The sequence below is a fragment of the Mobula birostris genome, chromosome 31 (genome assembly GCF_030028105.1).
Source record: "Mobula birostris isolate sMobBir1 chromosome 31, sMobBir1.hap1, whole genome shotgun sequence".
Lineage (NCBI taxonomy): Eukaryota > Metazoa > Chordata > Chondrichthyes > Myliobatiformes > Myliobatidae > Mobula > Mobula birostris.
In genome coordinates, this window is record NC_092400.1 from 16722858 (window position 1) to 16853019 (window position 130162).

The 130162-nt window shown below is 42.2% G+C and overlaps 1 long non-coding RNA gene across 1 annotated transcript; it reads right to left on the bottom strand.

Annotated features, from left to right (window-relative positions):
- Positions 1 to 56273: 56273 nt before the first annotated feature.
- LOC140190919 (uncharacterized) lies at positions 56274 to 114277 on the bottom strand. The gene is made up of 3 exons (XR_011883716.1): positions 114204 to 114277; positions 67430 to 67496; positions 56274 to 56828 (listed from the first exon to the last, which is right to left on the bottom strand). It is a non-coding gene; the product is annotated as an uncharacterized lncRNA (long non-coding RNA).
- Positions 114278 to 130162: the final 15885 nt, after the last annotated feature.

The following is a 130162-nucleotide window of genomic DNA, read 5'->3' on the forward strand; positions in this document are numbered from 1 at the left end:
AGGTCCAGGGCTTAAGACTTAACAATGTCTACAGTTACGTACAGCTCTGCCATGGACAGCCCCAAGGCCGGCTGCAAAAGGGTGAGGGTGAGCAGGGAGCTAGCAACCCCATTCCCTAAAAAACCTGCGCTATAGAGAAGCCACCAGAAGCTCCAAAGACCCCATCCCTGTGAGAGAATCAGAATCAGGTTTAATCTCAATGTCCTGAAATAAAAAAAAGTAGTGAGGTAGTGTTCACGGGTTCAATGTCTATTCAGAAGTCAGATGGCAGAGGGGAAGAAGCTGTTCCTGAATCACTGAGTGTGTGCCTTCAGGCTTCTGTACCTCCTCCCTGATGGTAGCAATGAGAACAGGGCATGAACTGAGTGATGGAGGTCCTTAATGATGGACGCTGCCTTTCTGAGGCACCGCTCCTTGAAGATGTCTTGGATTCGATGGAGAGGATGGTTCTTCGACGGGCTACACCTTGAAAGGCTGAAAGACTGAGGATTCTGGCAAGCTGCTCCTGGTAGACTATACCCCAAGAGGGGAGAAGGGATTAAGAAGAAGAAAAAGAAGGACATAGTCTCCATTGATAACCTTCCTGTCTCCTTGAGCCTTAAAACCTTATTGCAGAATCTCATGAATAGACGGTGTAATTAATGGTGCTCGCTGTTATTACATTGTTAACATGAAACAATGCCTCTGGATATGTGATCTCCAACCCATGTACCAGCTTTAAGATGGAATCCATTGAGCTGATCATAGAAAATATTCGTTAAGACGACATCTGTTTGAATATAAACCCTCAAGTGAATCCACACATCAAATTTTCACATAAGCGACACTATGAATTTATTAATCTTGCAGATTTCACGTTGCTGTCAACATTCATTGCAGATCAAGAGATCAAATTATTCATGGTTATTGGAGGAAATATTTGCAGTGATGAAGATTCCTAGCCTTTGCTTCTCGTGCAGGAAAGGGGGTGCTGCGGCGTGGAAGAGATAAAATGGGACTGGCAATGTGCTTTACACAGTATTGCCTCACATCCAAAAGCCACTGCATCTTCAGAAAGGAATGCTCAATAGATGGAGTGTTTGATTAGATACATTTTCCGATAAAGTATCAGAACATCATGGGTCTTACATTTGTGATTTGAAACTAAAAGGTTTCTTTATCCTATCAGTGATGCTTTGTATCGTTTCAGCTTATTGAATTGCATGAGATTTATGATTGAGGTCACACTGAACAGAACAAACACATCAAGCCCTCAGCTAATGTTGTAAATCGTTAAACAGGTCAATAAAGATTTCATGATGTTTCTCCTGAACAGGTTGCCCCTGAATCTGATAGATATTTTTGGCATATTTATTTCAAAAACTGTATACCAATCAGCTTGTTTGCCTGTTACCTTGCTAGTCTAGGAATCAGGGTTGGATCCCGACCTTGGGAGCTGTTTCTGTGGAGCTTAGATACTTCTCATGAGCATTTCCTTTGGGGCTCTTCGATCTCCTCCCATTTACAATGATGAGCTAGAATGTTCATTGCCTACTGTAAATTATCCATTAATATTGACAAGATGCAAAACTAGAATCAAAAGAGTGAACTGATGCATTAAAAAGAATAAATTATGAGACTCCAGGAAAGGAAAAAGGGAATGGGACTGATGGGAACACTGTGCTTGGACCTGATGGGACAAATATATATTCTATACAGTAGTCTGCAAAAGTCTTACGCACATATACATATATACTGTGCCTAGGACTTTTGCACAATACTGTTTTTGACAACAAGGTACGAGAGCGGGTTTGTAAATCCAGCGGGAGCAAAGGATGTTGGGAATATCAAGGGTAGAGTGCTGAGGGAGGAGTATGTGACAGGTGGCAGAGAAAGAGTGCCAGGGTGGAGGGGGTGCAGGCTGTGTGCAGATGGACCCAGCCTTGAGACACCAGGCAAGGGCACTAGATTTCAAACAGCTGGTTTATTGATCATTACAGAATGTCCCTCGTGCAGCTTCCTGCCTGCTCCCTCCCCCCTCCCTTCCTCTTTTCCCCAACTGCAATTCCCCTCTCCCTGCCCCCTCCCCACTCTCAGTCCACAGCAGAGACCCATATCAGATTCAGGTTTATCATCACTCACATATGTCATGAAATCTGTTTTTTTCTGTGGCAGCAGTATAATGCAATAGATAAATTACTACAGTACTGTGCAAAGTTCCTAGGCACCCTCGCTCTATATATATGTGCCTAAGACTTTTGCACAGTATAGTATCTCCATACTAAGTATGGGCTAAGTAAAAATAGTGATATGCCTTATAGCTAACCATTTTCCTTTGCTCTCTCACTGTAGAGTTCAATATCTGCACACTCAGCATACGTGTGTCACATCCTTAGGCTATCGTACACATATAAACTACGAATAGTTCGCATCCTTAGTTGTGCACCTCATGCTTATTGTGAAATCTAGCTCAACTTCAGGCACCCCTTTGCCCCATTTCCTACCTGGAGAGTAATGCTGCAGTCAAGTCTCCAGTGTACTTGTGTCTTTTAAACCCATCTTTCCATCCTCTGGACTAACACATTCTGCCCGCTTTTCTTAAAGAGGCTGCTGCCTCCTGTGTTTTTACCTCTATTGTTAATGTGTTACGGCCGACCAATGCACAGGGAACACTGAAGCTCTCTTAGGGCATATTCTGGAATTTGTGTATAGAGCTAACAATAATTTCAGCGACTAACTTAAGCAATCCATCTCTAGTCCAGAACATGGACTGTAGATTAAATTTAAAATGCAGCCCTGGACAACAGAATCCTGAAGCTGTGGACAGCAGGTAATTGAAAAACCAGACAATGCTGATTAACATTCATTTTGGATGTCTGCATTGTGGGTGTGAAGAAGGAAGTGTGAAGATTATATGTAGTTCAAAGAAAGTTTTGTAGATACATTGAACTGAATTGAATTGACTTTATTACTTACATCCTTCACATACATGAGGAGTAAAAATCTTTACGTTACATCTCCGTCTAAATGTGCAATGTGCAATTTATAATAAATAGTATGTACAACAGGACAGTCAATATAACACAGAAATACAGTTGTGTCAGCATGAATTTATCAGTTTGATGGCCTGGTGGAAGAAGCTGTCCCGGAGCCTGTTGGTCCTGGCTTTTATACTGCGGTACAGTTTGATGGATGGTAGCAGCTGGAACAGTTTGTGGTTGGGATGACTTGGGACCCCAGGGATCCTTCAGGCCCTTTTTCCACACCTGGCTTTGTAAATGTCCTAAATAGCGGGAAGTTCACATCTACAGATGCGCTGGGCTGTCCGAACCACTCTCTGCAGAATCCTACGATTGAGGGAAGTACAGGTCCCACACCAGGCAGTGATGTCACCAGTCAAGGTGCACCTCTAGAATTGTCCTTTGATCTCTAACATATAAAATGCCATGGAATACTGAGTGGAAGAGACCTCTTCCTTCAGAGAATTCTCATTTTGTTGAATAAAAGACCACTTTATATCTGTCAGCTCTGTCTCTCTGGTGATTTTGTTCATGTTACAACACCCTTACCTTCTCGGCTGTCAGTGTCTTGATGAATGATATACTGAAGTCACTGCAAGAGTACTTTGGACCACTTTTTTTCCCCCCTTCTTGATGACAATATGTACTTTGGTTGAAATTAACTTCAGTTTTAGTTTCAATGCACTTAAGTGGACTATGAGCTAATTTTGGTATTAATTAACTATAATAATCTCTCAGAGTGTTGGCACGTGGCCAAGTGGTTAAAGTGTTCATCTAGTAATTTGAAGGTCACTAGTTCGAGTCTTGGCTGAGGCAGTGTGTTGTGTCCTTGAGCAAGGTACTTAACCACACATTGCTCTGCGACGACACTGGTGCCAAGCTGTATGGGTCCTAATGCCCTTCCCTTGGACAACATCGGTGGCGTGGAGAGGGGAGACTTGCAGCATGGGCAACCGCTGGTCTTCCATACAACCTTGCCCAGGCCTGCACCCTGGAAACCTTGCAAGGCACAAATCCATGGTCTCAAGAGACCAACGGATGCCTAAAAAAAAATCTCTCAGAGAGAAGTGTTCACTTTATTGCAGACTGAGTAGAACTGGCATGTGTGTACAGCACATGTGTGATGATATTGTTACAATATACCAAATTCTTTAACTATACTCGACAATGTCACACAGAGTTGGTGACTACCTCGCAGCTCCCAGCAAGAACGAAGGTCCTCGCTCCAGGTCAGGCCAAGCTTCAAAGCAGTGGAGGCGGTAAATTCTAATGCTCATTTGTGCAAGTATGGACGTAGTTGTAGTTGCACGTGAGAGCACAGTGGTGCGGCAGGTGGTACTGATGCCTGCTGACCCAGTTCAGTCCTACCTTGGGCACTATCTGTGTGGAGTTAGCCCAGTCTCCCCGTGATAATGTGGAGTTTCACAAGAAATAAGGAAGTTAAGAAAAGCAAGAACCTAACAAAGCAGGAGCAGAAATTGGCCATCGGGCTCTTCAAGCCTGCCCCACCATTTAACATGATTTATGCTGGCCTCCGTTCTTCTGTGCCATTTCTCCGTATCGTTCTATTCCTCCATTTATTAAATATTTATCTACCTCCACTTGATCTACAGTACTGTGCAGAAGTGTCAGGCACATATATATAGCTTGGGTGCCGAAGACTTTTGCACAGTACTGTTTTTGTCAAAGTGGAGCAGAAGGCGAGCTTGTAAATCCAATGTGAGCAGAGGATGTTGGGAATGTTGAGGGTGGAGCGCCGAGGGAGGGATGTGGGACAGGTGGCAGAGAAAGAGTGCCAGGGGCGGAGGTGGTGCATGTGCAGACACACCCAGCCCTGAGACACCAGGCAAGGCCATTTGATTCCAAACAATTGGTTTATTGATCATTACAGAATGTCCCTCTGGTGCTTCCCACTCTCTCCCCTCTCCCTTCCTCTTTTCCCAACCATGATTCCCCTCTCCCTGCCCCCTTCCCACTCTCAGTCCACAATAGAGACCCATATCAGTATCAGGTTTATCATCACTCGCATATGTCATGAAATTTGTTTTTTCTTGCAGCAGTACAGTGCAATACATAAAATACTACAGAACTCTGCAAGAGTTTTAGACACCCAATTATAAGTATGTGCCTGAGACTTTTGCACAGTTCTGTACTTCTAACGACCCAGTTTGCACACCCACTGAGGCACCAGACTCTGTGAAAAGAAATGTCTACTCACCTCTGTTTTAAATGACCAGCCTCATTTCTTGTAGTTATGCCCCTCCCACTGGTGAAAACATCCCTGCATCCACCCTGCAGATGCTGCTGATGATTTCATATGTTTGAATAAAATCATCCCTCACTCTTCTATTGGTAAGATGGCGGTGAGATTGGACACAGCATCCACTCCGGGTCCAACCAAAGGTGCGATTGTTCATCCTTTATCTCCTTTTCATAATCGTAAGACCTGCTGGTTATCAAGAACATCAGTACGGCAGGTTTGCCCCTTCAGCAAGTTGCTCGATAGCAGGGGGGCTGGAGGAGCTGAACTTGGTGCAGACCATGTTTTTTTTAATATAATTTTTATTAAATTTTCAAAAAGAATACATGAAAAGATAAAATCTACCCACCCCCCCTCCCCTTAACCCTCCCCCCCCCCCATATATAGTCCTACCTAAAAAGAAAGAAAGAGAAAAAGAAAGAAAAGAACCGCCTGGTTATTGGAAGGTTTCCACATGCTCCATGGGATTCAAAATAAATTTGGTATAATTATTCGTTACTTTCCCCAAGTAACCAAAATCTTTATCGGAGCACTTAAATATGCCATCCTATCTTTTGTAAATAAGGGCGCCAAATATTCAAAAATGTTACATATTTATCTCTTAAATTATAAGTAATTTTTTCAAGTGGAATAGAACTAGCCATTTCATTATTCCAACGATCCATACTTAAATACGAATCAGATTTCCAAGTAACTGCTATAGTCTTCTTAGCTACTGCCAATGCAATTTTTATAAATTCTTTCTGATATTTATTCAATTTAAGTTTCGGTTTTATCCCTTCAATATCACCTAATAGAAATAATACAGGGTTATGTGGAAGTTGAATTCCAGTAATTTGTTCCAATAAGACTCTTAAATTTACCCAAAAGGGTTGAATTTTAAAACAAGACCAAGTAGAATGTAAAAAAGTACCAATTTCTTGATTACACCGAAAACATTTATCAGATAGATTTGAATTTAATCTATTTATTTTTTGTGGTGTAATATATAATTGGTGTAAAAAATTATATTGTACTAATCTAAGTTGAACATTTATTGTATTTGTCATACTGTCAAGACAAAGTCTTGACCAATTTGTTTCATCAATATTAATATTCAGATCTGTTTCCCACTTTTGCTTTGACTTATGGATTCCTTGTTTAATTGTCTGTTCTTGAATCAAATTATACATACAAGAAATAAATTTTTTAATTTTCCCTTTTTGAATTAAAATTTCAATTTCATTAAGCTTTGGCAAAAACATTGTTTGACCCAGCTTACCTATTAAGTAAGTCCTTAATTGAAAGTAACAAAAGAAAGTATTATTAGATATTTTATATTTATCCTTTAATTGTTCAAATGACATCAATATACCTCGCTCAAAACAGTCTCCTATAAATTTAATCCCTTTTTGGTACCAATTATATAAAAGTTGATTATCCATTGTAAAAGGAATAAGTCTGTTTTGGAACAAAGGTCTCCTTGCTAATAGAGATTTCTGTGTTTCCTTATCAACATTTATCTTATTCCATAGATCAATCAAATGTGTTAATATAGGAGATTCTTTCTTTTCCCGTATCCATTTAGATTCCCATTTATATATAAAATCTTCAGGTTTATTTTCTCCTATCTTGTCTAGTTCTATTTTAATCCATGCTGGTTTTTGATCATCGAAAAAAGATGCAATAAATCTAAATTGATTTGCTTTATAGTAGTTTTTAAAGTTTGGAAGTTGTAATCCTCCTAACCCAAATTTACATGTCAGTTTTTCCAATGATATTCTTGACATTTTACCTTTCCAAACAAATTTTCTCACACATTTATTTAACTCATGAAAAAATTTCTGTGGCTATTGTATTGGTAATGTTTGAAACAAATACTGTAATCTAGGAAATATATTCATTTTTACAACATTGACTCTACCTACTAATGTTATTGGTAGTATCATCCATTTGTCAAGATCTTCCTGAATTTTTTTCAACAGCGGCAAATAATTAAATTTATATAAATTCTTTACATCGTTATCAAGTCTTATACCTAAATACTTTATACCATTTACCGGCCATCTAAATTGGGTTACTAATCGACATTGACTATAGTCTCCTTTAGTAAGAGGTAAAATTTCACTTTTATCCCAGTTTATTTTGTAACTTGATACCTTCCCATATTCATCCAATCTAGAAGATAATTTATGTAACGAATGTTGTGGGTTTGTTAAATATATCAAAACATCATCGGCAAAAAGATTAATTTTATATTCCTCTTGGTTAACTCTAAAACCCATAATATCTGGATCAATTCTAATTAGTTCTGCTAATGGCTCTATCGCCAATACAAATAAAGCAGGTGATAGTGGACAACCTTGTCTAGTTGACCTTTTTAACTGGAATGGTGTTGAAATTTGAGAGTTTGTCACTACTTTAGCTTTAGGGTTAGAATTTAAAGTTTTAATCCAATTTATAAAAGATGTTCCTAACCCATATTTTTCTAATACTTTAAATAAAAAATCCCATTCTAATCTATCAAATGCTTTTTCTGCATCCAAAGCTACTACTATACTCTTCTCATTCCTTTTTTGTGCCAAATGAATTATACTGAGTAGCCAAGTTACATTATCTGCCAATTGTCTATTTTTAATAAATCCTGTTTGATCCATATGTATTAATTTTGGTAAATATTTAGATAATCTATTCGATAAAATTTTTGCTATTATTTTATAATCCGTATTCAATAAAGAAATAGGCCTGTATGATGTTGGTTTCATAGGATCTCTGTCCTTTTTTGGCAATACTATTATAATCGCTGTTGAAAAAGATTCTGGAAGTTTATGTATTTCTTCTGCTTGATGTATTAGTTCCATAAAAAGAGGAAATAATAAATCTTTAAACTTTTTATAAAATTCAGGTGGAAAACCATCTTCTCCTGGAGATTTATTACTTTGGAGTGATCCTAAAGCTTCTTCAACTTCTTTTAATGTAAAAGGCATATCTAATCCCCTCTGTTCTTCCAAATTCAATTTTGGAAGAGAAACTTGTGATAAAAACCTTTCTATCTCATTAACATCATTTTGGGATTCTGATTGATATAATTCAGAATAAAAATTTTTAAAGGTTTCATTTATTTCAAGAGGTTTATAAGATATTTTATTTGCCCTTGTTCTAATTGCATTTATTGTTTTGGAAGCTTGTTCTGTTTTCAACTGCCAGGCAAGAATTTTATGTGCTCTCTCACTTAACTCATAATACCTTTGTTTAGTTCTTATAATTGCTTTTTCCATTCTATATGTCTGAAGCGTATTATATTGTAACTTCTTATTGAGAAGTTGTCTTCGTTTTTCTTCTGACATATATCTTTGAGATTCTTTTTCTATTCTTGTAATCTCTTTTTCCAATTGATCTAGTTCTGCCATATATTCTTTCTTAATTTTAGACGTATAGCTTATTATCTGGCCCCTAAGGTATGCTTTCATCGCATCCCATAATATAAATTTATCCTCCACTGAATGAAAATTTGTATCCAAAAAAAATTGAATCTGCTTTTTCATAAAATCACAAAAATCTTGACGCTTTAATAATGTTGAATTAAATCTCCATCTATAAGCCACTTCTTCCTTGTCAGCCATTATTATTGTCATTAATAAAGGAGAGTGATCTGATAATATTCTTGCTTTATATTCCATATTTTTCACTCTGTGTTGAATATGCATTGATAATAGAAAAAAATCTATCCTTGAGTAAGTTTTATGTCTATGGGAATAGAACGAATAGTCTCTTTCTTTAGGATTGATTCTTCTCCATATATCAATCAAATTTAAATCTTTCATCAATGATAAAGTTAAATTTACTACCTTCGATTTTATAACAGCCTTGGTTGATCTATCTAAGACTGGGTCTAAGCAAAAATTAAAGTCTCCTCCAATTAATATTTTTTCATGTGCATCCGCCAAATTCAAAAAAGCTTCTTGTATGAATTTTGCATCATTTTCGTTTGGTGCATAAATATTCATAAAAGTCCATAGTTCGGAAAAAAGTTGACAACGTATAATCACATATCTCCCCGCAGAATCAGTTATTACATTTTGTATTCTAATTGGTAACGTTTTATCGATCAAAATTGCTACTCCCCTCGCTTTTGAATTAAATGAAGCCGCAACAACACTACCCACCCGATCTCTCTTTAGTTTCTGATGTTCTATTTCTGTTAGGTGCGTTTCCTGTAAAAAAGCTAAATCTGTCTTCATTTTTTTAATATATGTTAAGATTCTTTTTCTTTTCACTGGTCCATTAAGCCCATTAACATTAAAACTCAAAAAATTCAATAAATTAGTCATTATTCTTACCAAAGTTACTCCAATCTAAAACATTACTTATCTTCTCAACTCTCATAGTTCCTTGGGGAATTTCTTTAAACTTCACCATGTTGCTATGTGTTCCCCCCCCAACCTTCCAGGCAAAAAGAAAAAAAGATAGAAAAAAAAGGAAAAACAAAATACCCCCCCACTAATGTTGTGAATGAAAGGATACACAACACTACCCCCCTCCATTTTACGGGTCGCGGCAAAAGCCACGCTTGCACACATGATTAACATAGCAATCGATCAGTGCTTCTTCCAGCTCCCCCGCAACAAAAAAAGTTATATATATATAGACAAAATTAGTATTACTATTCCCAATTAATTTCCTCCAGTGTTAACCTTTCTTACCCCCCTCATATAATTAATAGTATATTTATACATTCATCCAGCTACAAAAATCCAACAAGTCCATTCTTTAACCCAATCTTCATCTTCAATCTATCTCTCTCTCCTGAGTTTGTTTTTGTATCTGGTGAATATTCAGAAAATCTTGCACAAACTGCTCTGCTTTCTGGTAGACATCAAAAAATCTTTTTTCTCCACCAGGCAAAAAAATCTTCAAAGTTGCAGGATAACGCAGTATAAATTGATAACCATGATCCCATAGGGTTTTTTTCACTGGATTAAACTTCTTCCTTTTCTTCAAAAGTTCGTAACTTATATCAGGGTAGAAAAAAACTTTGTTCCCTTTAATTATCAATGGCCCTTTTCTATCTTTGGCAGCTCGAGCAGCTGCCTGTAGAATCCTTTCCTTGCCTTGAAATCTTAAGAATTTTATTAAAATCGATCGTGGATATTGGTCATCTTTTGGTTTTGGTCTTAGAGCTCTATGTGCCGGCTCAATTTCAATTGGTCGAGCCTCCTCTCCCATTTGCAAGACATCCGGGATCCATCTTTGAAAAAATTCTATTGGCTTTTCGCCCTCCATACCTTCTGTGAGACCAACAATTTTAATGTTATTACGTCTACTAAAATTTTCCAACATATCTACTTTCTCCAAGAGTCGGTTTCTTTCTGAATTCCAAACAAGCAAATCATTTTCTGTTTTTTCCACTCTATCATTCATAAGCCCCATTTCTCTTTCCACCTTCTGAAGCCTCTTTTCCATTTTGTCCTGTCTTTCCATAACTTTATTATAGCACCTCTTCGTATCTCTAAGCTCTTCTCTTACTTTTCTTAATTCAGCCGTTGATTGCAATAGAGACTCTCTTATGTCTCTATCATCTCCTTTACTTCCAATCGCTTCCAATTCTTCATCTGTGTTCTCTGCAGAATCCAATTCTGACTCTGAGTCATTTTCAATTGCAGTGGGTGTCGGTTCTTGTAGTTTGCGTTGTGTCGATTTGCGCATGCGCCCTTCTTTGCGCATGCGCATTTCCGGTGTCTTCTTCGGAGAAACCGTTGCCACCGCCATTGCTCCCTGTTCTACCGAAGGAGGTCCAACCTGAGTCCGAGGCTCCATCGTTGCAGTAGGCCCTTTTTTCTTCCCGTCTCGCGGCTGCTTCGCAACAGCAGACTTCTTTTGTTGCAGTTTAGGAGGCATATCGTAAAGTAGTCTTTCAAAGTTTATAAATAGTTTTGAGAAAATATTTACCAACTTTGCTTTATTTAAACGGTACTTTACTGATTTGCTGCGGGAGAGCTGGATTTACACGTCTCAATCCCACGTCATCACGTGACGCCCCCGCAGACCATGTTGCTGCAGAAAGGTGTCCGCAGTCGGTGTGCAGTCCAACAGTGAGCGACTGTCTTGGATGTCTTACCTGTGACCGCAAGACCCTGTTGGACATTGGTAATGTATAAGCTCGGTTCACTGGTTTGTTGGCGAGACTGATGGCAGGGATGCTGCAGAGCCTCAGTTGTGGCGTGGGCTAGGCCTCGTTCCACAGGGCCTCAGTTGTGGCGGGAGCTAGGCCTCATTCCACAGGGCCTCAGTTGTGGCGTGGGCTAGGCCTCCGTTCCACAGGGCCTCAGTTGTGGCGTGGGCTAGGCCTCATTCCACAGGGCCTCAGTTGTGGCGTGAACTAGGCCTCATTCCACAGGGCCTCAGTTGTGGCGTGGGCTAGGCCTCATTCCACGGGGCCTCAGTTGTGGCATGGGCTAGGCCTCGTTCCACAGGGCCTCAGTTGTGGCGGGAGCTAGGCCTCATTCCACAGGGCCTCAGTTGTAGCGTGAACTAGGCCTCATTCCACAGGCTCGTCTGTTGCAAGCACCCAGGGAGGTGACGCTGGAGGTAGTGTAGCACAGTGTCAATGCTGGTTGGGGCTGACCCCTCCTATCGGTGCTGCCTCTAGTGACAAGCAGAACTGCGTTCACCTGTAGACTGCTGCGGGTGTGTTCTTGGTGACAACATATAGGACATGACAGGGATTTGGACTATTTTAGATTTCCTTTGTTGACTGTATGTTTACTGCTGTTGTATATGTGCTATATGAGCCTTGTGCTGTGTATTACTTTTGGTGTTGTGTTTTGTACCTTGGCCCTGGAGGAATGCTGTTTTGTTTGGCTATACTCATGGGCATTGATGTATGGTTGAATCATAATTAAACTTGTCTTTGAATATAGACCCAAGTTACAGAGAGAGAAATAAAGAAGAGTTCTCTCTGTATAGGAAAGCCCTCTCATCCCAGGACGCACTGGCCCCAGTGTTACTATGTTTTTTTTCGGTAAGGGAACCAAAACTGTACATGGTATTCCAAGTGAGACGTCACCAACACTAACGCCCTTAACTGCAACAAAATCTCTCTATTTTTAAACTCCAATCCCTGTGCAATGCTGGCTGCCCTCTTAACTACTTGCTGGATCTGCCTGCTGGCTCTCTTTGTGAATCATGTGCGAGAATACATCAGTACCTCTATTTATTCCCTTGTAGCCTCACTCCACTTGGATAATAATCTGCCTTTTGATTTCTCTCACAAAAGTGCATGATCCCACACTTCACTAAACTCTATTTGTCAGTCTTATTTCCCATTCTCTTATCACAACATGTCTCTTCTACACACACTCTGTGGCCACTGTATTAGGTACAGGAGGTACTGGGTGTACTTTCATATCATCAGTAACATCTGAAAACATTACTGTTCCTCCTGCAGGTCATTAATGTAAATAGTGAATAATTGTTGCCAAGAACTGATCCCCGCATCACACTAGTTCCGGTCTGAAAAGGACCCGAGTATTCCATCTCTGTTTTCTTTGAGACAGCCAGTTCTAGAGCAGGGGTTCCCAACCTTTTTTTATACCATGGATCCCTACCATTAACCGAGTAAACTCTGTGCTACACACTCCCTCCATGAGTTTTTAATTTATGCACCAGCTTCCTACGTGGCACCTCGTCAATTGCGATTTAGAAAACTAAGTATGCGAAATCTACAGCTTTTTCCTTTACCCCCTCTTCTTTTCCAATCCTCAGAATTCAAGCAAAATTGTCAAATATGATTTACCTTTCCTAAAGCCACGTTACCTTTGGTTTTTTAATATATTATTTATGGTACAGGTGGAGTAGGCCCTTCGAGCTGTGCTGCCCAGCTTCTGCTGTCAACCCCGACTTAACCCAAACTGATTCACCAGACAATTCACAAATACATTTAATCTACGTGTTTGCACTGTGGGGGGAAACCAAAGCATCTGCAGCAAACCCACGCATTCCACCGGGAGGATGGACAAGCTCCTTTCAGATGACCCAAACTCTGCCCCAAGCCGCAATAGCTGTATACAGTAACAACTACACTCTCACTTGGTTTAACTAACCTCAGTTTTCCTAAGCCATTAGCTATATCACACGTGATTATTGACTTCAGAACATTGCCAACAATAACTGTTAAACTACTTGGCCTGTTGCTCTCTACCTTCTTGTCTTTGTCCTGTTTTGAACAAGGGAATCACATCACATTCCAGTCATCTGGTACCCTCCTGGAGTTTAGTGACGTCCATCAACTCTGTCAAAGAGGAGTGAAACAGTCAGGCGCTGTTGATTAAGACCCTGGACTTCTCCTCACTGATCCTCATCGTGACTTCCATTACATGGTGTACATGTACTATGTGACCACGGGCCTACGTGTTTGTTGGGACCTGAGGCAATTTTCCGTCAGCAGAAGGTGATCCACTTTCCACACTGGTCTTGACATGAAGCGGGCAATCCAGCAGCAGGGACTGGTGGAGACGCTTAGAAACTGAGCATCACACAGTGGGGCTGAATATTGGGGGTATGACAGTCCTCAGGGACTTTTGAAGAACCTACGCTTACCTCACCTCCCACATCTCCTACACCTCCATACGACACAGGAGCAGAATTGGGCCTTTCAGCCCATTGAGACTGCTCTGCCATTCCATCATGCCTGATTTGTTATCTCTCTCAACCCCATTCTCCTGCCTTCTCCCAGTAACTTTAGATGTCCTGACCAACCAAGAACCTATTAACCTTTCTTCTGTCTCCCTCCCTTCTTAAAGAGGGAAGTGACATTTGCAATACTCCAGGCCTTGAGAACCATTCTAGAATCTAGTGATTCTTGGAAGGTCTTTACTAATGCCTCTACAATTTCTTCAGGTGCCTGTTTCAGAACCCTCGGGTGTGGTCCATCTGGTCCAAGTGACTTATCTACCTGCAGACCTTTCAGCTTCCCTGGTGGCTTCTTAGTAATGGCAATTACACTCACTTCTGCCCTCTGACGCTCTCGAATTTCTGGCATACTGCTCATGTATTCCGCAATCAATACCGACACAAAATACTTTGTTAAGTTTGCCTGCCATTTCTATGTCTCCCCATTACCACCTCTCCAGTGTCATTTTCCACTGGTTCAATATCCACTCTCACCTCCCTTTTACCCTTTATATAGCTGAAAAGATATATAAAGCATGTGGGGACGTGGCCAAGTGGTTAAGGCATTCGACCAGCGATCTGAAGGTCGTGGGTTCGAGCCCCAGCCGAGGCAACATGTTGTGTTCTTGAGCGAGGCACTTAACCACACAGTGCTCTGTGACGACTCAGGTGCCAAGCTGTATCAGCCCTTGCCCTTCCCTTGGACAACATCGGTGTCGTGGAGAGGGGAGACTTGCAGCATGGGCAACTGCCGGTCTTCCATACAACCTTGCCCAGGCCTATGCCCTGGAGACTGAAGACTTTCCGGGCACAGGTCCATTGTCTCGCAAGACTAATGGATGCCTTAATCTGAAAAGAACTTCTGGCATCATTTTATATTATTGGCTAGCTAAGTAACAGAACCCCCCCACCCCCCCACATCCGACTCCTGATGGCCCTGGCTGCTCAGAGAGGCAGTGATGGTAATTGTGACTGAGAGTCGGATTCAGAATGTCTCTTTCCGGTACCCAGCACTTTTTCTCCAGTCTGAATCCCTCCCATTCCACGAGGTATTGCTGAACACCTCCAACAGTACGCGAGTCCAAAAGTCTTTTCACTGTGAAGACCTGTTCCCCCTCGATAAACCTGGATGGTGGCAGGGCTGGTGGTAGTGGGGCTAAGGGGTTGGTGCAGACTGGTTTTAATTTAGAGATGCGGAAGGTGGGGCTGATCTTTAGGGTCTTGGGGAGATGCAAGGTGTAAGCCACTGGATTTACTTTCCTCAGGATCTTAAAGGGACCAATGAACTTGGGCATCAACCTTCTAGGTTCCACTCGGAGAGGCAAATCATGAGTGGAGAACCAGACCAGTTGCCCTGGCTGTAACACAAGTCCCAAGCTTCTCCTTTGGTTTGCCTTGGTCTCTGCTGTCTGGGTAGAGGCCAGCAAAATATCTCTTAGCCTCATCCATTTCCCCTTGCAGCGTTGGACAAGATCTTCTGCTGCAGGGACCCCACCCTCAGCTTCTTGTCCCAGAAAGAGAGGCAGAGGATAACCAAACTGGCACTTGAACAGTGACACCCCATGCACTGAGTGCTATAAGGTGTTCTGGGCGATTTCTGCCCACATCAAATGGTCACACCACTCATCAGGTCCTTCCAAGGCCAGGCATCTCAAGGTAGTTTCTAAATCTTGGTTGGTCTACTCTGTCTGGTCATTGGACTGTGGGTGAAACCCAAAGGAAAGTCTTGCTGTTGCCCCTATCAGTTCACAGAAAGCCTCCCAGAAATGTGATGAGAAACGTGGACCACGATCTGAGACATTGTCCACCAGGAATCCGTGGACCCTGAAGACCTGGTTCGGGCCAATCTTGGCAGTCCTTCCCGTGGAAGGTAGCTTCCCTAAGGCAATGAACTTGCAGGCCTTCAAAAACCGATCAACAACCACCATGGTGACTGACTTCCCCTTGGATAGCAGGAGTTCTGTGACAAGATCCATGGAGACGTGTGCCCAAGGTCTTTCCAGAACAGGTAGGAGGTGGAGGAGCCATCGAGGTCGGGTATAGGGCTCTTTATTCCATGCGCACACCTCGCATGCCTACAGGTACTGCTGAACTTCTCTCGTCATTCTGGGCCACCAAAACCTCCTCTCGATAAACTCGAGGGTCCTGGCAATCCCTGGGACCGGATGGAACTTGGGGCAAACAGCTGACCCGGAGGACCGTGCTCAAGAATCTCCCTTTACTCTTGGGCTTTGCGAACAAAAGCATTGATCCCCAACAAATTGGTGCTAATGTCCTGGTTTGGGGAAAAACGGTGGTAGGCTGCACCTCTTGTTCTGGTTTGTCAAACTGGCAGAACAGGGCTTCTGGTTCTTAGACCCTGGTCAAAAGATCAGGATGAAATTAAACCAGTTAAAAAACAAAGACCACCTGGCCTGCCTGGAATTCAGCCGCTTGCCCTCCTGGATATAGACCACGTTCTTATGGTCAATTCAAATGATAAAAGGGTTCCTGGCCCTCTCCAGCTGGTGATGTCTTTCCTCCAAAGCTAACTTAAATGCAAGAAACTCCTAATTCCCGATGTCATAGTTCCTCTCTGCCGGGGATAGCTGCCTGGAGAAGAATGCACAGTTTACTGTCCGAAAGTAATCGTTGAGACAAGAGGGCACCTACTCTGATGACTGAGGCATTCACCTCCATGATGAAGAGAAGTTCCGGATTAGGAGAAAGCAAGATGGGAAATGATGTGAACCACTGTTTAAGCTCTGCAAAACCAGCCTCTGCTTCAGTAGTCCAGACAAAAGGGCCCGTGGATTTTTTTAGTTAGGGCCGTCAGCGGAGCTGCCATTGAGCTGAAGTTCATGATGAGCTTGCGGTAGAAATTGGCAAACCTCAGGAATCGCTGGTCCTGATTGATATTGGATGGTGGTGGCCAATCTGACTGCCTGGGTCTTGGTAGGGTCCAACTCGAGATTGCCATTAGAGATGATGAAGCACAAAAATGAAACAGTCATCACATGAAACTCAGACTTCTCCAAGGACATAAAGTCCATGGTCTAGTAGCCTCTTTAAAATGTCCCTGGTGTGAGTGATGTGCTCCTCCATGGGCTTCGACAAGATTAGGATATTATCCAAGTAGGTGAAGGCATATTTATGGAGAGTATCCCGGAGCACATCATTTATAAAGGCTTTCCTGCAATAGCACTCCATGTAGATGCGCTCAATGGTGGGGAGGGCTTTACCTGTGATGGACTGGGCCGTATCCACTGCTTTACCATACCATAGAACCATAGAAACTACAGCCCAGAAACAGGCCTTTTGGCCCTTCTTGGCTGTGCTGAACCATTTTCTGCCTAGTCCCACTGACCTGCACACAGACCATATCCCTCCATACACCTTCCATCCATGTACCTGTCCAATTTATTTTTAAATGTTAAAAAAGAACCCGCATTTACCACCTCATCTGGCAGCTCATTCCATACTCCCACCACCCTCTGTGTGAAGAAGCCCCCCCTAATGTTCCCTTTAAACTTTTCCCCCCTCACCCTTAACCCATGTCCTCTGGTTTTTTTCTCCCCTTGCCTCAGTGGAAAAAGCCTGCTTGCATTCACTCTATCTATACCCATCATAATTTTATATACCTCTATCAAATCTCCCCTCATTCTTCTACGCTCCAGGGAATAAAGTCCTAACCTATTCAACCTTTCTCTGTAACTGAGTTTCTCAAGTCCCGGCAACATCCTTGTAAACCTTCTCTGCTCTCTTTCAACCTTATTTATATCCTTCCTGTAATTTGGTGACCAAAACCTTGTCAAAGGCCTTACTGAATATGTAGCTTTATGTAGAATATTCCACACAGGAGCATTAGTGTTTCCATAGCGGGCTGTAATGCAGCCAGTCAATATACTCTCCACCACACATCTACAGAAGTTTGTCAGAGTTTTAGATGTCATTGCTGAATCTTCGAAAACTTCGAAGGAAGTAGAGGCACTGCCATGCTCTCTTCGTAATGTCACTTACGTGCTGCGCTGAGGTCAGATCCTCTGAAATGATTACACCGAGGAATTGAAAGTTGCTGGCCCTCTCCACCTCTGATCTCTGATGAGGACTGGTTTATGGACCTCCGGTTTCCTCCTCCTGTAGTCAATAATCAACTTCTTGCTCTTGTTTCCATTGAGTGAGATGTTATTGTTGTGACACCACTCGGCCAGATTTTGAATTTCCCTCCTATATGCAGATTCGTCTCTACCTTTGATTTGTACAGGTTATACCTTCCCCACTGCTCTTTCCCCAGATCTCAGTAAAATATTCTTTTTCAAAGTTGCCTCCAATTCCACTACTTACCTGCTACTGGAAGTCATTGCTCAATATTTCTTAACTAGTGGTAGTAGGCAGCCTCATGGGTTTGTGCCTCTGGTGGACTATCTGCTCTCCAGGGCTCAAGCCTGGGTGGGAAAATTTGAAGAACGCGGCTGTTGCCTATGCAGCAGTTTCCCCCTCTCCACGTCACTGATGTAGTCCGAGGGAAGGACAAGAGCCGATACAACTTGGCACCAGTGTCGTCACAGAGGTTGCCAAAGTGATCAAACTGCCTTAGGGATCCTGGCTCCGGATTTCTTCCTCAGGGTTTACTCCCGAAGCCTTTCCCGTGGGTGGGCATGGCCGCAAGGCAGCGGAGGTTTAAAATCAGAGTTTTCCTTCTCCGAGGCAGCCTGCCGTCCAAGGCTGACGAGCCCCACCTGCCCAAAACTTCTTAACCATTGTAGCAGTATGTTTGAAGACAAGTGCCATGTTAGAGGACTAGAATATAAAAGTAAGGATGCAATGATGAGGCTTTATAAAGCATTGGTGAGGCCTCACTGGGAGTATTTTGAGCAGTTTTGTGTTCTTTATCCAAGGAAGGATGTGCTGACATTGGAGGGTATTCAAAGGAGGCTAATGAGAATGATTCTAGGAATGAAATAATTATCATACGAGGACCCTTTCATGATGGCTCTGGAATTCAGAAGAATGAAGGGAGATCTCATTGAAACCTATAGAATATTGAAAGGCCTAGACAGAGTGGATGTGGAGAGGATGTTTCCGATGGAGGGACCAGAGGGCACAGACTCAGAGTAGGGGGACATCCATTTAGAACAGAGATGAGGAGGAATTTCTTTAGCCAGAGAGTGGTGAATCTGTGGAATTCATTTCCACAGGTGGCTGTGGAGGGCAAGTCAGAGGTTGACAGTTTTTTTTAATTATTCACAGCATGAAGAGTTATGGTGAGAAGGCAGGAGATTGGGGTTGAGAGGGAAATGGGTCATCCTTGAAGAAATGGTGGAACAGCCTCAATGTGACAAATGGCCCAATTCTGCTCCTATTTTTTTATAGGCATCCGTTAGTCTTGTGAGACCATGGATTTGCGCCTTGGAAGGTTTCCAGGGTGCAGGCCTGGGCAAGGTTGTATGGAAGACTGGCAGTTGCCCATGCTGCAAGCCTCCCCTCTCCATGCCACCAATGTTGTCCAAAGGAAGGCCACTAGGGCCCGATACGGCTTGGCATCGGTGTCGTCACAGAGCAATGTGTGGTTAAGTGCCTTGCTCAAGGACACAACACGCTGCCTCAGCTGAGGCTCGAACTAGCGACCTTCAGATCACTAGACCAACGCCTTAACCACCTGGCCACGCGCCAACCTTATATATGCGAAATTTGTGGTTTTGCAGATGCAGTACAGTGCAAACATATAAAAATTACTAGGAATGACAAAATAAATAAATAGCACAAAATTATTTCAAGGATCATTATATAAAAGGAATAACAAGATAGTGTAATTGGGTTCACAGATCATTGAGAAATCTGATGAAGCTGTTTGTAAATCATTGAAGTTGGGTCTTTAGGCTACTGTACCCTCTCCCTGATGGTAGTAATGAGATGAAGGCATGACCTGGATGGTGAGGATCCTCAGTGATAGATTAGGTTAGATTATGAGGACACCCAGTCCTCGTTTATTGTCATTTATTATTGTCCTGCATTAAAAAATGATACAACGTTCCTCCAGAATGATATCACAAGAAAAACCAAGACTAAAACTTACAAAACCACATAATTATAACATATAGTTACAACAGTGCAAAGCAATACCATAATTTGATAAAGAGCAGACCATGGGCACGGTAAAAAAAAGTCTCAAAATCCCGATAGCCTCATCAGTTTCACACAGGCGGCAGAAGGGAGGAACTCTCCCTGCCATGAACCTCCAAGCGCCGCAAACTTGCCGATGCAGCACCATTGGAAGCACCCGACCACAGCCGACTCTGAGTCCATCCCAAAACTTTGAGCCTCCGACCAGCCCCTCCGACACTGAGCACCTTTGACCCCGCCCCAGCCACCGAGCAACAAGCAAAGCCAACGTCTCGGGGCCTTCCCCTCTGGAGATTCTGGACCACACAGTAGCAGCAGCAGTGAAGCAGGCATTTCAGAAGTTTCACCAGATGAGCCTCCATGCTCTCATGTCCATCTCCATCAAATCAGGATTGCGCGCGGCACCCTACTTGACAAATAACAGACATCACCACCAGAGTGGCCACTGCGATAGATGCCACCTTCTTGAGGAACCACCTTTAGAAGATATCCCTGATGATGGGGAGTGTGTGCGTGTGATGGAACTGGTGGAATCTACAATCCTCTGCAGCCTCTGGTGATCCTGTGCATTGGAGGCTCCATATCAGGCTGTAATGCAACCCTAATCCATGAAACAGTTACAGAAACTTATTCGAGTCTTTGGTGGCATGCCAAACCTCCCCAAAGTCCTAACAAAGCAGTGCTGTTGTCATGCCTTCTTTATCATTTTATCAATTTGTTGGACCCAAGATGGACACGGCAAGATGTTGATGCCCAGAAACTTGAAGCTACTCACTTTTTCCACCACTGACCCTTTAATGAATTCTAGTTCCTGTTCTCCTGAATCACGCCATGCATTCTCCACGATCAGTTCCTTTATCTTGCTGATGCTGAGCGAGATGTTGTAGTTGTGACACCACTCAACCAGCTGAGCTGACTCATTTCTGTACACCTCCTAGACGCCTTCTGAGAGCTTACCAGCAACAGTGGTGTCATCTGCAAACTTGTAGATGGCATTGGCGCTGTGCCCAGTCACATAGTTACGAACGTAGAGCGAGTGGAACAGAGGATAAAGCACACATTCTTGAGGTGAGCCTGTGTTGATTACCAGCGGGGAGGAGATGTTGTTACTGAGCCAGACTTATAGTGGTCTCCAATAGGATGTCAAGGATCTAGTTGCAGAGGGAGGTACAGAGGCCCAAGTTTCGAAGCTTAGTGGTTAGGACTAAGGGGATGATGATTTTGAACACCGTTCTCACATGACATGGACTCAATGAATGACTTCTGGTGTTTGGTCCTGCTGTCGGCCTAAGTAATGCATTGGGCATTCATGCAATTACTACCCAATTGTTCCTTGGTAACCAATTCAGATCACTAGACTGACGCCTTAACCACTTGGCCACAAGCCATCTCTGCTCCTATACTTATTGCCTTATTGCAATGATCCTCATAATCTTAATTTCCACAATCTATGTAAAATTTATTAAAAGGATAAATTTATGAATAAACTACATCCATTTCCTATTTCTCATGAGAGTGACTTTGGAGACTTGCAAAGACTTACTGTGAGTTCAGGGATCAGACAATTTATTTGGATGATTGACTCTCTGATAATTTTAAATTAAGAGCATTTAATAAATTGAAAGCTGCTTCCAAGACACAATCAATTCCCACATAATAATTTATGAATGTGAAATGCGCAGAGTTCTTTGTATCCTGGAGATTTATAAGGGAAGATTAGAAAAGATGCTCCTCTCATCTACACCTAGAGGACCATTTGCTGTATAGCATTACTTGAAGGTCACTGTGTGCTGAGTTTGCTGCTGAGGCAGCAGACTGCTGACTGCTATAAAGATGGTTGGGTGGAATCAGTCATGAGTTTTATATTAAATATTGTTTGGACAGTCTCAAGAGTGGTATCTTCATAAAGGAACATTCATATGAACATCACTCTTTTAAAGCTGTCTGAAATGTCAACCTTAATGAAATATGGAAAAACTGGATGTCAGATTTGCAAACTGGATATTCTTGATGAAAAAGTGACTGGCAGCTGGAGATTGGTCAGTCTCTCTGCTGCGGGAACCTATGCAACACTGAGCCCGATCCTTGGCAACTTTCCATGCAACTGCAGCTGCAGCCTTCCCCCCTCACTGCCCTTGTTGAGCTCTTCATGGACATAAGCAGTTTTTGGCTGGAGGGTTTGCATCCCTGGCTGATTGCGACTGCTCTCCAATTGTCTAAGGTGGTGCCAGATAAGGGCTTAGGGAGACAAATAAGACAACGACATGAAGCTTCTTAACAAGTGTTCAGAAATTTATTCTCCGTGTGCCAGACTAAGCCAAAAGCCCATGCTTGTGGACTCCCCCAGTCAGTGATTCTCACCATTCTGTCACTGTCCCAACCATTAATTCCCCATTTTCTCCTAATTCCCTTTGATTGTGCCACGGTTCCGACCGTTAATTCCCTATTTTCTCCTAACTTCCTCTGATGGCGACACACCTGGTTTTCATCAAGACCTGCAGCATAAGAACCCCGGTTCTGCACCCACTAGTTGCCAAATTGTTGGTTTTGCCAGTGCAGTAATTAACGTTTCCCGGCCGCTTAGGATTGTGTGTTCTAAGTTTTGTTTCAGTACTGAGAATTACCTGTGAAATTCAGTCTCTCCGTGTCAAGATAAGTTTTCTAAGTTCTACTCCAGTTCCGAGGTTTACCTGTGAAACTCGGTCTCTCCGTATCAAGATAAGTATTCTAAGTTTTACTTCAGCACTGAGGTTTACCTGTGTAACTCCGTCTCTCCATGCTAAGAGAAGTTTTGTCTGCCGCTTTCCTTTCTACGCTCCGTGTCAAGATAAGTTCTGCCTGCCTCCTGCTTTCCCGCACTCCCTCCTGTTTGCCGTTCAACGCTCACGCCTGCATCTACATCCTAACTCAACCCCCGTGCCTGTGTTCTGCGTTTGGGTTCGCCTCGTTCGTTCCAACATGTTCAACAGTTCCGATGCATTAGAATTACATTGCGACCTTCTGGATTGCTTGTAGTTGAGGTGGTCTGTTAGTGCGAAGGTCTTGTAGTGTTTATTCTTTCTAGAATTTTGACTCTATGTCCACTGATGTTAGCCCAGCTCCCCCACACTATCACTTTCCTCCTGCTCCTACTTTCACTGATGCGCTCTTCCACAAATAGGGCAACCGATTAACACACACACAAAATACTGGAGGAACTCAGCAGGTCAGGCAGCATCAATGACAAGGGTTCACAACTTGGGGTCCATGGACTCCTTGATAACGGTATTGGTCTATGGCATGAAAAAATTTGAGAACCCCTAATCTATGGAAAGGAATAAAGGGTCAACTCTTCGGGCCAAGACCCTGCATCAGCACTGGATTCAGCCTAAAACATCGGCTCTTTATTCCTTTCCATAGATGCTGTCTGACCTCCTTGAGTTCCTTCAGCATTTTGTGTATGTTACTCTGGATTTCCCACGACTGCAGATCCCTTGGGGTTAGGACAACGGATTCCCTATTTACAGATTTCTTTCCAAGTCAGGCAAGTAACAGGAAGCAGACAGACAAGTTAAATTGGTAACTGGTCAGTCAAAGGTAATTGAATGAAACTTTGGCGTTATTTAATCCCAATTAGTTGCATTCCACTGATTACCTCTGTTTTAATACATCCAGTAAAACAAACACAGCATAAATATTTTCACATGGTTATTTGATCATCAAGCAGATGGTGTCTATTTTACTCCATTCTTTAATTTTCATTTCCTCTTCTTCCATTTTAAACATCCAGCAAAGTAGTATCAATTCTGCTTCTCCTGAGGGGCCTTTTCTCTATATATCTACAAATCAGTGGGGAAGAAGAATGTTTCTAATCTCCAGCCTTGCTTGAGGCATGATAATATTGTCATTACATTCTTTCCTTTCATTTCTCTAGGCATCGTCTTAAAATGAAATAAATACTGCCCTCAATATTTAGAGACCGGCATAATGTCCTCTCTAAGTATTTTTCTAGCGAAAACAAGTTTAATTTCTCTTCACTGAACTCTTGCCAGGTCTAGGAACAATTGGGGTGAGTGATCCCAAGAAGGAAGCAAAGCTTAAACTTCCTTGCAGAGAACTCAAAAGTAGCTGTTTCAGAAGCCTTAGAAATAATTTGCTCTAGGCCATAGATAACAGCTTCACCCAGAAAAATATATTCACTTCTAATTCTTAAGCTGAATATGTGTGCAAATGGTATTAGGTTTACTTGTGCAAGAAGTGACTGTACTCCAGAATGCAAACAGTAAGCGAGCAAGAAACTGAAATAGAATGTTGGGTGGATGGCCGCTTTTCACAAATTCATGGTGGCTCTGTGACTTGCTCACTTTGCTGCCTGATCCACATAACCTCTGAGAGCCGAAAAGTCCTTTGTTCTCATCTTTGAACACTGTGAACGACTGAGCGCCACACCATTCTGAGGTAGATAATTCTAATCTGAAGTAAGTCGTATCTCCTTTTCTCTTTCTATTAAGATATTTTTCGCTGTCTCTTTCTTAGATAGCTGACCACCTCTCCTCCCACATACTTAACCTGAGATTATAGTTTTTTGTTCCAGGCAAAGAAGGAAAGCTTTTAGGTATCTTGTCTGACAGTCCTCAGAATCTTGTATATCTCAATAAGATCAACTCCCATTTTTCTAAACTCCAGTGAAAATAGCCCACTGTTACTCAAATCTCTCTTCATAAAGTGACACCAGAAATTAGTCCAGCATATCTAAACCATGCTAAATTCAAGACAAATATGTCCTTCCTTAGGTATATAGACCAAAACTGCCAGCAGTTATCATGGTGGTCCCATCAAAGGCCTGAATAACCTTAGCCGGATTTCCTTATTTTTGACCCAAATCCTTTGTGATTAAGGCTGCCCTATCATTTGTCTCCCTGAATGCCTGTTGTAACCAAATGTTTTATGGACTATGCATTAAGATCTGATTTTACACCAAAAGGTAATACTTTATTTTCAAACTTCTTAAATCTTTCTAGAATTTTAACTCTATCGCACTGACACTACCCCGGCTCCCTCATGCTATCCCTCATTAACCACTCTTCTTCAGAATCTCTGATGTGCTCTTCCACAAATAGGACCACAATGCCTTACTGATAGATTTTTTCCAGTTAAATTTATTGTTGTCTACTTTCACTTTCAGCGAATTGCTTTTTATTTGGTAAGAAATGTGGTTATGTTGCAGGGTTATTTTTTGTTAAATGTCAATCTTCTGGAATATATTTTATTTTGTGATTTATTTGTGGTAATATTACTCTCTGTGCTGCGTGTGAGTTACAAGTACTGTGTTGGGCGCCTTGGTCCAAAGGAATGTTGCTGCATTTGACAGTAGACCCACTGCCAAATTGGTTCCTTAAGGTTGTTACGGCTGGGGGTGGTAGCTCCCACTACCTCTTAGATGCTCCCAATGGCGTGCACCTCATATCCAAGTCTAACATCCAAGTCCAGCTCCTAGCCTTCATGAATGGCATCGCTAATAAGCCCAGTGGAACCATTTCTTCTGACAGGAGAAAGGGCAAAGGCAAATTACTGGCGCCTTAAAGCCATTCACTTCGAGCAGATAGAGCTCGTCAGCTGTGGTTGGCAGCATATCTAAGAGAAGGGAAACTCTGATCTCGTCAGCCATGGTTGGCAGCTCGTTGAGGGGATGGAGAACTCTGATCTCAAACCTCCATGGATTTCCAGCTGTACCGACTCTAGAGGAAGGTAAACCCCAGGAGGTGGAGTCCCTAAAATGGTCCTACATTGAGCTCAACACTGAGTGGAAACTCCTGCGACACTGCTGGTGCCAAACTGTATCGGTCTCTGCATTGTCTTGGGTTCATCAGAGGAGCGTGGACAGGAGGAGCTTGCTACATGGGCCACAGCTCGCTCTCCGTATCATACTGCCCTGGCTTTGTGTATCTATACAGCCAAGGTGCAACATCCATGGTCGACCCTGATCAGCAGAGGCCTCAGGTACATGTATACAATAAACTTAAACTTGAAATTGACTTCCTGCTTTTCCAGTCCCACTTCTGCTGGCAGGGTTTCCCCTGTGTCTGCTGCTACACCTGTGGAAAGATGGAATAAAGAATCACATATACTGTTATGGAAAACACTGCAATGTCACTGCTATTGATAAAAGTAGGAGGACACAATACCTCAAAGAATGTTGGTTAAGTGGCTTCAACAGAGATGGTTATGGAAAAGGGAAGAGAAGGAGCTGTGTGACAGAGCGATATGAAACCCCTTTTTACTGGGTGTCTCTGGAAATGCCACTCGTTAGCCCCTCACTAACAGCCACTAGACTCCATGCCGAGAAAACCACCTTCCTCGGGTCATACGTCTAGGGTGTGTGCAACTTTGGTCCCGCCAAACCCGTGGTGGGATGTCCTGCCCACCCGAACCCCGTTTTGTGTGAATGATGTGTGATTTACTACCCCCAGCAATCGCCCGGCGGCAAGAAATAACAGATCGTACACTGTGTACAATTAATCAGAAGTATATTTAAGAATTTAACTCAAGTAAACAGTAGTTAAAGGAAAGAAAGAAAAAAACAAAAAGGGCCCATTACTCTTAAACAGTCAAATGTGCACTTAAATTGGAGCTCATCTTGAACTTGTATGTAACTCACATGCTGGACCCTCGGTCTGCGTGAGAGCACACACCACCACCAACCGAATATCACTCGAAATCAATCCTGAGGAACAAACAGGTCTCCCCTGGGAGTGTTGGTCCTTCCTGCTTGAAGCTATTCATCTGCACACCTTGTGCAACAGGGATGGCATCCTGTGCCATCTTCCTTCCTATCTTCTCCCAGCTCCCGCCAAACAAAAAGACCTCAACCCACACCAATGTTCTCCAGAACCTCCTCCCAATTCCACCATCCTGATTGGCTAACACCACATTCCTAAGTTGAATAGCAAAGCCCCTTATCTCAGCTCAAACCCAAACAGAACAGACTGCTCTTACAGAAATGCTAAACTGAAATATCTACAGCATGGCAGTAAAAATCTTAACCAGGATGTTACGGATGCCACCGGTATAGTCAATGCCTCACAGGGCTGGAGACCCAAGTTCAGCTTTGACCACGGGTATTGTCCGCGTGGAGTTTGCGCATTCTCCCTGTGACTGTGCGAGTTTCCTCAAGTGCTCCAATTTCTTCCCATATCATGGTGGTTGTCTGCCGTGTCCAACAATGACAGGAAACCTGTGCAGGAGAGTTCTTAAAAGTTGCACTGGGGCAGTCCCACTCTCTCGACCGCAGAAGTCCAGGTCCGGTGGTATGAACAAGCATCACAAACCGGGGAGTTCCTTGAAGCGAATGGCTCCCGTGCCTTGTCATTCCCTCTGCTCTGCACGAAGCGTGGCAGTGCCACCTGCCTGGACGTCGGATCTCACTGCAGGTCTCATCTTCCCAGCCCACCAGAGCTAACTTTGCATGCTAGGACAAGCGTGTTTCTTTCCCACCGGGGTGGGAGACTGCCAGCCTACCCTCCCCTGGCTTAGTCACAGTGGCGTACCAGGGCGTGGCTGCTGTCGCATGTGAAACAGCTACTTGGAGCCACAGGTAGGCGCTGAGTGCCCAGCAGGCCCCAAAGATGAGTGAGCTGCCCTGGAATGCACATGGAGGTGCCACCCTTCCCTGGACACCACATACACCCCATATCATACATAATTGGACTAACCAAATATTTAAATTTCCAGGAAGCATCCATTATCATAAATTTGCTGCCGTAACTCGCCCCTAGTGTGTAGGTGAGGTCAGGCTGGGAGGAGGTAACTAGTGTACTGCAGGGATCAGTTCTGCCAACAGTTGTTCACTATTTACAGTAATGACCTGCAGGAAGACACAGAAGGTAAGGGTTCCAAATTTACCGCTGATCTGAAAATGCACACAGTGGCCACTTTATTAGGTACACCTGTACAGCTGCTCGATAATGCTAATATCTAATTAGCCAGTCCTGTGGCAGCAGCGCAGTGTATAAAAGCACACAGACACGGTCAAGAGGTTCAGTTGTACAAATCAAACGTCAGAATGGGGAAAAAATGTGGTCTCAGTGACCTTGACCACATTTTTGTGGTTGTTGGTGCCAGGCAGGATGGTTTGAGTATCTCTGAAATTTTCGCGCAAAGCAGCCTACTAGAGTTCACTGAGAATTGCGTGGAAAATAGAAAAAAAACATCCAGCGAGCGGCAGTTCTGTGGGTGAAAATGCCTTGTTAATGAGAGAGGTCGGAGGAGAATGGCCAGACTGGTTCAAGCTGACAGGCAGGTGACAGCAACTCAGATAAGCACACATTACAACATTCAGCATCTCTGAATGCACAACACGATGAACTTTGAAGTGGATGGGTTACAGCTGCTGAAGGCCACACCAGGTTCCACTCCTGTACCTAATAAAGTGGCCACTGAGTGTATTTAAATTTCCAAGAAGCATGCAAGCAGGCTACACAAGCTTAGGATCTGAGAACCATCAATAATTCCATTTGTTGGTTCTGCTTATTAATGACAATGTGCAAATCGCCACGGTCAAGATGATAACACAGGGCTGGCTTTAACCTTGTGCGCTTAGTAATAAAATCTTCCATTACCTTTGAAACGCACACTGGGAGATGTAAATGCTTGTCATTCCTCTGACATGAAGAAATGTAGTTGTGTTTTTCTTTATATTATGTAAGTGGTTATTGGACTTTGAAACTAGTTCTGCAGGGTCATGTTAGATTTGTAAATGATCCAAGCACAAGCCTTAGCCAATTGGCATCAATGTGCCATAGCAAGCAAAAGGGTCCACAGGGATTAGTTTGCATAAGGCTTATAACTTAAATTTACTGCAAGCTCTTTCATGGCAAAATACCAAATGAGGTCTAAAATTGGAATGTTAAAGTTGGGAATTTTAAGCAGTGAAGCAGACCTGATTTATAGATTAACCTGCTGCGGTGTCCTGGGCCACTGAGCTCATTGATTACACAGATCTCTGCAACTTCCTTTACTAACCAAACAGGAATAATTTATCAGAGAACAAGTGAGACAAAAATTAGATTCTCCCCGGAGAGATATACCATTTTAAAGTAATTTGCATGAGAAATACACCTTCATAGACAGACGAACACCAGTCCAAGTGTTGGTTAACACTGGTCAGCTAATCAGATTCCTGACCTAACGGGGTCCATTTGAGACCCAGGTTTGTTTATTTCTCTCAGTCTGCAGCATTCAAAACTTTAAATTTCATATATATATGTTATAGGAAGCTGATCTCCCAGCCCTGGAGAGGAGGAAAGAGCACAGATATAGATGATCTTAGCATTTCAGAGAAGTTTGGGTAAGTGCATGGAGGGCTATGGTCCAGGTGCAGGTCGGAGGGACTAGGCAGGACAACCGTTCAGCATGAACTAGATGGGTTAAAGGGCCTGTTTCTGTGTTATTGTGCTCAATGACTCTTATGACTAAGCTTGACTGAATGCTGCAAAGTGGAGGAGCTGGAAGTCTGTTCAGCTGCCCCAGTCTCATTCACAACTGTAACAAAGCTCACTTTGTATCACCTCTAGGTTCCAAATGTTTTGTGCATTGTCAGCCAGGTTAAGAATGTACAAAGGTTTGGCTGATGCTGCAGTTTTCTGCCTGTGTAGATTAAAAGTGGCACCATCAATAATTTAAACCAAGGCTTTCATTTATTGTGTGCACCATGCTAAAGCCTGTAATGTCAGGAATTAGGCGGTGAATGATAGTTTATGAGATTATTTTTCCTTAGTTATAGTTTGTCAAAATGAAATTGCATTTTCTTTCCATTTTCTCTGGCTGCATTTCTCTTTAGATATGGTCTGCAAGAGAGTAACTAATTCCGTCTTATGTCTCCCTGACCACGGGATTACATGGAGCAGGGCATTCTATGAGCTGAACCAGAATGAAATAAAAGGATATTGATGAGTTCTTGGTGAAGTGCTAGCCTGTGTTACTTCTGCAGATTTAACACGGATATCCATCACTAAGAAGCCACCAAAAAAAAAAAATATATATATATATATGGGCAACAAGTGCTATTCCCTTTGGTACAAAGGATTTTGTAAATTGATCAGTCCTACCTGAAGTTGTGTGCAAACCAAGCACAACTCGGGCACTAAGAGTTGTAGAGAATGACTCTAGTGTTCCTGGAGGGAATTGGATAGGTGCTGTGTCTGTTTTGCACATCTAATAAAGATCATGCAGGATTGTCATATTGACTAAAGAAGTTCATTGCATTTTAATGGGTTTTCTGAGACCCCTCCAATGACCATTTTTAGAGAAGTCTAGTATTAAGTAATGCTGCGTCAATACCCCAACACTTTCCTCAATCTGCCTTACCATAACATTGCATCTTACCATATAACCATTACAGCACGGAAACAGGCCACCTCAGCCCTTCTAGTCTGTGCCGAACTCTTACCCTATCCTATTCCCACCGACCTGCACTCAGCCCATAACCCTCCATTCCTTTCCTGTCCATATATCTATCCAATTTAACTGTAAACAACAACATAGAACCTGCCTCAACCACTTCTGCTGGAAGCTCATTCCACACAGCCACCACTCTCTGATTAAAGAAGTTCCCCCTCATGTTACCCCTAAACTTTTGTCCTCTAATTCTCAACCCATGCCTTCTTGTTTGAACCTTCCCCACTGTCAATGGAAAAAGTCTAACCACGTCAACTCTATCAATCCCCCCTCATAATTTTAAACACCTCTATCAAGTCTCCCCTCAACCTTCTATGCTCCAAAGAATAAAGACCTAAAATAAAAGACCAACAAATTTCCCATGTGAGTGGAGTTAATGTCCACAATTAATGGGAAACTGTCCAACCACCTGCAATTCCACTCCAGAACCCAGGTGACCTGGAATTCAGTGGCCGAGTACAGAATGCAGACCATGGTTGTGTTTGTGAAGCTAAATCCAATATGTTTTCTGTCGTTCACTGATGCATGCAAGAGGATGGGTTCTACACTAAACATCTGTAAGACCGAAGACTTTCACCAGCAAGCCTCTTTTACACCACATTGCCCTCCAACAATGAAGGCTCATGGCCAGACCCCTGAAAAAGTGGACCTTCCCCACAGCCTGGAATCAGCAAAGGCAGATATCAATGATGAAATTCGCCACCGTCTTCAATGTCTCAGTCAACTGAGAAAAGTGGTATCTGATGATCAAGATATCAGACCTGACATAAAATTCACCACTCAGAGCAGTACTGTTCACCGCCCTGTTTTTTTCTTCTTTTTTGTCATTTTTAAATCTTTTTATTAATTATTATTGAAAATTGACAATGAAAAAATGTGTTAAAATAATCAAGTCAATATATCAATATGTATAATACGAGTCAAACTATTAACCAAGCTAAACAGTATATCAATAATAATAATAATTTTTTAAAATGTTAAAGCTATTTTTTTTTGAAAAAAGAAAGAAGGAAAAAAGAACCCCTACTAACTAAAACAAAAAAAAAAAACCCAGCTAACAAACAACAAAAAAAACGAGAAAAAAAACCCATTTGGGGCACAAACCCGGAGCTATACACCATACAAGCTTCTATTAAAAAAAAAGACATCAACCCGCCAACCAAATCCCTTTACCCAAGAATCAGAAGGGCACCCTGTTTTATGCCTCTGAGATTTAGACTACCTAGCACCTCAAAATATTCCTAATGCTGTTCCCACAAAAATTATCTGAGTTCAATGGAAGGACAATGGAACCAACGTGAGTATCCTTTCCAAGGCCATCATCCCCAGCACTGAGGTCTTGACTGAGCAGCCATGTTGTTCATATAATTGACGCCAGACTCCCAAAGCGGGCTCACTATTCTGATCTCTATAATGGGAGGAGAATACCAAGCAGATAGAGATAAGGATGGAAGGGCGTGCTCAAGGAAGTGCCTGAAGAGATTTGCCATCCTCCTGGGACCTCTAGGCTAGGACTTCACAAAGAGGAGAAGAAGGAGCTTTCAGGGTGGTATTGAGAACCTCGAATCCATGCCTCAGGAGAAGAAAAGGAGCGGATGGTGCATACCACGTCACAAACCAATCCCACCAGCCAAGTTCTTTCACTTCTGTTGAAAAATCAGCCTCATCTATCACCTCAGAACCCACCAACCTGAGGAGGAGAAGAAGAAGAAGAAGAAGAGGAGGAAGAAGCATTTTCAGACTCCCCATTGTGTGGTCATTTCAGCCAAATCCAACTAGACATGCTTTCCTCCAGGAAATGATGAGCTTTACTGGGCAAAGGTTTCTACTCGACTGCTCCCTACGTCAATGTCATTCCATTTCCCACACCAAAGTCCTCAACCTAAACCTTCCCTCCTAGCATGCCTCCCTTGTCCCATCCTATCAACACTAATCTGTATTTTTTCACTCATACTTGATCTGCTTCAGAAATGAGCTGTTCCCAACTGGTGGAGACCCACTTTTTGAAGCATTGTGGGTGCCTGCCTAGTTTGTGTTTTCTTATCAAACCTTTGAGGCAAAGTTTAGCTGCAAACAGGCAGAGGAACTACGGGAGGCTGCTCAAGGAAACGGACACCAAATTTCAAAGGAAGCAAAAGAGTCACAGTTCCCCGCTCACCTTCGATTTCCAAGCCACTCCCTCCTTGAACTCACTAACCAGATTCTTCGGGCCCTGATCACACCTAGCAGCAGCAGGTATCCTGACCTTCAACTCGCATTATTTAAATGCATCCCTTGACCTTTGTTTCCCATCTCAGTCTTGGCAGAAACCATCAAAAAGCTGCAATTGCTGGAAATTAAAAAAGTAAACAGAAGATTCTGGAATTACTCAGCAGGTCAGACTATGTCCCACAGATGTGGACTGACCTACTGAGTACTTCTGGCATTTTCTATTTTTATATTCTTTACAGAGACCAACTTTAGAATCAACTACCTCTCTGCGACTGGCCACCTCTTTTGGCTGGAGCTGTAGTTTCTACCCCTAGATAAGTTTTTTCAAACGATACTTTATAAAATTTTATGTCACAGTCATCAACAGGGGTTGTCATAATCGTGACCGATTTAAACTGCAATGCTTCATGGTTTAAGCAGGTGAACCGATTGTCAAATAGATTGAATGCCCTGAGAGCTGAATGTGCCTTTTGCTACACAGCATGCCATATTAGTCTTGGTATAATTTAACTGCAAGGCTGTCTATAGGACACAGTATGACTCCTCCATAAAGCTAACATTATAAATATTCCAAACACATTCAGAGTTCTTTGAACTAGCATCTTTACTGATGGTATTGCTTTGCCTGGGTTAGTATCATCAGTTATTGGTTACAGTGCACTTTAGCATAGATTTGTACTATTTATCCAACTCAAGCAATCCAGCATTCTCGCCATTCGCTGAATCTTTTTATTTATTATCCCTTACAAAGCAAGAGACTTGGATTTGGGGTTCCCTGTCTGTATGCCCCCTTTTCAGCTTGTTATTCGGTATTTTTACTGCTAAATTTTTGCACTATTTATTGAATATGCCAAACAAAACAGACTGAGGAGCATCGCACCATAGCTTTCCAGCAAACAGAATATTTTATAAACACAAGAGATTCTGCAGATGCTGGAAATCCAGAGCAACACACACAAAATGTTGGAGAAACTCAGCAGGTCAGGCACCATTTATGGAATCAAATACATAGTCGATATTTCCAACAGAAACCCTTCTTCAAAACTGGAAAGGAAGGGGAAGACACCAGAATAAAAAGTGGGGGGACGTTAGTTGGGTGGGAAAGATAAAGGGCTGGAGAAGAAGGCATCTGAAAGGAGAGGAGGGTGGATCAGAGGAGAAAGGAAAAAAGGAGGGACACCGGGGAGGTGAGAAGAAGAGCTAAGATACAAAAATGGGGACTAGAACAAGAGGGAGGGGGTAGGGAAATTTTTACTGGAGAAATCAACGTTAATGTCATCAGATGGCTACCCAGACAGAGTATGAAGTGTTGCTCCTCCACCCTGGCCACTGGGAAATTCCGCTTTTGGCTGATGGAGCAGAGGTGCTTGACAAAACTGTCCACCAATTTATGTCAGGTTTAAAATGTAGAGGAGGTTTCATCAGAAGCTTTAGCTGTTCCATTGTTGAATTTTACTTTAACAATGGACTCACCACAGGTCAGCTTTCCCAACAATGGACTAATATTCTATTCAAACAATTGAGCACAATAAAATAAAATAAAAACACCAAGTAGACAATATTTATTCAAATTGAAGGAAAATTTTTGGCTTTCTGTCCAATGGAACATTAACTGAAGCATGATTTGAAAGAAAAGTATATTTTTGTAGATGGAGAACTTGGTTGTGGCCCAATGTATGAGTGCATAGTCATTGGCTGATGGACAACAAAGGAGATTGAACCTTTTCTGAAATATGTCTCATATCAATCACTTGCAGGGATGCACCTGCTCTGTCTATAGGTCATCCCACCAAAAGGACCAATTTCAGCCCAACAGTGACTAACGGTAGTTCTGGGGAGGATGGTGAAGGCGCTAAAGGGAGTGGAAGAATAATGGGAAGGATAGAAAATCATTCTGGGCCTTCATTGCCCCTGGAAATGGCATGGGGCCATGGGTGTTAATCCCATCACTAAAGTCTATAACAGTTATGTAATTGCCATCTACTGAGCTACATCTGAGAAATAGTATTATTTAATACTAACTGGAATAATTTCTATCATCAGCTGAACTACCTATAATCTTTTTTGGCAGCTGGGCTGGTGGAATGTATATGACCGCAGAGCTTAGGAAGGGACATAGGTCATTGAGGTTGTTGTTGCGTGAATGAAATCACTGGAGAGAGTTACTGGTAGATAACAAAGCAGCTTCTTTATTCGACAAAACAAGGTACAGCAGGCATCATACCGAGACGCTTTCAGTGGAAAGGTCTGCTGGCCCTTGTGGGGCTTGAAATTTATTTGCTGAACACAAAGGACTATATTTACAAAGTATAGACAATGCTTTCTTTTGAAGCTACATACAAACTTCACATCTTCTGATTCCATCCATCCCACAGGCGCCAGCAACGTCTGAACTGGGATCCACATCTTTTAGGAAAAGCATTGTTCCAAATTAAATCTACAATACACTATCAAGGAACAGAAGACTGGTAGCCAAAGTCATGTGCTAAATGTAAATGACCTGGACCCAAAAATCACTCTAACAGAGGTTAGGGAGAAGCTAGAACATCTGCCTGGTAAATGCCTTAGTATCAACCTGATGCTTTCACATTCTTACCATCTCCATTTCTGCACCTCAATTATCAATATATTCTTGCTTGTTTGGAAATGACAATTTACCTCATTGCATAACTCTGTGAGACGACCTGTGGTGCAAGTTTCTTGAGATCTTTATTCTTAACTGCTATTCAACTCCATAATTCCAAGCAAACTCATCTCCAAATTACTAGACCTGTACCACATCCATCTCAGCAACTAAATCCTTGACATCCTGCAAATTGCCATCAGTAAGGATAGATTTCAACATCTCCTCCATGATTATTTTCAACAATGGTACCCTGTACGCTAGCATCCTCAGCCCCTTACTGTACTCCCTTTGTATTCATGACTCGCGCACTCAAACTCTGTTCTAACCCCATTTATAAGTTTGCAGGTGACACCATCATAGTGGGCCAGACCTCAAACAACAAGAAGGTGGTGTACAGGAAGGAGAGCTACTGACAAGATGTCAAGACAACAAGCCTCTCCTCGATGTCAGCAAGGCGAAGGAGCTAGCCATTGACTTCAGGAAGTAGTGTGGCCACACCCCTTTCTTCTTCAGCGGTGCTGAGGTGAAGATGTTTGAGAGCTTCACGTTCTTAAATGCAACAATTCATCCTGATCCAGCTATAGCCAAAGAAAGCACGCAAACATATCTACTTTCCTTTAAGGGTTAAGCAAATTCAGCATGCCCCCAGTGATTCTTGCCAATTTGTTTTACAGATGTACAATCAAAAGCATCTTATGCAGATACATCACAGTTTAGTCTGGCAATGCTCTGTACAGGACCGTAAAAAAAATATGCAGCTCCTTCCCTTTCTTTCATGATCCACTGTCCTCTCTTCTTCAGCCCTTCACCTCTACAACCTATCACCTTCTAGCTTCTCACTTCATCCCTTTTCACCTGCTCATCCACCTCACCCCTCACCTGGTCAGAGCTATCACCTGTCAGCTTGTACTCCTTCCCCAACCCCACCCCACCTCACCTTATTCTGGATTCGGCCCTTTCCTGTCCAGTTCCAATAAAGGGTCTTGGCCTGAAACGTCGACTCTTTATTCCTGCTCATCGTTGAGTTCCTCCAGCATTTCCCAAGTCACACGCAAAAAAAACACAGCCCTGTCCATCATGCAAGCTAACCTCTGCTCCATGGACTCTGCTGACACTTCCTGCTGCCAATACCCATTTCCCTTAGCAAAGCAGTTAAATTATCTTTGCTCCACGCTCATTAAAAACAAAAAGTACAATGAAGCTGTTGAGTTAATGCTCTTGCAATCAAGATTGGCATTTGAACTACTAAAGAATGTCGCTGCTGGGCTTAAAATGATTGAGTCAGCTACAAGGATTATACGTTTGCACAAAATTTACAGCCGTTGCAAAGAAATCATGAGTTTATTTTTAATATTGGCCTCTCCCACTCGTTAATTACATAATTAACATTTACAAATGCTATTCAGCCTCAATGTTTGTAGTCTTGGGAACCAAAGCTTCTTTAGTCATTACCATTCAAAAGAATGAATCGTTAAGCTTGATTATAATCATTCGGAAACAATGTGCCAATAATAATAACGCTAATAGCACAGTAGCGTAGTGGTTAGCACAATGCTTTATAATACCATGACCCAGGGTTCAATTCCTGCCACAACCTGTAAGGACTTTGTATGCTTTCCCCGTGACTGTGAGGGTTTCCTCCGGGTGCTCCAGTTTCCTCCCAAAGTCCAAAGACATACCGGTTGGAAGGTTAATGAGTCATTGTAAATTGTCCTGTGACGAGGCTAGGGTTACATCAGGGGGCTGCTGGACAGTGTTATTTCATGCTCATCTCCAAATAAATAAAAACGATAAAGTACTAATGTTAGTAACTACATATTCACTGGTGCACACTTTGAAAAGCTTTCACTATTAGTTATAGCAGTGAAATGACCGTCTCCCCATTCATTGGTCAATTAAACAATTCCTTTCAGCATACAGCAGTGTAATGTCTGAACTGTGTGAATTTGCTATAAAAAATCTGCAGGAATCACAACTTTATGCTAAACATATATTTGCTGAAATAGACTGTTATCCAAATAGGATAGAGTGTAGGACACAGAACAGCTCCTTCAGCCACAACCTTGTTCCAATCTAATTAAACTAATGATGCCTAATTAAAGATTCGAGGTGCATTTACTATCAAAGTATGTATGCAGTATACAACCCTGAGATTTGTCTTCCCCACAGACAGCCACGGAACAAAGAAAACCCTGGAATCCATTTAAAGAAAAACATTGAACCCTTCCCCACCGAATGCTCAAAAAAAATCAAATCGCATGAGTGGTAATGCTTTCTGCCTGTACTCTGCACGCAATCCGTATTCTTCTCTCTCTGCCTATCTCAGAGACTCTTAAACACCTTCATCGTACCTGCGCCCACTACCACCCTCATCAGTTGCTTCCAAAAACCAGCACCCCTCTCGCTGTTTCATATTTCCTTCAAGTCAAGTCAAGTCACTTTTTATTGTCATTTCAACCATAACTGCTGGTACAGAACATAGTGAAAATGAGACAATGTTTTCCAGGACCATGGTGCTACATGAAACAATACAAAAACTACACTGAACTACGTAAGAAAAAAAACACAAAAACTACACTAGACTACAGACCTATCCAGAACACAAAATAATCTGCAGATGCTGGGGTCAAAGCAACACTCACAACACTCTGGAGGAACTCAGCAGGTCAGGCAGCATCCGTGGAAAAGATCGGTCGATGTTTCAGGCCGGAATCCTTCGTCGGGACCTATCCAGGCCTGCATAAAGTGCACAAAACAGTGTAGGCACTACAATAAGTAATAATAAATAACAAACAAGACAGTAGGCACAGTAGAGGGTATAGTAGGTTGGTGTCAAGCCAGGCTGTGGGTATTGAGGAATCTGATGGCTTGGGGGAAGAAAATGTTACACAGTCTGGTCGCAAGAGCCTGAATGCTTTGGTGCCTTTTTCCAGATGGCAGGAGGGAGAAGAGCTTATATGAGGGGTGCGTGGGTCCTTCATAATGCTGTTTGCTTTGCGGATGCAGCGTGTGGTGTAAATGTCTGTGACGGCGGGAAGAGAAACCCCGAAGATCTTCTCAGCTGAACTCACTATCCGCTGCAGGGTCTTGCAATCTTAGATGGTGCAATTTCCGAACCAGGCCGTGATGCAGCTGCTCAGGATGCTCTCAATGCAATCTTTGTAGAATGTGGTGAGGATAGGGGGGTGGGAAATGGACTTTTCTCAGCCTTCGCAGAAAGTAGAGACGCTGCTGGGCTTTCTTTGCTATGGAGCTGGTGTTAAGGGACCAGGTGAGATTCTCCGCCAGGTGAACACCAAGAAATTTGGTGCTCTTAACGATCTCTACGGAGGAGTCGTCGATGTTCAGTGGAGAGTGGTCGCTCCGTGCTCTCCTGAAGTCAACAACCATCTCTTTTGTTTTGTTCACATTCAGAGAGACAGGTTGTTGGCTCTGCACCAGTCCGTTAGCCGCTGCACCTCCTCTCTGTATGCTGACTTATCATTCTTGCTGTGAGACCCACCACGGTTGTGTCATCGGCGAACTTGATGATGTGGTTCGAACTGTGTGTTGCAGCACAGTCGTGGGTCAGCAGAGTGAACAGCAGTGGACTGAGCACACAGCCCTGGGTGGCCCCCGTGCTCAGTGTGATGGTGTTGGAGATGTTGCTTCCAATCCGGACTGACTGAGGTCTCCCAGTCAGGAAGTCTAGGATCCAGTTGCAGAGGGAGGTGGGAGGTGTTCAGGCCCAGTAGGCTCAGCTTTCCAATCAGTTTCTGAGGAGTGATTGTGTTGAATGCTGAACTGAAGTCTATGAACAGCATTCGAACATACGTGTCTATTTTGTCCAGGTGGATTAGGGCCAGGTGGAGGGTGATGGCAATGGCATCGTCTGTTGAATGGTTGGGACGGTACGCGAACTTCGCACTCTTTGTTATTGATTGTGAAAGGTAAGTATGTTCTTATAAATACAAATCTAAAGAAATATACTACACAAATTAAGTTTCGCCACTTTGCACAACACAAGATTAACATCATAAGGATATGTATATTATACACAAAGAACATATTGTTCAACATATAGAATAGTATTACTTACAGTATATCAGCATGGAGTATAAAGAGAACTAATCCTATGAATTGATAGCACTTGTGAATATGGCATTTAGTTTAGTGTGTTACAGTGTACCACCCTGAGCTTTAACATCCTTTATAATTGTCTCATGATTTTACTTTTTTATTATTTGCTTTTTTATATTTATACAGTTTGTCTTCATTCATACTTTGACTGTTTGTCCATCTTTGTGTGTAGTTTTTCAATGACTCTACTGTATTTCTTTGTTCTATTGTGAATGCCCACAAGAAAATGAATCTCAGCCTTGTATATGGTGATTATATATGTTCTTTGACAATACATTTAATTTGAATTTTAAACTTTATTAATTCACAGGATGTGAGTGTTATTATGTTCTCTAACTTCAAATCATTAAACTAATTCAATGGAAACATGGGAGTCCGAAAATACAGGACTAACTTAGTCTTTACTTTTGTAGCCCCCCTGGCCAGCCTCAGGGTCTCTCAGCTCGCTGTCGTCTAGGGAAATAGCCTTCGGCCCCGCCAAACTGGGTAATAGTTTGTGTGGATGCTGTGTGATGTACTCCACCCCACCCAAATAATAGCCAATACACCAGATACGATTAAATGAATTACAATTTATAGATATTCCTGGAACTATATAATTAATAGAGATAAAATATAAAAGGAAAATAAAAGGCGCCACACTTATCAAAGTTCAATATCTTCGTGCACAAACAGTTGGAGCTCAGGACCCTCCTTGTTCACCTTGCGACCCCTCGGACCACCTCGACCTGCCACCTGGGACCAACGATGGTGGTCGACCAGATGCTCCACACGAGTCCGTCTCCATCTCCTCTCCTCGCCAAACACCCTGGACCTCGGGTTCCTGCTCGGGGTCCGACCCTGTTAGCTGACTCACAGCACCTGGTCCATCCTCTGTCTCTCTCTCTCCCGCCTTCTGCCCAAAAACCCATGCATCACACTAACTTACGGACACCCAGAAAGAATAACATCTATCCCAATTGGTTTGTTCATCCTCTTATCAGTAACATGATCCAAACAAACTGCTAGCTGGAGGACTTTCTCAGCAGTTAACATAACAAAGAAGCCATTTCAATTATAACATAACAAAGAAGCCATTTTAATTAGACTACGCAGTGACATAAAAGAAGAAACCCCTTACACTTTAAGCGAGACTTGGTTGAGTAATGATATATGCGATTAAAGTTTTTTATATATAACTCATAATGAATTATTTAAATAAACAAGAATGCTTAATCAACACATATATATATATATATACAAAATTACTCAAATATAATTGAAATATTAAACCCACAACAAGTATTACTAACAAGACCAGTACATCCCTATTTATCCAGAGTCTAGTGCCTCGCTCAGAGGGTAGTTGATATTCAACCCTATTGTTGTGTGTCTAATGAGATGGAGAGGCCAGGCAAGAAACGAGAGCAGACTCCTTTTCACGAAGGACACCAGTAAACCAGATTGGTTTTTACAACAGTCCTGTTGCCATGAGATTACTGGCTTTTTTTCCACCCAGTCTTCAGTTAATTAGCTGACTTTAAATCTTCACTTGTTGTAGTGAGATGTGCATTCATTTTTCCATCATCAATAGTCTAGCCCTCTGGATACCAGTTCAGTGATTTAACCACTTGACTAAAGATATTAAGCATTTAAAATGGACAGATTATTGGTCCATCGGGCAGCTCTGGGTTACGTGGAACAGGCAGAAAAGTAGAACAGAGGTCAAATTCGGATCAGACAGGAATAATGGAATTGGCTTGAGTGGGCATGTGACCTCATTGCCCATTTCTTATGTTCTGTTTCCACTTTTAAAGATCAAATCACTCTACAAACATTGACTATCATAAAATGTACAGTAATTCTGCATAAAAGACCATAAGACAGAAAAGCAGAATTAGGCCATTCAGCCCATCAAGTCTGCGCTGCCACTCTATTCTGGTTGATTTGTTATTGTTCTCAACCCCATTCTCCTGCCTCCTCCCTGTCTCCTTTGATGCCCCGACTAATCAAGAACCTATCAATCTCCGCTTTATTATACCCAATGACTTGGCCTCCACAGCCACGTGGCAATGAATTCCACAGATTCACTTTCCCTGGCTAAAGAAACTCCTCGTCATCTCTATTCTAAATGGACGCCCCTATATTCTGAGACTGCTCCCTCTGGTCCTAGAGCCTCCACAGGAAACATCCTCCCTACATCCACTCTATCCAGACCTTTCAATATTCAATAGGTTTCAATGAGATCCCCCCCTCATTCTTCTAAACTCTAGTGAGTACAGGCCCAGAACCATCAAAAGTCCCTCATACGTTAATCCTTACATTCCCAAAATCATTCTCATAAGAGGATTCTGGGAATTCTCTCTCGTAAAAGAAAGTCCTACTAAAGCATGATTTGTATTTATTTAATTACTAAAAGTCAATTCTTTGAATAACTGCAAACTGACACAGAACTGCCACACTTCCGCCACACTTCCACCACACTTCCGGTCTTCCACTCATTTTTGAACACAAAGAGCCTTAAAAGGTTGTGACAGCCATACATAGAGTGGACAGATAGTATTTAGATGTAGGGTCCAATCTTGAGCATGCCTATACCACACTGTTCAAGCAGTAGGTTCATTTTCGCTCCTTTTGGTTTGTAGCCTTCTTCCAGACAATCAATCCTTTGGGCACAAAGTGGATCAAGTCTTTCTGACAGCAGCTCTTTTTATGGTAGTTAATCTATGGTGGGATTTTTTTAAAATTGGGGACATTAAGTAAAAGACAATAGGCATAAGATAGAGTTAACGTGGATAGGCTTTTTCCATTGAGAGTGGGGGAGATTCAAACAAGAGGACATGAGTTGAGAGTTAAAGGGCAAAAGTTTAGGGGTAACATGAGGGGGAACTTCTTTACTCAGAGAGTGATAGCTGTGTGGAATGAGCTTCCAGCAGAAGTGGTTGAGGCAGGTTCGATGTTGTTGTTTAAAGTTAAATTAGACAGCTATATGGCTAGGAAAGGAATGGAGGGTTATGGGCTGAGTGCAGGTCAGTGGGACTAGGCGAGAGTAAGGGTTCGGCACGGACTAGAGGTGCCGAGATGGCCTGTTTCCGAGCTGTAATTGTTATATGGTTATATAACGCTGAGATAGCAATATAAAAAGGGACAATGAAGGTGAGATAAATGTAAGGAATAGTAACTTAATGCCATTGAACCTGGTTTCCAGAAAGTGTGTAGATGCTGATTACTATCCTAGTGGTTACTTTCTGGATGGCGAGGTGGAGATACGTCACTACCAAGGAGGTGTAGTGTAAGGTGCTCCTTCCTTCCACTGCCCTGCAGGTCACCCTTGGGCAAGGTGTATCACCTGCTCAGTGCCCTCCCACCAACCAGGGTCATGTGAGGTCATGGGGGCAGGGGGGGCAGGTGGTCACATGAGCAGATCACAAGTCCTGGTTATGCTGCCACTAATCTCAGGCGGACAATCTCTGAAGAGTATTGATAACAGCTGGGGTCACCTATCTTGTAAAGACACTTGCCAGAAGAAGACAATGGCAAACCACTTCTGTAGGAAAGTTTGCCAAGAGCAATCATGGTCATAACACCATGCTGGTCCATGGCACATGATGATGACAAAGGAGGCTTTTTACCCCACTGAGTCTATGTCAGTCATCAGAACATTCCCAATGGGCTCACTCTCCCACACTTTCCTTGCAACAGAGCTCTTCCATATTCCCATCAATACCCTTCTCCTTGATGTTTCTCCCATCCATCTGCAGCAGGGTAATTCTCAGAAGCCAGTTGGCGATCAAAACAGCAGATCGTGGGGGTGTGCCAGAAAACCCGAGCAGCGATAACCCAATGGAATGCACACCACAGCTCTAAGGCAGGGGTCCTCAACCTTTTTTATGAGATGGACCCTTACCATAAACCGGGGGGTCCATGGCCCCAAGGTTGGAAATCCCTGCTCTAAAGGAATTGACTGTGAAAGACAGTGAACACGCTGGTGAAATTTTTAATAACCCAGTAAGCTCCAGGAGGGAAACAGCAATATGACTTCTTATTTCAAAATAGGAGAAAGTAGAGAAGTTCAGTGCAGGTAGTTAACAGCTATTATTGGTAAAATGCTGAGTCAATAATCATGGAGAAAATCGTTAATCCCTTGAGAAAGCTGGATATAAATTTAACCTTCTCAACATGGTTTTATGAAAGAAGAAATCATGTTTGAACAAGTTACTCGAATTCTTTGAGGGTATAAGAGGAAGAGTTAAAAGAGCTAAACATCTAGAGAGAGTATTTACAGTAGTTTTCCAAAAGGCATTTGGGAATGAGCCAGCTAAGAGGCAGGTGTATAAATTAAGAGCTCGTACTAATGGAGAAAGTGTGATAGAATGAGAAAAGCAGGAAACATCTGCACATAGACAAAGGTTGGTCTCCCAATGGGAATGTCAATGCTTTTATGATCTGTAAGACTTGAATCTTCTCTCTGTCCTGAGGTAGCTGTGTCAGGAATAGGGTTTCAGACCATAAGATGATCATACGTAGGAGCAGAATTAGGCCACTCAGCCCATCAAGTCTGCTTCGCCATTCCATCATGGCTGATTTATTATCTCTCTCAATCCCATTCTCCTGCCTTCTCCCCGAAATCTTTGACACCCTGACTAATCAAGAACCCATCAACCTCTGCTTTAAATATACCCAATGACTTGGCCTCCACTGCAATATGTGACAATGACTTCCACAGATTCACTGCTCTCCGGCTAAAGCAATTCCTTCTCATCTCTGTTCTAAATGGATGACTCTCTGTTCTCAGGCTGTGGAAATATTCTCTCCACATCAACTGTATCTAGTCCTTTCAATATTTAATAGGTTCTTCTAAACTCCGGCAAGTATGGGCCCAAAGCCATCAAATGCTCCTCATATGTCAACCCTTTCATTCCCAGAATCATTCTTGTGAACTCCTCTGAACCCTCTCCAATGCCAGCACATCTTTTCTCAGATAGCGGGCCCAAAACTGATCACAATACTCAAAGTGCAGTATGACCAATCTCAGCATCACATTCTTGCTCTTATATTCTAGTCCTCTCGAAATGAGTTCTAACAGGTTTTCTAAGTGATCATGGATTCATTTCTGAAGAGACACCAGTGACTGTGGGAATCTTTAGAATGTTTATCCAATTGTTAAATTGTGTTTCATAATCTATATGCATGATGTTCTCCTGAGGAATTGTAAAATTAAAACGCTTGCTACCAAATTTGATTCACTGGGAACGGTGATGAGCTCCAATATCTGGGTGATGTCGTTGAAGTAACTGACCAATGACAAAACTTGAAATTCCCCTCAAGGACCCCAGGAAAGGTGCAGTTTGATGGACGAATAGAACAATGTCTGTAGCCTGCAATTTACTACAATCAGCATAATGCATTCCCAAGAAGATTAGGCCAGAAAGCCTCTCACCAGCAAAAATAATCCTCAACCTCTGATACTACTCAACTTCTTGTGATGGTCTTCTCTGAATCTCCCTTCAATGGGTTATTTTTGTAACAAATTAAATACTTTGGCTTTTTGCCTATTTGCTGCAGCAACCCAAGAGGCCTTGAATGTCTCACAGGAGCCCAAGTAATGATGTTGCTGGGAGTTTGAAATGTTCCTGATGCTCAGTGGAAATGTAATGAGTATTAATGTTTCAGGCTGTTGACCTTTTATCATTACCCAAAAATCTTGCACCACTGCCGTTGAGTTTATTTTATTGTTTGTTTATGCGCATGGAAATTATGTATAAATTATGTTAATTTGATTTTATGCTAACATGTTTGTCCTCATCTTGCACTGTGTGCTGCTGCAAGAAGCTCTTTTTCTTGACATTTATACACTATATATTGACATATATATGCCTATGACAACAATAAATTTGAACTTGAACTTCATATTGGATCGACAACAGCTTTTGAGCAAATTCAGAGTCAGGAAATGAAAGGGGGATGCAGTCAATCAATGGACAGAGATTAGAAAGCATTAAATCACAAGGGTGATGGTAATGAAACAAAGAATGAAAAAGAAGGCATTTATTGATGTCAGTAGATGACAACCATAGTGATTTCTCTGAGTATTTTGCATCATCACCCAAGGTCAATGTATTATCTCACCTCAAAGAACCTTAGTATTAGTTTTTGTCTCCTTCTTAGACCAGAGTTCCAATTTTAGAACATAGTAACTTACAGCACATTACAGGCCCTTTGACCCACAATGTTGTGCCGACTGTGTAATCTACACTAGAAACTGCCTCAAATTACCCTACCGCATAGCCCTCCGTTACCCTACCGCATAGCCCTCCGTTACCCTACCGCATAGCCCTCCATTTTTCTAAGCTCCATGTATCTATCTAAGAGTCTCTTTAAAGACCCTATTGCATCCGCCTCCACCACCATCATCAGCAGCGCATTCCACACTCACACCACTGTCTGTGTGAAACACTTACCCTGACATGCCCTCTGTATCTACTTCGATGCACCTTAAAACTATGACCCCTCATGTTAGCCATTTCAGCCCTGGGAGAAAGCCCTGGCTTTCCACATGATCAATGCCTCTCATCATCTTTTACACCTCTATCAGGTCACTTCTAATCCTTTGTCGCTCCAAGGAGAAAAGTCCAAGTTTACCCAACTTATTCTCATAAGGTATGCTCGCCAATCCAGGCAACATCCTTGTAAATCTCTCTGCCCCCTTTCTACAGTATCCACATCCTTCCTCTGAGGTGACCAGAACTGAGCACAGTACTCCAAGTGGGGTCTGGCCAGGGTCCTATATAGCTGCAACATTACCTCCCGGCTCCTAAACTCAATCCCACAATTGATGAAGGCCAATGCACTGTATGCCTTCTTAACCACAGGGTCAACCTGCATAGCAGCTTTGAGTGTCCTATGGACTCAGATCCCAAGATCCCTCTGAACCTCCACATTAGCAAGAGTCTTACCATTAATACTATATTCTACCATCATATTTGACCTACCAAGATAAACCACCTCACACTTATCTGGGTTGAACTCCATCTGCCACTTCTCAGCCCAGTTCTGCATCCTATCCTTACCCCGCTGGAACCTTTGACAACCCTCCAGACTATCCAAAACACCCCCAGCCTTTGTGTCATCAGCAAACTAACTAAACCACCCTTCTACTTCTTCATCCAGGTCATTTATAAAAGTCTATTTTATTATTATAATATCCAAAATAGGAAATCTCTCCTCATCTCTGTCATAAATGGGTGATCCCTTGATCTAAAACCCTGTCCCTTAGTTGTTGGTTCTTAAACCGTCAACCCTGTCAAGACCCTTATGACGTCTTATAAGGTCTCTTCTTCATCTGAATTCTATGGAGTACAGACCCAGCCCCCTCAAATACTAATTCTGAATTACCTTCGATATACTGTAAGTATGCCCCTCCTTATTTAAGGAGGTCAAAACAGGCCGAATTTGTTTCTCAGCAACAACCCAGAGAGTTGTATAAAGACCTACTTCTTACTCTCTATGTTCCTCACAAAAAGACCCACATTTCATTTCAGTTCCTAATCACTTGCTGCCCCTGCACACTCATTTCTGCATTTCAAAGTTCAAAACGAATTTATTATCAAAATATATACAGTACTGTGTAAAAATCCGAGGCACACACTGTATATAGAGCTAAGGAGCCTAAGACCGTTTGCACAGCACTGTAGTAATTTTATGTTTTGCACTGTACTGCTGCCACCAGGAATAATATAAATTTTATGACATACATATGTGAGCAATGATAAACTTGATTCTGATGTGGGTTTCTGTTGTGGACTGAGAGCGGGAAGGGGGCAGGGAGAGCGGAATCATGGTTGGGAACAAGGGAAGGGAGGGGGGAGGGAGTGGGGAGTAGACATTCTGTAATGATCAATAAACCTACTGCTTGAAATCAAATGACCTTGCCTGGTGTCTCAGTGCTGGGTGTGTCTGTACCCAGGCCACCTACTGCCCCGGCACTCCTTCTCTGCCACCTGTCCCACGTACCCCCCCCCCTCCACCCCGTGACTCCCTCCCCTCACCATTCCCAACATCCTTTGCTCCAGCCAGATTTACAAACTCACTCTCTGCTCCACTTTGACAAATACAGTACTGTCCAAAAGTTGTAGGCACCCTTGGTATATATATGTGCCTAAGACATTTACACACTACTGTATGTCTCCATATGTAACCCTGAGTTTCAAGTGCAAGGACCTCTGTAGAGTAACCAACACTCAGATCCTTCTCTACAGTAACAATCTGTGGCCTCCCTCCATTTAAGGAACACTTTACTTTCCTATTCTTCCTGCTTATGTGGACAAGTTCGTATTTCCACACATTATGTTCCATCTGGTAAATATTCACCCACTCATTTCACCTCTCCAGAATCTTTGTAAGCACACAATCTGGTTTCCTGCAAGTGCTCGAATTATAGGGATATTTGTTTGCAGGGGCTTCATCTCAGTCATTAACATAAATCATGAATAATGAACGTCCAGGACCGATCCCTGTAGCAACCCCTCAGTTACAGCTGGGCTTTCTGAAAACGGCACACTTACTCTGACTCTATCCTATGTTGGCTTCTCTTGTCAATAAACAGAAGGCCAAACTTTTAGCCCTATAACTGCATTAAGCCAGTAAAGAATCACATTTACTTATTGAGCTATAGCATGGAATAGGCCCTCCAGCCCTTCAAGCTACGCTGCCCAGCAACCCTCCAATTTAGCCCTGGCCTAGTCACAGGACAACTTACAACGACCAATTAACCTACCAACTGGTGTGTCTTCGGACTGTGGGAGGAAACCGGAGCACCCGGAGGAGACCCACGTACAAACTCTTAAGCAACACAGACAAAAGTACTGGAGGAACTCAGCAGGTCAGGCAGCATCTATGGAAATGAATAAACAGTCAGGGTTTTGGACTGAGACCCTGCTTCAGGATTCTTTACAGGCAGCGGCATAATAATATGAATGTTAAAAAAAATAGAAGGTGAAGGATGTCAAATAAGCTGCTGGCTTGTCTTCACTTGTCCTGTGTTGTTGCTCAAAATCACAGCATTGCAACACCTAACCCAGCCCTCACTTCAATGTTATGTCTTCTTCCAACACTTGCTCTTTAACACTTGCCCCCAGAATAAACTTGTCCCTTGTTGCAGTCCACTTTATTTCTTTTCCACTGATTTTACTCATGGTCTCATTAGTTTTGAGGAAGAAACAGATCACCAATTCATCATCTCCATTGGTTTAGTATTTATGCTATCCACATTGCAAAAATTAAGACATCCGCTAGTCTTGTGAGACCATGGATCTGAAAGTCTTCACTCTCCAGGGCGCAGGCCTAGGCAAGGTTGTACAGAAGACAGGCAGCTGCCTATGCTGCAAGTCTCCCCTCTCCATGACACCGATGTTGTCGAAGGGAAGGGCAATGGCTGATACAACTTGGCACCAGTGTCGTCACAGAGCACTGTGTGGTTAAGTGCCTTGCTCAAGGACACACACGCTGCTTCGGCTGGGGCTTGAACTCACTACCTTCAGGTCTCTAGTCAAATACCTTAACCACTTGGCCACATTGCAATAAGAGATGGTGTAAAAAAATAATTCAGGTACAAACAACAACTTGAATTTTATTCTCTTTTAGCTTTTGAAATCCAAACACAGATCACCAATTACAGTGAATTAAACATGACTTTTAAGCTTGTCTCTTTATCTAAAGTTTTATTCTGAATTTACTTTTATTCTTGAACAATTCATTCCAATTTAATTCAAAGTAAATGCAATTTAATGGCTATTTTCCTCCTCCTTTGAGGCAAGGAGATGTAGCATCCAATGCTCGGTGCCAAAGCAAATTTTGCAATGCACTGTTCAAAAATGATTAGTACAAGCATTATTTTGAATCTTCTAGGTGGTACATGAAGAGAGTATATTTGAAAAATGAATAGAACATCAATCCATAACAGAGTAAATGCTCAGGATGAATGGCAGCCACCTTGATGATTTTATTGTAAAGCATCCGAGGAAAAGATTTCCCTAAAATACCTGACATTATGTCAGCTCCTGCCTGTGGCTCACCAATTATAGTCTCCTGAAAGAGTAGCATTCAGGGCTGGATCAAGGCTTCTCTTCAAAGGCCACAAATTACAATTACAGCAACATTTTCAGTGCACCGGCTCAATGATCAAACCCAGCACAGGCTGCTGATTGAACCTGGATCATCTGGTATTTACAGATCAGTGTCCACTGGATAAACTCACTGAAGTACTCAGGAAATCAAAGCATAGCTTGAATAATTCCTTTTCATTTAAAACCTATGCACTTCACTCCTTCTCCAATTTATGGTGCACACTTCATAACAAGATACAGCACAGAATATTTCCCAAAAATGTCTGCCTTTTAAACATGATAATTTTGTGTATGGGATGATTTCTAATATTAATGGTTAACATGGTTGCTGCTGGCATTTAGGGCAGCAAAGAAGGTCCTCCATTTCTGTCCGTCCTTGGCCATTATCCATTGCACACAGATATAGAAGGATTCCTCAGTGCTGTTTCCGTAACAACTTTTTTTTTTTGACTAGTCAGGGTTGTTAGCTCATAGCTGGACTAGTAGACTATTCTTGGTCTGACCTCTACCCTTTGACCTGTTTGGCAAGAGTGACCCTACAGAGCCAAAGCATAAAGCCCTGACTCCAGCCAACATAGCTCTCCGGGTCTTTGAGACACACAAGCCTCCAAACCCTACAACAAGGCTGTGGTCTTCTTGGAGGTATGGTTGACATCTTGAATGTTAGTCTTGAAGCACAAAGGTTTTTAATTATTTGAGATATTTGCCAGATGTATGAATGTGTTCATTTGAATATTTGTGCACATGGGCAGAACAGGGGAAGTCTGTATCTGTGCAGGGTATGTGTCAGCCTCTAAGTATCATTGGGGCGGGGGGGTGGCACTAGGAGCAGACCCAAGTGCAAGACACAGACAGTGAAGTACTAGGAACAGAACTTGACTAGAGAGCTGGGACAAGAACACAGACTTGGGCTAGGACATTGGCTAGGCAAGCAGGACCAGGAAAAGGAACTGGGAACTAGGAGCCTGGGCTTGGACTCCAAGCCAGAGACTGGACAAGGACCCAGAACCTGGGTCTTGACTCAGGCTCAGACCCCAGAATCAGGCAAGGACATGACATGGCTACAGGACTGGACATGGCTTGGATTCTTCATGTCTCATAGCAGCAATCAGCCAGACCTACCTAGCAAAGGCATGGACACAGAGACAGATCTCAACACTAGGTAGCAGCAAACAGCCAGACCTACCTAGTGAAGGCATGGACACAGAGACAGTTCAAAGCAACAATAGACACTTCCTTATCTTGCTCCAGCAGTTGAACTTGACAGCAGCGCAGGCAAGGGTTACAGGCCAGGCATGGCACAGCACAAGACACTGGTTGCAGGGCAAAACTTCTGGAGGCCAGGACAGAGAAGAGATTCAGGCAGGGGGCTTGAACAGGAATAATCCAGCAACTGAAGCCATCTGTGTCTTGTTTTACAGCAATTGACAGCCAGCTTAATGGTGCATTACCACTAGCAATTGAAGCTGCCCCAAGGAGCTATTTATGTAGCCAGTCCAAAATGTGAATCAGCTGCCTCAATTAGAAAAAGGGAAAACCAGAAAACCTGGAATAAGGAACAATGGACCGGACCGTGAACCAGAATCTGGACTTCACAGACCGGACCATGACACTATCCATATGAAAATGTTATATGTTTGCATGTGCCTGCTTTGTGTGTGTGTCTAAATGCTCACGTGTTTGTGTATGTGTGTGAGTGTGAGCGTGCACAGGTTGATAGGTTCTTGATTAGACAGTACGTGAAAGGTTACGAGGAGAAGACAGGAGAGTGGGGTTGAGAGGGAATCAGCCGTGATGAAATGGTGGAGCAAACGCAACGGGCCTGTTATGTATTTAATATTTCAGTTATATTTGAGTAATCTTGTGTATATATTGGCTGATTAAGCATTCTTTTTCATTTAGGTAATTAATTATGCATTATATGTAAATATACGTTAATTGCATACATCATCACGCTACCACATGACACGTGTGCGCTTTGCTGAAAGTAAAAGATGAAGTTACACCAATAATTCAGAATCTCTGCATCTTCCTTTTAATTAGATTAACATTTTGGAGTTACAAAGCGTAACAGGGCTGAATGGGCTAATTCTGTTTGTATGTCTTATGGTCTCAAGTCTACCTATACTATAGTTCACATTCCATAAAATTACATTTGCTAAGTACAAATCAGCTTGAACGTTTTTATCAGTGTCATGCAAAGTGTTAAAAGCATCCCAAATATTTGTCTAAGTTATAGTGCAGAGGTAGTAGTTTAAAAACCTGTAAGTGGAAATATTATGTTATTTCAGCCAGAATGTGTTTAAAAATATGGCTATGCATTAGTTAACTTTCCTGAGGTTAGGAACTGAAGTACCTCTCCACTAAACCAAGAAAATTCTCAGCTCTATTGTGAAAAAGGCACAGACCTCTATATCCGTATCACAGTTTATTGTGAAATAATCTTAGTGTCCCCCTAGGCTGTATAAAGAAGGAAATATTGGAAGCCATGGCAAAAGATGAAAATGCCTGATAGGATTTTTACAGTCAATAACAGGAGTGTTAAGCAGTATGAATAATTCATAACATTTATCAACATAAACAGAATATATTAAGTGTTCCAAGAGTGGAACTAAGGTTTAATTTTGCTATATAAAAGATGGTTCCTTTGATGTGCCAGATACTTTCTTTTTGAAGCGCAGTGTAATCACTTGAGAAGAAATTATACATTCCTAATTGCTTAATGCAAAGTGGTTGCAAAAATATAAATGGGTCAAAGTGAGTCCTATTCACTTGCTGTAAGTGTAGATTTTGTAATCCATTAATCCCATGGTACTAATTCTGATGAAGAATGATGGCCTAGAGATGACACTGCTTGGCACAAAGATTTTCTGCTGTGCATTTGAAGGCTGAAGTTGAACTTAGTTGGGTACTTAAAGTGGCAACTGTGAAATTCTGGAAATCCACTCCAGGGTTTGTGTACTCTCCAAAAGAATGGCCAACACCTGTGTGCAGTGTTCTCAGTGAACAAGCAATGCATACCCTGAAATCGATCACACAAGTTTATTCTAGTTTCAAAGATTCAAAGTACACTTATTATCAAAGTATGCATGCAGTATACAACCCTGAGATTTGTCTTCCCACAGACAGCCACAAAACAAAGAAGCACCATGGAACCCGCACAAACAGCAAAACACGAGCAATAAATGCAGAATACAAAACATCAAACCAGAGTCATTGAAACAGTCCAGGAATTTTCGGGTTAGATCCGTTCAGTTCAATTTAGTATTGTGTCGTTCGTTTTCTGCAGGCCGCAGAGCCTGTCTGCCCTGATCAAAATTGCACAAAATAGCGATAAATTTAAGGAGTAATCAGAAACCAGAAATACACCGTAACATCAACAGCAGAGTCCGTTAAACCTTGCCCAAGACCCAAGGCTCCGGCAGCAGCGAGTGCGAGGGAGAGAGAGACCAGTCAAACGCTAGCAGATTTCAATCTTGCTCAACGCTTTCATCGGCAAGAAATGGAGTCAACCATGGGCTCGCAACCTGTCTCCCAGCTTCCTGGCCTCCAGGCCACAGACTCCACTCGAAACCTCGCCGAACTCCCTTGGAGACAACAAAGCACCAGGTCACTCAGTCGGCCTGGAACCACCATCAAAATGGAAATCACAGATTCCAGTAGTAGCAGATTCATATTGGAGCGAAGAAAAAGTAAAAGAAGCAGTTTTGTGAATTGTCTGAAGGATGTCACCTTTGGTTGCACTAGAGACATAGAATATAGAAAACCTACAGCACAATACAGGTCTTTCAGCCCACAAAGCTGTGCCGAACATGTCCTTACCTTCGAAATTACCTGGGGTTACCCATAGCACTTTACTTTTTCTAAGCTCCATGTACCTATCCAAGAGTCTCTTAAAAGACCCTATTGTATCCACCTCCACCACCATCGCCAGCAGGCCATTCCATGCACTCACCACTCTCTGCATAAAGAGCTTACCCCTGACATCTTCTCTGTACCTACTTACAAGCACCTTAAGACTGTGCCCTCTCATGTTGGCTATTTCAGCCCTGGGTGAAAGCTTCTGACTATCCATATGATCATTGCCTATCATCATCCTTACTAGCCCTCCTTCAAGTTTACTAGCATTGTTCACTGGTGCCATCTTCTGTGGATATGTCCACAAAAACATTTATGAAAGGGCTCAAATTTACCTGGCTCATTGCTGAGTTGTAGGCTACTCTTGTTTGAGTGATTCGTTTCACATTTGCTGGTAACCAGTCCTTACCTTGTATTATAAATATCCTCAGGGACTGCAAACGCTCCTCTGCCCACCCTGGTTTTCTCTCAGCTCTCTTGCCCACTTCCCACCCACTCCATCTCCTACCCTGACCCAAACCCACAAATTGCCCTTGCTGGACCCTACCCAACTCCCCTTTGCAACTGGTTCCACACCCACAACACCCCCACCACACTTCCCAGCCCTGCCTATGGCCCGATAATCTCAAACACCATCTGCCTTTACCTCCTTCATCCTCTCTCTAATTTCCCTGCACACCGATCCTCTCAGCAAGTTCCCCTTGCCCAATCCACAACCTGACATCCCCCAGCACTCACAACACGCTGGAGGAACTCAGCAGGTCGGACAGCATCTGTGGAAACACGGATCAGTTTCCACTTCCCCCACAAGCTCAACAGTGGTGGGAGCTATCCCAGAAAAGGCATTTGGAAGCATAAGGTCTGCAACTCCTTTCCCAGGAATCATTCCCAAGAGCCTTTGAACAAAGCCACTGTGAACCTGTGTGAACACAGTACAACTTCATATAACCATTTCAACTTCCCACTCAATATATCCTTTATCGATAAAATGTAGGGGTGCTTCAAATTGTAGAAAAGAGAGAATCTGAACTGTGCAAATCCCAAAAATATGATTTGTTAGTGGATCAACAGATGGGAGAAGAAAAACCAAACTCTCATATTAATAGCATCCCTTTTCAAAAAGAAATGCATTTTTAATTTGAGTGTTACAGTGTTTGGTGCAACTCAATTTAATTTAATATCTTCATTTTAGTTTACATTTCATCCAAAGATTTTTTATCCCCTAAAAAAAATATTTCAATGTAAAAATCTGCAGAAAAATTACAAAGCGCTCACACCCAGTGAAGATTTGAAAGACATCTTTAAAGGCTTGGAATCTTATCAGTAGAAAATTAACTACATTTTTAGTCTATCAATTGCATCAACCTGTACTTACATCTGATTCACAAAGCAGATCTAGACTGGGCAATTACTGAACCACCAATTTACTCTCAATTATCAGCAAAGTGATAGAAAATGCCTTTGGTAATGACATGCTACCTACACAGATGGTCAGTTTGGGTTTCACCGAGCCTCTCAGTTTGGCCTTTAGAAACTGAATTATAAATACAAGCGGAAGTGACTTCCTTTGACGATGTGGGTTGAGCGTGGCATCAAGAAGTACTGGTAAAATTAACATCAACAGGAATTAAAGGGTTTTTTTTTTCCCTTGTCTTCTGATAAGGAAGATGCTTTTGGTCATTATTCTTACCTTCATTATAATATTGCAAGAGCTCTTCAGAGCAGAGTCCCTGGATTCAACAGGTTTATGAATGATCTTCCATCGTAAGGACAGAAGTGGAACTGTTTCCTGATGATTGCATGGAATTCAATTCAATTCGTAGTTCTTTGAGTAATGAAGTAGCCCTCGCTTGAATTCAGCACGGCCAAGACAAATTTTAGTTAAGAGGCAAATGTCATAATTGTGAAGAAATAACATCTCTAAGGGCATTCAGGAACAGCTTCTTGCTTCTTCCCCTCTGCCATCCCATTCCTAAATGGACATCGAAGCTTTGCACACTACCTCACTTTTTTTAATATACAGTATTTCTGTTTCTGCACATTTTTAAAAATCGATTCAATATATGTAATTGATTTACTTGTTTATTTATTGTCATGTTTTATTTCATTTATTTTTTTCTCTCTTTCTGCTAGATTATGTATTGCGTTGAACTGCTGCTGCTAAGTTAACAAATTTCACGCCACATGCTGGTGATAATAAACCTGATTCTGATTCCGATTCTGAAAATAAACAACTCTAACCTGACATACTGTAGCATAACAATTACTGAGGCTCCACCACCTAAACCACGGAGTCAACACCAACAAAGGTAGTAAATAGACAGCTACATAAGCTTAAGACTTCTTTGTCATAGGGTTTGGAGGTTTGCGTGCCTCAGTGACGTAGAGAGCTATGTTGGCTGGAGGCAGGACTTTACGCTTTGGCTCTTGGTAGGGTCGCCCATGCCAACAGGTCAAAGGGTAGACCCGGACTAAGAGTCATCCTCTGGTCCTCCAGGTTCAGTGGTTCAGCTCAGGGCTAACAACCCTGACTGGTCAAACAAAATTGCTATGGAAACAGCAATGAAGGATCGTTCTACATCTGAGTGTGATGACATTTCTGAGTCTCCTCCTGGGGCTTGCATCACTGACAGTAGTGAAAATGAAGAGAAAGATACTGACACGATGAAGGAAGCCCTGAACACCACCAGAGATGGAGGATATTTATTGCTGCCCTAAATACCGGTGGCACAACAGGCACGAACTAAGTTTAAGACACCGAATTATAGGGAAGATGTCAATAAAATTGAGAGAGTACAGAGGAGATTTATGATTATGAAGACACGTAGTCCTCTTTTATTGTCATTTAGTAACGCATGCATTAAGAAATGATACATTATTTCCTCCGCTGTGATATCACAAAACACAGGACAAACCAAGGCTGAAAAAACTGACAAAACCACATAATTACAACATATAGTTACAAACAGTGTAACAATACCATAACTTGATGAAGAAGTCCATGAGCACAGTAAAGTTCAAAGTTTCTCAAATGTCCCACATCTCACGCAGACTGGAGAAGGAAGAAAAACTCTCCCTGCCATGCCAACCACAATCTGACTCTGAGTCATCCGAAAACTTTGAGCTCTGATCAGCTCTCCGACACTGAGTACTGAGCGCCATCTCTGTCCAAACGATTCGATCTCCTTCTCGGTTGCCAAAAGCGGGCAAAGCCAGGGATTTTGAGGCCTACCCTCCGAAAGATTCCCGACCACACAGTAACGACAGCAGTGAACGGGCGTTTCAGAAATTTCTCCAGATGTTCCTCTGTGCTTTCACGTCCATTCTCCATCAAATCAGAATTGTCCACGGCCCCTATTTAGCAGATATGATATCATTTTTCACCGGAGGGCTGCGCACACGCAGGCGTGCCACCATCTTCTCCTCCCGCCTTTTGATTTACTAGATTTTTGCCTGGGCTTCATCTCCTAAGTTACAGAGAAAGGTTGAATAAGTTGGGTCTTTATTCTTTGGAGCGTAGAAGGTAGAGGGGGGACTTGATAGAAGTATTTAAAATTATGAGGGGGATAGATAGAGTTGACGTGGATAGGCTTTTTCCATTGAGAGTGGGGGAGATTCAAACAAGAGGGCATGAGTTGATTGTTAAAGGGCAAAAGTTTAGGGGTAACATGAGGGGAACTTCTTTACTCAGAGAGTGGTAGCTGTGTGGAACAAGCTTCCAGCAGAAGTGGTTGAGGTAGGTTCGATGTTGTCATTTAAAATTAAATTGGACAGCTATATGGACAGGAAAGGAATGGAGGGTTATGGGCTGAGTGCAGGTCGGTGGGACTAGGTGAGAGTAAGAGTTCGGCATGGATTAGAAGGGTCGAAATGGCCTGTTTCCGTGCTGTAATTGTTATATGGTTATTATAAGACAGCAAACCTCAGCACTCCATAGCAATTGTCTTGTGTACTTTGTCACCATTTGCAAGCAGTTATTCAGGAGTTTGAATAATTACCACTTACCATGGTGTGTGCACCCTAGCAACTCAACAGCATGAAAGACAACAAAAGCAACTGGCACTGAGCCTGGTGCTGTGGTTCAGAAGAGCAGAGGGGTGAAGAGAACTGCAGTGCTGAGAGGAGAATCCATCGTCAGAGGAACAGAGACGAGATTCTGTGGGTGCAATAGAAGACACCCAGATGGCATGCTGCCTCCCAGATGCCAGGGTCAGGGCTGTCTTGGTTCAGGTCCATGGCATTCTCAAGGGTGAGGGTGAGCATATTGGCACCAATGACATAGGTAGGCAAGGTGAGGAGGTCCTGAAGGGAGATCATAGGGAGCTCGGTAGGAAGCTGAAAAACAGGATCTCCTGGGTAGTCATCTCTGGATTGCTGCCTGTGCCACATGCCAGTGAGGGTAGGAATAGAATGGTTTGGCAGGTGAATGCATGGCTGAGGAACTGGTGCGGGGGCAAGGATTCAGATTTATGAATCATTGGGATCTCTTCTGGGGAAGGTAAGACCTGTACCAAAGGGACGGGTTACACTTGAAGCCGAGGGGGTCCAATAGAGTTGTTCGGGAGGGTTTGAACCAATTTGACAGGAGATGGGAACCAGAGTGACAGTGCTGAGGATGTGGTAGCTGGTTTATAAATAGAGGCAGTGTGTAGTGAGACTCCTAGCAAGGAGAGGCTGAGGATAGCATAAATTTGCAGCCAACAGGATGAGTTGCAATGTAAAAGGCAGACAAAATTGAAAAGGGTGAATACAGGGCTGAAGGTGTTATGTTTGAATGCGTGAAGTATATGGAATAAGATACTGTATATACTTACCATAACTTACAGGTTTGTTTTCTATGTTATCATGTTTTGCATTGTACTGTTGCTGCAAAGTTAACAAATTTCACAAGATATGCTGGTGATGTTAAACCTGATTCTCATACTCGTTCTGGTTCTATGTTTTGAAATTATTGCAAAACTTTAATGAGCTTGAAAAATAGAATGGATCCATCTACAAAGCATCTCAGAAGCAAACATGACATTTTATTTTCCCATTCCAGCAATTTTGGTAATCTTTTGTGTTGATCTATCGGTATTTTGGCAATGCATCTACAGAATCATATTTCATAAAAGACTCTTGTGTTAAACAGAGAGGAAAATTGCTATGCATCACTATGCTAATCTATTGCACCACTTAACATTTTATAGTGAAAATACTCTCCATGTTCTCTCAGTTTCCAGTGTGAGGAGTTGAATAAAACTTGCTAATATCTCAATAGTTATGCAATGACCAGATGAGACACTTAACCCAGAAAGCTATGACCTCAGGTGTCCACAGTTGCTCAGTTCATCTGACAAAGCAAGGACAACTGATCACTGTACCATCCTTCATTCCTGTTCTGGGCCGCTGCACATGAGCTCCTGTTGCAGGTTCACATGTGAAAGTTGGCTGAAGGATAGAATGGTCTTGATGGGCTTACTTGCTGTTGTCATACACAAAGTACCCGCGAAGAGGACCACAATCTTCTCATGGCTGGAGTCAGGGCTTTATGCTTTGTTTCTTGGTAGGATCACCATTGCCAAAAAGGTCAAAGGGTAGAGGCCAGACTAAGAGCGGGCCTCGGTCCATCTGGTTTGGGGGTTCTGCTCAGGGCTAACAACCCTAGTAAATAGAATTGTTATGGAAACGGCAATGAAGAATCCTTCTGCATCTGAGTGCAATGGTATTCCTGAGTCTCCACCCAGGACTTGAAAACTGAGAAAAGTGGAAGCTACTGCTACGATGAAGAAATCCCTGAACTCTGCCAGAGGTGGAGATCTTCATGGCAGCCCTAAAAACCAGTGGCACAGTACACTATGGACACATTCATTGGGGAAAAAATCTTACTGGCCCATAATAATTACCTAGGCAGGACAGGTATCCACGACAGCTGTCCACAGAATTGTTCTTCATCGAAGACTGAATTCCATGAAGGGCAACAGAGAAAGACTTTAATTCCTTAAAAGGATATAATGTAGTCATGAAGAATGAGATAACTCGAAGTACTGAACTTTAGATCAATTGTTTTACAACATAAAATATAGAACACTTGTAGTACAGGGGGTATTTTTTTTTGCCAGTTGGAAGTAGCTTCTGCTGTGCCAGCCATTGATTAGTGTGGTTAAAACCTGCTGCTGTGCTTGTGCACCAGAGCATCTGTTTCTGACTCCAGACGCCTTGGGAGTGTAAGAGTAACACAAGCAAGAGCTTGAATTGAATTGACTTCATTACTTACATCCTTCACATAGATGAAGAGTTACATTTCCATCTGAATGTGCAATGTGCAATTTAGAGTAATTTGTAATAAATAGTATGTACAATATAACATAGAAATACAATTGTATCAGCGGGTATTAATCAGTCTGATGGCCTGGTGGAAGAAGCTGTCCTGGAGCGTGTTCAACCTGGCTTTAATACTGCAGTACCATTTCCCAGGTGGAACAATTTGTGGTTGGGGTGACTTGGGTCACCAATGATCCTTTGGGCCCTTTTTACACACCTGTCTTTGTAAATATCCTGAATAGTGGGAAGTTCACATCTATAGATGTGCTGGGCTGTCCGCACCACTCTCTACAGAGTCCTGCAATTCAGGGAATTACTGGTCCCATACCAGGCAGTCAGGATGCTCTCAATTGTGCCCTTGCAGAAAGTTCTTAGGATTTGGGGGCCCATACCAAACTTCTTCAACCGTCTGAAGTGAAAGAGGCGCTGTTGTACTTTTTTCACTTCAAATCTGGTATGTACAGACCACGAGAGATCCTTGGTGATGTTCTCCATCTCATCCCCAGATTCATTGATGTCAACAGGGGTTAGCGGGTTTCCATTCCTCCTATATTCCACAACCAGCTCCTTTGCTTTTGCAACATTGAGGGAGACGTTATTTTCTTGACACCACTGTGTCAGGGTGATGACTTCTTCTCTGTAGTTTGTTTTGTTATTATCTGGATTAGGCCAATCATGTAGTACTGTCAGCAAATTTAATTAGCAGATTCACTCCCTTTTACCCTTTGTCTCCAGGGCATGGTACACAGAACCATTGGGAAGGTATGCTCCACACACACACTTTTAGCAAAGTGTCCGTTAAATGAATATTTAGTTCTGTAGTTTGTGTAACTTATATGTCAGGTTGAAATTTTTACTGTTTGTAAATATTTCATAGTCAATGTCTTCTATCTCACTCATCAAACCCGAAAACCTGCTTCCAAGTTACAACAAAGTACACATGATGTTTCACCAACTTCATTACCTTCCCAGTTCAACCCTTCCCTCCTGCATGGTCCTCCAGTTTGACTTTTGCCTTTTATTTTTTTTAATTAAGAGATTAACTTCAAACACACCAGACACACTTATTGATGCCTTTCACTAACTCTGGATGGTCCAGGGTGCTTTCTAACCGGCAGAGTGTCGCTTGAAGTTCAGTTGGAATAAAATCAGAAAATGCTGGAAGCAATCTGCAGGTCAGGCAGCATCTGAGGCAAGGAAAAAAAAGAGTTAACATTTCGGGTCAAAGATTATTCATCACAAAGAGGAAACGAGTTAGTTTTGAATGGCAATGAGGCTAGAGAAGGGTAGAAATAAAGGGGAAGTATCTCTGTGTGCAGCCAGCGTTGCTGTGATAGTACACTGATTACAAAGTCATCAGTTGACAGATTAATTGAGTCAGTTATTGGGAGAGGGAGGGGTAAAAATAAAATGCAGATTAGATGTTTTTGCAGAGAACTGAAGCAAGAAGTAAAATGTTGGAAATGCCTGTGGGGAAGGAAAAAGTGGTATATTTTACAGTGAAACCGGGCGATTCTGATGCCCACAGAGAAAGCAAATTAACTCCACGGTCATGTCCTTCCATGCTGTTATTCAATTTGCCACATTTCCGTATATCTAGATCAATAGAGACATTTTTAATTGCTGGCTCAAATCTTCAAATGTACTTTAGTGTTTTAAAAAAGCAAATGTTAATAAGATAAGAGGGGTGATTGATAAATTTGTGGCCTAAGCTAGAAGGAGATGATCTATTAACTTCAAACTTTCTGCATTATCACTCAAACAGTTGAACTGCATGTGCATGTAAGGAGAATGTCTTGGACCTCCAAGTGGTCCACAGCAGGGGCGATTGATAAGTTTGTGGCCTAAGGTAGAAGGAGATGAGTTATACCGCTCTTGTTACATGCACGTGCAGTTCAACTCTTTGAGTGAAAATGCAGAAAGTTTGAAGTTAATAACTCATCTCCTTCTACCTTAGGCCATGAACTTATCAATTACCCCTCGTAAATCTGGCCTCAGCCCTTCAAGCAAAATATTGTATTTTGAAATTCATCCAAATTTGCAACCAAAACATCATTCCAATTAAGCAATAGCAAACAATTTGTAACACATGAACTTTTTATGTAAGACTATAAGATATAGCAGCAGAATTAGGCCATTTGGCCCATCAAGTCTGCTGTGCCATTTCATCATGGCTGATCCAATTTTCCTCTCAGCCCCAATCTCCTGCTATCTCCTGTATCCCTTCATACCCTGACCAATCAAGAATCTATCAACCTCTGCATAAAGATTTGGCCTCCACAGCTGCCTGTGGTAACGAATTCCACAAATTCACCACTGTCTGGCTGAAGAAATTCCTCCACATCTCCATTCTAAAAGGACGGCACTCTATTTTGAAGCTGTGTCCGCTGGTCTTACACTCTCGCACCATAGGAAACTTCCTCTCTACATCCACACTATCAAAGCCATTCACCATTCAAAAGGTTTCAATGCGGTCACCCCTCATTCTTCTGAATCAGTGAATACAGGCCCAGTGTCTTCAAACACTCTTCATATGACAAGCCAATCAATCCTGGAATCATTTCATGAACCTCCATTGAAACTTCTCCAGTTTCAGCACATCCTTTTTAAGATAATGGGCCCAAAACTTCTCACAATGCTCCAAGAGAAACCTCACCAGTGCTTCATAAAGTCTCAAAATTACATCCTTGATTTTATATTCTAGTCCTCTTGAAATGAATGCTAACTTTGCACTTGCCTTCCTCACCATAGACTCAACCTGCAAATTAAACTTTAGGGAACCCTGCATAAGGACTCCCAAATCCCTTTGCACCTCAGATTTTTTTGTATTTTCTCCCCACTTAAAAAATAGTCAACCCTCTCATTTCTTCTATCAAATTGCATGATCATACACTTCTTGACTCTATATTCCATCTGCCATTTCTTTGCCCAGTCTCCGTATCTCTCTAAGTCCTTCTATGGCCTCTCTACATCCTCAAAGCTACTTGCCCTCCACCTATCTTCATATCACCTGCAAACATTGCAGCAAAGCCGTTAATTCCATTATCCAAATCACTGACATATAACGTAAAAAGAATCGGTCCCAACACAAATCCCTGTGGAACATCACTAGCACCAGCAGCCAACCAGAAAAGGCTCCCTTTATTCCCACTCTTTGCCCCCTGCCAGTCAGACATTGCTTCATCTATACTAGAATCTTTCCTGTAGTACCATGGGTTCGTAGCTTGTTAAGCAGCCTCAGGTGTGGCACCTTGTCAAAGGCCTCCTAAAAATCCAAGTACACAACATCAGCTGATTCTCCTTTGTCTATACTGCTTGTTATTTCTTCAAAGAATTCCAACAGATTTGTCAGGCAAGATTTTTCCTCCAGGAAACCGTGCTGACTACGACCTATTTTATCGTGTGCCTCCAAGTACCCTGAAACCTCATCCTTAATAATCGACTCCAACATCTTCCCAACCACTGAGGTCGAACTAGCTGGCCTATAGTTTCCTTTCTTCTGCCTCTCTTCCTTCTTGAAGAGTGGAGTGACATTTGCAATTTTCCAGTCTCCCGGAACCATTACAGAATCTAGTGAGTCTTGAAAGATGGTTACTAATGCCTCCACTATCTCTTCAGCTACCTATTTCAGAACCCTGGGGTGTGCACCATCTGGTCCAGGTGACTTATCTACCTTCAGACCTTTCAGTTTCCAAAGTACCTTCTCTCTAGTTATGGTAACTTCACACACTTCATGACCCCTGACACCTGGTTCTATGGTTTACATTGAGTATAGGGTAATCCTGTTTGATCCCCATGGCTCACATGGGTTAGATTTCATCACTAATTTTTGCCTACGAACCCCAATCTTGAAGATCTACTGTGTAGTTCGGAGGAAAATAACACAGCAGAAACCTCCAGGCATCAGCCAACAAACCTTCCCTGCTGATTCCCTCAGGATAAAATAGGAAGTAATATTTCCATTCTTCAGCCATGATTGTGGAGCCTAGCTTGATTTGTAGTGAGTCAGAGCTGAATGTTAGAGTCAGATACTAAGAATTGAAATCCAAGAGCTAAGAGAAACACTTCCTCGGCTTGATTAATCAAAAGCTGGGAAAAGACAGGCACCACATGGGGTTACAGAACAAGTTCGTCTGCAGCAGGCTGCTTTTTCATACTAAAAAGTGCTACATGCATTTTTAATATGAAAAAGCAGGAGAGACATGCTTAAAGAAAATACCAGTACTTCTGCAGGTCAAAATTAGTGACTTTCAAGCCTGTGTGCTCTGTATATCATCATAATTTGACGGTGGAAATAATGATAAAAAAACACAATCTAAAATAGAAAACAGTAATTCTTGAAATACTCTGCAGGTCTGGCCACGGTTGTGTGAAGAAGAACAAAGCTGACGCTGAGACTTTGACCTAAAACATTCTCTGTTTCTCTTCCCACGGATGCAGCCTGGCCTGAATATTTCCAGCGTTTCTGTTTTCCAATTAGTTCTATTTTGGCAAACTGAATCTGAACTCCCCAGTTACAATCTGTCTGGGAAATAAGTTCATTGCCTCTTCCCCCACTGTTCACACCACCTCTTTATGAAGTAACTCCATGTGCACTTTGTGACCAAACATAACCTGCATGAGTCGCCTCGGGATAATTTACATCAAAACTGTATCTCCTGCCCACTGTTAATCTTACCCTTCAATGCCCTTGAGCTGGGTTAGGCAAAATTGACTTGCTGAAGGATCTTGGCCCAAAATGTCAACTGTCCTCTTTTCCATAGATGCTGCCTGGCCTGCTGAGTTCCTCCAGCATTTTGTGTGTGTTGCAAGGCAAAATTAGCTTGTTAATGTTGGCTAACTTTGTATGAAGTCTACTGAAATGTGTTTCAGATCTTTGGAGGCTACTTGTTTTTGTTGATTAACGGTTAACAGATAAGGTAACAAATTCAAACCAGGTTGGGATATAATTATGTGGACAATGGGAAAATTATCCCTCTTGTGTTTCTTGATCCCATTACTGAAGATTCAGTGTCATTCAACTCTGCCATTTTTATCGAGACCATGCCTTCACTAACCTGATCCAACACTATTTGTCTTTATTGGTATCTTTCTCCTTGTTACATCTATTTTGTTAACTTGGGTTTAGGATTATGACTATGCTGAGGGCTTGTAGGGGTGGTGGCTAAAGTTGGTGGGGTCATCGCTTATGGTTAGTGTTTGGGGGAGGTGGATTGTAGGGAATAAGTGCTGGGGTTTGTGGGGATGTGGGCCAGGGTTTGTGGGAGATTGTGGAAGGGGATGGAGGTTAGGATTAGGGATGGGGTAGAGTTGGGATGCTGAGAGGCTGAGGATATAGGAGTCTGGAGGTTAGGGTTAGGGGGTAGTAATTGAGCTTTTCTTTCTCTTGCTACCTTCTGATAATGCACCTTTAATCCCTTTCCCCTCTTTACCCAACCGCCTTATCTCATCCTAAAAACTGCTTCCTAAAGCTGAGAGGCTCTTTAAGATGCAGATTCTAGTTTATTTGCTATCCTTCTCTGTAAGACTTCCCACGAAGTGTCACCCTCAATGAAAATAAATATTTTATTTAAATGATTGAATTATTAAAATGTCATTACAAATGATGGTAGTATTAATAAGCGTTGCAATATTTATTGCCATCGTTTAATTACAGGATTCATTTTGCTGAAGTATAGCTGGCAATAAGGAATTAACATTTGGAAATAGTCAAATTTGTTAAAGGCTGGCAAAGTCACACGAAGAGAGATAAGTAATATTTCAAGATGCAACGTGTAACTTTGCGCCTCGGCATTTCAAACCATCTAATGCATTGGCTCTGCAGGTTCACTATGCCATAGATTTCACGTAATCTTTCATAAAATGAATTCTCATGCCCAACAACCTACTTTTCGACTCTGAAAATGAAAGATGTATTTTTATGACCTCTCAGGGCCATCTGGGACTTGAAGATTAAATTAGATGGCAATTTTCCATAGGTGTGCAATGATTCTACAAGCTTATATTGAGTCTCCAATGCACCAAAGTGAAGGAATGTGATAAAACTTCACCAAAGCACTGACACGTTTGCTAACAAGCAAATCTTTGAGAACACAGGTGCCATTCACTGAACCTGTGATGAGACCAAAAAGTAGTCGTTTCACAAAATGCCTTTTACAGATACTGCTAAATTGGAAGTGTCAGTTCAAGATTGTAAGCGGAGAGGCTTCAGTGGCTCGTCTGCAAGTGAGGGGGAGCGTATTGGGAAATTATCCACCTCCAGCCTATGACTTCCTGACTGCAAACTCTTAGCGGAAGATATCCCATCTAAAGTCTTCTCCTTACCTCAGCCTGAATAATATTAAGATACTAAGATTCACCCTAAACTTGAGACACCTCAGCTGCAGGTTAGCTTCATCTGGAGCACGAATGGCAGCGTGGCAATTGTGACTCACTCAGAGCAGATCTATGCTTTGACCAACAGAGTTTATGGAAACAAAGGGCAAGAAGGTAGGATGGCCTCATTGGAAACAGATACAGAGGCAAACGAAGACACAAGTGATTCTGCAGATACAGAGGCAAAGACACAAGAGATTCTGCAGATACTGACATCTACAGCCACCCACAGAAAATGCTGGAGGAACTCAGCAAATTGGGTAGTCTCTGTGGAGGGGAATCAAGAGCTGATGTTTCAGGGCGTGACCTTTAGTCAGGAGGCAGACAAAATGTTGTTTTGCTGATCTTCATTCTACCCTGCAGCTGTAGAATCCTTACTTAAAATGCTCTGGCTGGAAGTCTGAGGTGGCACACTGATGCATGTGCTCTTCTCGTCTGCTCCATCCAGTTCATCATCTCCTCATGACCACATACAGATCTAGATCTGACAATGTACTGCGGATGCAGGTGCATCATCACACAATGCACCATTTGATCATATCTGTAGATTCATGTACTTGCACAGTACTGTGCAAAGGACTTGGGCACACACACACACACACACATATATATATACTGTGGGTGGGGTGCCTAAGACTTTTGCACAGTACTGTAGTAATTTTATGTATTGCACTGTACTGCTGCCGCAAAAAAGCAAATTTCATGATGCGTGAGTGATGATAAACCTGATTGTGATATGGGTCTCTATTGTGGACTGAGAATGGGAAGGGGGTAGAGCAAGTGGAAATCATTTTTTTTATTGAGGTACAGTGTGGAGTAGTGAGCCACGCTGCCCAGTAACCCCTGAGTTATCCCAGCCTAATCACGTGACAACTTACAATGACTAATTAACCTACCAACCGGTACGTCTTTGGACCGTGGGAGGAAACTGGAGCACCCAGAGGAAACCCACGCGGTCCTGGGGAGAACACACAAACCTGCGCTGTCAAGCGTTGTGCTAACCACTACACCACCGTGCTGCCCCAGATTTTCCCATTCATGGGTGAGAAAAGGGGAAGGGAAAGGGGAGAGGGGAAGGTGCGAGAGAGCCAGAGAGACATACTCTAATGATCAATAAACCAATTGGTTGGAATCAAACAACCTTGCCTGGCGTCTCAGGGCTGGGTGAGTCTGCACTCCCACCACCCCATCCCTGGCACTCCTTCTCTGCCACCAGTTTCACACTCCTCCTGCGGTGCTCCACCCACTATCCTTAGTTCCCACCAGCTTTATAAACTTGCTCTCCACTCCACATTGACAAATACAGTGCCTTGCCAAAGCTTTAGGCACTCTAGCTATTCCTCTACAATTTGCTTGAGCTTAGCACACAGTGGACCTCAATGTTTCTTACCTTATGTGGCAAAATCAATTGATGGTTAATTTCTTTCCGCTTCATAGTCTTCACATCTAGTAGTTTGCTAAATGTTTAAAACAGTATGATGAATTAATTGGGATCATCACTACATTATATGCATAATTTTAAAGGCAATTAGAATTATCCTGTAAATCTGCTTTAAGTTCAAAAGTGAAAGTGAACAGGTTTTAATGTATGAAGTAGAAGATTTTCTTAACTTACAGTTTAATAAAAATATTCAGGATACCTTTTTCTGATACATTCTGTGGCCACTTTATTAGCATCAGTAATACAAATATCAAATCAGCAACAACTCAATTCATAAAAGCATGCAGACACAGTCAAGAGGTTCAGAGCAAACATCAGAACGGGAGAAGAAATGTGATCAAAGTGACTTTGACATTAAAGTGATTGCTAGTGCCAGACAAGACGATTTGAGTATCTCAGAAACTGCTGATCTCATGGGATTTTCACTCACAACAGTCTCTCGAGTTTACAGAGAACGGTGCCAAAAAAAAACAAGTATCCAGTGAGCAGCAGTTCTGTAGGCAAAAACGCTTTGTTAATGAGGGAGGTCAGAGGAGAATGACCAGACCAGTTCAAACTGACAGGAAGGTGACAGTAACTCAACTAACCACATGTTACAACAGTGGTGTGCAGAAGAGCATCTCTGAACACACAACACATTGAACCTTGAAGCGGATGGGCTACAGCAGCAGAAGACCATGCACGTGCACCTCAGTCACAATTTTATTAGGTACAGAAGATAATTAGGTAATAAGAACCTTTAATAGGTTACCTTGCACCTGTCCTGTATGTTGGAAATAATCAAGATTCCATTCTGCTTTAAGTAGGATGCAGTGTGATAGACCAGAGATAATAAAAGTAATCAATCCTAATAGGTTGGATTGTCACTGTATTATTTTGTGCCTGGGAAATGCAATTTGAATTTTATTTTTTGCTAATTCCCCTCACTTTCCTCTCGGGGTGGAGCTTTTGAATCACCTGTACAACCTGGCATTTTTGCAGTGAGAACTAAAGTCCGGAAGGTGCAGGATGTTTGTGGTGTGGTGTTTACGGGCTGAACCAAGGCAGTACGGTCTGGGCCAGGGAGGGGAGTGAGCCAATGCTTGGCCATTCCTGGAGCGAACTTGGAGGCAATTGGATTCGGCAGAACCGAGGGGAGGGGAGGTGAGCAGAGTCCAGGCGGCCGGGGCCCGGACACAGGCCTGAGAGCGAGGAAAGACCCGCGGTTTGATTATTTCAAGCACCGAGCTGAATTGGAAAATTTGGGTATGGTCCGAACTAAGGTGGCAGGGCGCCGACCCGAGAGCGTATCAAAGCGGCAGGATCCGGCTGCGGGTCCGAGAGCAGCGTCCGGGTCTGGGTGCGGGTCCGAGAGCAGCGTCCGGGTCTGGGTGCGGGTCCGGGTCCGAGAGCAGCGTCTGGGTCTGGGTGCGGGTCCGGGTCCGGGTCCGGCTGCGGCTGCGGGTCCGAGAGCAGCGTCCGGGCGATTTAAGCACCAGGCCAGATTGTAAAGGACAGGGTGTCGGGAGCCTCCGGGAGACAAGGCACATTACTCCACCAGGTGTACACATCTCTGTACTAAACTGTGGTTGTGGCCTGCAACTATCACACTGTGAACTCACTTCCATGAAATTCACTTACTTTTATTGTTCGCACCTCTTTTCCTTTCTTTTTTTCTCAGCACGTTGGATGTTTTACAGTCTTCTTTTGTTTTAAAGGGTTTTTTTGGTTTTGTAGCTGCCTGTAAGAAGCCAAATCTCAAGGCTGCATAAAGTACACATACTTTGACAATAAATGCACTTTGACTTGGACATTTGCCTGATACCAATTGTATCAATTATTGTTGCTGTTTCCTCTATTATAACCTTAAAGCAAGTAGGCTGGCCACTCAGTTTCATGGTGAGAAGCCAATAAGGTTTCAATAGTAGTTTACCTGAAGAGTACATATTCTCATATTCCATTCACAAGTGAAGAACCTAACCCTCAGCCACTGATGCCAAGTATGTGATGTGCTAATTTGAAGAATATTCTCCATTATCAAAATATGATTCGATAGAGTCGGTGTTCAGTAGAGCTGAATGAATAACTTGTTATACTTTAGAACACATGACAAAGTAAACGTTTCCATCCCAAAATAGCCTAAACCAATATTCCAGAACTGTTCTGTTTATTTCTTATTTAAACTCAATTTATGCCTAATCTCCCGCTTCAGCACCAGGGGTGGAACATGGCAATTTAGACTTTGACCATTAAACATGAACAAAGAGCCTGTACATAAACCCCGTTAACCATACTTCGCAGGGAAATGGGCTATGCTAAAGGAGTTTTCGGAACTGGGTTGAAGTAAAGCTGCCAATTCAAATAGCAGAAGGGGCAGGGAAGGAATGGCTCTGAGTCCCTGGAATCAATTTGCTTTCCTTACATACTCTAAGATACTGAAATTAGCATTCATTACTGAGCAATGGTGGTGAGGAGATTCAAAATTCAAGTCCATTTCTAGCTTAATATTTTTGCAAGTTTCTCAGAGCACATAGATTTTCACAAACATCCCTGATACTGCTTTTTTAAAAAATGGCTTAATCCCTTAACAAAGTTTTAAGACCATAAGATCATAATGACAAAGGAGCAGAAGTCAGCCATTCAGCCCATCGAGTCTGCTCGGCCCTTTTATCATGAGCTGATCCATTCTCCCATTTAGTCCCACTCCCCCGCCTTCTCACCATAACCTTTGATGCCCTGGCTACTCAGATACCTATCAATCTCTGCCTTAAATACATCCAATGACTTGGCCTCCACTGCCGCCCGTGGCAACAAATTCCATAGATTCACCACCCTCTGGCTACATTTAAGTAAATGTATTCGTTCATTCATTATAAACCATGTCGTGTGACATGGGCAATCACAGTCTTTCAATGAGCATGATTGTTCTTGGCAAATTTTTTACAGAAGTGATTTGCCATTGCCTTCTTCTGGGCAGTGTCTTTACAAGATGGGTGACCCCAGCCATTATCAATACTCTTCAGAGATTGCCTGGCGTTGGATGTCGTATAACCAAGACTTATGATGTGCACCAGCTGCTTGTATGATCATCCACCACCTGTTCCTATGGCTTCATGTGACCCTGATCGGGTGGCTAAGCAGGTGCTACACCTCGCGCAAGGGTGACCCGCAGGCTACCAAAAAGAAGAAGCACCTTACACTTCCTTTGGTAGAGACGTATCTCTGCCCCATCATCCAAAATGTATTATTAAAGTATGTATGTGTCACCATGCTACCTCAAGACTTCTTTTTACAGTAAAATAAAGAATTTATGGAAAAAAAACTATCTATACATGATCAAAGACTGGCAAACAACTAAGGTGCAAAAGAAGACAAATCGGGCAAATAATAAAAAAGTAAATAAATAATACCTAGAACATTAGTTGTAGAGTCCTTTGAAAGTCAGTCCATAGGTTGTGGAGTCAGTTCACCGTTGAGTTGAGTGAAGGTCTTGTATAATCAGTTAGTATCTACTAAGTGAGACATTGCGACGAAGTGACTAGCTACAAGACATATGTGCCAACCTGTGATGGTACCTGTTGGCGTCCTCTAGCAGGCTCTGCAAAGAAAGGGGCAGGCAGTGCCTCCAACTCCTGAGGGAAGCTTTAGTGTCAGCTCCAACATTGTCTGACTGTCAGCGAGCGCCCAAACAGGACTTTGGAAGCGCTCTGTGGCTCAGGCAGCATCTGTGCACACGAACTGAAAGGCTGCTTTGTTCATCAGAATCATTCCACACTCAAAGTCTCCCAACTCTCCGTCCAAACAAGTGCAAGGATTTCTCCTGGACACAGTCAACAGTTACCAACATCAGATTGTTTGGTCACTTCTCTTGATGGTATCACTGAGGTGTTCTTGTACATAAACTGGCTGCCAAATCTAGCTGTGCAAGTAGCACTAACTACCACTTGAAGCCTTTAGATTTAGAGAAAATGGAAGAATGTAATCTTATTTTAATTTGCTTTAACTTTACCATTTATAATGCAGTAAATCCAAGCTACTGCAATTTAATGAAAGCTGAGAGACAGGGCTTTTGCTTACAAATTTTATGCAGTCTGCAAATCAGTAAAATGAGCAGAAAAGATAACCTATTTGACTAGATCAGGGTGAAATGTCCACAATTCACTTGTGCAAAAGACAGTTATTGCTGGAAAGATGTAATATTGACTCCTTGAAGAAAAGATGAGGAAAGCTTTGTTTTTTATGTGCCAGCCGGCAGTATAAATCAAAACAATGAAGATAAATAATAAGAGTACTACAGCTTTCTTTTAAGGAGGTGTCAACAGCCTCTCACTGGAAGCCAGGCAAACTACTGGAAAAATGTATTGGCAAGGACTGGTTCTGTCAAGCTTGTATCTCTTGCTCACAATTCTCCCTCATGGAAATTCATCTGTCCTTATCTTTGACAGAACAGAACACCTTTTGAGGACCAGAGTCTAAACAATGAAGGTGTGGGTTGGACATAATCTTGAAGTAGAGGAGATTAAATGAAAGCAATAGACTTGGAGCGAGCTAGCGGGGAACATTTTCCCCAAAAATCAAATAACCAAATGGAACATCAACAGGGGCCCCCACCACCCAGGCCACGCTCTCTCCTCACAGCTGCCATCAGGAAGAAGGTACAGGAGCCTCAGGACTCATATCACCACGTTCAGGAACAGTTACTACCCCTCAACCATCAGGCTCTTAAACTAAAGGAGATAAATTCACTCAACTTCATTTGCACCATCATTGAAATGTTCCCACAACCTATGGACTCACTTCCAAGAGCTCTTCATCTTGTGTCCTCAGTATCTTTTGCTTATTTTTTTTTATTTTTGTATTTGAGCAACTTGTTGTCTTTTGTACGTTGGTTGAAACACCCAAGTTGGTGCAGTCTTCCATTGGTTCTATTATATTTATTATTCTATTATAGATTTATTGAGTATTTATTGAGCAAGGAAATGAATCTTAGGGTTGTATATGGTGACCTATATGTACTTCAATAATAAATTTACTTTGAACTGAGAAAAGAGAAGAAATTACATATATTGCCTTTCTAAAACACCAGCTCCAACTCTACAAATGAAAAGCAGAATGTTGGAATGGCGGCAGAAATTGCATCAAGACCCGAGCGGGAGGAGGACTGACTGCCTGTATTTGGCGATACACAGTGTTGGGAGGGAGTGGGGTGAAGGTTTGTGGATGACAGGTGGATCTGGATGGGGGTGTTGTTGGGCAGGTGGAAACAGGTGGGGACAGAGGATGGGAAAGGTGAAAGGAAGGAGAAAGAAATCTGTTCACTTTTCCCATCCTCTTCCTTCACCTGGTTCCATCTGTCCATCAGCCCCTCCTGACCCGGTTCCATCTATCGCGGTCCAGCCTTGTCCCACCAGCTCCCACTAACGCCTTCTTCCCTTCCAGTCCCAATGCAGACTCCCAGTTCAAATTGTCCACTTACACTCCACAGACGCTGCCTGACCCGACGAAATTCATCTAGGCGTTCGGTGTTACTTGTTCCAGATTCCAGCAGTTTCTTTCGTCTACATATTGTCTGTCAACGTATCGTGAAATCCATTACTCCTCCTTATGTACGTCAGCTCACTCTGCAAACTCTCTGAAGTCAGTTAGCCCTGGTGTGTAGAGAATGTTTCCGTGGGGCCGGTCTCACTGACTTTGTTGCCCGCACAGAATAGCCTGCACTTGTTCGGATGCGCGATGGGCAAATTTCTCTGCCTTTCCGCATTGTCATCTTATCAATGGCGCAGGGAGAGACGTTTTTAAAATGTTTAATAATTGTTAAACCATGTCAGAGGTTTGCATTCATTTAAATGCAATTAACTTTGAATTAAGCAACTAAAACAAGTCTATTGTTAAACATAGAAACATAGAAAATAGGTGCAGGAGTAGGCCATTCGGCCCTTCGAGCCTGCACCGACATTTATTATGATCATGGCTGATCATCCAACTCAGAACCCTGCCCCAGCCTTCCCTCCATACCCCCTGATCCCCGTAGCCACAAGGGCCATATCTAACTCCCTCTTAAATATAGCCAATGATCTGGCCTCAACTGTTTCCTGTGGCAGAGAATTCCACAGATTCACCAATCTCTGTGTGAAGAAGTTTTTCCTAATCTCGGACCTAAAAGGCTTCCCCTTTATCCTCAAACCGTGACCCCTCGTTCTGGACTTCCCCAACATCGGGAACAATCTTCCTGCATCTAGCCTGTCCAATCCCTTTAGGATTTTATACGTTTCAATCAGATCCCCCCTCAATCTCCTAAATTCCAACGAGTACAAGCCCAGTTCATCCAGTCTTTCTTCATGTGAAAGTCTTGCCATCCCAGGAATCAATCTGGTGAACCTTCTTTGTACTCCCTCTATGGCAAGGATGTCTTTCCTCAGATTAGGGGACCAAAACTGCACACAATACTCCAGGTGTGGTCTCACCAAGGCCTTGTACAACTGCAGTAGTACCTCCCTGCTCCTGTACTCGAATTCTCTTGCTATAAATGCCAGCATACCATTCGCCTTTTTCACCACCTGCTGTACCTGCATGCCCACTTTCAATGACACCCAGGTCTCGTTGCGCCTCCCCTTTTCCTAATCGGCCACCATTCAGATAATAATCTGTTTTCCTATTTTTGCCACCAAAGTGGATAACTTCACACTTATCCACATTAAATTGCATCTGCCATGAATTTGCCCACTCACCCAACCTATCCAAGTCACTCTGCATCCTCTTAGCATCCTCCTCACAGCTAACACTGCCACCCAGCTTCGTGTCATCCGCAAACTTGGAGATGCTACATTTAATTCCCTCATCCAAGTCATTAGTATATATTGTAAACAACTGGGGTCCCAGCACTGAGCCTGGCGGTACCCCACTAGTCACCGCCTGTCATTCTGAAAAGGTCCCGTTTATTCCCACTCTTTGCTTCCTGTCTGCTAACCAATTCTCTATCCACATCAATACCTTACCCCCAATACCGTGTGCTTTAAGTTTGCACACTAATCTCCTGTGTGGGACCTTGTCAAAAGCCTTTTGAAAATCCAAATATACCACATCCACTGGTTCTCCCCTATCCACTCTACTAGTTACATCCTCAAAAAATTCTATGAGATTCGTCACACATGATTTTCCTTTCACAAATCCATGCTGACTTTGTCCGATGATTTCACTGCTTTCCAAATGTGCTGTTATCACATCTTTGATAACTGACTCCAGCAGTTTCCCCACCACCGACGTTAGGCTAACCGGTCTATAATTCCCCGGTTTCTCTCTCCCTCCTTTTTTAAAAAGTGGGGTTACATTAGCCACCCTCCAATCCTCAGGAACTAGTCCAGAATCTAACAAGTTTTGAAAAATTATCACTAATGCATCCACTATTTCTTGGGCTACTTCCTTAAGCACTCTGGGATGCAGACCATCTGGCCCTGGGGATTTATCTGCTTTCAATCCCTTCAATTTACCTAACACCACTTCCCTACTAACATGTATTTCGCTCAGTTCCTCCATCTCACTGGACCCCCTGTGCCCTACTATTTCTGGAAGATTATTTATGTCCTCCTTAGTGAAGACAGAACCAAGGTAATTATTCAATTGGTCTGCCATGTCCTTGCTCCCCATAATCAATTCACCTGTTTCTGTCTGTAGGGGACCTACATTTGTCTTTACCAGTCTTTTCCTTTTTACATATCTATAAAAGCTTTTACAGTCAGTTTTTATGTTCCCTGCCAGTTTTCTCTCATAATCTTTTTTCCCCTTCCTAATTAAGCCCTTTGCCCTCCTCTGCTGAACTCTGAATTTCTCCCAGTCCTCAGGTGAGCCACTTTTTCTGGCTAATTTGTATGCTTCTTCTTTGGAATTGATATTATCCCTAATTTCTCTTGTCAGCCACGGGTGCACTACCTTCCTTGATTTATTCTTTTGCCAAACTGGGATGAACAATTGTTGTAGTTCATCCATGCAACCTTTAAATGCTTGCCATTGCATATCCACCGTCAATCCTTTAAGTGTCATTTGCCAGTCTATCTTAGCTAATTCACGTCTCATACCTTCAAAGTTACCCCTCTTTAAGTTCAGAACCTTTGTTTCTGAATTAACTATGTCACTCTCCATCTTAATGAAGAATTCCACCATATTATGGTCACTCTTACCCAAGGGGCCTCTCACGACAAGATTGCTAATTAACCCTTCCTCATTGCTCAAAATCAGTCCAGAATAGCCTGCTCTCTAGTTGGTTCCTCGACATGTTGGTTCAAAAAACCATCCCGCATACATTCCAAGAAATCTCCTTCCTCAGCACCTTTACCAATTTGGTTCACCCAATCTACATGTAGATTGAAGTCACCCATTATAACTGCTGTTCCTTTATTGCACACATTTCTAATTTCCTGTTTAATACCATCTCCGACCTCACTACTACTGTTAGGTACTGTTAGGTATAAAAATATAAATATTTAAAACGTTAAACAGAAACGAGAAAGAATTAAACGGTAGCATCCCGATCTCTCCAAATCCTGAGTCAGCTCCGTCTTACCGAGGGATCGCCACCCTGCCGAGGGATCTCCGCAAGCTCCGGCGGCAGTGCTATAAACATTTATTATATTTCTTTCTTTCTCTGTTTGCACAGTTTGTTGTCGTTTGTACCCTGGTTGAACACCCAAGTTGGCGTGGGAGTGTAGTTCATTCTATAGTGGACTTATTGAGTATGCCCACAAGAAAATGAATCTCAGAGCCGGGGTCCCGCCCCTCTGCCCCTGCACGGATGTGGACGTTCAACAGCGAAAGGCCAGTGGTCCCAGTGACTCGCTTTAGGACGGGGCTTTTATTTCAGTTTTTGTATCTGGCGAAATGTCCGTCCCCGAGCTGATGAATTGTCGGCAGATGCAGAAGGAACCGGGGGCCTGCGGAGAGCGGACAGGGAGATCGTGTGCGGGGCTCGGAGTGGCACACGCCACGGGTGGGCTCGGGTCACTGAGCTTCCGCGGGAAGGTTCGGCGAGAGGGTGAAGAGAAGGTGGGGTAGCGGGCGCCATTCAACGCCAAATCTTCTGCATTAAAGTGTGCATAACCTTCATTTAGCACCTCCGCAAGACCCAGACTCGGTGCAGTGGAACAAATAAAACAAGAACCTGATCTAACTCTGTTGAAGTCGGTTTGAAACGTTCAGACTGTGACTACAAATTACTAATTTCCCCCTGGCAGATCTCGTTTATCCCAATCTATTTCGCCTGCACTGCAATGCATTAGTTGTTTCCAAATTCCTCGGCGAAATAAACATTAAGGAATAAAGACTCATTTCTTTCTTTAAGTAAAGCAAGTTTAGTGGGCTGGGTGCTCTCCAGCGATGAATGATCTGCAGATTCAGGCTGGCAGCATCCCACATAATCGTGACATCCGTGAGATGGAAAACGAAAAGGTGAACTAAGTTTGGCAGCTCTCTATCGCCGTCTAGTGGTCGGATCAATTGTATCTACAGAATATGCGGCAGAGCAAGCCCAAATCGCAGGTACATTCCATGTCGACATTATGCTAACAATTTAAAATTGAGAACAGGGGTTCAAACTTTTTCATAAAAGAATTATCTAAAGAAATAAAATGCCCAATTGAACCGTGATTCTTGCCCAGTGGGAAAACTATGCCCATCGCCGCATACACAAAGCATGGCTGAATGTCTAACTTGTATAACTCAAGGGTTTTTGGTCAGTAAATTCAATATGCTTATGTCTTATCAAAGGTATATGGAAGATATAATCTGCTTCTTTCCCAGATTGAACGTCTTGATCTCAAGGAAAAGTCTATAAAATGTTCCGATCTCTGACAAGCATCAAACTGTTTGAAATTCACAGCTAAGTAAAACTGCAAATGAAATTCTATTCGTTTAGTTGCCTTTGCCACTAAACACTTCTAAGAAAACACCTCTTTAACCATTGCATCAAGGAAATATTACTGTATGTCGCTTTTCATGAATCAGATAAATGCCTTTAATATTGTTCCGACACCAAGTGTCTTGACTGCGGACACAGGAGACTGCAGATGCTGGAATCTAGAGTACAAGCGAGCTGCTGGAAGAACTCAGTGTCTTGTGCGAGGAAAGGAATTGTCGATATTTCAGGTCAAAACCCCGCATCGGGACTTCTAATTGGACCAACTTCTGATTGATCTTTCTGTTTGCACTGAAAGACATTTGGCTATTAAGATTACATTTACATGTTTATTGTGTGTGCCTTATTGTAGAGGTCAATTAAACCATGTTCAGTGAATGCCCACCAGAACTATGCCCCGTGGTACTGTTCAATGTTTTGAGGTGATTGTTGTCTTTCCCGGCTGAGAATTTCAAAGCAGGTAGAAACCTTGTTCAAGGAGATCAGCAGCTACCTAAAGGATAGTTGGTGGTTTATTTCTGTGGCATTTCCAGCTGGGTTTGGAGATGATACAGTTATTTCAAGTTGTAAAAGTTATGACAGAAGTGTCGGCTGTTGACAGAACTCTATGGTATCTCCAAGGCTGCTTCAAAACAGCGTGGATGCCCACAGCTTAAGAAGTTAGTTTGTCACTTCTTTCCTTGGGGAGTACAAATGGGCATTAAATACTGGCAACTAAAGTAATGCTCCATACTCTAAATGGGTAAAAAAAAGAGTGCCAAGCACTCAGACGAGGTTCAAAGTTTCAAAAAAGGTTCAAAAGTTCATTTAATTGTCAAAGTATGCACGTACAATACAACTCTGATACTCGTCTTCTCCGGGTAGCCACGAAATACAGAAATACCATGGGCATTGTTGAAAGGAAAGACATCGACTCCTGCCCCTCAGCATGAAAAAGAAGAAAGAAAACTTGCAAGCCCCAAAATCCCCCAACCCCTTCCCCGCAGGAAAAAAACAGCAACTATAACAATCCTCGACCCCTTCACTCACAGAAAAAAACAGCAACAGTAGCATCAAAACCACCAACCCCCCACACAAAAAAATTAACGTATCACCCCCCACCCCCATCAGCCACAAGAAAGAAAACCCTGAAAAACTGAAGGAGACGAATATAAAGTACAGTCCAATAATCACACAAATCTCAGAATATCGAAAACATCTTTCCATCAGCATACAAGGAGAGCGGCCACGTGGATTCTGTCCTTCCGTGAAGAAAGGTTAAGCTCCTGGTAGAGGAAGCTTCCTATCTGAACCTTAGTGAAGACGTGTGGGTTGCCTTTATATTAACTGTGGAAATTTCTGCTGGCTACAGCTACAAAGAACAGGGAAGGACTGTATCGAGGTCATGGGAGTGAACTGACACCCACTGGGCTCCTTCAGACCTGGGCTTGAAGAAGTTGGCGCCAGTTTGCGATTTGCCATCCACTTTGAGAATGGAATCTGCCAGCACTTCCTTTCCACAGCAATCCACTTCCGTTCCAGAGCCCCACAGGCAGAGGGAGCAAATATTTTAATGGTGATCGCTGGTAAACCTGATTGGGGACCAACGGCTGACCATGAATCATACTCAGTGCCTGATACCCTGCCGCCAGTCATGATGTCTTCTTGCCCGGGAATCTGCTGAAAAACATGCAGCGGAGTCATTATTGCAAACCATGGGTGATAACTATTCTCAGACAAAGTAGCTCTTCACGCCAACGGACAAAGCCTGCACACTGAAGAAGCATACAGGCAGGTAATGGTACACTGCAGTACCAAGTATCATAAGGCAGACCATTAGTTGTGCCTTTCCCTAATTCTTGGGTGACAGGGTGGAGATACATCTCTACCAAAGGAAGTGTAAGGTGCTCCTTCCCTCCGCTAGCCTGCAGGTCACCCTAGGACAAGGTGTAGCACCTGTTTAGCTCCCTGCCCCCAACCAGGGTCACGTAAAGCCTAGGCAGCAGGTAGTGGATGGTGATATGACCCGATGGTGCATGTCACAAGACCTGGTTATGCAACCACTGACAATATCTGAAGAGTATTGATAATGACTGGGGTCACCCGTCTTGTAAAGTCACTGCCCAGAAGAAGGCAATGGCAAACCACTTCTGAAGGAAAATTTGCCAAGAACGATCATAGTCGTGGAAAGACCATGATCACCCATATCATATGATACAGCACATAATGATGACGATGACTCTAATTCTACGGCAGGCTATACTTCTCTCAACTCATACTAATGTTATTCTTGTTTATTTTGTTATGTAAACTATGGATAATTTATCTAAATTTAACTTTATGTAATTTCTGTTTGTTCCATTTATAATGTATCCTGCTACTGCTGCTGCAAAAAACTAACTTTAACGACATTTATTCCCTGGGTATGTATGCCCATGAGGATAAGCTTGAACATAATATGCTCCAGCAGCTGGGTTGTTCCCTGGCTGGTTACTGCACACCTTGGAGAAGCAGGGGTTAAATGTCCTGGTGGTCAGCTGTTCCAGGCGCAAGCTCACCATTGCTTTCAGCTACGGTACATGGTGCGCTGCTGCGGCTTGGTGGGTACTCGGGAGGAGGAGAATGTGGCCAGTGTTTCCGTCCACCGCTGTAAGCCTCACCTGCACCCCCACGCCTTCCGCAGGCTTCCAGCTGTTCAACAAGGACAGGCATGTTGGCAGACACTCATTAACACATCTCTCAGAAGAGGAGAAATTTCTGTACGCTCCCGATCCTTGTTATCCACTGATTTTCTGTCCATGGATACGCATAACGCTGTCTGCTCCATGCCCTGTCTCCAACTAATAATACGTATAGATCTGTATATTTTGAAGATCCAATTATAATCTATGTAAATATTAGTTTCCAGACCACTTGCATCAAGTGACTCCCTGGCGTACACATAACACGTAGAGTTGCCTTTGTATCCGTAGTTGTAGATAAACCAACAAGCGGCTAAAGCTTTCATCACTCAATCTGATACCCGGCCAATTATTCCTTGCTTCAACATGTCCCAGGTCTATCACCTTCATCCAGGGCAAGGGATTGGAAGCCAGGTGTCAGCTGCCCAGTTGCTAAGGTTGTACACTAAGTGTACTTGTAGATGGCTGGGTTGACAACTTAGTAGATCAGCCTGGAGATGAAGAGTAGTGGAGCGGACTGGCGGATTGTACAGCCCACGTGAAAACACGTGTTGTAGACACACTGGGGGAGCTTAGCTTCAGCATTGCACTTGGCTGTGAGCAAAGCCTGTAGCCCATCCTGGAGTAAGTGCCCCGAAATACTCTTCATCTTCCATTGCAGGACATGCGATAGACTTCCAAGTCTGGGGGGTGTACTGGAACCTCAGAGCCCTCAGTCACTGCACGGCATACCAGTTTCCAAAGGGGGACAAGGGTCTGGTGACATGCCAACAATCCAAGTTGCAAGGATCATTAGTGGAAAGGCCAAGGGAATCTCCAGAGAGCTTAACTCAGGTGTTCTGCTCCAGGTCAATAGTTTTGCTGCTCTTATCCATCAATAAACAGGCAGATAAGAACACCAGGTGGGAGTTACAGAAGTCTGCTCCTACCACTAAAAAGCAACACACCCAAAATGCTGGAGTAACTCAGCAGGCCAGGCAGCATCTAGGAGAAGAGTACAGTCGGCTTTCCGGGCTGAAACCCTTCGGCAGGACTGGAGAAAAACGCTGAGGAGTAGATTTAAGAGGTGGGGTGAGGGGAGAGAGAAACATAAGGTGATAGGTGAAACCTGGAAGGGGGACGGATGAAGTGAAGAGCTGGGAAGTTGATTGGTGAAAGAGACAGAAGGCCATGGAAGAAAGAAAAGGGGGGAAGAGCACCAGAGGGAGGTGATGAGTGGGCAACGAGATAAGATGAAAGAAGGAAGAGGGGATGGGAAGTGGTGAATGAGAGGGGGTTGGGGGCATTATCGGAAGTTTCAGAATTTGACATTCATGCCATCAGGTTAGAGGCTACCCAAACAGAATATAAGGTGTTGTTCCTCCAACCTGAGTGTGGCCCCTTCATGACAGTGGAGGAGACCGTGGATGGACATTTCGGAATGGGAATGGGAAGTGGAATTAAAATGTGTGGCCATCGGGAGATCCTGCTTGTTCTGGCAGATGGAGCATAGATACCCAGCGGAGTTGTCTCCCAATCTACGTCAGGTCTCACCGATATACAGGAGGCCACACCAAGAGCACCGGACTGACAGGTGAAGTGACGCCTCACTGGGGAGGACTGTTTAGGGCCCTGAATGGCAGTGAGGGAGGAGGTGTAGGGGCAGGTGGAGCACTTGTTCTGCTAAACTCCAAATTACTCAGTTCTTACTGCTAGTTAGATTGTCACAGCTCAGTCTGGCAGCAATGACATCAAATCAATGGTTCGCAAGGTTTGATGTCTCCATCTCCTACTCTGCATCTCTCTGCGGGTGTGAATAATGCTAAACTATTGCTTCGTGCAATTTACCAGACAGTGCAGTCATGATCCACCAGTGAATGGAAGCAAATCAGTGCCAAAACGATGGCCACCATGGAGCCCAGTCTTGGGGCTGATACAGGACACACAGCACAGGATGAGCTGTTCACTCACCAATACCATGCAACATTTTAACCTAACGATCAATCTAACCGATTCCACTTACATTACCCATAACCAACCATTTTTTTCTGTCAACCATGTGCCTATCTGAGAGCCTTTTAAGTGTCACTAATATATCAGTTTCTACCACCACCCCTGGCACTTCCCTCTCTCTGTGTAAAAGGCAGATACCTCTGATATCGACCCTAAACTTTCCTCCACTCATGGGTTCAATGTCCATTTAGAAATCTGATGACAGAGGGGAAGAAGCTGTCCCTGAATCTTTGAGTGTGTTCCTTCAGGCTCCTGTACCTCCTTCCTGATGGTGACAATGAGAAAAGGGCTGAAGGGGGCCCTTAATAATGGATACTGCCTTTCTGAGGCACCGCTCCTTGAAGATGTCTCGGATACTACGTAGGCTAGTACCCGTGATGGAGCTGATTAATTTTACAACTTCCAGTAGCCTTCCGTGCAGTACCCCCCACCCCCATATAGCCGGTCAGAATGTGTTCCACTGTATATCGAGTTTTCGAGTGCTTTAGGTGACAATCAAAATCTCCTCAAACTCCTCATGAAATATAGCTGCTGCCTTGTCTTCTTTATAGCTGCGTAAATATGTTGTGACCAGGTTAGATCCTCAGAGATCTTTAAACCAAGGAACAGTTAACAGTGTTAGTCACTTATTATTTGTTTACCTTCACTTGTATTTCTCAGATGCAGATACAATGAACTTTCAATCGAGTCAGTCTTGAACCACAGCGAAGTGAATGCTCTTTGGCATTTGTTTTTACATGTTACAGGCACTGAAATTTTATGGCCACTGAGCAGACACAGTGGTGTAGCAGTCACAGTCACTTAGTGGTTAGCACAACGCTTTGCAGTGCAGGAAACCCAGCTTCAGTTCCTGACGCTGCCCATAAGGAGTTTGTATGTTCTCCCCGTGACTGTGATGGTTTCCTCCACGTGCTCCGGTTTCCTCCAGTGAATAGGTTCATCGGTCAAGCTGGTATAATTGGGCAGCGCAGGCTCACTGGGCCAAGATCTGTTACTGTGCTGCATCTCCAAATAACTACAAATATAACATGCTGTTGTGTTATCAACATAATTGCACAATCATCATTATAGATACAAGCGAAATTAGGTTGTTTGTGAACTAACAAGAGAAATTCTGCAGATGCACACAAAATGCTGGAGGAACTCAGCATGCTAGGCAGCATCCATGGAAAAGAGTAAACAGTCGACGTTTTGGGCCGATGTTTCATCTTTTCCTACGGATGCTGCCTGGCCTGCTGAGTTCCTTCGGCATTTTGTGTGTGCGTGTGTGTTTATAAGCTAAACAAGGACTGGAGGGTGGAGTCCATTCAATAGAGGAGAGACTTGTTGAGCTTCTGCTTATGTTTAAAGCTGAAAGATGGGAAGATGCAGTTTGAGTAAGGTTAAGAAGTTTCTCCCTGCTCCTCGTTTGGCACATCAGCCGGTATCCTTGCCATTTGTTTAGCGTTTGTCTGTTTTACGAGGCCGAGTTGCCAGCTCAAAGCTCAACCCAGCACAGATGGAAAGCCCGCAAGGAGCCGGCTGGATTCGAACCCAGGACCACTCACCCTGAAGTCTGGTGCGGATGCCACTACATCACCAGCCAGCTAAGGGCTAAGAAAGGATTTGGGAAAAAAGACAAGCAAAATAAAAACTAGTTGATCCAAAGTGAATGGTTTGTAAAAGTTGAAGAAAAGCCATGAAAGGAAGATTGGAAGAAATTCAAAAGAATTATGGAAATAATTAATTCTCACCCTATTACTGCCATTTTTGGGTTACCACTGATAGAATCAAGTCATTTAACCTCTTCAGCTCGTTGGATGATTGCACTTCTTACATTAATGGCTAGAAGATCCATTTTGCTGAACTGGAAAGAGATTAATCTTCTCACCACATTTCATTGGTTCTCTCAAACTATGTTGTGTTTAAACTGAGAAAGAACTTAGAAGTGTTGTTTATGATCCCTCTATTAAATTCAAAACGACTTGGAGGCCATTTATTCAACATTTTCATATGATGTAATTTGACCTTTTCCAAACTTATTCTATTTCTTTGTAATATATGTTGAGAGGAACGGAGTCGTCGACACTGATGGTTCCCTTTTTTTTATGATGTTAAATAACAGCCCATGTCTTTTTTTAAGTTTAGTTTATTAATACTGTTCAGGTTAGTTTTTTTTGGGGGGGGGTATATTTTTTTTCTTTTTCATGATTTTTTAAAGATTTTTTTTGTCTTATATTGTTCACCTGTATCCTGTATGTTTGGGAGATTTAACACTCATATGTCAACTGGGCTTATATTTAACTATGTTAATTACAACAATGTATTCCCAATAACTTTGTATCAATGTTATGCTATGTTTATTATTATGAAACTAATAAAAAGATTGAAAAAGAAAGAAAGGAAATAATTAAAGAAAAAAATGTCAAAAACTTCCAAACCCAACATTTTCAGATTAGGTAATGCTAGGCTGTGCTCCCTCCTCTCTCCTGACGTCAGGAAGGAGGTACAGTAGCCTTTGGTCCCACACCACCAGCTTCAGGAAAAGCTATTACCCCTCAACCATCAAGCAAATGAACCACCGTGGATACCTTCACTCACCTCAGCTCTGAAGTGATTCCACAATCTATGGACTCACTTTCAAGAACTCTGCAACCCATGTTCTCTGTATTGAAATCAAAGTCAAGGTACACTTATTATCAAAGTATGCATACAACCCTGAGATTCATCTCTTTACAGGCAGCCACAGAGAAACCCAATAGAACCTCTTTAAAAAACAACCATCAAACACCCAATGTGCAGAAAAAAAGCAAACCGCGCAAACAATAAAAACAATCAACTGAAGTTCACGAAAGTGAGTTCACAGCCGGGAAGTAGGCCACTGCAGTAGCCCCTTAGTTGCAGCCACGGTCTCTGTTCAGCGCAGACACGAGTACACCTCGCTGGGCAGTGAGCTGAGCACTGACCCATCACTCGCCTCCGACCGCTACACCCTGACCTTTTCAACATGGCCCGGTGCTGAAACCGTCTGAAGCCCCGACCGCTATACCCTGACCTTTTCAACATGGCCTGGTGCTTAAACCCTCTGAAACTCTGGCCAGTCCTCGCTCTCGGAGGGTTTGCCTAGGTACCATATCCGATGCGGATGTTGGTGACGATGGTTTTCCATATAGATCTATCCCTCGTTCTTTGGATGACTTCCATTTCCTCGATGTGTAGCCACCTGGCTATGCTTTTGATATACATAAGCTGAGGTCTTCCTCTAGGTTTGCTCCCCTCAATCTTTCCAGAGAGTATGAGTTTTTCTAGTTCATCTTTCCGCATGATGTTTCCTAGGAATCTGAGTTGTCTTTCTCTTATTGTTGGTATGAGTGATCGAACTGCTTGGGCTGTTCTGAGAACTTTTTCATTTGATGTGTGTGTGGTCCATGATATTTTTAACATTCTCCTGTAGAACCATAATTCAGCTGCTTCTAGTCTCTTTTCCATTGCTGGAGAAATGGTCCAGCATTCACTTCCATAAGTCAGGTTAGAATAAGTGTAGCACTGCAGTATTCTGTTTTTAGTGTACGTGCTCATCTTTCTGTCTGTTAATATGGTCTCGGAGGGTAATTATTTCTTTTTTGTATTTACACAGATTGTCTTCTTTTGCACATTGGTTACCAGTCTTAGTGTGTAGCCTTTCATTTATCCTGTTGTCTTTTGTGTTCTACTGTATCTGCCTGTATATGGTAGTGTATGGTGAGGTACTTTGATCATAAATTTACTTTGAACTTTGAGATTCACTACTCAAAACTTTGCAGGTGACACGGCTTTTTATTGAACATCAGTAACTCTGTTACCTTGAGAGAGAACGACATTAAAGGAAGTACCTTATGCTCTCAGATGATGCTTGTAAATAATAAGCACACCCTCTGGTAAATTAGGGTGGGCAGGTAGCTTTTTATTCCTCATACCCACAGAGAGAAACAGAGTAACAGATGATACAGGGATGCTCAAAACAAATCCAATGAAACTAAAACTATTTGGCCTTGTTAAACTCTTTGGCTACATAAATTCACTCAAAAGAATCTCCTGCCTGGTAGTACAAATGATAACAAAGAATCAGACTGGTTTATATGATTGAATTAATATTTAATATGAATTAATCGATTACAAATTTGAATATCTTTCTTTGGTAGAACTGAAATTTCTTAATTATATACACACAACCAACACTTGGCACGAGGTGACGTGATGGGAGAATCATTCATCTAAGAAAACTAACAGTTATTTGCTCATCTTTTAATCAGAAATTACTTTGTGCAGTGGTTCCAGGCTGTTTACCCTGTTTTGTAATGAAATCACTTCTAGTTCTCTCAGAAACTCCCAGCAGAAGTGACCAGTTCTGCATAATTGACTAAGTTAATCAGCTTTCCATATTTAATACATTCTGTATCTGAAATGCAGTCCAGTGAATGCAATGGTCGCGGGGGAGAAAGCAAGGATATACTTCTTTGAAACAGTTGTGCCTTTCTAAAATTTTTTACTGCTGTCGCCATATTGGCAACCCGCACCGGAACGGGACACAGATTTGAAACGATGAGCAAAAAACAGGGGGATGTAAGGATGAGTACAGAGAGCGTTTACGATCTGCGAGCAAAAAACAGAGGGATGTAAGGATGAGTACACTACGCGCTTACGATCACTGTCCTTAGAGCGGAGGGAAGCAGAGTCAGCTGGGGCTTTTAATAGGGAAACTGATATGAATATGAGGGGAAATAATGTGGAGCACTATGGAGAAAGAGCAGGGTAAACTGAAACAAAATTTGAGCAGCAGTAGGTGCTCTAGCTATTTATTTATTGAAACAGAGTGCAGAATAGGCCCTTCTGGCCCTTTGAGGCATGCTGCCCAGCAATCCCCTAATTTAATGCTAGCCAAATCATGGAATAATTTAGAGTGCCCAGTTTAACTAATAGCCGCTGGTGGGAGGAAACAGGGGCACCCAGAGGGGACACAAGCAGTCATGGAGAGAAGGTACAAGCTTCTTACAGGCAGTGGCGGGAATTGAACCCAGGTCGCCTGTACTGTAAAGTGTTGAGCTAACCACTACACTACCATGCTGCCCTCCCCCACTCCCAGGAGCTAACATGGAGTCAGTTAGTGGCATGCTCCCTGGTACTTTCATGACTCTATAATTCCATCTCACAAGAAGTCATAATAACCATCATGACTTATATCTAAATTAACTGAGGATCATTTAAGGACTTCAATGCACATTACCAGTTTCGAGAAGTGTAGGAGTACCAATAATTATTGCAATGAAGCACAACCAGCAGTGGAATATCAACTTAAACCATAAGCATTGAGATTACTGTAAGATGTAATGAAATATGAAGGAGCATGACAAAAAGCTGAAATATTTGATTTTTCTATTTCGGCTTTTTTTGAACGGAGCATGTTTTTCCTTATAAAAGGTGATTAGAGTACTTGCCTGATTTCTCTCACTGGGTTTAAGGTATTAACTAATATTTTAGCAGTGTGGAGCTGTGACTAAATCCACATTTTCATGCCAATACATGGGCTCTCCCTTGTGGGGAGAGAGCCAGAGAAGATTATGATAATATCTATTCATTTGAAAGCCGCAAGGCCTAATAGACAAACAATGAATAATTAACACTGTTTAAAAATAAGAAGCTCAAACCTTATAATTATCTAATATCTAATTAAAACAATTTTCTCACTTGGCCTTTATATAGCTTTATGCTCCTGTTCCAATTTTGTCCTATTATTTTCGTTAGATTTATTCCTCCATCTTATTTAAACCACGTGCAGTTCAGTTATTTGGTCTCCTCAAGGTCTACTCGGTTAATATTCTGCACAAGTAATTACTTGACTGTTTCCTCACGTTGCCTGCCGAGCAAACATTTGAATCTTCATACTACGCTAACAGCGAGAGATAAGTAGGAGCTTCCATATCGGATATGAAATTCCATTAGGATTCTGGCACATTTCACCATAAACTTGGAACAAGAGACCATAAGACATAGGAGTAGAATTGGGCCTTTTGGCCCATTGAGTTTGCTGTGCAATTCAATCATGGCTGATCATACTTTTCCCTCCTTAGCCTTACTCCCCGGCCTTCTCCCCGTAACCTTGGATGCTGTGTCCAATCAAGAACAGGTTGAGCTCTGCCTTAAATATACCCAATGATCTGGCCTCCACAGCAGCCTGTGGTAATAAATTCCACAAATTCACCACCCTTTGGCTGAAGAAATTTCCCCGCATCTCTGTTTTAATTAGATGCCCCTCTATCCTGAGGCTGGGTCCTCTTGTCCTAGACTCCCCCACCATGGGAAACATCCTTTCCACATCTACTCTGTCTTGGTCTTTCAACAATCAAAAGGCCTCAATGGGATCCCCCTTCTCCATCTTTCTAAATTCCAGTGAATACAGACCCAGAGCATTCAAATATTCCTCAAATGATAACCCTTTCATTCCCAGAATCGTCCTTGTGAACCTGCTCTGAATGCCAGCACATCTTTTCTTAGGTGAGGAGCCCAGAACTGTTCACAGTACTCAAGGTGAGGCCTCACCAGGGCTTTATAAAGCCTCAGCATCACATCACTGCTCTAGTATTCTTGACCTCTTGAAAAGAACGCTGACATTGCATTTGCCTTCCTCACCACCGACTCTACCTACAAGTTAACCTTTAGGGTGTTCTGCAGAAAGACTTCCAAGTTCCTTTGCATCTCAGGTTTTTGGATTTTCTCCCTGTTTAGAAAATAGTGTGCACATTTATTTCTACTACCAAAATGCACGGCCATGCGTTTTCCAACATTGTATTACATTTGTCACTTTCTTGCCCATTGTCCTAATCTGTCTAAGTCCTTCTGCAGCCTACCTGTTTCCTCAACACTACCTACCCCTCCACCAATCTTGGCCATACTCTATCTTCTCTGCTTCTGGGATTCGGTACTGGAGCTGAATTATCAATTTGCTAGCTATTCTTGAAATTTGATTTAAGTCAATTCCCCCATCCTCCTTTAGCCCCACTCTGACCTTTTACCTCTTCTCACCTGCCTATTACTTCTCTCTGGGTTCCACCCCCCCCCCCACATTCCTTTCTCCTATGATCCACCTTCTTCTCCCATCAGATTCCTTCTTCTCCAAACTTTGACCTTTCCTGCCCACCAGGCTTCACCAATCGCCTTGCAGCCTCCCCACCCCCCCCCCCACCTATTTATTCTGGCATCTTCCCCCTTCCTTCTCAGTCCTGAAGAAGGGTCTCAGCCCAAAACTTGGACTGTTTATTCATCTCCATGGATGCTGCCTGACCTGCTGAGTTCCTCCAGAAATTTGTGTGTGTGTGTGTGTTGCTCTGGATTTCCAGCATCTGCAGACTTTCTCATGTTTGTAAGTCAGTGAGTGTTTTAAGCTAATCTACTAAAGAGACATCACAAAGTGCAGTCATATTCACCCTACAGCAGAGATGATGCAGGGCAGGGGTAACTATGGTTGGACATGATGGGAGTTGGCTGTGGTGGAAGCAGGGCACAGGTTACACTGCTCACAATATTTATTTTACATGTTGGGGATGTACGTGTTTGTGGATGATGTGCAATTGGCATCCTTTCCAAAAGAGGTCAGATTTAAATACCGGATCACAGCCCTACCTCTCACCGCCAGTGAATGAACAATTCCAGGTGGGAGTCAGAATCAAGAGCCTTCTGATTGGCCAAAGGCCGGGAAGTCTAAAATTACATCAGGTAAGTATCTACAGATATACCGTGGAGAGTATTCGAACTGGCCTCATCACTGTCTGGTATTGGGGGTGGAGGTTACTGCACAGGATTGAAGTAAGTTGCAGAGAGTTGTAAACTTAATAATCTCCATCATGAGCACCAACCTCCATAGTGTCCAAGGCATCTTCAAGGAGCAATGTCTCAAAAAGGCAGTGTCTGTCATTAAGGACCCCCACCACCCAGGACATGCCCTCTTCTCATCGTTACCATCAGGAAGGAGGTACAGAAGCCTGAAGGCATACACTCAGTGATTCAGGAACAGCTTTTTCCCCTTTATCATCTGATTTCTGATTGGACGTTAAACCTGTGAACACTACCTCACTACATTTTTATTTCTGTTTTTTGCACTTCTTATTTAAATATATATGTATGTATCTATCTATACACTCACATAACTAACTGTAATTCACAATTTTTCTATATTATCATGTACTACATTGTACTGCTGTCACAAAGTTAACAAATTTCATAATATACTAAACCTTATGCTGATCTGTGGAAAGACAAGCCTGAGCTGATATCTCAAGTTAAGAACTCCATTTTGGAAATATCGGCACTGTTTCTCTTTCCAAAAACGCTGGCTGATCTGCTGAGCATCTTCCAAATTTTATTTCTCGACCTCATTCCCCCCTCCCCATTTCCAGACTAACATCGATATCTCTAATGCAGGGACATCAAAGCAGAAAAGGCCAGGTCTTTCTAGATTGTATGGATCCAATTAATTAATTAATTAACTTCACCAGCTGAGCCTTTGACGGAGTGGGTGAAATGTGCATCACGGTATATCAACAATTCTTATTGGAATAGACTTACTATTGGATGATAAATATAATCAATCATTTTCACTCTATATCCTTTGAATACTTATAAATAGATTACATGACAATGTCCCTTACAATAATAGAACAAAAAACTTCCATAACATTTCATTTTTGATCCTTTAATGTTAAATATTTATCCTTTCTATAAACCATGATTGGTATTTAATTATCAATAAAATATTCAGTAGTTTTTGCTGATTCTGTCTTATCTTGCAATTACAAAGCACAAACTAAATAATCCCACATTGCTGGAATGTTAATTTCATTCATCGGGGGAGGCCAACTCTCTGGTGACTTCGACTGTCATAAATTATTTGATCCAACTTTTTGATGAATAAATTTTTAATCGTGCGGCGCAGCGGAGGTTTTCTCAAATTTGCAATTTACAAATTGGCAAACCTGTCCCCTGCCGTGGCGCCTAATCTGCCAACAAACATGAATGGCCCAAAGGTAAAATGTTCCTGTTTGTAGTTTGTGACCAACTCCTAACTAACAGTTCTGCCTCAGTGTTCGTCAAGTGCTAAAAGACTGATGCTGCTACTCATGCAATTTAATTTGTCAATCTGAGGGACGCAATCTATCTGCGGAGTTTTTAAATTGCCTGCCTTCACCGTTCTAGGTTGTTTTCATATTGATCTCTTGCTTTGCATTTAATGAAAATGAAATTTCTGGCATTGATGGGTAACTCGGTTCCATTTTCCTCCCATAGTCACCAAACCAGACTACAACCGATGTAAGCTGAGAGGCTGACTTGAGAAAACCTGATGCGAGTCCTGATCTGTGAAGGGCAAAGTAGCCTAACTGGGTATATATACAAGTTAAATGTCAACTGCAGAGACTGATTGAACAAGGCCCTAGGTAATTAACACAGGTCCGTGAATTTCACTTACACAGCCACCCAGGTTTACTGTGTACAATCCATGTCAGTTGTCAGGCAAGCACCTCTCTGAATAGACCTACTTTAATCAAAGCTTTAGAATGTTCCACCTCCACCTTCACAGCAGCCCTCCCTCTCAAAAATTTTCAATAATGTAGCTATAATCCGCTTTGCTTCCCTTCTCCCTGGTGGTCTAACCAGCACCGATGTGACTGTTCACTCAGATTGATTTAACTCACCAAAACTGACATTGCAAGTCCTTAAAGTGCTGTCAGTAGCTTTAACACCATTGCTGCAATATTCCCGCCGCCATTATTTTGCAAAGGAACCCCGTCTATCTTGAATATGGTAATGGGATACCTAGTCTACGTCGATTCTCTGAGGATGGTCTTGTTGTGGTGGAGAGGTTTGTGAGTTCCCGAGGTGCAGGGAGCGATGCCGGCTGGAGCTTAGCTCCGGGTCGGGTCACCCAGGGTGGCCAGGTCAAGGGGGAGGACCCAGATCCAACAAAGACCTCAACGGTGGAGCTGGCGGGAGATGATGAAACACCACGATGGAAGTGAAGTTGCAGGAAGGCTGCAACAGTGAAGGGTGCCCAGCCGTTGTGAAGTCTGCGTCACTGGACCCTGACCCCCATCTGTCAAGGACCATGTGGTGGCTGCCCGAGCATTCGCCTCCCAACGTTCAACAAACTCACGTGCAGGCCTCCTCCATTAAGGGAATAACCCCTCAGGAGAACATCATAGTCACCTCGAGAGATCACTCTACTAGTCATAGAACATAGAAATCTGCAGCGCATTACAGGCCCTTCGGCCCACAATTTTGTGCCGACCATGTAACCTACTCTAGAGAATGCCTAGAATTTCCCTTCCTCATAGCCCTCTGTTTTTCTAAGCTTCATGTACCTGTCTAAGAGTCTCTTAAAAGACCCTATTACATCCGCCTCCACCACCGCTGCTGGCAGTGCATTCCACGCACCCACCACTCTCTGAGTGAAAAACTTACCCCTGACATTCCCTCTGTATCTACTTACAAGCACCTTAAAACTATGCCCCCTCATGTTAGCCATTTCAGCGCTGGGAAAAAGCCTCTGGCTATCCACACGATCAATGCCTCTCATCATCTTATACACCTCTGTCAGGTCACCTCTCATCCTCCATCACTCCAAGGAGAAAAGGCAAAGTTCACTTTACCTATTCTCATAAGGCATGCTCTCCAATACAAGCAACATCCTTGTATGTCTCCTCTGCACTCTCCCTATAGTATCCACACCCCTCCTGTAGTGAGGTGACCAAAACTGAACACAGTATTCCAAGTGGGGTCTAACTAAGATCTATATAGCTTTAATGTTACCTCACGGCTCTTGAACTCAGTTCCACGGTTGATGAAGACCATCACACCACATGCCTTCTTAACAACACTGTCAACCTACGTAGCAGCTTTAAGTGTCCTATGGACATGGACCCCAAGATCTCGCTGATCCTCCTCACTGCCAAGAGTCTTACCATTCATTTTATATTCTGTCTTCAAATTTGACCTACTGTCACCTCACACTTACCTGGGTTGAACTCCATCTGCCACTTCTCAGCCCAGTTCTGCATTCTATCGGTGCCCCGCTGTAACCTCTGACAACCCTCCAGACTATCCACAACACCCCCAATTTTTGTGTCATCAGCAAACTTACAACCCACCCTTCTACTTCCTTCTAACTTTGATGTGTGTTGCTTCTACTTCCTCATCCAGGTCATTTACAAAAACAACAAAGAGGAGGGGTCCCAGAAGAGATCCCTGTGGAACACCACTGGTCAACGTCCTCCATGCAGAATATGAACCATCCACAACCACAATATGAAGCACCTACAATCTCTAATCAAGACTCCAATTCTGCTTCTATGTCTTATGGTCTTATGATACAGCTACCGTTGCGTCATTTCTTTGAAAGAGGCATACATGAAAAGTGTGTCACGCATTCTCAACATACCTAAGTTACGAACATTTTCCGGTAAGGAGGGAACATCTCCTGAGAGGGCCTGATGAGAGTTGCCTTAGGCATTACTGAAGGAGAGGTAGCAATAATTTAAGGAACTTAATCAATACGTAAGCAACATCAAATTAAAAACTGATCATGTTTGAAATACTCAGCAGATCAAGTAGCTTCTACGGAGGGAGAAACAGAGGTAAACCTTTCCAGCTGGTGACTTAAGACATAGGAGCAGACTTTGGCCATTCAGCCCATCAAGTCTGTTCTGCCATTCCATCACGACTGATTTATTATCCCTGTCAACCGCGTTCTCCTGCCTTCTTCCCATAACCTTTGATGCCCTGTCTAATCAAGATCTTATCAACCTCCGTTTTATGTATACCCAATGACTTGACGTCCTCATCCATTTGAAGCAACGAATTCCACAGATTCACCATGCTCTGGCTAAAGAAGTTTCTCGTCATCTCTGTTCTAAAGGGACGTCCTTGCATTCTTCGGTTGTCCCCCTGGTTCTAGACTCCCCTATTATTGGGAACATCCTCTCCATGCCCTATCTATCTATCCTTTAGCCAGGTTAGGAAAACTTAGAGAGCAAAGTTACAGAGAAGGGAAAAGACCAGAGAGAACAAAGCAAGGGAATACTTAAGTTGGATTGGACCAACGAGGGAGGGAACCACATAAGTGGTGGTGGTCCTGGTTGAGGGAAGGTGTTGATGGCTCATTAGTCAGACTTCACCCAAAATGCTGGTGAACACAGCAGGCCAGGCAGCATCTACTGGAGGAGGTACAGTCGACGTTTCGGGCCGAGACCCTTCGTCAGGACTAACTGAAAGAAGAGATAGTGAGAGATTTGAAAGTGGGAGGGGGAGGGGGAGATCCGAAATGATAGTAGAAGACAGGAGGGGGAGGGATGGAGCCAAGAGCTGGACAGTGATTGGCAAAAGGGATACGAGAGGGTGGAGAAGGCAGAGGATCATGGGACGGGAAGCCTAGGGAGAAAGAAAGGGAGAAAGGAACCCAGAGGAAGATGGAGAGCAGGTAAGGAGTTATAGTGAGAGGAACAGAGGGAGAAAAAAGAGAGAGAGAAAAAAAGGGAAAAAAATAAAAATAAATAAACAAACAAACAAATAAATAAATAAGGGATGGGGTAAGAAGGGGAGGAGGGGCATTAACAGAAGTTTGAGAAGTCAATGTTCATGACATCAGGTTGGAGGCTACCCAGATGGAATATAAGGTGTTGTTCCTCCAACCTGAGTGTGGCTTCATCTTGACAGTAGAGGAGGCCATGGATAGACATATCAGAATGGGAATGGGATGTGGAATTAAAATGTGTGGCCACTGGGAGATCCTGCTTTCTCTGGTGGACAGAGCTTAGGCGTTCAGTGAAACGGTCTCCCAGTCTGTGTCAGGTCTTGCCAATACATAGAAGGCCACATCGGGAGCACTGGATGCAGTATATCACCCCAGTCGACTCACAGGTGAAGTGTCGCCTCACCTGGAAGGTCTGTCTGGGGCCCTGAATGGTGGTGAGGGAGGAAGTGTAAGGGCATGTGTAGCACTTGTTCCGTTTACAAGGATAAGTGCCGGGAGGGAGATTGGTGGGAAGGGATGGGGGGATGAATGGACAAGGGAGTCACGTAGGGAGCAATCCCTGCGAAATTCCCATTCTGATATGTCTATCCACGGCCTCCTCTACTGTCAAGATGAAGCCACACTCAGGTTGGAGGAATATATATTCCGTCTGGGTAGCCTCCAACCTGTTGTCATGAACATTGACTTCTCTAACTTTCGTTAATGCCCCTCCTCCCCTTCTTACCCCATTCCTTATTTATTTTTTCCCACTTTCTTTCTCCCTAGGCTTCCCATCACATGATCCTCTCATTTCTCCAACCTTGTATCCCTTTTGCCAATCAACTTTCCAGCTCTTGGCCTCCCCCTCCTGTCTTCTCCTATCTTCTCCTATCATTTTGGATCTCCCCCTCCCCTTCCCACTTTCAAACCTCTTACTATCTCTTCTTTCATTTAGTCCTGACGAAGGGTCTTGGCCCAAAACGTCAGCTGTACCTCTTCCAATAAATGCTGCCTGGCCTGCTGTGTTCCACCAGCATTTTGGTTTTGGGTGTGTTGCTTGAATTTCCAGCATCTGCAGTTTTCCTCGTGTTTGCGTTAGTCAGAATTCAATGGTTTAGAGGAGATGAATCATATTTGCATCCTTCCCCTTTCTTTGCAATTTAATTAAAAAATTATATTTAACATTTCCCAGTCCTTATAGAATATTCCCCTTCACTAATCCCATTCCTATTTACTCTCTCATCTTATCCCCTTACCTGCCCATCACCTCCACCTGGTGCTCCACCCCCTTCCCTCTCTTCCATGGTCTTCTGTCCTCTCCTATCAGACTCCCTCTTCTCCAGCCCTTTATCTCTTTCATCAATCAACTTCCCAGCTCTTCACTTCACCCCCTCCAGGTTTCACCTGTCACCGACGACCTTGTACTACTTATTCCCTTCCCCCCACCTAGGTGCTCTAACCTCTCGTAATTTTTTCCAGTCCTGATGAAGGATCTTGGCCTGAAACATCAACTGCTCACTCTTTTCCATAAATGCTGCCTGGCCTGCTGGGTTCCTCTAGCATTTTGTGTGTGTTGCTTGGATTTCCAGCATCTGCAGATTTTCTCATCTTATGGAATATTCATTGATTTGAAATTCTAGAATGTAATACATGAAAGAAGATTTGGGGATTTCCTGAAGGTGTGAAATTTATCCACAATGTGATATATAACATGAATTAGGTGTGGGAAAATATGCTCAGTTTCTCCAGCATCTTCTGCTTTTATTTCAGACTTTCAACAGTAGCAGTTCCTTGATTTTAATTTACTGATAAATTCATTGCTACACCACTCCCTGGAATGCTCACATAGAAGTCTGTTTCTAGAGGGAATTAGAATATAGGGGCATGGAAATAAAGAGATGGGACATTATATAGAAACTCTGCAAAACCTGGTATATTGTGAGCAATTCTTGTCTCTACACTATAGGAAGGATGTGATTACACAAGGGAGAGAGCAGAAGAGATTCATCAGGATGCTTCCTGGATTACAAGAGTTTGGGAAGAGAGGGAGAAGGCTGGGGAAGGAGTGAAGGAGGCTGATAGATGTATATAAGTCTATGAGAGGCATAGACAGATTAAATAGTCAAAATATTTTACCCACAGTAGCAGTATTAATAAAAAGAAGGCAGAGGTTTAAGGTGAAAAATGATTTTTAAAGGGGAGCTGAGGACTTTTTTTTAACCACAGAGGGTCACTGATACCAGTAACATTCTGCCTATGAAATGATGGAATCTGATATAATCACTAGTTCTAAGAGGCATTTTGACAGACATTTAAGTAATAAGGCATAAAAGGGCAATTTCTTAATGCAGGCAAATGGGATCAGTGTAGTTTGGCAAAAAGGGCAGACAGGGTGCGGCAGGAAGAAGGACGATCGGTTTCTGTGCTGTCTAACTCTATGACTCTACGGAGACGCAAGAGATTGCAGATACCAGAATCTGCAGCAATGATCTTCTGGAAGAACTCAGTGGGTTGAGTCCTGATGCAAGAGTTCTTTGCCAGCCACAGATGCTGCTCGATCCGCTGACTTCCTCCAGCAGACAGTTTGTAGCTCTCTCTGACAGGACTTCCACTTGACTCTTCTGGCTTGTTCGCCCTCAGTGGCTTCCGCAGCCTTCCTTGACAAAAAGTGCTTCCGCATCCACATCTGTTTTCTTGGCAAATGTCTCTGGTTGAATGCATTCCACACGGATTTCAACTACAATTTGACTAAACCAATCATTCAACCAAATAGCTGAGCAGACTTGATGGACCAAAGGGCCAAATTCTTCGATGCTCTTACGGTTTTAAAATTCCACATTTCACAATTGAGAGCCACCCAGGATCACAGGTGTGATCAAACCACCCACGGTTTCTTGAGGCATTGATCTCACACCATTCAGAAATCTAGGCAATGCCATGCTTGGCACAAGCATGGTCTTAACACTTTGGTGAAACTCTGTCTCAAAGCTATCCTGACCCATTCAATACTTTATTCAATCTAGCACGGCCACAAAAGCTTTATTTCCTCTTCCTTTTCCAGTTCTGGAGGAATTTCTTTAGCCAGAGAGTGGAGACTCCGTGGAATTCATTGCCACAGAGAGCTGTGCTGGCCATTGGGTATATTTAAAGGTTCTTGTTTCGTCAGGGCGTCAAAGGAAGAAGGCAGAGAATGAGGTTGAGAAGAATAATAAATCAGCCATGATCAAATGCTAGGCCGATGGCCAAATTCCATTCCTATGCCTCTGTTGAAGAGTCATCAAACTGAAATATGACTTTGGTTTCTCTTTCCACAAAGATCATCTCATGAGCGGTTCCAGTATTTTAATTTTTTATGTTAGCGTTCCAAAAAGTATATAATCTTCATTTAAATCTTTCTTATAATATACTGAAAGATTTCTGCTGTGTTACCATCAAAATATGAGTCATACAGGTTTTTTTTTTGTGAAGTATGGTCATTGTTTTTGTCCTAACGGTCACTCACTCACTTTTATTCTCTTTCATGTTTTGTTAGCACTTATTGAATCTCCGATTAACTCCGCTAAGGTTCCGATCAAAATCAAAGTAGCAGTCACAAAGGATTAATGCCTATATGTCACTGTCAAATCTACAATTCCTCATTAATACCATGGTGTGTAAATAGCTGGCATAGACTTTCAATAACGGTATCAGTGCATTTATTAGGCAGCCTTAGGTTCATTTAATAAAAGGTTTAACCTCTTGCACCCTGAACAGAGCTTTGGTGAATATTGAAAGAAATGTTATTCTATAATTGGGCGTTGCAAAATATCATCAAAAAATATTCATCAGAAACTGCACAGCTAGCAATTCCTTAATAATGACTTCCATCACCTACTGCATTTTACAAATCGACTACACAGGTAGTTGGATGCTGAAACCGAAGGACAAAAATTTGACGGCTGCCTGGATCGCAAACCACAGGAAAGGATTAAAAATTACACCTTGAACTCCACGTTCATTTTCAGAGGGTGTTAAATTTAGTCTCCAAAGTCTTTCAAAAATGATCTAATCAGATGAATGTCATTAAAATAGTGAGAAAATGTGAAGAAACAGAGACAATATGCAAAATTCAATTGTTTTCTATTATAGAACGGAATTCCAGAGCTTGGGACTTAGTTGACCAAAGGCATGGTCACCTGTGTGGCGAAGGGATTGAGGGATGCACAAGGAACTCTACTTGGACAAATGCAGCAGGCCTGGGCATTTTCAGAGTTGCAGGAGGTTGCAGTGAAACGGAAAGGCAAGACCATGAAGAAATTTAAAACGTGGCCAACCTGAAGTGCAAATTCTGTTTCCAAACCATTAGAAGTTTCCTGTTCAGCTGATGTTTGCAACAATCATGAGAATGAGACTTTTAAAGCCCAGCTCTCAAGGGCCTACAAGCTAAGTAGATCAATAAATACAAGGATCAAACCATGTTCTCCATCTGAAGCTATTACATGATGTAATTTTAAAATGCAATATGACAACACACACACCATTCTGTCGAGAGAAAATAATGATCTAATTTATATTTTTAAAAACTGCATAAAACTTAACTTTATTTAGCTTCATGTATATTTAAAATCACTAGGTGAATAGCACTTATGCTCTATTATGAAATCCAACTGAAATCTTGCCCATATTTTCCCTGGGCCATCACCATCGCCAAATAGCCTGTTGTGTTCTAGGATTATAATTGGCCTTCCTGGTTATTTCTGTTATATAAAAAAACAAGTCTGCTTCCATCCTGAGAATTTAAGATGTCATTGTGGGATGTTTGGACTTGTTTCAATTACTTGCCTATTGGCATTATTATCACAGAGATTTTTCAATGTATGAAATGCTATTGTTTGTTGAAATTCTGTAAGCTCTTTTTGCTTTGTGAGTACTTTGACATTTGTATATGTTACTCTGCCAGCGCCTCTTCCCCAGGGCACCACTGCTCAATACAAGAGGACATGGCTTTAAGGTAAGGGGTGGGAAGTTCAAGGGGGATATTAGAGGAAGATTTTTTACTCAGAGAGTGGTTGGTGTGTGGAATGCACTGCCTGAATCAGTGGTGGAGGCAGATACACTAGTGAAGTTTAAGAGACTACAGGACAGGTATATGGAGGAATTTAAGGTGGGGGGGTCATATAGGAGGCAGGGTTTGAGGGTTGGCACAACATTGTGGGCTGAAGGGCCTGTAATGTGCTGAACTATTCTATGAAAAAAAGAAACCAACAAATAGCTAACCTGTACCAAAAAGACAATCAAAGCACTCAAATCTAAATTGATGTTAAAAATGTGCTTGAGAGTAATCGAAGATCATTTCATGCTGAGAAAACTACTTATACATCTTTAACTCATTGTTTCAGAAGATCAGATCATCGATAGGTTTCAATAAGTACATTTAATGTCAGAGAAATGTATACAATATACATCCTGAAATTCTTTTTCTTCACAAACATCCACGAAAATATAATAGATGTAGAATCAAAGATAAGTCATCATAACTAATTCAGAGAAGAATTACATAGTGAAATGCAGAAGTTTTATAGAATTTTCTTACATTAAATGGGTGCTTTTTATAATGGCATAGAAATTTTCTAATATAAACAGCCTGTGTTGAACAGACGTAGGTTTATGTGGCTGTAGAAGATTGGTATTGTTGGATTGCATACCACTGATAATTGAGCTTCATTTTGCTTTAATGCAGAAGGAGACACTAGCAGCTCTTTGAAGACCTTCAGTGGTTCGCAGATAGAATGTTGAGGGTCAACTCTAACTTAACCAGCTGAACTTGCAGCTTTCTCGCTGATGACTGAGGCTCCTTGGAAATCAGAGGAAATTTGTGGAGACCTAAGAAACTAAGGGTCCATTAAGATTCATAGCAGCCATGAAGATCCTGTTAAACTTGCTGCCTCCAGCAATCCAGAACCAATCACATTGCTCTGCACTTTGCTAAACAGCTTGTTGCAGCAGTAGAAATATATCTTGATTCTATTTAGAGGACAAGGCTGCACTTCACCTTGAGATGAAATACGGCATCTTTGCAACGAATTCTATTTTGCCAGTGCCTTTCCAGAGATGGAAAACTAATCATACCAGGTTTTTAAAAAATCTAAATATACAAGTCATTATGACCAACTATTGGGCAGATTTTGCAGCTATAAAGGTTGTGAAAATGACAAGCAGTTTCATCATTACAGGGAGAAACTGACAGCCAGTCAGGGATTTCCCCACATGCACAATTCAGTGTGGGATGCCATAGATACTGTAAATAATTCAGTGATTCTCCTCAGCCTTATTTTGGAGTCATTTCACTCTGAATCACTGTGTGAAATTTTGGTCACCACACTACAAGTCGGATATGTTAGCAATAGAGAGAATGTTGGAAACACTCACCAGGCTGTTGCTTGGAGGGAGGGGTGTCATGATAAGAAGAGGTAGGAGGAGCTGGGTTTTTATTCTCATTGGAACTTGGAGGATGAGAGGTGAACTTATAGAGATTTATAAACTTATGAGGCTCATGGAGAAGATGGATAGAGCCTCCCAGTGTAAAATAGAGTCCATCCTATCTATTTGCCAAAAAACTAGAGGACACAGGTGTTATGTTTTGCAACTTCAAAACATTAAACTAGTTCAAAGAAAGACACAGGAGTCTGAAGTGTGAGTCTAACTTTGTTGTTTACTTTAAGCGAGGCACGCACATACCATATGGTACTGTGATGACATATGCAATTAATGTCATATAACCCATAATTAATTATTTAAACAAATAAGAATGCTTCATCAACTAATATACACACATACTAAAAAAGTTTTCACTCCCCTTGGAAGTTTTCATGTTTTATTGTTTTACAAAATTGAATCACAGTGGATTTAATTTGGCTTTTTTGACACTGATCAACAGAAAAAGACTCTTTTGTGAAAGCAGATCTCTAAAAAGTGATCTAAATTAATTACAAATATAAAATGCAAAATAATTGATTGCATAAGTATTCACCCCCTTCAAGTCAGTATTTAGTAGCTGCACCTTTGGCGGCAATTGTAGCCTTGAGTCTGTGTGGATAGGTCTCTATCTGCTTTGCACATCTGGACACTGCAAATTTTCTTTACAAAACTGCTCAAGCTCTGTCAGATTGCATGGGGAACATGAGTGGACAGCCACAAATTCTCAATTGGATTGAGGTCTGGACTCTGACTTGGCCACTCCAGGATATTAACTTTGTTGTTTTTAAGCCATTCCTGTGTAGCTTTGGCTTTATGCTTGGGGCCATTGTCTTGCTGGAAAACAATTCTTCTCCCAAGTCACATTTCTCCTGCAGACTGCATCAGATTTTCCTCTAGGATTTCCCTGTATTTTGTTGCATTCATTTTACCCTCTACCTTCACAAGCCATCTAAGGCCTGCTGCAGTGAAGAATCCTCACAGCATGATGCAGCCACCACCATGCTTCATGGTAGATATGGTGTGTTTTTGATGATGTGCAGTGTTGAGTCCGATGACCAAAAAAGCTCAATTTTGGTTTCATCAGATCATAGAACCTTCTTCCAGAGGACTTCAGAGTCTCCCACATGCCTTCTGGCAAACTCCAGCTGAGATTTCATGAGAGTTTTTTTCAACAGTGGCTTTCCCTTTCCCACTCGCCCATAAAGCTGTGACTGGTGAAGCACCCGGGCAACAGTTGTTGTCTGCGCAATCTCTACCATCTCAACCACTGAAGCTTGTAACTCCTTCAGGGTTATCAATGGTCTCTTTGTGGCCTCCCTCACTAGTCCCCCTTCTTGCATGGTCTCTCAGTTTTTGAGGACAGCCTGCTCTTGGCAGATTTACAGATCAGCCATAATCCTTCCATTTCTTGATGATTGACTTAACTGTACTGCAAGGGTTATTCAGTGACTTGGAAATTTTCTTGTATCCATCTCCTGACTTGTGCTTTTCAAGAACCTTTTCACTGAGTTGCTTGGAATATTCTTTTGGCTTCCTGGTGTAGTTTTTGCCAGAATACTGACTTACCAGCGGTTGGTCCTTCCAGACAGAGGTGTATTATTACTACATTCAATTGCAACACCTTGATTGCACACAGGTCTCCAAAACCAGATGTTCATTTAACTGAAACAACAGGAATTCTGCAGATGCTGGAAATTCAAGCAACACACATCAAAGTTGCTGGTGAACGCAGCAGGCCAGGCAGCATCTGTAGGAAGAGGTGCAGTCGACGTTTCAGGCCGAGACCCTTCATCATTTGTTCATTCAACTGAAGTAGGTTACATGGTCGACACAACATTGTGTGCCGAATGGTCTGTAATGCGCTGTAAATTGCTATGTTCTAATTATGTGACTTCTAAAACCAATTGGCTACACCAGTGATTATTTGTTGTGTCATATTTAAAGGGGGGGGGGTGAATACTAATGCAAACAATTATTTTATGTTTTATATTTGTAATTAATCTAAAAGGCATTTAGACATACAGTATGCTTGGTTGGGAAAGAAGTTGATTAGCCTAGACAGATATCAAAGTCTAATAGAAGAAATGGGCCAGAAGGACTTGCTTCTGTCATCTGCTGAATTAGTGATCTCATGAGCAATTCAACTATTTATGAACTGTAAAGTACCCTCAAAATATTACATTTTGTTTCATGAGGTTTAAGTAGTTTTATTGGTATGCTACCCATAATTTCTGCTTTGCAATTTCTCTTTTCTTAAAAAAACAAGTAAAATATTTTGAAAAACTTTTTCTGATTTTTCTATTTCTGACTTAATTGTGTACTATGTTCTCAACTTTATTTAGCAGAAATATCTTGAAGTTTAGAACCCCCACCCCCAACTTCATCCTTCTTGCTACTTCAATGAAAAGTCAGTGAACCAAAACTTTTCTCTTTCAATCGGACGCTTTGAATTCTGGGGGTGGGGGGTTTCAAAGTTTAAAGTTCAAAGTAAATCTATTTTCAAAATCACAGTATACAACCCTGAGATTCAGTTTCTTATCAGCATGCTTAATAAATCCAGGAAAGAATAATAACCATAATAGAATCAATGAGAGACTGGACCAACAAGGCATTCACCCAGAGTGCAAAAGACAACAAATTTTGGAAATATAAAAAGAAAGAAATAATTAATAAGTAAATAAGTAATCAATAATTATTGAGAACATGAGATGAAGAGTCCTTGAAAGTGAGTCCATAGGCTGTGGGAACATTTCAGTGATGGGGCAAGTGAAGTTACCCCATTTGGTTCAAGAGCCTGATGTTTGAGGGTTAATAACTGCTCCTGAACCTAGTGTTGTGAGTCCTGAGCTCATGTACCTTCTTCCTGATGGATTCATTACTTATTTAACCAAACTTCTGTTCCAACATTCTCTTTCTTTTGCATAATGTTAACTTTCCATTAATTTTGTGAATTACTTGGAAAGGCCTGGATGAAGTGGACATGGAGAGGATGTTTCCATTCGTATGGGACTCCAGAGTCTGACAGCACAGCCTAAGAATACAGGGACAAACGTTTAAAACTGAGATGAGGAGGAATTTTTTCAGCCAGAAATTGTGGAATTCGTTGTCCCAGAGGGCTTTGAGTTATTGAGTGTACATAAGTCAGAGATTGATAGGTTATTGATGGGTAAGAGGGTTAAGAGCTACGGGAAGAAGATGGAAGAGTGGGGTCAGGGGTGGGAAAAAATCAGCCATGAATTAATGATACAGCAGACTTAATCGGACAAATGGTCTAATTCCTCTCTTGTATCCAGTGTTCTTATGCTTCTTACATAATAAGTGCCAATTGGGATCAGAATAGGCAACTTTTGAAAAGGTTTGTCAAGTAAACGGTTTGTTTGTGTAGTTATTTGCATGAAGGCCGTTAATGGAAATTGACTCCTGCGTTGTCTCTCATGCAGGTGGTCATGAATAGCCTCTTCTCAAACAGTTATATGAATGAAACTAGGTATTCAGAGGCAACAAGTTTTAAATTTAATCGAGTGGAATTTAAATTCAACTGAATCACTTAATAACCTGCCCAGACTCATTGACAGAAAAACGGCTTTCTAATATTCCCTATGCTCCAAATAGAGCAATTTATTTTCCAAATGGCTTTCTTACAGTAAATGAAATGTCTTGATGAAGTATTCTTAAAATTATAAACACAAGGAAGTCTGCAGATGCTTGAAATCCAAGTTGTCTCCTGAAGTTAACTGGAGTTAAATTTCACCTGCATCGGTAAGCTTTTCCTAAATTTGCTACTGTTCTTCTCTGGGCCTAGTACTGAATTGAATTTAAATGCAAACTAAGGATAAGTTTTTCTCCAAAAACTCCTTGGATCAGTGGGGTTAGCTTTGATCAATAATTTTCCTCAGCTCATTGTGAAACTAGTGCCTCCCATTGAAATATTGAGTGCATCTTTCATGTGAATCATTTTACAAAACACAAGCATCAAATTCAAAGTTATTTATTGCCATATGTACAGGTATGAACAGGTGCAATGAAATACTTACTTGAATCAACATCACAGGCATGTAGCATTAGTTAATCATAAATAATGCACATTTTTACAAGAAAGAACATAATTAGAACAAAAAAAAGCCCATTTCAGTGCAAAATTATCAAAGTAGTCATGGTGTTCCTAAACGGTAGTGATTAGGGTTTTGCCAACTGGTTGAAGAACTGAATGGCTGAGGGGAAAATACTGTACATGAACCTGGTGGTGTGGACTTCGGGCGTCTGTATCTCCTCTCCACGGTGGTTGTAAAAAAGGTGTCATGGCTTAGATGGTGAGGATCTTTGATGATAGAATCACCTTCTTGTGGTAGCACCTCCTGTAGATAGTACTACCAATGCTGGATTGGTCCAGCAACCCAAGTTTGTCCAAATTCGCCTTAGAGACAGTACCCTCTATTCCAGTCACCATCCCGGTAAATGTCTTCTGAAGTCTTTCCAAAGCCTCCGCATCCTTCCAGTGAAAAGAAGTGAGCAGAAATGCACACAATACTCCAAGTAGAGCCTAACCAACATTTTATTTAGCTGTAACATGACTTCCTGATGTGCGTACTCAATGTCACGACCAGTGATGGCAAGCATGACATATACCTTCCTTACCACCCTGTCTACTTGTGTGGCCACTTCCAGTGAGCAATGCATTTGGACTCCAAGATCACTCTGTACATCAGTGTCATTAAGGGTCCTACCATTGGCTTCCCCTTATGCTAGATCTCTCAAGGTGTAACATCTCACACTTGCTCAGATGAAGCTCAGTCTGACATTGATCCAGCTATATTTACAACTGCTCCATGTTCTGCAGTATCCATTGGCAACCCTCAACAGCTCCACCAATCTTTGTGTTGTATTTAAACTTACTAACCCAATCATGTATATTTTTGTCCAAGTAATTTCTGTGTATCACAAATACCAGAGGGCCCAGTACCAGTCACTGAGAGGCCCCACCAGTTATGGATCTCCAACCTGAATACCAACCTTCCACAACTACCCTATGTCTTCTATGGACAAGACAATTCTGCATCTAGACTAACAAGTCACTGTGGATCCCATGCATCTTAACTTTCTGGATAAACGTAACACAAGGGACTTAGTCAGATGCCTTACAAAAGTCCATGTAGACATTATCCACTGCCCTACCCTCATCAATCATCTTCATCTTCATCATCTGCTTAAAAAACTCAATCAAGTTTGTAAAACATGACCTGCCCTGCACAAAACCATGCTCCCTGTCCTTAATACAAAGATCTTCTTCCAAATGCATTTAAATCCTATCCCTAAAGATCCTCTTCAATAACTTCCCTACCACTAATGTGTGACTCCATATAATTTATTGGATTATCTCTACTTCCCTTCCTGAACAAAGGAACAATATTGGTTATGCTCCAGTCATCCAGGAACTTGCCTGTTGCTAATGAGGATTCTAAATGACCCGAGGGCCCCAGAAATCTCCGTTCTGGACACTTTCAATAACCTAGGATATATCCTATTGAGCCCTAGAGATTTTTCCACCTTGATGTTTTACAAAAGTCCCAGCACCACCTCCTTCCTATTCTTAAAATCTCTGAGCACATTAGCATTCTCTACCCAGCCCTTGTTATCCACCATATCTTTCTCCTTGGCAAAAACCAAAATAAAATATTTATTTAGTACTTCGCTCACATCCTCTGACTCGAAGTATAAATTCCCTTTATAACCCTCAAGTGGACCTACCCTCTCCCTAGTTACCTTCTTGTCCTTAATGTCAGTAAAGTAGGTTAGGATATGGTATTTGATCAATTGCTCTTTTCGACAACATCATAATGAGCAATATGGACTGTGGGCGAGGTGCTATATAGCCCACCTTTACACAAAGAGCATGAACTTTAGAGCTTGGGCTGAAATACAGCAAAGACTGGCAGAGGCAGATTTTTGGCAATCAGAGAAAATGGACGGAGAGGCGTAAGAATGAGAATGGGTGAAAATTCTTGCTGCAACTTAATCCCTGGCATTAAGAGGATGTGATAGGGAACGCAGGAAAAAAATCAACAAATGCCTGTTGTGAATGCAAGTTTGAATTTGCTGCTGTTTTATGTTGCAATCTTCCCTGATTTAGTTATGGCTGTAATAACATAATGCAGTTGGTGTAAAGAAAACATACCTACAGCTCATGACACAAAGAATGTAAACTATGTTCTGGGAGCTGCAATTCAGATCTAGCAAGAAACCCAAGGGATCTTTACCCTATACACGATTATAAGTAAAGAGCATTATATAAGTGACAAGATTCTACACTTTTTTTTACAGCTGAAGCTTAACAAAGTCCTGATCAGGAGATCACTCACTGCTTGAAAAACCAGTGGAGTAAATTATAGCTGGGAAAAGCCAGTACAGCAATATTGTAAAATATTTCAGGGCAGCTATTGGTCATTGAGCTGTCAAACAACACATATTATGCATTAGTATGGTTTAATGGAACTGACTTTGGTACTACTTGAGGGACTGGAAATGGTAATAGACTATTAAAAAATCAATTTAAAGAAATGTGCTGACAGAAGTGTAAAGACATTTACTACTTCTAATATTTTTATGTAATTGTTTCACAAATGAAAAAGTCTCCTATTGCCACACATACAAATAACTATTTTTAATGAAATCCATCTTTTCAAGTAGCTATTTAGAGCACACGAGAGAATTGCTTTGGTCTAAGCCTGAATGAGTATAGCTCCTTTGCACATGGATTCATGTCCTCTTTCCCTCACTTATTTGACTATAATGCACAAAACGCTAGGATAACATCCTTGTAATGAACAACCTGACCTCTTATATTCCTCAACCTCTCAAATAAAATTACTCTGCAAACCCATTTGTCTAAATTTGTGTATTTTTCTTGAAAATCCATCATACAGTCCAGTGAACTTGAAGCACATATGCACTCAGCCAAGTTACTATATCATACAAGCATTAAGTCTTCAACCTTGTGTATTTTGACTAATGTATTTTCACTTGTCATCTATCAAAATCAATGAATGTTTTATTATTATTAGGATTATATGATCTAATATATAATTTACACTAACTTGTTACTGTGGACTGTCACTTAACAGCTGTAAACGACAGAGAACTTTACTTTCAAAGATACTTTAGCTTTAAAAAACCCTTTTCCATAGCAATACACAGAATGTGCTGGAGGAGCTCAGCAGATCAGGCTGCAGATGGGAATAAACAGTCAACATTTCAGGCTGAGACCCTTCACTGGTGGTGGGGGCAGGGGGAAGAAGTGAGAAAGACCTCTCCTTCATTTCAGTAGGTCCATAAGCCGCACCTTGAACGAGTACAAGTGGACCAGGTGCATGGGAACAGAATCATGTTCGTGATTATGGAATGGTTTCCACAGCTTGGAGGTCAGCATACCTGACCTCTGCTTTTACGCAGACTGGGAGGGAAACCATGGGGCCACCAAGGTATTAGCCTGATGTCAGTGGTAGGGAAGATTTTGGAACCCATGGGAAAGGATGTGTGATTCAAATGGAACCTGAGGTAATGTATCTGCATGAATTGAGATCTGGTTCACTAATAGAAAACAGAGAGAGTGGATAAACAGGCTCTGCTCCATTGGCAGTCTGTGATTTGAGTGTTACTGCAAGGATTGGTACTTGTGTCTGAGACAGGGAAGAGCTATGCAAGAAGATTGCCAGGGATTGACAGGGTTAACAGCAAGAGCATGCTGAACCAAAGGACTCCCTTCCAGGGATGAGGTCATGGTTTTGAGGGTGGGGCTGCCGAAGGGTCTCGGCCTGAAATGTCAACTGTACCTCTTCCTAGAGATGCTGCCTGGCCTGCTGTGTTCACCAGCAACTTTTATGTCTGTTGCTTGAAGTTCCAGCATCTGCAGATTTCCTTGTGTCTGCCAATGGGAGTTGTGACAGTGAATTGAAAGTCAGGTGTGGAGTGTGAGTTCCCTTCACTGCTGAATGTACCTTGCTCATTTTCCATCACTCACCATCCCAGCAATGAAAAGCTTGTTCTATGGTAAACATCACGCTCATGGGCTTTAAAACAACCCAATAATAACCTTGTTCTGGTGGTGGTATACCAGATAAATCAAGTCACTTATCACACAGTTAACAGTGTCATACTTCTGACTTGGAACAAATTGGCCTTGAAGTAAAATTCTCTTGCTGAGAATATAAGGTCATTTTTAAAGAAAATGCAATGGTGATATTTATGCTACTGAGTGCTATTTTATTTATAACATTAATTTCATTTTTCAGATGGAGAAGAAGTATTTTATGCAGTGATTTTATTTACAGAACAGAAGCAATACATTCAGCACAAAATGCTTGTATTGATGTTCCAAAGAAACTAGCTCGAGCCATCTTCGGCCAACTCTGATATTTCCTTCTATGGTTTACTTTTTCATTAACTTCCCAACCCTCCTCGAGATGCGTCAATATTAGCCCCTTCAGCAATTCCTTATGGCAGTCAGTTCCACATTCTCTTTGAATAGAAGCTTCTCCAAATTTTTAAATGATTTTTTTTTAGATTATGAGAACACTCAGTCCTCTTTTATTGTCATTTAGAAATGCATACATGCATTAAGAAATGATACAATGTTTCTCCGGAGTGATATCACAGAAAACAGGACAAACCAAAGACTAACACTGACAGAACCACATAATTATAACATATAGTTACAGCAGTACAAAGCAATACCATAATTTGATGAAGAACAAACCATGGGCACAGTAAAAAAAAGTCTCAAAAGTCCCCGAGTTGATCGACTCCCGAGTCCCCGATAGCAGGCGGCAAAAGGGAGAAACTCCCTGCCATAAACCTCCAGGCACCGTCAACTTGCCGATGCCTTGGAAGCAGCCGACCACAGCCGACACTGAGTCCATCCGTCCGAAAACTTCGAGCCTCCGACCAGCCCCTCTGATACAGCCTCCCGAGCACCATCCTCTGCCGAGCGCCTTCGACCTCTCCCTGGCCGCTGAAACAAGCAAAACCGAGGATTTCGGGGCCTTCTGCTCCGGAGATTCCGGTTACTACACAGTAGCAGCGGCGGCGAAGCAGGCATTTCAGAAGTTTTCCAGATGGTCCTCTGTGCTCTCATGTCTGTCTCCATCAAATCAGGATTGTGCACGATCCCCAACTTGACAGATAACAGATATTCATCACCGGAAGGGTCGTGCGCGCTGCCATCTTCTCCTCCATGGAGTTTATCACTGGTTCTCTTATGTTTACGGACCCTAGTTCTGGACGCCTCTGTAAGTGATGGCACCAGCTCTGTACAGGTATCTACCTTATCAGAGCCCTTATACCACCCTTCCAGTTCTGGTTCCCTTACAGAAGAAAGGTCCAGTCTTTCCTGAGAGATGTGCATGTCAGCTCTGACACGATATTACAAAATAGCTTTGCCCCTTCTCCAACATTTTCATAGTCTTTCCACAAGACATGGACCCAACTTGCAGTCTAAGCAACATGCCGTACAAATTTACAACAGTTTCTCTGACCCTCAGTTTCTCTGGGAAGGAATCTTCATTTTTGTCCACTTTTTATAGCCTCATTAATATTTCACTCCTTCAGTGATTGTATCAATGTCCCACGTTCCTTTTGCTTTCCCAAAGATTTGGAGTTATTTTCCAAGCCATATGAGCTGTGCATTTAATATTTCAGTAATATCTGAGTGATCTTGTAAATATATTGTTTCATTAAGCATTCTTGTTGTCATGGGTTATATGTAATTTCACACTATCACATGATGCATGTGCACCTCACTTAAAATAAAACACAAAGCTAGATTCACATTCCCAGCTCTTGTTTTTCTTTGAATTAGTTTAATGTTTTGAAGTCACAAAACGTAACAATATGTTTACTTATTCCTTCCACAATAAATTTCCTTTTTTGATTCACTTTCAAGTTACGTTGGCATCTTGCACTTATTAAAATGATCCTTGTCTGTATTCACCATAACCGTGTTTGGTATGTGTGGTAAACCATGTATATATGTTGTAACTCGGTTACCTGTCTGGACACACCCCTCTGCTGACTGCCCCTGTGGCTCCTCCCACAGAGTCCTGTATAAAGGTGTTCACCTTGCCCCTCCCCCTCAGTCCGGGGGCAGACACTCACCGTGGAGGTCGTATTGTACAGTGAATAAAAGCCTTTCAGTATTTTACCAAACCTCAGTCTTTTGGAGTAATTGAAGGTGCTTCAGTATGTCTTCGAGTTTCAAAACTATGCTAAATTTATTTGTATAAGTCTGTGTAAATAGTGAACAGCAGTGGCCACACAAATGCATATGGAGTTCTACTTTCCTTCCGTTACCAGTCTGTGTAATTGCCTTTAATCATTAGTCCAGGAGTTCCCAACCCGGGGTCCATAAAACCATAAGATACAGGAGCAGAGATGGCCTATTAGGACCATTGGACCTGCTCTGCCATTTCATCACGGCTGATCCATTTTCCCTCTCAGCCTTAATCTCCTGCCTTCCCCCAGTATCCCTTCGTGACCTCTGCTATAAATATTCGTAAAGACTTGGCCTCTACAGCTGCCTGTGACAACGAATTTCACAGATTCACCACACCCTGGCTAAAGAAATTCCTCCTCATCTCCACTCTAAAAGAACAATCCTGTATTTTGAGGCTATATCCTCTGGTCCTAGACTCTCCCACAAAAGGAAACATCCTCGCCACATCCACTCTATTGAGGACTTTTAACATTTGATAGGTTTCAATTAGGTCACCTCTCATACTTCTGAATTCCAGTGAATACAGGCCCAGAGCTATCGAACTCTGTTCATATGACAAGCTGTTTAGTCCCGGACTCCTCGGTTAATGGTAGGGGCCCATGGCATAAAAAAGGTTGGGAACCCCTGCATTAGTCTCTTGTTTTCTGACTGCTGTTAATGCTGTTTCCTGTTTCCTGATCTGACTTCTGTTATCAGTGTTACCAAAGCTGGATGGGAGAAAACAGCTCATTCCAAAATAAGCAGCACACACAAAACGCTGGAGGATCTCAGCAGGCCAGGCAGCGTCTATGGAAAAAAGTACAGTCAGTGTTTCGGACCAAGGCTGCTGAAGATTGTACTTTTTCCATAGATGCTTCCTGGCCTGCTGAGTTCCTCCAGCATTTTGTGTGTGTTGCTTTGGATTTCCAGCATCTGCAGATTCTCTCTTGTTTGTCATTTCAAAATAAATTGAAGAATCTTATGTCCTACTTCTTTTCTTTTTCAAACATTTCTACAGATGTTGTCCATAATATTATCCATAATATTATCCACAACACCATCCACAATATTATCTGCACCTGCAAATACAGATGCACCAAACTACTCACACGATACAGAGAGCTTGAAATTAGAAACATGCAACTTCTCAATTGCCCTTGCAACTGAGAAATGAGCAACAAGAATTCAAATCCCAGATCTTACCCAGCATGACACTGAGCCCAACCATCGGCTTGGAAATGCACTTGACCTGCTGATGACAAGAGTTAAATATTATTAATGTCCCTCTGTCTGAAATGACTATCTTTGATCATTCTTGTGCACCTTTTGATCCCTCTTGCCTGGAACCAAGACCATGAAAGAAATTCGTTAAAAAAACGGTTTCTTGATGCTGCAACGCTACATAAGTTCTCTTGGCTGGCTGGTTTACCTGATTCAAGTGACCCAAACTGCTCATTAAACAAAATAGTTGATTCTTTTGGCAATAACTTGACAGACATATTAAACGCAGTGGCCCCACTTCAGATTAAATCACTCAGTAAAACGTCGCCATGGTTAAACAATTCTCTCCGCGAGCTCAAGAGATCGTGCAGAGTAGCTGAGAGAAAATGGAGGAAAACTGAGCTAGAAGTCCACCGTAATATTTTCCAAGGAAAAACTATGTCCTTTAATGCATGCTATATGCTCTGCAAAAAAGCCCGTTTTCCCAAGATTATTACAGAGAATAGCGGCAATTCAAGAATATCATTCTCAACTATAAACCGATCATTGAACCCTGCACCAAACCTATAATGTTCTCAGTCAAACATCTACCACAGGAATTCGCAATATTGTTTTTCACCAAGATTACTTCCATGAGGGAGAGTATAGCTACAGATGCTGGAAATGTTCACAGCCAACCTTTTAAAAAGATGGTAACCATCTCAAAATTTACAAGTACTGCTGATACAGAACTTTATAAGATTATAGCAAAGAGTAAGCTGCCTACTTGCTGTCTTGACCCTGTCCATACCACATTTTTTAAGGACTTGTTTAATAATGTTTTCAAATCTGCTAGGAGAATTACTAACACATCCCTTGAAACTCGAATTTTCCAGATGCTTTCAAAACTGCAGCTCTCAAACCCCTTACTTAAGAAACCAAGCCTTGATAGTGAGGTGCTAGCTAGCTACAGGCCTATCTCAAATCTTCCCTCCCTAGGCAAGATTCTTGAGAAAGCCATTTCCAACCAACTCAACAACTTTCGGAATGAGAAGAATGCTCTAGAAAGTCTAGAATTCTCCCTCAAACTATAACTAACCGGTCAGCTTTTTTGAAGTACACTCCTAAACTGGGGAAATCAATACCTAAGACTATAAGGGATATGGAGTACTTGGAACTTTTAAAAGCCAGATCAAAAACTATTTACCCTTGCTTTTAACCAACATCTTTTCGTCTTTTACTTTGTACTACATTATTTGTATGAAAAGTGCTTTATAAATAAGTTATTATTACTATTAAATCCTGAGGTGAAAGCTAAAATTCAGTTCAATGGTAAACTTTAAATAAATGGCCATTTATATTCATATATACATCAGGAGCCAAGGTCAATCCCAGTGCTCAATATCAATCTTTTGATAGCGTACTTGCACACAGAAGGCATCAGGCAGCTGAATTTTGCAATTAGTTTGACGCAGTTACACTCTAACATGTTCTGTAATATATTTATGAATTTGATAATAAGTACCGCTAAGTGACTGTATTAAATAATAATTAGCCCATAAGACTCTAAGATATAGGAGCAGAATTAGGCCATTTGGCCCATCGAGTCTGCTATGCCAAACCTGGATGTTTTCAAAGCTCTCAGTTTCTTGCACACACTCCAGTCCTTAATCCCACTCTCATTTGATATTAACCAGCTGTAATACGAAATCATGTTTTGTGAAGGAAATCGTGCCCCGACTATCCTGAGGTTAAAGTACCACCAGATTTCCTACCTGTGATTTTGGAAGATCCCCATCTAGCTGTTGCTCTCCACAAATTGACAGAGGGAACATTCAGCCAAATAAGAATAGTCGAATCACAGACAAGTCCTGATGAAGGGTCTCGGCCCAACATGTCGACTGTTTTCCGTAGATGCTGCCTGGCCTGCTGAGTTCCTCCAATATTTGGTGTACGTTAAACAGGAATAGTTACTGCAATGCCCACCTCAAATCTGAGTCGCAGAAGTTAAAGATCGTAGAAAAGTCTTCTGGTATTGAAAGGTAACTGTTCACTTATTCGTTATTGAATTTTAAACTCAATATTGAAATCTTTCTAGCAAACATTAATTACTTTGAGAAATCAATAATCTTTTTTCAGCGGGTGATAACATTGCACTTGATGCTGGTTAAAGGATAATAAATTAAAGCAGCTTTGGGTATCATTCCTGATGAACTATTCAATTGATCCTATTTTATCCCCTCACCAGAAAAAATCCCCGAGTTTTAAGATAACATCTAAATAACTAAAGCATGTCCTTTTTCCTTGGTATCTAAATGTTATGAAATCTAAATACATAAGACTTGAGAGCAGAATTAGGCCACTCAGCCTGTCAAGTCCATTCCATCATGGCTGATTTATTATCCCTCTCAACCCTGTTCTCCTCCCCATTGCCTTTGCTGCCCTGACTAATCAAAAACGCATCAACCTCCACTTTAAGTAGACCCTTGACCTCCACAGCTGTCTGTGGCAATGAATTCCACAGACTCACCAACCTCTGGCTAAATAAATTACTCCTCCTCTTCATTCTAAATAAACATCCCTCTATTCTGAGGCTGTGTCCTCTGGTCCTAGACTCCCCCACTATAGGAAACTTCCTCTCCAAGTCTACTCTATCTCGACCTTTCTTTACAACCAACATGATATCGACTTCAAGTGATAAATTACAGTGGCAAGTTTTCCCAAGTATTGAATATTATCTTGCAGATGAAAGTAATCATTTTAAGAAATGTTTCACATTGGAGAAGAAGTTAAATAAAATCTGAATGAATGCTACATTGATTATGGAAATTGTACCTTCGTTTCTTATTTCATTACAATAATAAGCCTGGTTGAAATTTCAATCATTTTATTTTTCCCTGATGTTGACAGCAGAGGATAGTTTGTGCTTAATGATATAAAATTATAATAACTTATTTTACAGTCTACATACATATTTCAATGTATGGCTAATTAAGCCTGCAAGACTGCTTTCTGTTTATACCATTTTCTGCAGATGAGCCAACAGATGCTCACATTATTAACCCGCGTCTCCGATCTCTCTTATTAATATAATGCCATTCAGATCACAACCTAAATAACAATCAATTATTTTCTTTTATCAGCTAAGATTGGGAACCTGTCAGTCATCATTAGTAAGCACAAGATAATAAATCTAAAATAATATTATTTAATTGAAATAAATCATTAATGTTAATGGGTTGCTTTCTACTGTAGTTTTTTTTAGGAAATGTTACTCTCCCTCCTTTGCTTTTCTCCCTGACACCACTAGTTCACTGATTCATTGAAACATTTCACAATGGAGTCAGTGCATTTCCTCTAGCAAATGCCATGCAGGACTTTGCCAAACACCTTAAAAAAAAATCTATGAAGACCACATCATCTATGCATGACCTTCCTATAATAAATCTATGCTGGCTGTCCTTGATTGATTCACAGCTTTCTAAACGATGATTAATACAGTCCTTTGGAGCTTCTTTTTCCAATAATTTGTCCAACACCAAGAATAGGCTGACCAGCTTGTTATTTTTTGATCTATCCCTTTTCCTGCTTCTAAACAACTGGGAATATGTTAGTGACGCTCCAGTGTTCTGACGCCCCTCTAAGGCAGAGTGATTTAGAAGTAATAGTCAAAGACTCCACTGTTTCCTCCCTTTCTTCTTTTATCAGCTGGGAATGTTTCAGCAGCCTGGTGATTTATCTCACTTCAAAGACCCAAAGCCCCAACGCACTGTATGTTCTTCCTCTGTGTTGGTTTTCTCACTTCCTCACTGCATCCCCCCAAGCTTGGTCAAAATGTAATTATTTAGATGCCATTTTAAAAATTGTTTACTTCCCTGGTGAGTTTAAAAAAAGATCAATTAGTGGTCATTATTTAAACCATGCCTCCACCTCATCCATCTCTGTATTGTGCACCCAACTGGCTTCCAATGGCTTTCAGAATAAGCTTTAATGGGCATCTGATTCCACCTCTAATCCCAATGGGAATTTTTTTTTTGCTTTGGAAATAGCCCTCAATAAGTTGTATAGTTTTGGATCACCAGACTTGAAAACCACAGATACTGTCCTTGGCAGATAACAAATCTCCTGGTTCATACATGGCTTTTGATTCGGGTATATACGGTATATTCCCAAACACTCATCCGCACAGATTTTAATGAAGTCAATGACAACTGTGGCATATTCACTCAGACTCGAGGATGAATCCTTGAATTCTCTCCAGTCCACTGACTCAAAGTAGTCCAGTAAGCACTCCTCTGCCTCCCTTGTCCATACCTTCTTGGTCCTCTTCACTGGTGCTGCGGTCTTCAGTATCTGCCTATATTCAGGGAGTAGAAGTACAGCTTGGTGATCAGACTTTTCAAAGTGTGGGTGTGGGATGGCATGGTAAGCATTCTTGATGGCCGTAGAGCAGCGGTCCAGTGTGTTAGTTCCTCTGATTCCACAAGACATGTTAGTGATAATTATTTGGGGACTTTTTCAAGTTGGCCTGATTAAAACCCTCCAAAATAATGGGGAAAGTATTACAGTGTGCTGTTTCTTGCCTGTTGATTACATAGCTCAGTTCATCTAGGCTCTAGAGCCTGTTTGAAATGGGCTGGAGGTGGAATGCACACTACAACCAAGAGGATGGCTGAAACTCCCAAGGCAGATAAAATGGAAGATACTTGATCGTGAGATATTCCAGGTCGGGTGAGCAGGACAGGGACCAAACCACCAAGTTTGTGTACTACAAGGAGTTAATGATAAACCATACTCCATCTCCTCTGCCTTTGAAAGACTCAGTAGTCCTATCTTGGTGGTGAATCATAAAGCCAGCGTAGTACTGCATTGGAAATGGCAGGGGATAGCCAAGTTTCCATGAACAAAAAGCACAACAGTTCCTGATGTCCCACTGATATAGCAATCTTGCCCTGAGGTCTTCGATTTAATGTTGAAGAGGATATAAGTTTGCCAGCAAAATAGATGGTAGTGGAAATCGGAACCCTCTTCTCCTTAGACGAACTTTAATCCAATATGGCATCCTCTTCATTATTCTTTTTTTTTTGCCTTTCTTTAATTATTCATTTGCTTTTTACATATAAAGCAAGATTGGGTTTTCATTGATTGTATTTTTAATGTTCGCTCTTTATCTTTCTAATTTCTGTATTAACTTTTACCCTTGAAGGCACTTGAAAGCTCCCTTAGGCATGTTGCAGTATTGTGCCCTGGTTATCATTCATAATCTTTCTATTTTTGCATATTTTTACCTCGCATACTATAAATCTCTAGATTTAGGAATCTCACTCCTTTGGGGTGGAAAACACATTCGTTCTGAATATTCAATCCCCCCCCCCGTTATTTAAATGCCTTCTACTGGTCTGACACTAGTTTGTTTTCACTTTTGCTAAAACACAGTTGTAAAACTAGCCTTTCACCACTTGCAAACTTTAAAACTTTGGTCTGCTCTTTTCCTTTTCCACAAAAACACATGAAGTGTAAATTAATTATTGGTGCCACCCAATAACTTACTACTGACGTTCCTTCTAATGTTCCCATCATGCCCACTCCTAAAATAATTCCGAACTGGCCTCTCGCTTGGTACAGTTACCAAGTGCTGACCACAAAGCACCTCAGGATGCATTCAAAATTAACTGCTGGACCCAATGTAAACTTAACAATGTAAGCTTTAAGGAGTTCAGCTCAATATTGGGCAGGTTTTGCGCAGGAAAGGAGCCGGGGGTGTTCAGCAGGAGAACGGGAATTCAAAGTTCAAAGTATAGTTATTATCAAAGTTGTATATGTTACCATTTATAACTCTTTAGTTTCATTTTCTTGTGGACATACTCAATAAATCCAACCACCGTAATAGAATCAATGAAAGACCGCACCAACTGGGTGTACAATCAGTGTACAAAAGACAATAAACTGTGCAAATACAAAGATAAAGAAGAAATAATAATAATAATAATACAAAATAAACATTGAATATCAACAATATGAGATGAAGAGTCCTTAACACTGAGTCCATGGGTTGTGGAAACATTTCAGTGATGGAACAAGTGAAGCTGAGTGAAGTTCAAAGTGAAATTTATTATCAGAATTCTACATACCTGTCACTGCATACAACCCTGAGCTTCTTTTTCTACGGGCATACTTAGCAAAACTATAGAACAATAACTGTAAACAGGATCTGTAAACTGTAAACAAACTGTGCAAATGCAGGTATTAAATAAATAGCAATAAATAAAGAGCAGGAAATAACAAGATAAAAGAGTCCTTAAATGAGCGTAGTTATCTTCTTTTATTCAAGAGCCTGATGGTTAAAGGGTAATATCTATTCTTGAACCTGGTGGTGCAAGTCCTGAGGCACCTATATCTTCTACCTGATAGCAGCAGTGAGAAAAGAGCATGGCCTGGGTGGTGAGGATCTTTGATGATGGATGCTGCTTTTCTATGGCAACGTTTCATGTGGATGTGCTCAATGGTTGGGGGTGTTTTACCCATGATGTACTGGGCTGAATCCGCTACCTTTTGCAGGATATTCTGCCTAAAGGCATTGGTGTTCCCATACCAGGCTGAAATGCAGCAGTCAGCACACATTCCACCACATATTTGTAGAAGTTTGCCAGATTTCTGAAGTCATGCCGAATCTCCGTAGACTCCTGAGGAAGTAGAAGTGCTGTCGTGCTCTCTGCGCAATTATATTTATATGGTGGGTCCAGGACAAGCCTTCTGAGATAGTGACACCAGGAATTTGAAGTTACTGACCCTGTCCACCTCTGATCCTCTGATGATTACTGGCTCATAGACTTATGGTTTCTCTCTCCTGAAGTCTACAATCAGTTTCTCGGTCTTATTGACATTGAGTGAGAGGGTGCTGTTACTACACCACTCACCCAAATTTTGAATCTCCCTCCTGTATGCTGATTCATCACTACATTTGATACAGCCCATAACAGTGGTGTCATCAGCAAACTTGTATATAGTGTTGGAGCATAACTTAGCCACACAGTCACAGGTGTAAAGTGAGTAGAAAGCACGACAGCACCTTTACTTCCTCAGGAGTCTGCAGAGATTCAGATGGTGGTGTTAAATGCCGAGGTGAAATCGATAAAGAGCATCCTGATGTGTGTATCTTTGCAGCCCAGATGTTCCAGAATTGTGTGAAGAGCTGATGAAATGGCATCTGCTATAGATCCTTTGCTTCGGTGGGGTAAAATGGAGCGGCTCCAAGTCACCACTCAGACAGGAGCTGATATGCTTCAACACCGGCCTCTCAAAACACTTCATCACTGTGGATGTAAGTGCCACTGGGCAATAGTCATTTAGACAAGTTATCATGCTCTTCTTGGGCACCGGTACGATTGAAACCTGCTTGAAGCAGCTGGGTTCCACACACTGCCGGAGTGAGAGGTTGAAGATATCCGTGAACATCCCAGCCAGTTGGTTGGTACAGATCTTCAGTACCTGGCCAGGTACTCCACCTGGACTCAATGCTTTCCTTGGATTCACTCTCTTGAAGGCACGCCGCATGTCATCTTCAGAAACTGAGACCAAAGGGTCATTGGGGTACTTGGGGGTACACAATGGTTCCTCCCTGTTCTGGTGGTCAAAGCGAGGATAGAAGGCATTGAGCTCATCTGGAAGTGAAGCTCTGTTGTCCCATATGTCGCAAGGGCTAACTTTGTAGGAAGTTTTGGCATTCCCGCTGTATCACTGAGAGCATACTCAGCAACTGCATCTCAGTGTCATATGGCAATTGTCCCATATCGGACCGCAAAGCACTCCAGCGTGTGGTGAAAACTGCCCAGCCAATTATCGGCACCCAATTGCCCACCATTGAGAACATCTACCATAAACGCTGCCTGAGCAGGGCGAATAGCATTATCAGGGATGCATCTCACTGTAACATGGACTTTTTACTCTCCTCCCATCCGGTAGGTGCTACAGGAGCCTCCGCTCCCGCACCAGCAGGCCAGGAAGAGCTTCTTCCCTGAGGCTGTGACCCTGCTGAACCTCTCATCACAGCGCTAAGCAGTATTGCATCCGTATTGTACTGTCTCAGTACTTTTATATTTGTGTGCTGTAGCACTTTTTTTATTCGCAGTTATTTTGTAAATAACACTATTCCTTGCATTTCTGGTCAGATGCTAAATGCATCTCATTGGCTTTGTATCTGTACTGCAAGCATTGTGGAACGTGTAGAGCAGGACAAGACACAGAAGACGTCCTGGTCATCCACTGCGCCTAGTCCCATCTCCAGCCATCTAGCCTCTGTCTTGCCACTGGATCCAGATAGGAATTGGGAAGAGAGAGTGAGGCTGACGCTGCGCAACTCTCCCTCACTTAAATCCAAATCACGCGCTAGTCTCGGCACCATCATAATGGTGTCGAGGTCCTCATCGACGTCAATGATGGACGAACAACAACAACATCTGTACTTGGCACAATGACAATAAAGTTGAATCTAATCTAATCTGATCTGATCTGATCTAATCAAACCCTGCCACAGCTGCCGAGCATCCCTCGTTGAGTCCAGTCTAGTCAGGAATCTCCATTTCACCTGAGAGATGGCTTTCTGGAGATCGTAGCTGCATCTCTTGTAGCATTCCTGATCTCCAGACTTAAGTGCCTCTGATCAGGCTCTCAACAGGTTCCAGATTCCATGGTTCATCCAGGACTTCTGACTGGGGAAAACCCTGAACGGTATTGTGGGGACACACTCATCCACAGCTGTTTTAATAAAGTCTGTAACAACCCTGGTGTAGTCGTTCAGGTTCTCAGGCGTGTTCTTAAACACGGCCCCACTCATGGATTCAAGTCAATCCTGTAGCCGTTCCTCTGCCTCCTGCAACCACCTCTTAGTTGTCTTGATTACTGGGGCCTTGTTCCTTAGGCTCTGTTTGTATCAGGTAGTAGGAGTACAGCCAAATGGTCCGACTTGTCAAAATGCGAGCTCAGGAAAGAATGACAGGCATTCCTTATCGTAGTGTAGCAGTGGTCTACTATGTTGGGACTCTCTGGTGCAACAGGTTATGTGCTGGGGATAATTGGGCAGGGTTTTCTTCAAACAGGCCTTGTTAAAGTTGCCAACTATAATTTGAAGTGCATCAGGGTGGGCCATTTCTTGTTTACAGACAACATCGTGCAGTTTTGTGAGTGCTTGCTTGCAATCGGCTGCTGCTGGAATGTAGACTGTGGTCAGGAACACGAGTGAGAACTCCTGAGGTAAGTAGAATGGTCTACATTTAATCGCTAGTTGTTCTAAGTCAAGGGAACAAGAAGCTGACATAACCCCAACATCTGTGCACCAACGGGAATTGACCGAAAAGCACACGTCGATCCATTTCGAAAATCGTTAAACTTTCCGGTCATAACACTGCATCTGTTGTGTTCATGTTTAACCAAGTCTCAATGCAACAAGCGTTTGAGATCTGCTGCGTCTGCTTCCGATACAACATCCATGTTCTGTTCGTCAATCTTATTTTCCACCGACCGCACATTTGATAACAAGATGCTAGACAGAGGTGACAACATCCCTCTACACTTCAGTCTGGTTTGAATTCCACCTCTCCCGCCGCGTTTTCGGCTATGCTGTTCACCCTTGAAGGCACCACACTTAACTGCTCCGCATTTAACTGTCGAACGTAAGATCTATAGATTTGATGTGATGTAATTTCATAGTCCATTGTTAAGAGGAAGTTTACATGCTGCAGATTACAGTGAAGGTAGTTCAGAAAGAGTTTATTAAGAGGAAAACCAGTACAATCCAGCCCGCAGAGGGAGTCGCCGGTGTATGCTGGCGCCATCTTGCCAAAAGTTATCCCTTTTAGTTCAAGAGCCTGATGGTTGAGGGGTAATAACTGTTCCTGAATCTGGTAGAGTGAGTCCTGAGGCTCCTGTAGCTTCTTCCTGATGGCAGCAGCGAGAAGAGAGGACAACTGGGGTGGTGTGGGGGTCCCTGATGATGGATGCTGTTTTCCTACAACAACGCTCCGTGTAGATGTGCTCAATGGTGGGGAAGGCTTTCCCCTCGATGGTGTTTCCATACCAGGCCGTGAAGCAACCAGTCAATATATTTCCCACCACACATCTATAGAAAGTTATCAACATTTCAGATGTCATGCCAAATCTTTGCAAACTCTTAAGGAAGCAGGGGTGCAGTCATGCTTTCTTCTTAATTGTACTTGCATGCTGGCCCAGTACAGGTCCCCTGAGTTGATAGCACTGAGGAATTTGAAGTTGCTGACCCTCTCCACCTGTGAGCCCCGATTCCTCCTGAAGTCAAAAAATAACCCCTTGGTCTTGCTGATATTGAGTAAGATGGTGTTGTTGTGGCACCACTCGGCCAGATTTTCAATCTCCCTCCTGTATTCTGATTTGTCACTACCTTTGACTCGGCAGTGATGAATCAGCTTCGAGAAACACCTGGGAGATGAGAGGGTGGGAATACGGTTGGCTGAAAGGCTCTGGTGGTCAGGGGTAGGGGCAACGTTTGTGCCGAGTCAGGTCAATTGAGAACGGGAAGAAGATGACTGAGAGTTAGAGATGGTCGGGGAGGAGAACAGATGATTGTGGAGGCTCAGAATGTTTGAGAACTTGGTCAGAAGCAATGTGTGGGGTGTTGTGGGAGATAGGATTAGAGAGGTCAAGGATGGGATCCAGCTTAGATCAAAATTTAAATTCTCCCCAACAAAAAGATAGAAAGTATTTGTTGGTTCCTCTAATACTTAATACTGAATATCAAATTTATGACATCAATGAATGGAAAAACTTATTATTTGGTATTTTTGCATTGTCCATAGATTATTTTCGAAGTACATCACAAACAATTAATTAATTTTGAAATGCATATCACTGTTGTAAACTTCACCCACAGCTCAGTCAATATAACAAACTGGAGCAGAGATGGATCATTTAGTTCTTCGTGCCCGCTCAGTCATTCAAGAAGATTGTGGCTGATCTTTTATCTTGATATCACTAATGTGGAAATGAAGTTGAGATAAATCGGCCCGCAGCTTCAAAATCACAGATTACTCTAATATTAAAATAAGACTTTTCTTCCCACCAATAAAGATGACTGGTGAATTTAACTTCTACACTCCAGAAACTGATTTGTTGCAGCATCAAAGAGGCCATTCTACCCTTATGCCCTTAATTTTCCCTTTGCAAATTTAATCCAATTAGTGGCATTCTTCAGCCCTTCCCTACTAACGTCCATTATTTTGCTCTCAGTTCCCTTTAGAAAGGCATGCCTGAGTCTCATTCCATCAGGCAGCAGATTCCAGATCATAACTACTCACTTTTTGAAAAAGTTTTCATCAGCTCCTTCATTTCTTTTGCCATTTGTTACCTTTCGTTATTGAACCTTCCACGAACAGAAAACCGCTTCTCTTGGTACACTTGGCAGAGATCCTTTAACGTTTAGTGCTTCTAGTAAATAACATCTGAACCTTCACTGATCTAAGTACAATTCCAGCTTCTCCAGTCTATCCACCTGATCTGCAAGCTTTCCTAGATGCAGTTTTTGTGTGTATATCCTTGCTGCTGGAGGAATGGAGACAAACAAATTCTGCAATTGTTTGAGAAACAATTGGATATCTTGGAACTTAATTTGTTTCCCAGAAACATTTCATAAATGTGAGTTCAAAGGCCCTTTGCCATCAGTAATTACTTTCAGATGTTGATACAATTTATGAATGTCATTTGATCTCTGTATTAATTCATGGAACCATTATGTCCATGCAACCTTTCTGCCCATCTACATGAATCACATTTGGTCATAACACCATAAGACATAAGAGCAGAATTTGGCCATTGGCCCATCGAGTCTGCTCCACCATTTCGTCACAACTGATCCATTTCCCTCTCAACCCCAATCTCCTGCCTTCTCCCCGTAATCTTTCTCACCCTGACTAATCAAGAACCTACCAACCAATGACCTGGTCTCCACAGCCACCTGTAGCAATGAATTCCGCAGATCCACTACCCTCTGGCAAAAGGAATTCTTCCACATTTCCATCCTAAATGGACATCTCTCCATTGACATTGTGCCCTCTGGTCCTAGACTCCTCTACCATAGGAAACATCCTCCCCACATCCACTCTGTTGAGGCCTTTTAACATCCAATAGGTTTCAATGAGATTCCCGCCCCCCCATTCTTCTAAACTGCAGCGAGTTAAGCCCCAGAGCCCCAATCACTCCTCATCAGATAAGCCTTTCATTCCCAGAATCATTCTCATGAACCTTCTCTGAACCCTCTCTAATTAGGACACATTAGGATAGTATCCTTCCATGCTTTGTCTATTTAAATGTCTATCTAAATGTCTTTTAAACATTGTATCTAATTCTACACATCTTACCTGATTTCTCCACCTCCTCTGGCAGCAGGTTCCAGATATCCATTAAAGGCTTCCTGTTTAAAACTCCTTCCCCTCATTTTAAACTATTGCCCTCCTCTTTTTGATACCCCTGCCATGGGAAAAATAATTTTGACTATATACACCTCATATTATCTTATATACTTCTATGTTCCCCACTCAGCCTCTTTCATCCCAGAGAAAACAAGTCCAGTCTATAGGACATTGCCTTTCATTGCTAGAGGGATTGAATTTAAGAGCAGGGAGGTTATGCTGCAACTATACAGGGTACTGGTGAGGCTGTACCTGGAGTACTGCATGCAGATCTGGTCTCCTTCCCCGAGGAAGAATATACCAGCTTTGGAGGCGGTGCAGAGGAGGTTCACCAGGTTGATTCCAGAGATGACGGTTAGAGTATGAGGAGAGAATGAGTCACCTGGGACTGTACTCGCTGGAATTCAGAAGAATGAGAGGAGATCTTACAGAAACATATAAAATTATGAAAGGGATAGATGAGATAGAGGCAGGAAAGTTGTTTCCACTGGCAGGTGAGACTAGAACTGGGGGCATAGCCTCGAGATTCGGGGGAGTAGATTTAGGACGGAGATGAGGAGGAACTGCTTTTCCCAGAGGGTGGTGAATCGGTGGAATTCCCTGCTCAGTAAAGCAGTGGAGGCTACCTCAGTAAGTATATTTAAGACAAGGTTGGATAGATGTTTGCATAGTAGGGGAATTAAGGGTTATGGATAAAAGGCAGGTAGGTGGAGATGAGTCCATGGTCAGATCAGCCATGATCTTATTGAATGGCGGAGCAGGCTTGACGAGCCAGATGGCCAACTCCTGCTCCTATTTATAAAGTTCTTATGTTCTTAACTTAAGCTCTCCAGTCCAGACAGCATCCTGATAAAAGACACAAGAATCTGTAGATGCTAGAATTCTGGATGTTGGAGGAGATCAGCAGGCCAGACAGCACTATTGAGGAAGCCACAAAAAAAAATTCTGCTGGAAGAACTCACTGGGTGAAGCAGCATTGGTGGGAAAGAAAGAAATTGTTAACATTTTGGGTTGAAGCCCTGATTTTGTGGAGGGAAATGGGCAGCTGATATTTCAAGCCAATAACCTCCATCTGCACTGAAAAGTAGAGGGGAGGTAGTCAATATGAAAGGTAAAGGGATGGGATGGAACAAGGGCAACAGGTGAATTCAGGGCAGGAGGAATGATAGGCAGGTGGAGGAGACAAAGATGAATTCTGATAGGAGAGGAACGTGAAGTATGGCTGGTGTGGGAATGGGAAGAGGAGTTAACATGGCTGCCGAATTGATGCGTTTCCTCTGCACTCTTTCCACGACAATCACATCCTTCCTGTAGCTATGGTGACCAAGACGACATACAATTCTTCCAGTGAAGCCGAACCAATGTACCGCAAAATTACAATGTAATGTCCCGATATGAAGGCAAACATGCTTTCTACCCCAGCTACCTACCTGTGTTGTTACCCTCATAGAACAATGGACTTGGACTTCCCTGTCTCTCTACTCAATGGCATTCCTTAGACCCCCGCATTTGCTGCATATATGTTATCTTTATTGGATTTCTCAAAATGCATCAATTCACATTTAAATACCATTTGTCACCATTGTGTCCAGCTTTCAATTGGACCTATATCCTACAGTGTCCTTAGACATCTTTCCTCGCTATCCATTCCAACATCCTTTTTCACGTCATCTGCAAATTTATTAATCATACCTTCTATTTCACATTCAACTCATTAATATATACAGTATCACATACAACATAAGCCCTGACATTATCCATGCAGAATACCACAAATCATAGACACTTAATCAGAAAAATACCCCTCCAACCTACCCTTTACCTCCTATCACCAAGCCAGTGTTGGAGCCATTTAAACAGCTCACCTTGGATCCCACGTGCCTAATTTTCCCGACCAACCAACCGTGCAGAACCTGGTAATTTTCCACACTGCTATTCAATAATTAAGCCAGGACCCAGAACCTGTTGTAACATTTAGTTAATCATCCTTCTGGTCCATTTAAGGCCATTGGTCGGTTTGCTCCTGTGGTCAGAGGCCTAACTAGTTACGGATGTTCATGCTCCAATCTAATTTCAAATCTTTCATGTATCAGTCTTGCAAATAGCTTAAGTAACAATCCAAGAACAGATCAGACACTAGTTATCAATGTGAATGTAATACCCTTCCAGAGAAAATGTTTGTGCAACTGAGTATTGACTAATATTATCTTCTTATATTTCCTAATTTTCAAAAACTTTTAAAGAAGATTTGCAGCTTTTTTTGATTTAGCAGTTCATTTACCTGCATAATAGCTTTTTAATTTTTTATTGAATTGCAAAGGATAAGCAAGAAACCTTGAAAGAATAATCTCTTAAAATATTGTTATTTAGTATAGTTTGAAACCTTGACCATATTAATTTCAATTAGTCTCTATTTGCATGGACAGGCCTAACATATATTTTGACAGATTATGGCCGAGTTTCTTTATTTTGTTAGTGCTGAAGATAAACAGAAGTCATTCAAGTTCAAACACTAAGAACTAAAGATGGAACTGAAATGCTGCAGAGTATTCAGTAATGAAAAAAAAATGCCTGCTGGAGTAAAAATAAATCATTGGCAAGCACTGGCTACGTTCACAAAGTTACAAAATGATTTACTGATTTTATTCAGCTTATTGTAAAGCAAAGTCTGCAATATTGGGCGTTAAAATATTGAATTTCTCTATTGTATAACGGTCATGTCAGATTCCCAGTGGGTTTACTCAAGACAGTTACAATCTGCCATTGTTGGCCTGCAAATCTTGCTGACTACATTGTGCTTTGCATAGCTTAGGGCAAAGAATGTTCAATATTTAATCACATACACAGCATAAATATTAGACCCCCCCCAGAAACTCTTGAGCTATTCAGCTGAGTATTTAGAACTCAATGCTTTGGATTATTCTGCAGCTAAATGTAATAATATATATTCCCCAAGTATCACATAATGTATTTCCTCCAACTTTATTCTTGTTTATTTATTTATGGTATTAGAATAAATATTCTAGTTATCTTACTGACGTTCAATGCTGAATATAAAGTTCAGATTATTAAAGATTATTTATCTCACTAAAATAATCTAAAGTTACCACTGTGTTAATTAGTAAATTATAAAAATGCTAGGTACAATAGGTAAGTAATTAAGAATTATTTTTATATTAAAGGTATAAAGTGATCAATATCTTATGAGTAAATATAGCAACAGATTGCTCAGGAAGTGGTGTACTAAAAGGTATTCAGTTGTAAGAATTGTATTCATACAAATTTTAGGTCAAAGTTGCAAGGTAGATGAGAAAAATATTGTCAAATTTCTTCTAAAATAGTTAAGCATGAACTTCAGGCTTTTAAGCCATTGACATTAAAATGAAAATCATTAAATGACTCTCCTGCTTCAGATGTGAAACAAGATCAAAGATCCCCTGCTGCCAATTTAGTGTCTCCACTCTAACTTAATTAGAAATGCATGGCAGAGAAAGAGTCAATAAATCCAGGGGAAAACAATGGCAGAAATTGGACAAGTGAGAGGAACAGGAAAGGGCTAACCTAATGAATCAGGAAAGGTAAGGGATCAGGAAAGGTTTATTCGGACTTTCTCGACAAGTTCAGCTTACAGGAAGGGTTTTAGGGACTCACAGGAGGTTTTACAAGAAGAGTTAAAATGCAAAGTTAACAAGTGCTAAGAAGGCATATGCACACAGAGTTAGCTCATCCAGGGAATATTTTTGATATCCTGCTGGCTATGCTGGTTTGTAGAAAATGCAAGAGACTTTATTATGACAAAATAAACAAGGTACACCAGCCAAAGAAAATTATAGAAAGGAAGCAGAAGAACCTGTAGAGGACGGAAGGTGGAATAATCCTGTGAACTTGCTTGCTTACCCCTCCGGTTAGTCCTAACACATCAAGAGGGTAACCAATAAGTCAGGTTATCCATCTATCCAAGCTGTTCCTATAGATGTCTCAGTCAAGTTGTTGCTTCACAATTAGTGTGCTGTTTCTGTTTGGTTATAAATAAACACATCTTTGGAAACTCCCTCACCAATATGGTTTGCTGTTTTAAAGTTTGGAAAGTACCAGTGATAAAACAGACCCACTTCCTTTTTCCTAACAAGTAGATGTAAATGTCAGTGGCCTTTATTCCTTTTTCTTGACACTCTGCCTTCGTTAATCACTGCAATCCATATAGTGAGGGTATGCCAGTGTTTCAGGTAAAGATTTCCATGCTTTTGATCTAGCAACAATAAAGCAGTGCCGATATGATTTTGTGTCAGGACATCGCACAAATCAGAGGAGGTGGTATCACATTGTGCTTGGTGTCCTTGTCGTAGGTGACGAAAGTCATCGGTGAAAGAAGTCACTACGAAACATTTTATGAATGGTGAGCTGCATAGGCAGTGGTGAAAGGAGTGAATATTTATGGCACTGGTTGAGTTACTGAAAAACAAGGCTGCTTTTTCCTCAATGATGCTGAACGTCTTCAGGTCTGTTGGAATCCTAGTCCAGGAAAGGAAAGAAACTGTCAAAGGATGAGGTTGCAGAGAGAAAAGGGGGACAAGGAAATCTAAGACAAAACTGAAGAGTTTAGCAAAGTTAAGAAGAGATCTACAAAGTTACAAACAAAAATAGAAAAAAATTGGAATCATTCAGTAGGTCAGGAAGTTCCTGTGGAAACATAGAGAGAACTGATGTGTCAGGTTAAGGACTCTTCGTTAGAACTGGAAAAGAGCGAAGAGTTTGAAGTTGAAGAGTGCAGAGAGGTTGAGGGTATGGATAACATAAAGGGAAGATGTGTGATAGATGAAGGACATGGTTATTGGGAGATGTGTTGTTAATGAGGACAGTTAGAGGGTGACAAAAATTATGATACGTTGTAAATAGCAAGAAAGAGTATACAGATAGAAAGGGGAAAAGTGAGGCAATATCACATGTGGATAACTAATGGTGAAAATGGGCAATTCTGATATAGACGATGCAAGCTAACTGAAGTAGGAGAATTTCATATTAAACCTGGAATTTGTGATGCATTCAGATAAAAATTATGGGGTGAGGTACATCTGCCTTGGGCCTCATTATGTCAGTGCAGGTGCCGGAGACATTTGGGACAGACTAGGGTTGGGAGGGGGAGTGATGTGGAATTAAAGAGGAAAGGTTGAGATCATCTTGCATTCTGAGCTTCTTTGACTTTCTCGCTAACTGCCCTCAACCAACCAACCTTGGTCTCACTCTATCACAGAGTACTCTTTGTCCTAGCCATCCCTCCCCCACATCTACTTGATTACTTA